This window comes from Macrotis lagotis, chromosome X (genome assembly GCF_037893015.1).
Source record: "Macrotis lagotis isolate mMagLag1 chromosome X, bilby.v1.9.chrom.fasta, whole genome shotgun sequence".
Taxonomy (NCBI): domain Eukaryota; kingdom Metazoa; phylum Chordata; class Mammalia; order Peramelemorphia; family Peramelidae; genus Macrotis; species Macrotis lagotis.
The window spans coordinates 650,150,273-650,294,451 of NC_133666.1; the positions used below are offsets into that span (position 1 = coordinate 650,150,273).

General features: G+C 41.2%; 2 protein-coding genes and 1 pseudogene across 5 annotated transcripts; 1 reads left to right on the top strand and 2 right to left on the bottom strand.

Annotated features, from left to right (window-relative positions):
• Positions 1-33,730: 33,730 nt before the first annotated feature.
• Positions 33,731-66,197, bottom strand: PGPEP1 (pyroglutamyl-peptidase I). 3 transcript variants are annotated; one of them, XM_074204784.1, is made up of 6 exons: positions 66,161-66,197; positions 61,149-61,201; positions 54,853-54,954; positions 38,963-39,079; positions 37,013-37,245; positions 33,731-35,819 (listed from the first exon to the last, which is right to left on the bottom strand). In XM_074204784.1, the coding sequence occupies exons 3-6, from the start codon at positions 54,895-54,897 to the stop codon at positions 35,618-35,620; spliced, it is 597 nt and encodes a 198-aa protein (XP_074060885.1). In that variant the 5' UTR covers positions 54,898-54,954; positions 61,149-61,201; positions 66,161-66,197; the 3' UTR covers positions 33,731-35,617. The 3 variants fall into 3 exon arrangements, with proteins under 3 accessions (XP_074060885.1, XP_074060883.1, XP_074060884.1); XM_074204782.1 differs by lacking the exon at positions 66,161-66,197 and adding an exon at positions 65,690-65,751; XM_074204783.1 differs by lacking the exons at positions 54,853-54,954; positions 66,161-66,197 and adding an exon at positions 65,690-65,751.
• Positions 66,198-77,296: 11,099 nt separating this feature from the next.
• LOC141497604 (alpha-enolase pseudogene) lies at positions 77,297-78,897 on the bottom strand (annotated as a pseudogene).
• A 7,346-nt stretch (positions 78,898-86,243) lies between these two features.
• Positions 86,244-101,109, top strand: LSM4 (LSM4 homolog, U6 small nuclear RNA and mRNA degradation associated). 2 transcript variants are annotated; one of them, XM_074204785.1, is made up of 5 exons: positions 86,244-86,352; positions 89,505-89,546; positions 92,705-92,803; positions 97,337-97,520; positions 99,257-101,109. In XM_074204785.1, exons 1-5 carry the CDS (start codon positions 86,350-86,352, stop codon positions 99,346-99,348), a joined length of 420 nt encoding a protein of 139 aa, XP_074060886.1. In that variant the 5' UTR covers positions 86,244-86,349; the 3' UTR covers positions 99,349-101,109. The 2 variants fall into 2 exon arrangements, with proteins under 2 accessions (XP_074060886.1, XP_074060887.1); XM_074204786.1 differs by lacking the exon at positions 86,244-86,352 and adding an exon at positions 88,654-89,028.
• The last annotated feature ends 43,070 nt before the right edge of the window (positions 101,110-144,179 follow it).

A 144,179-nucleotide genomic window follows, 5' to 3' on the forward strand; every position in this document is an offset into this window, starting at 1 on the left:
CTTCTGAAGATTATTTTCTGTGTCACCTTAGACAAATTATTTAACCCTTTGGGCATCAGTTCTTAGGAAGTCCCACCTGACCCTCTATCTTCTGAAGTCCCTTCCAACTCTGTATCTGTGGTCCCATATGATGGGATCATAATTTGGGGTCCATGAACTTTTTTGGAGGTGGAGGGAGAAACAATCAAGGTTAAGTGACTTTCCCAGAATCAAATGTATGGCAAGTGCCTGAGATCACATTTGAACTCAGATCCTCCTGCCTCCAGAGTCTCTATCCACTTTGCCACTTAGATACCTCTGGTCCATGAACTTTCCTTTTTTATTAATTTATGCAATGAACAAATATTTCTATAGAATAGTATAATTAAAAGGGTGATTACAAATGATTCGTGAACTTATTAAAATATTTTGATAAGTATTTTTATGTAATTGTTTCCCTTCTAATATTATATATTTTATTCTATGTATTTAAAGACATGGGTCTAACTGTTTCGTGTCTTAAATCCCTTGGTCACAGGTTGGTGAAGCTGATGGGTTCATGAAGGTTAAGAAGTTGGACTATATGTATTTGATCCTAAGGATTGTTATGTTGCCACACCTCTGCCCTCCTGAACTTCTGAAGTTAACTGCCACTCCTAAGTCTAAGATGCTATATTCATCTCTATTAAATTTCATCTTCATTTCATCCAAACATTCCAATGTGTTGAGATGTTTTTGGATTCTCATTTTAGGACTTTTTGGAAGTACGGAGCCAAGATGACAGAGTAAAAGTTGGATCCTCATTCTGGATGTGGGTTATGGCAGAGGAGCTATATCTGACTCTCAATACATTTTACTAGAGTTTTCACTGATACATAGGGGCAGTTAGATGTCAAATGTGGGTAGATCACCAGCCCTGAAGTCAGGAGGACCTGAGTTCAAATTTGACTCAAACATTTACTGGTTGTGTGACCTTGGACAAGTCACTTAATGCTGATTGCCTTGCAACCAGGGCTATCTTCAATCTTCCTGATTCATATCTGACTACTGGACCCAAATGGCTCTGGAGAAGAAAGTGAGACTGGTGACTTTGCACAGCACCCCTCAATCAAATCCACTATGGTACCAACTAGCTATCTTTTTTTTTTTTTGCAAGGCAGTGGGATTAAGTGGCTTGCCCAAGGCCACACAGCTAGGTAATTATTAAGTGTCTGAGACCGGATTTGAACTCATGTACTCCTGACTGCAGGGCCAGTGCTCTATCCACTGCGCCCCACCTAGCTATCTTTATATAGTTTAGTTGACTTTTTTTTTTGAGTATTTGATAGAATTCACTTGTCTGTCCTCGTTCTTGGTGATTTCATCAGTTCCCATGGGTTCAATGATCTTATCTTTGTAGATGATGTCTGGATCTACACAGCCAACATTTCTTTCTTTCCTGATCTCCAGTTCCACACCTCTAACCCTTCAAAAACCATCTGATTTGTATCAAAGGCATCTCAAATCTTAATTTGTCCAAAACAGAGTTCATCCTCTTCCTCTTCCTCCTCTCCAATCTCCTCCTAATTTCCCTGTTTCAAAGTGTCACTTCTGCTCACCCAAAGTTGCAGGCTCTCCCCTCCATGTGGAATCATCAAGGAAGTCTTATCAGTTCTATTGCTGTCATATCTCTCCCATCCATTCTCTACTCCCTTCTTACCATAGTTTAGGCCCTTGTTACCTCCTATCTGGACTTACAATGCCATAAAAACACAATGCTTTAAGATTTGCCAGGTGCTTTCCATTATCTCATCTGATCCTCAAAACAATGGTAGAAGTTAGGTATGATTATTATTTTCATTTTACAGAAGAGGAAATTGAGGCATAAACAAGTTAAGTGACTTGACCATACAAAGTCACATGACTAGGAAGTACCTGAGACTCAGTTTGAACTCAGTTCTTCCTGATTATTGCCACATTTAGAATAATCTCCTGATTAGTCCCTTTATATCCAGCCTTCTCCCCCTCCTACTTACCTTTCTCTTAACTGCCAAGTTGAAATTCTTTTTTTTAAAAGAGGAATTAGATACTTTATTTGCATCACTCATTCCAATACAAGTGATATCAAAATTGGAGAATTTATTTAAAAAATTAAGCATGAACAATTAGAAAATGAGACCTTTGTGACATCAATAAAACCCAAGCTCTATAATAGGAAAAATGCTCCTGTTTCAAGAAATTTAAACCTCAAGAATGACTCTCCATACAATTTGAAATTCTTTTATTGGGGAGGGGTAATTGGGGTTAAATAACTTGCCCAGGGTCACACAGTAAGTGTCTGAGACTGAACCTGAGTATGTCCTAATTCTAGGGCCACTAAGTTGAAATTCCTAAAGCACAGATTTGACTATGTTAGTCTCCCCTCTTGCCCCCTTCCCCTTAAGAAGTTTCATCATCTCCCTCCTACCTCTGAGATGGAATACAAATCCAAATTTTTGTGTTTGCTTCATACCGTTTCACAAGTCAACTCCTCTATAGGTACTTCCCTCATGTGCCCATTATGAGTATCACACATGTTCCTTGTATGTATGCTTTCTCCCACTGGGGGGGTGTGGTGATTGGTGGAAGAGTGTACTCCAGGTAAAACATTTCCTTTTTTGCTCTCCTTTCTTCTCTGTTCAATATGAAGTACAGAGACCTCTCTCTGGGACAACTCGTGAGGTGTCTTTTCCCTCCTTATAACTATGGTAGCTGTTCACCCACGCTTGCAGGTATAGGAGGGTTTGGGGTTAGCTTGAGCTCAGACCTTGAGTTTCTGGTGGGCTCTTTGGTTTTTTGGTTTCTTTCTTTGATCACAAAATCCTTGACTGTGAAATGGATGTTGAAAGATTGAGAAATTGGGAGCTCTTGGATCTCAGAGCAGATTGGCAGGAGCAAGCATTTTCTACAATTACACCTTCTTGGAGAACAATGATAATCAATAGGTGGATGAGCTCAATTTCTCCCCTGGTTTGCCAGAAGAAATAGACTTCGAGAGAGTTATTCAAACTGTGCTGAGAAGGGGCAGCTAGGTGTCAAAGTGGATAAGGCACTGGCCCTGGAGTCAGGAGTACCTGGGTTCAAATCCATTCTCAGACATTTGATAATTACCTAGCTGTGTGGCCTTGGACAAGCCACTTAACCCCATTTGCCTTGCAAAAAAAACCTAAAAAAACCCCAAACAAACTGTGCTGAGATAAATCTGAGGTGAGTCTTGCTAAATTCTCTATTATTAAAATTACGTAAAACATATGTTTACATTAGTCATAGCTGTGAAAGAAAAAATAGATCAAAGGGAAAAAATTAAGTGAAAAAATATGTTTTGATCTGCATCCGGAGTCCATCAGTTCTTTATCTGAATGTGGATAGCATTTTCCATTGTGAGGTCTTTGCCCTTGACTTTGATCAATGTTGCTGAAAAGGGCTGAAAAATTCATAGTTGATCATCTCATGGTGCTGCTGATTCTGTGTAGAATGATTTAGTGGTTTTGTTCATTCCACTTTGCAATAGTGGAAGTACAAGTCCTTCGAGGTTTTTCTGAAATCTGCCTATTCATCATTTCTTATTGCACAATAATATTCCATTACATTCATATACCAGTTTGTTCCTCCATGTTTTAAAGTCTTAAGGACATTAAAAAAATTTTTAATGTCTTCCTGAAGATGAGCAGCTAGGTGGTATAATGGATAGAGCACTGGCCTTGGAGTCAGGAGGATGGGATCCAGTCTCAGACACTCCCCTCTTATTAGTTGCTTGGCCTTGGGCAAGTCACTTAACCCTGCCTGACTGCCTGGCATCCAGGGCCACCTCCAGTTGTCCTGATTCATATCTGTCCACTGACCCAGATATCTCTGGAGGAGAAAGTGAGGCTGGTGACTTAGCACAGTATCCCCTCACTTAAATTCAATTCATGTGCTTGTCATGGCATCACCTCCCCTAATGTCATGGTCTTCTTTGGGAATGAAAGACAAAGCACCATGTCTTAATGATCAACCTCTTAGGAGAATTTATTAAGATTTATAGATTGCTCTATGATGTTTTAAGTTTTTATTAACTGTACTTAGGAGTCTTGAGTTTTAGGCACTTTATTTTGCAGTGGAGAAGATAAATAGTTGTCCTATCTTTCAGATTTGTTTTTCTGATTCGTAGGATGTCATTCTAATCCAGAGGCAGCTACCTGGTGGTACAGTGGCAAGAGACCTGGAAGAATTGAATTCAGAAAGACCTGAATGTAAACTCAGACTCAGACATTAACTGTTGCCTGCCTCAGTTTCCTCAACTTAAAATAGGAATCTTAATAGTAGCTACCTCACGTGGTTGTTATGAAGGTTAACTGAGATAGTTATAAAGCTTGCAGCACAATATAAATACATAATAAATACTTTCCCCCCACATTTTGAGAAATCCCTAAAAATGATCCTAACCTAAGCTTTAAATGATTTTCTCTATGACTGAAGAAAGTCTAAATAGTAAGAGACAATTAACCAGTATCCATGTATATAATTCCAGAGTAGTGACCCTTAGTGGAAAGTCATCATTTGGTACCTGGTCCACATCTGGTCCATTGATAGACCAGAAATAATTCTGTAATACCAGTCCCCAAATTGGGTCCTGTTGGTATACGACGCTCTCCTCATTGGTGGAGATGAGTGTCCTGCCCTGTGAGAGGGCCAGGACAGAGTGGTCAAGAGCAGGAGAATTCTAGCCTTCTGACATCCAGATTCAAGAAGAAAGGTAGAAGAGGTCAACCCCACTTCAATGTTGCTGAAGGAAGAGATTGTAAAAACAAGAAAAGTTGACAGTCCCCATCATGTCCCTATCCTCAGTTTTCTAGGACAGAGTCCATCAGGAGATTCCCCCTTGGGTGAGATTTGAGATTGTCTCTCTTGATTGAGTTGAATTATCTCACTCCCAAGGTGAGAGCTCCTTCTCTCTATATCAAATGGTATGTATTCTGTTATGTCCACCTTCTCTGATTTTTGTTTTGTTATGATTTAAATAAATAGGTTTCTTTACTATTCACTATGTGTGCTCATTGTAGAACTGGTATTTGGTGGAAAAGGGTTCAAGCCTTGGATAGAGTCCCCCTAATAATGACAGAGTGATCAGATTTTAGAGTGGCTCTGATCATATCCACTGGACTACCAATATCTAAGGGGGCAGACAGATATATTTCTAGTCCAGTGCCTCTTCTCTCTGAGGAAAGTAGAGCAGCTTTGTTTGCAACTTCCTCCTTCCCCTCCTGGCAGGAATGAAAATCTTCCTTGGAGAAGGAAAGGAGGGGAAGAAGCAAGAGGATGTCTATTCTGTCCCTCTTTGAGCCATCCAATGATACGCCCATGCTACAGATGGGCATCAACTTTTGCTACACATAGGGTCTTGCCACATATGGAGTCTCTATAAATATACCAATAACATATGTTTATATAAAGAGTGATCTAAAATATTAAATTATTTGACTCTCCCAAAACTTACTCTGGGATGGAGGTATTGAGATTTGGCCAAAGTCTCACAGTTGGTAAGTCCTAGAATAATGGGACTAGGAAGGAACAGAAGAATCACCCATTCTACTACTCTCTTTATTTTACCACTGGGGAAATTGGTGCCCAGATAGGATGGAGAACTCACAGTCAATGGCAAACCAAATAGTTCAACAACCAGCTAGGCTTAGGATCAGTAACCCCTCCTGGGGGGGGTAGGGAGGGAAGACCCTCCCTATCAAAGCACTTTACTAAGCATAGCCCAAGGCCAGTTCAGGTTGCTGTTTGAGGGACTAGGTGATTGGGGGAAAGTGAGTGAGGTGGGCAGGGGGTTAGGAAAAGAGGGAGATAGCCCAGGCAGGATGTGGCTGAGGGATTCCTGGGGAACTTCCCAGCCTGGGTCAGGAAATCGGTCAGCTGGAAGAGATTAACAAACCAACCCAGGGAAAGTGGCATGTCTCAGACTGACGTCACCTTCTGGAACACCCACCCACACTCATCAGCTTTCTCCCTCTGTCTCTCATACACACATACAAACACACACAGATATTCTTTGGCACACTCATATACATTCTCACACACCTTGCTATATGTCTCACCCTCACAGACACAGCCTTATACACTTTGAGAGACTGACCCACTATATCCACATACTTATATTCCCCCATAGCACATGACATGCTCTTACACAGGTTTATACAAATCCTCTCATAAATAATAACATCCTTCCTTATACATGCATACACACACACACACACACACACACACACACACACACACACCTCATGCTCTCACATTCACACACTCAAAGAGATATCTTCATTTACATCCTCAAACACATATTCACTCATACACATCTCTTGGTAGTCATTTACACAAACACACACACACACACACACACACACACAGACCCATACTCCATGCTCTCACTCACATGGATATCTTCATATATATGCATATATATATTTCCACATATATTCTGTCACTCACACATATCTCCTGACAGTCATTTACACATACACATACATTCACATCCTCAAATGAATCAACAAGCACTTATTAAGTGTCTACTGTATACTAGACATAGTACCAGGGACTAAGAATAGAAACACAGTCAGAATGAAGTCAGTGCCTGACCTCTCAGAGCTGACTTTTTTTTTTGGGGGGGGTGAGGCTATAATATGTTTACAGATATGCTCATACATGTGTGGACCAACAGTTTCTCACTCTATCACATATATACTCATACTCATTTACTCTTACCATCTTCCAATATCTTATATTTACACAATCAGACTCTTATTCCCTTAGACATATCCTTATACTTTGTCACACATATAAAACACACACACACACACACACAGATTCTCACATTCATCCTCACACATTCAGATCTTGCTCAAATACACTCTGATGGTCTCACATTCTCACACACCCACTGAACTTCAGTATTTGTACAATGGTTCAAACTTGCACATTTAGATTCAAACACTTTCATTCTCGATATACTGACATAGACATTTTCAAACATAATTTGTTGCTGTTGTCATTCATTCATTTCATTATGTCTGACTCTTCAGGGACCCCATTTGAGGTTTTCTTGGCAAAGACACTGGAGTGGTTTGCCATTTCCTTCTCGAGCTCATTTTACAGATGAGGAAACTGAAGCAGACAGGGCTAAGTGACTTGTTCAGGGTCACACAGCTAGTAAGAATCTGAGGCTGTATTTGAACTCAGGTCTTCCTGATGCTGGGCACTGTTGCTGCCTCCAAAGACACAAATGCATTTTTTATACATATGCACACTTACACATATACTCACACTTGTATATACATTCTTCCAGACATACAATCACATTCTAACACACTTAAATACACAGATATTCTCATCTACATGCTCATACTCAGATTCACACCATTATACAATATACTCTTATATACATACAAATTCACACTTATGCAATATATTCATACACACATACTGAGATTCTTACTTATATAATATACTCAAAAACATACTCAGATTCATACTCTTATGGGAATATATTCTTGTGAACTAGTTTTTTTCCCTAAGATTTTTTGCAAGGCAATGGAGTTAAGTGGCTTACCCAAGGTCACACAGCTAGGTAATTATTAAGTGTCTAAGGCACTCCTGACTCCAGGGCTGGTGCTCTATCCATTGTACCACCTGGCCGCCCCTAGAATATACTCTCATATACACTCACACTCAGATTCACACTCTTACACAATATGCTCATATACAGACTCATCCTCAGATTCATACTAACACAATATCCTTTTATAATACATCCATACTCAGATTCACATCTTGCACAATATACTCTTATATACAAACTCATACTCAGATTCACCCTTATACAATATACTCATTCACAAGCACACTCAAATTTACACTTATATAATATACTCATTTATACTCATACTCAGATTTGCACTCTTACACAATATACTTATATACAAACTCACACTCACATTCACATTTATATAATTACTCTTATAATACACTCAGATCACATCCTACACAATATACTCTTGTACACATATACTCAGATTCATTCTTATACTACTCATTCACACTCAGATTCACACTCTTAAATACAATACCCATATATAGTCACCCACTCAGATTCACCCTTATACAATATACTCATTCACAATCACACTCAAATTCACACTTATATAATATACTCATTTACACTCACACTCAGATTTGCACTCTTACACAATATACTTATATACAAACTCACACTCACATTCGCATTTATATAATTACTCTTATAATCCACTCAGATCACATCTTACACAATATACTCATACACATATACACAGATTCACACTCTTATACTATATACTCATTCACACTCAGATTCACACTTAAATAAAATACTCATATATATACTCACTCACTCAGATTCACACTCTTACACAGTGTGCTCTTATACACGCACACACTCAGATTCATACTTTTACACACATACATTCTTATATACATACTCAGACTCTTTATATTGGAAATGGACATATGGAAGTGTTGGATTCCCAAACACAGCTTGTAAAGAGTCACTTGCCAGAGATTGTGTAGGGGAGGCTCTGCCCTGACTCTAGGACAGGAGTGACAGAAATCTTCATCCTCTGTCTACCTTGTGTGTAAGCAAACACTCTTTGAATCAGATTCATAGCTGAAAGTGCCTTAGTCTGTAAATCTAGTTGATTTCTCTTTCCTGTCCTTCAGATTATAAGCTCCTTGAGGGCAGGAACTCATTTTTATTTTTTTTTAAATCTTCAGAATATAGCACAATGGTTGGTTCTAGTATATGTTTATGAATCTTGATTTATTGGCATCCAGGAGGCCTCCTTTACCTACAGCATGGTAGCCATGCACTAATTTGGGATGGGAGTAGGGGGAGAAGATTACTTTCCTTCTCTCTCTTTTGGCCCCAAGAAATGGGGTTTAGATCTGATTTCTTTTGTCCTTTTTCAGTTCAAGGGTTCTGGAAGTGGAGACCCCAGACCTAGGAGGTTGAGCCACAGTGACCTTGAAGGCAAGATTCTATGGCGGATGTGGCTTCCCGCCTAGCAGGAAGCCCTGAGAAGTCAAGAGACCAAATACAAAACCCCAGGGAGTGTCTGGACTTGGAACAGATGACTAAAGCTACCTAGGAACTGAGCTAAGTGAATCTAGTACTTCTCCCCTCCCCAGAGATATGGTGGGGTGTGTGGTGGGGGAAGTCATGAGCCCCTGTGCTGGAGACAATGATTGCTTGTTCTTGCTATACCTTTGAAGTAAATAGTCCTGGATCTAAGCTTAATTAATTTGATTATTTACAAGTGGCCAACAGGTGTTTGGACCCCTAAAATTATTGTTCAGATGTATCTGACTCTTCATGACCCCATTTGAGATTTTCTTGGCAAAGATACTAGAGATATTTGCCATTTCCTTCTCCAGTTCATTTAACAGATGAGGAAACTTAAGCAAATAAGATAAGTGACTTGCCCAGGGTCACATAGCTAGGAACTATCTGAGGCCGGATTTGAACTCAGAAAGATGAGTCTTCCTGACTTCAGGACCAGCATTCTATCCACTGTGCCACCTACCTGCCCCTAAAATAATGTAATTGTGAGGGCTTGAACCAATGACTGAGACTAGACACCCTCCAACTCCCTGAAGGTCCTGGTAAGTCCTGGCGGGGAGGAGTAAAATATAACATATCTAGGGGTCAGAGAGTCACTAAGAGATGGACAATCCAATTTCTCAGTTGGGAAAATGGTTATATAGCAAGTCAGTGACAAAATTTGACAGGAGAGGAAAGATACCTGAAGGCAACTGAAACAGGATCTGAAGATAAATATATCCTCCTTTAAGAATGTATGCCAAAAGGGGTGGCTAGGCAGCACAGTGAATAGAGCACTAGCCTTGGAGTCAGGAGTACCTGAGTTCAAATCTAGCCTCAGATACTTAATAATTACCTAGTTGTGTGGCCTTAGGCAAGCCACTTAACCCCATTGCCTTTCAAAAAACTAAAAAAACAAACAAAAAACAAAACAAAACAAAACAAAAAGAATGTATGCCAAGGGTAGCTAGGTCACATGGTAGATAGAGCACTGGCCCTGGAGTCAGGAGGATCTGAGTTCAAATTGGGCCTCAGACACTTAATAATTACCTAGCTATGTGACCTTGGGCAAGTCACTTAATCCCATCGCCTTACAAAAACAAAAAAAGAACAAAGGACAAACTCATCTTACTCATTTCCTCTTCTATTCAATCATTTATTTATCCTTATTTAGCCATTCTCTCATTTATTTATTAATTCGTTCATTCATTAACTTATGCTTCAATCACTCAGTCATTTGTTACATTATTAATTCATTCACTCATTCATCCATTCATTTTTTAAAAGGAAAATTGTGCCATCAACAATCAAGTTACAGAGCAGACATACTGTGGGTTTCTGATAGCTACAGAGCCCAGAAAAACAAACTCACCTATTGTGACCTGTGTGGAATAAAGTCCTTTTTGGAAGCCTCTGGAAGAATTGGAGAACATATTGTCTTGGGCCTTCAGGTTCTACATTTGATGACCAAATGCAGACAGTTTGTAGGAGTAAGTCCTTAGAGAAGTTCTACCCTCTGAGTCTGGAGAGCTGGTCCTTCAGTCTCCTTGTTGTGAGTTCTGAGTATTCCACCCTGGATAGCAACAGTAATCAGTACACCGCGGTGTACAAAGCACTGTCTTTATAACAACTCTTTGTGGTAGGGAGGGTAGAGGCCATTATTATTATTATTATTATTATTATTATTATTATTATTACTGTTCCCATTTCACAAATAGGGAAGCCGACTTGCCTCAGGCCACATCTTACAGATCACATCTTACACAAAGTCAGGAGCAGATGAACCCAGATATCCTGATTCCACATTTCTACTATGCTTTGATTATGAGAGAGAGAAGCCTTAGTCCTTTTAGCTGTGTTCTTAAACAGATCAGTTCTCCTCCCTGGGTCTCAATTTTCTTACCTGCAAAATGGGAGTGTTGGACCAGGTAATCTTTGCAGTTCTAAATCCTAATTCAGGAGCCCTGGGTTTGGACCCAATCTTGGAGGTGCAGGATTTAGTGCATGATTATGCATTTAGGTGCAAGACCGTGAAGTATTTAAGAATCTCCTCTGAGCTTGGTACTAAAGATGCGAAAGAACAAGAGAATAATTATATCAGGAAAGATAATATGTGCATATGTAGGAGTATTGACTAAGTACAAGCTAATAATGTTTGTCCTTCATTTTCAAAGAAGACGATGGCAACAGGAAGGTGATGCCATAACAAGAATATGAATTAGATTGGGGGGGGGGGGGGCTGTGCTGTCACCAGCCTCACTTTCTCTTCCAGAGCTGATAAGAATCAGGATGACTGGAGATGGCCCTGGGTGTGAAGCAATGAGGGTCAAATGACTTGTCCAAGGTCATACAACTGGCAACTTCCAAGTATTTGAGGCTGGATTTGAACTCCAGTACTTCTGTTTTCAAGGCTAGTGCTCCATCCATTGTGCTACCTAGCTGCCCAAGTACAAGCTAGTGAGGGAGGTGAGCACAAACAATTTTTGACAGATTTCTGTCAGTCAAGTATTCTGCAAGGTGAAGGGGAGAAGGGAGTAATGCTCCAAGTATTAGAGACAGCTGAGGCAAAGGCATGGAGAAAGGAGATGAAGTGCTATGTATGAGGAATAGCAAGAGAGCTTGGTGGCATCAAAGATTTTAGGATAGGAAGAAATTTATAAAGAGTATGGAAGGATAGGTTGAACCCGACTGAGAAGGACTTTACAAGTTAAATAGTGTTTACATTTGATCCTGAAATAATAGGAAGCCACTTGAGTTACAGAGTAGGGGAGTGAAAGTCAAATCTGAGCTTAAAGAAAATTACTTTGGCAGCTGTTAGGAGAATGGATTGAAGTTGGGAGAGACTTGAAGCAGGGACACTAATTAGGAGGCTATTATAACAATCCAGGTGAGAGTAATGAGTGCTTGAACCCAGGGGAGCTGACGAGACTATCAAGTAAGAGTGTTGTTTGTCTTTTGTTTTCAAAGAGTTCTAATGATACTGCAGGTGATGACTTGCTTTTGAATTGGATTTAAGTGAGGCAGAGCTGCACAAAGCCATCAGCCTCATTCTCTCTTTCAGAGCCATCAAAGTCCAGTTGCAAATCAAGTAAAGATGATTGGATAGAGAAAGGACAGAGCAGTAGCTTGGAATCAGGAAGACTCATTTTACTGAGCTCTAATCCTACCTCAGCACTTATTAGCTGTTTAACCTCGGGCAAGTTAATTAATTTTGTTTACCTCAGTTTCCTTATCTGTAAAATGAGAAGGAAATGGTAAGTAAGAGAGTGTAGGGAGAGAAGAGAGCCCTGGACTGACTCTTGAGGTGTAAAAAGATGTGACAGGAGAACCAAATGAGAATAATATCATTGAAGCCCAGAGAAGAGAGTCCAGGAGTAGAAGGGGATTAATAATGTCAAACACTGCAGAGAGGTTAAGAAGGCTGAAGAATTAAGAGAGAGCATCAGTTATTTCCTTGGCTCCAATCCCATTATCTCATTTATAAATGAGAAAATCAATTCCTCCCCCCCCCAAGAAGACTGGGTCTTCATATAAGTCAAAAAAAAAAAGGGTTGGGATTTGAACTCAGGTCCCCTGACTCTTATTTAGGGCTCTTTCCTCTCTGCTTCCTCTGATAGTACTATTGGTTTGTTGCCTTCCTTGTGATTCAGTTTTCTCACCTCTAAAAAGGACACAAAACCTGTACTACCTATCTCATAGGGTTATGGTAGTCAAATATTTGGGAAACCAATAAAGCCTAATAGATAAAAATGGGAATTCAGTGTAGGGGAGAAATCCATTTACCCCATTCTCCTGTCCTTCATCCTCTCCAAAATCCTATTGTGGAACCTAGCACCCTCTATGGAATGAGGTGATTTGGAAGTCACTGTTTGGCACCAAAATACACCACTCAACTAAAGCTGACATTTTGGACTCAGGTTCCTTACTTTCCAGATTGATGATGGGCCCTTTCTCCCCTTTTTCTCTCTCTCCTCTCCCCACCTTTCTAGAGATCAGTTGAGCAAGAAGAGGGATGGGTGGAAGGAACCTATTCTTCCCTTCTCCTTTTGTCCATTCAAGGCAAAGTCCACTTTAGGGAAATAGGAGTCTTTTCTCAGATGAGAAATATTTTACAAATATTATCTCAACTGAGGCAATATTTGTAAGATACTTAACATATTACTTGGTAATTAATACATAACTATTCCTCCTTTCTGGTCACAGCAGTCACATGCTGTTCCTCACTTGACAGGGAAAGAAACTAAGGCACAAAAAGAACTAGACAAAGACATCTCAGCCCAGACCAGGAAGTGTTGTGCGGGGTATAGGGGAAGGCAGATTAACCAAGTATGGAGTTCATGGTTCTCTCCTGTCGCCCAGAGACCTGGCACAGGGCAGCCTCAGGGGGCTTGGTGTGCATTACTCATGCCTGGATCTGGATAAAGATTAACATCATCTATCTTGGAAGGTTCCAACCTGGGTGGCTGCCAGATTAGCCAGAAGGTGGTTAATGAATTGGGAACTACTACTAAAAATAGCTCCCATGTGTTTTACAGTTGAAAAGCACTCTCCCAGACAGGATCTCATGACGATCCTGTGAGATGAGAAGAGGAAGTATTATTATCCTTCACTTTTACAGATGGGGAAACTGAGTCCCAAGGTCAAATGGCCAGACAGCAGCAGAGGTGGGGACTGGACTATGGACTCAGAAGACTATGTTGCCTCTTAAGTGGGAAGACAGAAGAACATGGCTGGAAGTCACAAGGAGGAACCACCCAGGGTTCTGGCACCAAACTTTAGCTCTCAGTTGGTCTGGTGATAGCGTTCCGGAGCTCTGTCATACCAGTGCCTGAAAAATACCTATCTTCTTGTGGGGGAGGAGGAGGCTGCTTATGAGTTCAGATGAGGGAACCTGTTGTGTTCTACTTTCTGTGCTTTATAAATAGTATCTCATTTAATCCTCACAACAGCCCTAGGAGGAAGGTGCTGTTATTACTTCTATTTTACACAGAAGAAAACTGAGACAGACAGGTTAGGTGATTTGCCCAGTTCACGCAGCTAGGAAATGTCTGAGACTGAATTTGAACTCAGGTCCTCCTGACTCCAGGCCCAGAACTCTATCCATAGTACCACCGAACTGCCTGCCTAAGGAAGACAATCTAGATAAACTGAGGGATGCAAAACTAGAAGCCCTGGTAAAGGGAGAGAGAGTGAAGCTGGGTTTGCTGGCTTAGGGGAATAGGAAAGGCTAGGGTTGATATGGAAGAGATCTAGGTATTAGAGGTCTGGGACAGGGAGCATTTCTCATGAAGTCAAGAGAGAGCCACAGTGGGACCAAAGGAGGAGGCAGAGCTGCTCTTAATGTAAGGGATGGCTGCAGGGGTGGCTAGGTGGCACAGTGGATAAAGCACCAGCCCTGGAGTCAGGAAGACCTGGGTTCAAATCTGATCTCAGACACTTAATAATTACCTAGCTGTGTGGCCTTGGGCAAATCACTTAACCCTATTGCCTAGCAAAAAAAAAAAAACCTAAAAAATGTAAGGGATGGCTCAGGAGGTAGTGAACCCACTATCACTGGAACTCCCTGATAGGGATGCTGTTGGGGCACTACTGCCCTGGGTGAGTCATGGGGCCAGAAGCCCTCTGGAGTCACATATGGGGCTTATAGATGATGGCAGCCAAGGAACTAGGAGGTGTGGAGTTTTTTGGTGGTTTCCCAAATGAAAAGGCAAAGGCAAAAGTCCACTTTAGGGAAGTAGGAGTCTTTATGAAGTGTTAAATACTAAGTTCTAGGAATGCAAGGAAGAGAAAGGTGTTCCTTTTAATAGTATATATTGAAGTTGCCAGGGAAGATTTCAGGGACAACTTGAGAAGGTCCACAGAAATATAGGATTGGAGCTAAGAACTTTGGAGATCTTATTCAATCCCCTCCCATTTGGCAGATGAGGAAACTGAGGCTCAAAGGCCATGAACCCTGGGCTGGAAGTAATCAAAATTAGAAGGAAATCTAATGGATTTGCAATTTAATTTTAAAATACATTTTTTATTTGTTTTTTAATATCATTGTATTCTACGCCCCCCAGTATCTCCCCTCCCTTCCCAGAAAACCAACGATACAACAAATAATATCTCTAGTCCAATTTATTATTTTAAAAAAGCAAGCATGGCAAGATGACAGTTCGTGTAAAAAAGATAGGAGACAAGGAATCGCTGTGATCTTGAAATTTAAATGGAGTCCCTGTGATACCGCTGCCAAAAGAGCAAAGCCCATCAAGGGCTGAGCTGATATGAAGCCTCATTTAGAGAAGGCCAGAAGTCCGACCGAGAGGGACAGTGTTCCTTACTCTCAGATCACACCTGAGCAATTATGTTCAATTCCAGGGACCACCTTTTAGAAGGGACCCTGCTAAGCTGGGGTGTGTACTGAGAGGGACTTCTTTGGGGAGCAGATTCATGACTCAAATGAGGAGAGTATGAAGGAGGTAGAGATGATTAGCAAGAGAAGAGTTTGAGTTTAAGAGCGCTGTGTGGAACAGGAAAGAGACTTACTTATTCAATATCATTTAAGAAAGGAAGATCTACATTTTGGGGAAAAGTTGGACATGAGGCCTTGAGAGTCCGCATTGTTCATGCTCAGGGGAACTAGGATCAGAAGAGTTTTCCATGGGGCAGGAGAGAGAAAACAAGATATAAATCAATCAATAATCAATAATCAATAATTAATTATTAATAATCTATCATTTATGTATATCATTGAAATAGTACTTAAATTGTGCATAACATAATTTATAAGTTAGTAATTTTAGATAACACAAATATAAATTTATATATAAATTTAACATTATCTTGTATTTAAAAATACAAATATGAATAATAATAAATAAAAATATTTACATAGGATATAGAATATAGAAATAAAGATAACTATTTCTAAATATAATGAATATGTATATAGTATAATAATATTCAACATAATAATTTATAATGAATAATAATAGTTAACACTCATATAGAGCTTTAAGGTTTGCAAAATATTTTGCATAAATCATCTCATTTATAGGCTGAACAATTAGGTTCCCAGGCCCTTGGTTAAAAATCTTACAAAGATCATCTCACAGTCACTCTGAGAGGTAGGTACTATTATCCTCATTTTATGGATGGGGTAAGTAAGGCAAACAGAGATTAAGTGACTTGTCCAGGGTCACCCAGTTAATATCTGAAGCAGGATTCAATTCCAAGCCTTTGGATTCTAGTCTTCAGTGCCTTTTGTCCATAGCAGCAATGTTCCACACAGCAGCTCTTAAAATCAAATTCTTCTCTTCCTGAATATCTCCACTTCCTTTACGCCCTCCTCATTTGATTGAGTCTGCTCTCCAAACGAGTCCCTCTCCATACATATCCTGGTTATCAGGGTCCCTTCTAAAAGATGATCCATGGAATTGAATATAGTTTTCCAGGTGTGATATGAGAAATAGGTTTGAGTTCAAGGGGAGTCTGTCCATACCATAGGCCAATGTAAGGAGGCTTCATATGGGAGCATGGGAGGAGGGGTGAGATGAGAGCAAAATGGGTGAAAGGTACTAACATAAGGAAAGGTGAAAGGCAGTAGGGGTGACAGAAGGAGAAAGAAGGCATACATGTCAGGCAAAGGAGGGTGAGAAGATAAATAATTAACCCCCTCCAGAGAAACAGTTCCATTATAGGACCAGGACCGGAAGGTTCTCCCCTTACTAGGTCACCGTTGGGGTGTGACTTTGGCCTTAGATGTCTTTAGTCATAGCAATAATACTTTATGTGGTTGGCAGTCCAGAGATCCCTCTTGGCTCTGATGTTTGAGATTATTAATGAATGAATGGTGTCTGGAAACAGGTTAGTTTCTTTCTCTCAGGTTTTCTGCTCCTCCTGGTGGCTAAAATGAGAACTCCAAGGTCTCCATCCTCCTTATAGAGATGATGTTTGTCTTTCATTCTAGAAGAGGACCAGGACATCAGGGAGGTGATGTCATGACAAGCACATGAATTGGATTTAAGTGGGAAGAGGGGCTGTGCTAAGTCACCAGCCTCACTTTCTCCTCCAGACCATCTGGATCCAGTGGCCAGATAGGAATCAGGATGACTGGAGATAAATGGTTCTGGATATGAGGCAATCACGGTTAAGTGACTTGATAGAGGTCACACAGCTGGTAATGGTCAAGTATTTGAGGCTACATTTGAATTCATGTCCTTCTGATTCCAGGCTTGGAGCTCTATCCATTGGGTCACCCAACTGCATGTTACAGACATAGGAAATGAATGACAGGAGATGGAATACCAGCAGAACATTACAACTGTGTCTGTTCCTAGATTGTATAATCTGATGGCTGGAGACATCACCTAGGGAAAGTTTCACCTGTAAGTCAGATGGTTAGCTTGGGTGCAGCAACAAAGCTGATGGGGTTGCCTCTTCTGTAAAGTTATTTCTGATGATAAAAATATAACAATTCTTAGTGTTGAACATCTGAGAACATTGATGACTTTGGTCATGAGGATTCTCTTTTCTGGGTCTTCAGTAGCTGGGGCTGAAGCCCTTGAAAGAGTGGGACCAGGCTGCATCTCCCTGGAGGGCTGCTTCCTGGAGGATGGCTGGGGACCTTGGGTTAGAGCCTTACTCTTCCCAAGGCTCTTGTCCTGGGCCACCTCCATCAGAGTCTGAGGGGAGATGGTAACTAAGGGGATAGGGGGTTGTTTGACTTGCCTTGCACAGACTGTCTCCTGTCCCTCCTTCAAAAAGGGATCTTGCTTTTCCTTATCTTTCCTGGCTTCTTTGTGGCAGCTGATTGACAGCTGATGAAGATATAAGGGTCCTCCCCCAAGGGAACTGCCTCCCCAGACTGGAGCAGGACAATTCTCTGCACATAGTGGGCCCTCTTTATATAAGCAATTTGGTCACTTTTATTTAACATAGGAGGAAAAGGGACTCCTAATTTAATGTTCTGGTTCTGTCATTGTGAGTCTAGGAAAGAGAGCTGGGAAGAATCACAGGAAGAGAAAGTTTGGGAAATGGGAAACACATTGGACTAGGCAGGGGTAAAGGAATCACCAAGGCTTGACCACTTTGTGATTTGGAGTAAATATTTTATTTCAGTTCTCTTCTTCCAGATATTATTCATATTTTTGCCTTTTAAAAAATTTAAAAAATATTTTTCTTTTTAAAAAAAAATTCAGCTTTATTTTATTTTCATTTTCAAATTACCTTCCTCCTTTCCCACTTTCCTCCCTCTCTTCCCCTTTCCCCCTGCCCACTGAGAAGGCAAGAAATACAAAATCCATTGCAAATACAGTCATGCTAAGCAAATTTCCTCATTAGTTATGTTCTGGGGAGTAGGAAGGGGGAAGCAAATAAAAGAAGGGAGGGGGGAAAATATACTTCAATCTGTACTCTGAATCCATCAGTTCTCTATCTGGTTGTGGGCAACATTTTTCATCATGAATACTTTGGAATTAGGGCAAGTAGGTGACCCAGAGGATGGAGTCCTGGACCTGGAGTCAAGATGATCTGAGTTCAAATTCAGCCTTGGACACTTACTAGTTGGGTAACCCTGGGAAAGTCACTTAATCCTGTTTAACTCAGTTTCCTCATCTGGAAAATGAATGTCAAACCAATCCAGTATCCTTGCCAAGAAAATCTCAAATGGGGTTGCAAAGAGTTGGACACAACTGAAATGATTAATCAGCAACAAACACCGCCTGTGGAATTGTTTTGGGTCTCAATGAATTGTTGAGGGTTACTAAATCTTTCACAATTGATTATCATTATTATATTGCTTTTACCATGTAGATTGTTTTCCTGGTCCTGCTCACTTCATGTTGCATCTGTTCATATAGATCTTCTCAGGTTTTTTCTGAAACCATCTCTTTCATCATTTCTTTTTCTTTTTTTCTTTCATTTTTTATAGCACAGTTAGTATTCCATCACTTTCACTTGCTTATGACAAGACATTCCTCCATTGAAGAACATCCCCTCAGTTTCTAATTTTTTGCCAACATGAAAAGAACTGCTGTAAATATTTTTGTTCATATAGGTCCTTTTCCTTTTTATTTGATCTCTTTGGGGATATAAACGTAGTAACAGAATTAAAAAGTAGGCACAGACAATACACGACAAGTACATGAACTGGATTGAGTGAGGGGGTGTTGTCATCAGCCTCAATTTCTCCTCCAGAGCCATCTGGTCTAATGACCAGATAAGAATCAAGATGACTGGAGACGGCCCTGGATGCAAGGTGATTAGGGTTAAATGACTTGCCCAAGGTCACACAGCTATAAATGTCAAGTGCCTGAGTCTTGATCCAAACTCCAGGCCTCCTGACTCTAGGACTAATGCTCCACCTAGCATAATGTCCAAATAGTTGGACTAGCTCACAACCCCACAAATAGCGCATTAGTGAACCAGTTTTCCCCATGTACTCTCCAGCAGTTGTAATTTCCCTTTTCTGTCATCTTAGCCAATCTGATAAGAATCAGATAACCTCAGGGTCACATTTCTCTAATTATTAATGATTTAGAGAATTTTTATATGACTATTGATAGATTTGAATTCTTTGTCTGAAAACTGCCTGTTCACATCCTTTTACCATATATCAGGGAGGCAATGGTGCTTGTTCTTACAAATTTGACTCATTTCCCTATATATTTGAGAAATTAAACCTTTATTAAAGAAACATTGAAGATTCTCCTCCCCTTCCCTATTCCCACTTTTCTTCTACTTTTTTCTGTATTGCTCTTACTTGTACCAAAATTGTTAAATTTTAATGTAAACCGAATTACTATTTGCTGTTCACCTTTCTATCTCTTGTTTGGGCATGAAACTCTTCTATTCAAGGATCTGACAGGTAATTTTTTCCATTTGCCACTAATTAGCTTATGATATCACCCTTTATGTCTGAGTCATGTAACCATTTTGAGGTTATACCGGCCTACATCCAAGAAGTTGGCCTATGCCTACTTCCTGCCAGACTATTTTCCAATTTTCTCAATGGCTTTTATTAAATAATGAGGTCTTGCCCTAATATCTGGAATCTTTGGGTTTGTCAAACACTAGCTTATGTCACTCATTTGCTTCTATATATGGTGTATCTGATCTATTCCATTGATCAACCTCTCTGATTACCATTTCCTAGTAGACCTATATGTAGATTCATTCTCATTTTTTATTGAGTCCCTTAATATTTTTGATCTTTTGTTCCATGGGATAAAGTAACTCTTTTGTTGTTTGATTGGTATGGCACTGAGTAAATGAATTAATCAATGAACATTTCTCCAATTATTTAGATTTGTTTTTATTTGTGAGAAGAATGTTTTGCAATTATTTTCACAAAGTTCCTGTGTGTCTTGGCAAGTATATTACCAAGAATTTTTTAATTGTCTGATGTTATTTGAAATGGAATTCCTATCTTTTCCAGCTGGCTTTCATTGGTAATATACAGAAATGCTGATTGTTTGTGTAGGATCTTACAACTTTGCTGAAGTTGTCAATTATTTTGACTAATCTTTTAACTGACTCTGTAGAAGAATTCTACAATATTAAGAGCTAAAATAAGTCTACAAATATCATCCAGCCCAAGCCCTTTGCCATTTCCTAATAATAGCTAGCATTCATATCATTCTTTAAGGTTTACAAAGCCCTTTACATATACTAATCTATCTACTTCTCACCATCACCCTGGCAAGGTGGTGCTATTATTATAATTTTATCTATTTTTTTAAAGAAAGATTTTATTTATTTTGAGTTTTACAATTTCCCCCCCATTCTTGCTTCCCTCCCCCACCCCCCACAGAAAGCATTATATTAGTGTTTACATTGGTTCCATGTTATACATCGATCTCAGTTGAATGTGATGACAGAGAAATCATATTCTTAAGGAAGAAATATAAAGTATGAGATAGTAAAATTACATTATAGTATAATGCTTTTTTTCTAATTTGATGGTAATAGTCTTTGTTCTTTGTTCAAAGTCCATAATTCTTTCTTTGGATACAGATGGTATTCTCCATTGCAGACAGCCCCAAATTGTCCCTGGTTGTTGCACTGAAGAGATGAGCAAGTCCATCAGGGTTGATCATCACCCCCATGTTACTGTTAGTGTGTACAGTGTTTTTCTGGTTCTGCTCATCTCACTCAGCATCATTCATGCAAATCTCTCCAGGCTTCCTTGAATTCCCATCCCTCCTGGTTTCTAATAAAACAATAGTGTTCCATGACATACACATACCACAGTTTGCTAAACCATTCCCCAATTGAAGGACATTCACTTAATTTCCAATTTTTTTGCCACCACAAACAGGGCTGCTATAAATATTTTTGTACAAGTGATGGTTTTACCCTTTTTATCATCTCTTCAGGGTATAGACCCAGTAGTGGTATTGCTGGGTCAAAGTGTATGCACATTTTTGTTGCCCTTTGGGCATAATCCCAAATTGTTCTCCAGAAAGGTTGGATGAGTTCATAGCTCCACCAATGTATTAGCATCCCAGATTTCCCACATCCCTTCCAACATTAGTCATTGTCCTTTCTGGTCATATTGGCCAGTCTGAGAGGTGTGAGGTGGTATCTCAGAGATGCTCTAATTTGCTTTTCTCTAATAAGTAATGATTTGGAGCAATTTTTCATATGACTATGGATTGCTTTGATCTCCTCATCTGTAAATTGCCTTTGCATATCCTTTGACCATTTCTCAATTAGGGAATGTCTTGTCGTTTTGAAAATTTGACTCAGTTCTCTGTATATTTTAGAAATGAGTCCTTTGTCAGAAATACTAGTTGCAAAAATTGTTTCCCAATTTACTATATTTCTTTTGATCTTGGCTATAGTGGTTTTGTCTGTGCAAAAGCTTTTTAATTGAATGTAGTCAAAATTATCTAGTTTGATTTGAATAAAGTTCTCTTTCTCTTCCTTGGTCACAAACTGCTTCCCTTTCCATCGATCTGACAGGTAAACTATTCCATGATCTTCTAGTTTGCTTATAATATTGTTTTTTATGTCTAAATCCTGTATCCATTTGGATCTTATCTTGGTATAGGGGTGATGTATTGGTCTAATCTAAGTTTCTTCCTTACTGATTTCCAATTTTCCCAACAGTTTTTATCAAAGAGAGAGTTTTTATCCCAATAACTGGACTCTTTGGGTTTATCAAGCAGCAGATTACTATAATCATTTTCTGCTATTGCACATAGTTTTATAATTTTATCTATTATCACCCCCATTTTATAGATGAAGAAACTGAGGGCTGAGAGAGGTTAAGTGATTTGTCCAGGGTCACACAGCTAATGAGGTATTATTTGAACTTATGCTTTCCTGACATCTAGACCAGAGTTCTATCTAGTGAGACTAAGCCTAGATAGGTAAATGGTTTTACATCACAATCATATAGCCTGTTAGTGGTAGAGCAGGGGTTAGAATCTCAATTTCATGACTCTTGAAGCTTTTTATAATTGAGGAAGAATCCCTCTTCCCCAGTAGAATGTCATTAGAGATCTGATCCAGCCTCCCATCCAACAGAATCTCCTGTATACTGAAAATATTAATTTAACAAAAAGAAAGGCCCTACCCTCAAGGAGTGTACCTTCTAAGGAAGGTATCTAGTCATTTTTGAACCTCTGACTATTTCATTCTTGATTAATGAAAAATTTCTGGCAAATGCTTTTGCTAAAATGAGTTTAAAAGGGTGTGTAGCTAGGGGAGGGGAGTAAGGAAGGCATTTGGAAATCCAGAAAGTCAAGAGCAAGATGAGGAGAAAGAAGGAAGACTGGTCTGAATTCTTCCACAAAATTGACACTCCAGGAGGGACCCACCAATGGGAGGAGGGGTGGGCCTTACAAGACAGTCCAGGGTGAGGTAGGCTGTTTTAGGACAAGGAATCCTCCGGCACTTTGGGAAAGTTCTAGGATGAGCCTGCAGTAGAGGAGGCATGATTTTGAAGTCCAGTTGCGCACTGAGTCTCTGTTCAGTATCAGGGATGGGGGGAATGTTCAGGGAGGGCTAGTATCTCTGGTGGCAGGGCTTGTTAAGCCCTTTTTTAAGTGCTGCTCATCCCCCTTTGATGTCCAACCAGTCACCTCACCTGAGGTTCCACGAAGTTGTAACATGAGCAGCAGCCACACCCTGGTAATCTTGGTAGACACGGTAAAACATGTTGAGAGTAATAGACAGACTTCAAACCTATTGGTGGGTTAAGGAGATGTCTACCCCAAGCATGTGAAGACTTTCCCTGATGGGTAGAGTGAGAACAATTTGTTCCAATGGCCATGAAGGTGACGGAAGCAGGTGCTTAGAGCTCGGTCAGTCATTGACGACATCAAGATCATTCACTGCATCCCAGATCAATGCCAGTTATTCTAACTTTTATCTTGCCACTGAACTTTGATGATTTTGGAAGAGAGAGTGAGGCTCAAGATCTTTGTGCATCTCTGCCTCAATTAAACACAATTCCCACAGGAGTCAAAATATGACCCTGTGATGTCAATGATCCTCTTCAAATATGAGGCATAAACAACACTTTAACATCGTGGTAGAGTATGAAAAAGAACAGCTAGGTGGTGAAGTGGGTAAAGTATTAGGCCTGGAGTCAGGAAGACTCATCTTCTAGAAATAAAATCTGGTTTCAGCTTCTTATTAGCTGTGTGATCCTAAATAAGTCACTTAATCCTGTTTACCTTAGTTTCCTCACCTGTGAAATGAGCTGGAAAATGAAAATCACTCCAGTCTCTTTGTCAAGAAAACCCCAAAGGAGTCCCACAATGTTGGACACAACTGAAACAACTTAACAAGTAGTTAGAGAATAGAAAAAAACCCTTGTTTTGGAGAGGATTTAATTCCCAGCTATGCCACTATTACCTGTGTGACCTTGGGATAATTATCTGTAAAAATGAGGGCTAGTTCAGGGACAGCTAGGTGGCTCAGAGGACCTGAGTTCAAATTTGACCTCAGACACTTATTAAGTACCTAGCTGTGTGACCTTGGGCAAGTCACTTAATCCCATTGCCTGGCCAAAAAAACAACCCCACAAAAAATGAAGACTAGTTCTCTGGCACAGACATCTTGACCTACAAGCTCCTTCTCTGCTGCTTTCAAACATTAAGGCTTCCCTATCCTTAATTAATTAAGTGATTTCTGGGTACCAGATACTCTGATAAGTTTTAGGAAGATCAATAAAGATAAAAATATGATCCCTGCCATCAGAGTTCACATTTTAGTGTTGTCAATTGTTGAGTCATTTCAGTTGTGTCTGATTCTCCATGATATCATTTGAGGTTTTCTTGGCAAAGATATTGGAATGATTTGCCATTTCTTTCATCCATTTTAGAGATGAAGATACTGAGGCAAGCAAGGTTAAATGACTTGCCCAAGGGTACATAATTAGTAAGTATCTGTAGCTAGATTTGAACTGAGATCTGATTCCAGGGCTGGTGACATTTTAATGAAGAAGACATTCACACAACTATAGTCATGTAAGTTATATATAAAATAGATGGAAGATAATTTCAGGGGGAAGAAACTAGGAGAGGGGCAAAAGTGAGAATGAGGAAAAGCCTCTTGCAGAATGTAGAATTTGAGATTTTTTTATTTTTAGTTTTTGCAAGGCAATAGGGTTAAGTGGCTTGCCCAAGGCCACACAGCTAGGTAATTATTAAGTGTCTGAGGCTGGATTTGAACTCAGGTCTTTCCTTCTATCCACTGCGCCACCTAGCCACCCCTTAGGATTTGTGATTTTTGAAGTAAGGGAAGCCACTAGTAGAAGGAAAGGAGAAAGATCATTTCAAGAATGGGGTAAAGGCATGGTGAAGAAGTGAAGTAGTCTAGGTGAGGAACAGCAAGAAGCTTTGTACTGTTAGATCAGAGTATGGAGAATTCCTCTCTCCTCTATGTTTTCACGGCACTACTGTCTCACCTGGTTCTTTTACATATGTCACCTCTTTCTCACTCTCCTTTGCATTTCTTCATTCAAATCATATCCCAACTGATGTTGTTTAGTCATGTCTGACTCTTTATGACCCTTTTTGGGATTTTCTTTTTTTTAATTATATAAATATTTTGTTTTCCAATTACATAAGATGGTAGTTTCTACCATTCATTGCTTTTGTGAGGTGTTGTTTTACAATTTCTCTCTCTCTCTCTCTCTCTCTCTCCCTCCCCCACCCATCAGAAAGCAATCTGATAGAGTCTTTACATTTGCATCCATAGTAAGGATAGATCAAAATTGAACTTGTTGTGAGAGAAGAATCAGATCTAAAAGGAAGAAAACAAAAAGACATAGCAAAATTACATAAGACAACTTTTAAAAATTGAAGATAATAAGCTTTGGTCTTTGTTTAAATGCCACAGTTCCTTCTCTGGATATAGATGGTTATCTCCAATACAAATTCCCTAAAATTGTCCCTGATTATTGCACTGGAGTCCATCATGGTTGATCATCACCTATTTAGTATTTTCTTGACATAGAGACTCTGGAGTGGTTTGCTATTTCCTTCAACTTATTTTATAGATGAGGAAACTGAGGCAAACAGGGGTAAGCGACTTGCTAAGGTTCACACAGTTACTAAGGACTGAGATCAGATTTGATATTAGTGTCTCCTAACTCTAGGCCCAGAACTCTATCCACTGTCCCACCAATAAGTTTACTCTAGGACTCTGTCCTGGTCTCTTCTTATCTTTAGTAATTCTTTCAATTTAGCATTCCCTGTAGCACAAGAGGTTTAATTATCACTTTTTTCCTTCCTTCCTCCCTTCCTTCCTTCCTTCCTTCCTTCCTTCCTTCCTTCTTTCCTTCCTCCCTTCCCTTCTTCCCTCTCTTCCTTTCTTCCCTTTCTCCCCTTCTTTCCTTCCTCCCTCCCTTCCCTCCTTCCTTCCTCCCTCCCTTCCCTCCTTCCTTCTTCCCTCCCTTCCTTCCTTCCTTCCCTCACTCCCTTCTTTCCCTTTGTTCACATAGGAAATCATACCCTTACCTGCAGGTGCTCTGCCCAAAAGAGTACAAATTTTGATCACTGAACCTTACAAGATAATTTGGGGTTTGAGGCTAGTTTGCTTTTCCTCTTCCACACTTATTTATTCTATCAACAAAAATCCACCTGGGATAATTAACTCTTTTGCTCTATGAAGTTTCAGGTATGATTTCTTAAAATACAGCACTGGAAAGCCAGGTTTTGATAAAGCCTACTGGGATTCAAATTGAGCTAATTTGACCATGCCTTAAACCCAAGTCACTCTGGCCAATAATAGATCCCAGTCCTCCTAGCCTCACTTGGACATTGTTTGGCTTTTGATGGTTCAAAGTGAATATAAATAGCAATTTTTTTCTCTTTTGCCCAGAAATCTTGAGGGTCTTCCCTCTCTCTGATTTTTTTTGGATAAGTTAAAGAGACTACTTTTTTGGCCTCATTTCTTACCCAGCCTTAATCACTGAATAGGCATTGCTCACACAGACTTGGTAAAGACCTTAATTTAAAAGGACCAATGTCTCCCACTGCTTCGGTGACATCTCCAGTTGTCCTGATATGTGTTTTGCCACTGAACCTATCTCCCTCCCCGCCCCCAAAAAACCACCCTTCCAAATTTTCCCATTTCTGTCAAAGGCACCATCATTCTAGACTCCCAAGTTCATAATCTTAGTTTCATTTTCAAGTTCTCAATCACCACATGAATCCAGTTTGTTGCCAGATCTGACCTTTTCCCGAATACCCACAGTCACCACCTTAGTTCTGGCTGTGGTCACCTCTTGCCTGAATTTTCTCAATAGCCCCCTAATTGGTCTGCCCTAAGTCTCTCCTCCCATTCTCCATTCAGCTGTGAGCAATTTTCCTTAAGTTCAGGTCTGGCCTTATCACTCTGCTACTCCAATGTATAAAGTCCTTAAGATATGGTCCTAAATCTACCTTTCCAGTTTCATTATGTATTATTACCCCACTCCTACTGTTAGACAAACTAGCCTTCTATATATTCTTCAAACACAACCTTCTCTGAGTCTTTGTATTGGACTCACTTTCATTTTTGCTTCATCAAATTTCTCTCAAGACTCAAACATCATCTTTTTATAGTCTTTTTGTTTTCCTGATTCTTCAAGCTGCTTATTTTGTATTTTATATATTTTTTCTATATCTATTTATGCATGTAGATATTGAATCCCTGGATAGAGTACAAACTCCTTGAGAGTGGAGATTATTTGATTATCTGTAGTTGTAGCTCCAGATCCGGGAATGTATTGGCAAAAATACTTTTTGATTGATCTATGTTATAAGATCCCTTCCATTGCTGACATTCTAAGGAACCTCCTGGCTTTGACCTGATTCTAGGAGTCCTTCCACATCTGGCCATTTAAATAAAATGTTATTGATGTCTTGTTTTTTATTTTATATTATCAAAATTCTCCCTAATAACTTTTCCCCTTCCCCTTCCAGAAAACCAATCCATATAACAAATAGTTCTTTTCATTGTTTCCATCATATATATATATATATATATACATATATATATATATGTATATATATATATAAATTGAATGTGTGAGAGAGAAAAATCATATCCTTAAGGAAAAAATAAAATATAAGAGAGAGCAAAATTACAGAATAAGATACCTTTTTTTTAAAAGGTATCAAAGGTAATGGCCTTTGGTTTTTGTTTAAACTCCACAATCCTTTCTCTGGATACAGATGGTATTCTCCATCACAGATACCTTAAAATTGTTCCTGACTGTTGCACTGATGAAATGAGCAAGTCCATTAAGGTTGATCATCACCCCCAAATAACAAATATTTTTAAGGAAAAAAAAAAAGAAAAAAATTAGCAAAAATGATTTGCATTGCAAAAGTGAAAATATCCTAGTAGGCTTCCCACCTTTGTATAGTGATGGAGCAGGGGAGTTTTTATTTTATTTCTTCTTTGGAACCAGGCTTGTTCTTTGTAATTTTGCCAACATTGACTTTTGTTATTTTTTGTGGTATCCTTTTCATTTACATATTGTAGTCACTATGTTGTTTTCTTGGCTCTGCTTCTTTTTCACTCTGCATCAGTTGATATACATATTTCCATATTTTTCTATATTCATCATTTCATGACACAGTAATATTCCATTACATTCGTGTACTACAATTTGTTTAACCATTCCCCAACCAATAATCTACTTTATTTCTAATTCTTTATTATTATAAAAAGTTTTGCTACAAATATTGGTATATTTGAGAACTTTTTTCTTATCAATGGCCTCCTTGGGATCTAAGCCTAGTAAGTGGAATTTCTGCATCAAAGGGAATGGATATTTTAGTCAACTTATTTGCATCATTGCAAACTGCTTTCCAAAATGGCTGTATTGATCTAAACCCCCATTCCCGTAGTAGTGTGCCCATCTTTCCACAGCCCCCTAACACTATTCCTCTCTTGTCATCTTAGTCAGTTTGTAGGATGTGAGGTGAGACTTCAAGTTACTTCGATTTCCACTTCTCTTAAGGATCTGAAACATTTTTTCATAAGGTTGTTAATAACTTGTTGTTCTTTTGAGAACTATTTGTTCAAATCCTTGAATGACTTTTGGTGGGAGAAATTTGATACAAAGATATTTTTCCACTGACTGTTTCTCTTAGGGACACAAATTTTGTTTCAACAGAAGCTCTTCATTTTCATGCTATCTATTTTATCTTCTGTAATCTATTCTATGTATTGTTGGGTTAATACCCCCTACCTACTTATGGTTGTGAAAGGTATATGATCTAGTCTTCTAATTTTATAAATTTATGATCTTTATATCAAGGTAACATACCCATTTAGAATGTATGGTGAAATATGATGTGTGGGGTTGGTTTAAGTCCAATTTCTCTGATGCTGACTTCTTTACAAGTTTAACAACTTCCATGCAGTTATTCATATTGGGGAGATTTGGGACTTGCTGAAGAAATCTGCTTATGGAGTACCAGCTGTTCATCATCCTGCTCATGGTAGCCTTATGGGAGAGTCTGACAGTGGAAGGCCAGTCACTAGGCCTGGATGGGATAAGCATGAGGCCAGTAGGAAGAACAGGAGATCAGGAAAGAATAAAAGAACAACACAACCACTGATAAGAGTTCACTCATTTTATTTGCTTTTCCAAGTATTGTTTGCAGGTCTTACAGAATCTAGTCAAAGTCTGAAAATCTGAGTCCCTGCTCTGAGTAACACAACATTGGTTTGACAAGGCACTGCAGAGAAAAATCGCCCAGTGCAGCTCCCATCAACAAGGGACAATTCTAGCTGCCTGGTCATCATCAGAGTGAGAGAGTGTGAGTGTGAGTGTGTATTTGTGTGAGTGTGAGTGTTTGTGTGAGTTTGTGAGAGGGTGTGTAAATGTGTGTGTGTGAATGTGAGTAGGTGTGAGTTTGTAAGTGTGTGTGTGTGTGAGTGGGTTTCTGAGAGTGTGTATGTGTGAGTGTGTTAGTGTGTGTGTTAGAGTGTATGTGTATGAGTGTGAGGGAGTTTGTAAGAAAGTATGTATATTTGAGTGAGTGTGTGAATGTGTATGAGTGTGTATGTGTGTCTGTTTGGGGGGTGTTTCAGGGGTCCTGAGAGTACTGATCAACACAAGGAAGCCAAGCAGACCCTGAGAATACTGAGGAGAGCCTCTGATGGGCTTCTCCACTCACTCTTGGCTCCCCCAGAAAACATAGCATTCAAGATTCAATGTGTGTAAAACAGGAGGGGGTGCCCACAATTGGGTGAGGTCATTAGACCATTGGATTGGGGCCAAAGGTATCTGAGAGGCAGCGTCCCATTCCCGGCAGCTTCCTGCCAGGCTCAGAGCATGTCTGTTGAAGAGTTTGGTACAGTACCAGATGTCTATGGGATTCACAAGCAATAAAGGGTTCTTAGTAGATACAAAAGACACTTTCTTTTTTCACCCTGCCACAGCCCCCCCCCCAAAGTGTACATGGCTTTTCTTATCCAATGCTGAGACATTGTGTTCAACAGGGGTTAGAGCTGTGTGTGTGTGTGTGTGTGTGTGTGTGTGTGTGTGTGTGTGTGTGTATGTGTAGGGGAAGGCACTTCCCTGGGAAAGAAAAGTAAACATATTTTGCTATCAAAAATAATGAGCTGATGTCTCAAACCAGTCCCAGAGGGAAAATACCCCACCAGTCTGGGGATTTGGGGTTCCCCCCTCTGCTCCTAGCTGTCCCCAGGGGACACTGGGATTACTTCAGAAAAGTTGTGGTGGATGTTTAGAGAGAGGGGAGGTGCTCAGGAGGAGGAAGGAAATGGGGGGGGGGGGCCTGTAGGGGTAGTCTCTAAGGCCAGCTGGCTAGGCCCCAGACTTAAAAAGAGCTGCTATTGTTTCTGCTCCCTAGACAGACACCTGCAGTAACTGTCCCACTGAACAATAGTTTTAGCATCAGGAGAAAGGGGACTTTCACATCATACTCTAGGTTTTAGCATCAAAGTTCATATGAAGTCACTTCTCATGCTCACTCACAGGACAGATGGATTAGTTGGAGGCAAATACCCCACTAGCAGAGTTAATTTTTTCCCTGTGTCCCCTGAACTTGCCCAGGTAAATTGGGCCTTTTAAATAGAACCCTACCAAAAAGACACATTTTATTCTAAAACACTGGATTCTGGCCTGACAACAAGGGGTGATACATGGCCTATATTGAGTATGAAAGTAGAAAATAATTCCAATGATAAAAACTAAGGAACTTATATAGGTTTTATTTGGCACAGGAGGGTACCTGGATGCTTCAAGGTATGTAAAACAATTAGAGGTTTGTATATTTGCCATGCTAGGCTTGGGTTGGGTGACAGGGAGTCATCACCTGTCATCCACAGAGAACCTGGGTCTCTAAAAACCTTCTTCAATGAGGTTACCAAGGAGTGCAGGACTGGTCCTCTGGAGGGTTTACACTCTCCAGCTTAGAAGTTCCATGCTCCTCATATTTTATACTTGCTTTCTTTCTACTATAGTTCTCATTTCAGAGAATTATAAGGTATTGGGAGGGAAGGGGTAATGGGCAAATACCAAAAAGAAGACTTTGGACACACAGGTGACCTTAAAAAGGAACAAAAAAGTGCAACTTTTTGATGGGGTTTGGAAGAGCCATACTCTGAAGGTTATCCCTTGGCCTTAAGGGGTGAGGAATTGGTTTTTGGCTTATTCTTCATATTTTGACTTTTTCTCTAGGAGGTAGTTCTATCAGTGTTTGGAGCTAGGAGCCAGAGGTGGGTTCTAGTCTCTACAAATAACTCATTGTGTTTCCTTGGGGAAATTACCTCCTTGGGCCTCCATTTCCTTAACTGTCAAAAATGAGAGGGTTGTACTAGATGATCTCTGAGGTCCCTTTCTAAATCTGACTGGCTCCTTTCCAGTTTCATCCATCTTTCTCCTTCTGGCCCATCTGGATCTTGCTCTCCCCTTCCTCAATGTCTCATACATGACTGCTCCCTCCTGTCCTTCTCTGGACCCTCAGAGTCTCTGCATTAACAATGATTCCCAGGCTTTATCTGCCAGATGCCAGTCACCTTCCTGAAACTGCTAGTGTTTCAAAACTAGATTTATTTGTTTTGACAATTGTGCCATATGGCATCTTGGGGGAGGGAGTATGTGGAAATTGTATATTGGAAAGGCTTGGGATGACATCAAAGAAGCAGGTGTCAAACTTCCACAAAAGGGAAAATTACAACATGGGAAGAGGAAGTTCAATTAGATGAAAGCTCAAGTTTCTCAAAAGTTAACAGACAAGTCATAGACACATAGAAAGTCAAAGCTGAGTGGTACATGGGAACCTTCATCTAGCAGATTGGTGCATAAGACCCAGTCAGGGTTCACCAAACATATTGGTGGCAGAATCAGAATGGGAATCCAGATCTCCCAAGAGCTCTCTTTTCCTGAGAATTGACAGATCCCCATCAGCTGAGAAATGCCATAATTCTATGACTGACTTATTTAGAAACTTACAAGAACAATGATCTAGCCCCACCCCACCCCACCACTAAAACCATTAGGCAGGTCTTGCTGCCCAGAAAGCATAGTCTGGCAGCCTGGCAGAGAGAGACACACTTTTCACCAGAGCAAAGACTTATTATCTCCTGAGGATCCTCCAACTCTCTTTCCTTGACCAATCTTTTCACTATATTGCTTTAATCTGTCTTTTACATGTCATAATACTTGGAAGTCCCCTAGGGAGCCTCTTGGAGCCTTCCACAGCTCCCAGTGGCCTCAGCTAACTCAAACCTCACTCCCCAGATCAGCCCTGTCCAGAAGGGACCAAAGGATTATGAATCTGAAATCAAAGCAAGAAGAAAAAATCCCTTGCAAGTAATATTGGGTGGTGGTTCCTAAAACAGAGAAAGATGAAGAGGTAGATGAATGGATTTTAACCAAAGGAGAAAATTAAAAAGTTGGCAGTGATGAGTGAAATGTTTAATTTAAATCAGATTAAATAAAATGAGCTGAATACCACAATTACTGTGATCACTATACAAAATTCACTAAGGACATGATGTGAGACCCATCTCTACAGATGGGATTCAGCTACTTACTCATTTGCAAAATCAACAATTATAGAATAAGTTATATTTCTAGTAAATAAAATCACACATTGCTTTAAACATGGATTGGAAGTCAAACCAAAAAATAAAAATAAAAACAAACCCCAAAAATGAGCACAACCTTGGCAAGAGAAGACACTTTCTATTGTGAGATACAAATATATTTAGGAGAAGTCCCGCCCACCGAAGGCTGGATGACCCAGGGCTGCCCCTGCTCCTCCAACTCCTCCACTAAGTTCTGCCCGGCCTGCCTCACACTCTTCTCTCCAGTTGGTTTCAAAGTTCATGACCTTAAGGGACATTCCAGAGGATGCGCCCTCATCTATATTGGGAGGTCTACTAGCCACAATCTCCACAGACATCCTGTTTTTAAAAAACTTAAATAAGAAGGTTTCCAATAGGAAATTGTCAATGGGGACACACACAGACACACCGACACACACAAACATCCACACTCCTCCAAGCGTGTCTGCTCAGAAACATACTAAGTCTAACAAACCAAGAACTCAGCCTTTGCCCAATTCAGACATAGGACTTCAGGAGGGTGAGCCGAGCAGCAAGAGCTCTGCCTCCTATGGATAAACCAGACCCAACAGGTTCTGCAGGCCAGCTGAATGTGGCTGACCTGCAAGGGAATGCCTGAAGGACTTCCTCCTCAAATCTGCCACAAACCTCCCATTTCTCTTGCCCTTCTCTGGGCAAAGAAAGCCAAGGATTTTTGAAAGGGATGTAAAATAGCTCCCCATTTTCAGTCTATGCATGTTTTCCAAAGACTCAGCAGCTCTGGAAGTAAGTGAACATTTCTAGAATACTTTTTTTCTCTTTCTTTTTTTTAGTTTTTTTTTTCAAGGCAATGGAGTTAAGTGGTTTGCCCAAGGCCGCACAGCTAGGCAATTATTAAGTATCTGAGGCCACATTTGAACTCAGGTACTTCTGACTTCAGGGTCAGTACTCTATCCACTGCACCACCTAGCCGCCCCTCTAGAATGCTTTTAAGTTTTGTAAAGCACTTGATTCGTGATCTCATCTGAGCCTCACAACAGCCCAGCGAGGTAGGTTATCCCCATTTTAGAGAGGAGATTGTGGCCTGTGGTCACTCAGCTAGTAAATGTCGGAGGCAGGATTTGAACTCAGGTCTCGCTGAGATCTGAGACCATATATTAAGCCATCTGACCTTCAAAGAAACAAAGAAGAGTAGAAGTTTCTTGAGGTCTTCAAAAAAAAAATCTTGGCTTTTTGTCTCATTAAAAAAATGAATTTCATTTTAAAAAAAGAAGCTGATGCTGGAAAATGCAGATAGGATAACTCTTGTGGAGTCCAGTTCCAGCAGCTTTCACATGTACATAGTTAAATCAGATTTATTTTTAAAACAAACGTTTACAAAAGAAATGGTGGGATGCTTGAACAAAGTTTGAGGAGATGCTTAAGCTACTTATTAGCAATGAATTTGTCTTCTGCAGGACACAGTTCAGCAATGCCTGGTGTCACTTTTCCTCAGAGGGACTCTGCCCCCTATTGCACAACCACAGTTTCTGGCCACTTTTGGGGAGCTGGAGGCTTGGTGTGTGGTTAAATTCTTTCACTTTGGCTGGAAGGCTCAATGTGTGGCGCTGTCCAGGTCCTCCCTGTCTGCCTCCCCCACCAGACCACAACACTCTCATCATCACATTCTGACCAGGTCAGGGCCAAAGGTCAAAGTTCTGTTGGAGGATCTTTCCCCTGTCTCATGGCCTTCTCCTCTTCCCCCAAAACCTCACACTAGGCCTCAGTATTCCTGGATTAGATCTAAGCAAGAGGGGGAAGGCTGTCTGGAAATCCCCTTTGGAAATAGTCCTTTAATGAACTCGTCAGCAGTTCTTAAAATTGGTCCTACCAGGGACCCTCCCCTCACTGACTACAGAAAGAGAACACAAAGTAATGGGTAACTCTTAAGGATAGCTGAGCTGCAACTTCCTTTCAGGAGGGCAGGCAAATGAATCCCAAATGGCAGACAGAGGCTGCTCAGATGTTTTTTCAGTTCAATGAATTGCTGTGTTGTATTTTTTTGTTTTGTTTGTTAAACAAAAAAATACCCTCAAAGCAAAACATCCCACTCACGAACACAAAAATCAAACAATCTTTTTCTCCCAGGCGACACAGAGCCTCTGCTCTGGGCAGGGGTAGGAGAACTGGCAAGGAGGGTGTGCAGCTGGGAGTGGGACACCTCCCTCTCCACCCTCTTAGACAGCAAGAAAAAATGGATTTCAGCCAGGCTCCCTGGGATACTCAGTACAATGTTCAGTTTCATAGATCCCCATTTTGGGGTTGAACCTTTGGGGCTGAGAGAAAGAAACTAAAATCCAACTTAAAACAAACCAAAAAAAACAAACAAACAAAAACCCTTTGCTGTATTGTGTTTGACTTTTAACCAAAAAGGATTATAAATTAACCTGTTACCCAAACTAATGCTAGTCTTAAAATGAAGACTATCCCCCTCCCAGCCTTTTTAGGTTTGCCTGTTCTCTATTACTTTAGACATAGACCTAGTCAAAATCTGTTACCCAACCTTTTAGATTAAGGATTCACTCTGGGCACCATGGACAAGGGGAGAGATCATCATCCAGCTTCCCCTTAACCAAATACTACAGTTCCAGGTCAGTCCTGAACATCTGGACCCCCACATGGAGTCAAGTCTGTAATATCATTTGACTAATGGACAGACTCTGCAGAAAGTTGGGCTACTTCAGGAAACAAAGTAAATGGTTGCAGCTGATTTTCAAAAAAGAAAAGGAAAGGAAAGGAAAAAGGGAAATCTTTGCCCCCTTCCTTGAATCAACTTCACTGGTGAAAAGTTAGGGGAGGGGAATGCATCAGAGAAATTGAGCAAAGCCAGGTTTGTGTGCTTGCGTCTTTAGTGCCCTTGCTGTACAGCAGGGCTGGATGGCGTACCTAGAGACGAGCAGGAGGGGACTGCTCCCAAATGAGACCACAGTGATCCACTCATCCCAGCCTATCTCAGTGCTGGTGGCTGTAGTTGATTTGGTCTTCAGACTGCTCCAACACATCGAGCATTTCTAACATTTCTTCAATGATGACTTGCAGGGCCCGTCCCAACTGGTCTGCATTATAGGGTTTTCCCAGTGGAGGGACGTGCACAAATGCAGATCGGCCATGGCTCTGGTATAAGGAGGTGTAGTAAGTAAAATCACAGAGGTACCTAAGATTTGGTGAGAGGAAAGGAAGGCAAAAAAAGGAGAAATACACCAGCAGACATTTAGTGACTAGAAACTAAAATTGAGCAAAGCGAGGAGTTATAATCACCTAAGTCAAACTGATGGTTTTTATCCTTCATTCTCAAAGAAGATCATGAAATCAGGGAGGTGATGCCATGACAAGCACATGAATTGGATCTGAGACAGTGAAGGGTTGCTGTGCTAAGTCACCAGCCTCCCTTTCTTCTCCAGAGCCATCTGGGTCCAATGACCAGACAAGAACTAGAACTACCAGAGATGCCCCTGGATGGCAATCAGGATTAAATGACTTGCCCAAGGTCACACATCTAGTGTCTGAGGCTGGATTTGAACTTTCATCTTCCTGACTCCAAGGCTAGTGCTCTATCCACTGAACCACCAAGCTGCTTTTCAGGTTGGTGAGCCACTCATGCAGTGGTACTAACTGGATTAAAGGAAGTCATTTCCCCAGTGGGACAGTATCAAGGCAGTCACAGTCTGTGTATTACAATCTATGGACACTGTTCCCGCCCCCCCCCCCCCCCCAATGGAGGTTAAGGAGGACTTTGGTACTTGAAAGAGTCTGAAGAAGACCTTGAAATGATGACTATTTCAAATATGTATGAAGCCCATGTGCTAAGCACTTTGCAAATATTTTCTCATTGGATCCTTATAACTCTATCTTGTAAGTAAAGATTAGGCAAAGAGAGGTTAAGTGACTTGTCTAGGTTCACAAAGATTTGAAGATTCCTGACTCTTGGCCCAGAGTTCTATTCATCTGTGCCACAGGCTGAAGTGCGAGAAGAGAAATAAGTCCTTGAAGGTCAAACTAGAAATAATGAATGGAGTTCCAGGAAATAGAATTTTGCCTTTTTGGCCTTTACAGACATTCCCAAACAATTATAGTTGTCCTGCAATACTCAACTAAAAAAATTCCCTGACTAGAAGTCTTTGCATAGTACTCAGGACCTTCTTAAATCTAAGAGTCTCTTTTTCTACAAAAAAGGGGATAGGCTAGTCTTAGAGAAGACCATCCCTAAGGACACTAGATAACTCCAAACTACCCAGAATAAAAATCATAAGATCAAAGGTCTGAGAATGGAAAGCCATCTAGTCAAATCCTTTCATTCTACAGATGATGAAAGTATGAGCTCCACACCTTGCAGGTTACCCGTCCTACCTGCCAGCATCCTGGGATATGGTGACTGAGACATCCAGACCCAGGGTGGTCACTCTTTTACAGACAGCATCCATGTCAATGATGGAGTTGATGCATTCTGGTCCATTCTCTACACAGCAGTTGGAGCCAGGACAGAAAAGGCAGTTGTCCAGTCCTTTGTATCCATTGTTGTGGCCACATTTTTCCAAGGTAACTGTAGTTGCCATCCCAGACACCCCTACATGGACTACCAGCTGCAGAAAAATAACAGACTTTAACAGTGACAGGAACTAGATAGATTTATCATTCTGCATTTCAGTAAATTCAGGCAATGGTGCAAGTCAGTAGCAGGGCTGGTGCAACTGTGACATATTCATGGGACTCAGCATAGAGCTGTCTGGTCTTGCCTAGGGATAACATGGCAATAGCTAACAAGGCAGGACCTACTTGTGAGATCCATGGGAAGTGAGGCAGTTAATCCCAAAAAGCCAAACTATGCATGTCTCTAAGATTTTAGCTGAGATAGCTTAAGATTTCAGGAGTCCAAAGCTTAGCTGTCATTTCTAAATTGTCTCAAGTGCTAGTGAAAATTCCGATCTTTGGTATAGTGCTGGTAGAATTACAAAAAGACTCCATCTTTTTGGAGAATGACTGAGAGGATGCAAGAGCTATAAAAATGACACGTCTCTGGCCTATTATTAGGGTCATACTATAAGAACAACATCAAAAACAAAAACATCAACTGCTCAACAGTAGACAATATTATCGATAGTTGAGAAAACACCAGAAACAAATTTAATGTCCAACTGAAAAAGGTTAAAAAAAATCCAACAACCTGTGATATGCTCAAGTAACATAGTATCATGATGCAATGAAGAATAACAGATATGAGGGCATGAAATAACAGGTGAAGGGAGCAGAAACAGTGACTTAAGGGCTACAATTGTCTTCAAAGAAAGAGACAAAGACTGAGTGAATAGGCAGAGACAATGGGGGACACAAGTCTGCCGCAGAGACACCTCACTCTACTACAACTCAACTGGGTTAGAGTATGACAGACCTTCCTCAAGACTTTGTCCTCATGTTGATCCCCCACTCCTGCTGGGGTGTCAATTATGGATTTATATTCAGAATATTTAATAATGACTGGAAGGACTGAGAGGAAACGGTTCCAGTATAAATCTCAGCAGATATATTTTATAGTTACTCCTGGAAGTGATGACCTAATCTAATAAATCTTATGTTATTACTTCACAGATTCATCACTTCCTTGATGTGGGAACTCCCTTCAGCAATATCAGATTGCAACCTCTCTTTGACACAGTAAATGATCTGTGGGAGTGGTTGTAGCTGAACAATTCATCACCCACCTTACCCAGTGATAAGCCTTCCTTAATTTAGGAGGCCTAGTCTTTGGATAATAGTTCACTACAGGGTCTATAATCAAAGCCACTTCAGCTTGGTAGGATCTGGTAAGCTTAAGCTTCTACTCCTCTGGTACAGCCTTTGAGAACTCTTAAATATTGGGAAGAAATTAGCAGTACCTAAACCAGACAAAGGGATTACTAAATCTGGTCATTTCCAGACCTTACTTGGCTAGGGAAAGGTATAGTAACACCTTTCAGCATTCCTTAAGTCCTTTCACACAAATAATTCCTCCAGTCTTAAGTCTAAGATTGGAATGTGCTTATAAAGCACATGGTTGTGGGTCCATTGCTAACATTGAGATTCTATAAAGATGCAGAATCACATTTGATTCCCAGCTACTGCAATGACAATTGCCAAATCTGGCCACTGGGGAGGGGTTAGCATTTGCCTTGGATTGAACATTAAGGAGTGTATCATAATTTGGGGAAGGCTCTGCTGATCATCTGGTGTTTTGTGTGTGTGTGTGTGTGTGTGTGTGTGTGTGTGTGTGTGTGTGTGTGTCTATGTGTGTTTTGGGGAGAAGGGATTAGCTTTCTCACTCACTTGAGGACTGTGTTTTTCCCACAGGGCAGGTATGAGCCTCTGGACAGTTTGATATTCTACAGGAATTTCATATATGTGAAGATCCACACTGTCTCCCAGTCCCAGTTTCTCCAGCTCCTGAAAAAGAATAGAGACAGTTAAAGCTAGGCTTACCATTTTCACAAAGAATTTGAGGCTGGAAAGGAACTTTCAGATATGTTTCAGAGGCTGCTGAAATGGTCCTCAATTCCCAAAGCTTTCAGAAACAAAGGTATTGATAACACTGGACAAACATTTTGGGGTGGGGGGAGGGAAGGAAGGAGTTGAGAACAAACATTGCTTTTTCGTGGCCTAGACTGCTGTTGAGGGCCCTTCCAATTCTGAATTCTAAACTCTGCCAATGTCCAAATCAATCTTTTTTGGGCAATGCTGTCATATGACACATACTGGCAGAGAAGTAAGAGGGTCAGAGTGGTGGGCATCAGTTGATGCTCAGGGTAGACCTAAGCACTGTGTTTGAGCACCTGTGGGGTTTCAGAAAGGAGAGCAGGTTTGTTTTGCTCAGTCCAGAAGAGTAGAACAAGGTTCAGTGTGTGAAAAATACAGGGAGGCTCAATGTGAGGAAGTCCTGTCCTTCCTCCTAACTTCCTGATTTTTGTCAAGGACACCACCATCCCCCATTCAGCCAGTTTTCCTGGCTTCCCTCCCTGCTGCCATAGTCAATCAGCTGCCTGTCCAGTTCCCCCTTCACAGCTCTCACATCCCTCTCTGTCCACTTCTCACACAAAGCTACCACCCTAGTTTCAGGTTCTTATCACCTCTTGCCTAAACTATTTCCTACTTCTCTATTCTTCACCCTCCTCAAGAAACTCCATTTGTTTCTGATAATTGCTTCTAAGACAAAATATAAACCAAGGACATCTAAATCTTTTAGTAACTGAGCTCTTGCCCACCACTCCAGGGTTATTTGCACATTTACTTCTCCTTTCTTCTGGCCATTCTTCATATATAACATTCCATCTCTAGGCTCGACACCTTTGTACAGGCTGTATCTCATGGCTAGAATACTCCTCAGGTCCTTTCTCAGCTCAAACTTCATCTCTAGCATGAGGACTCTCATCTCCCAGCCTTTAACTTCCCCCTTCAAGAGCTATTTTGCAAATCTTTATCTTTATTTTCTTTGGGCATATTGTTTCCTCTCAATTCAGAGCTAAGCTTCCGATTTATTTTTATCTTTTGATCTGCAATATCTAGTACATACAACACATAGGTGTGTTCTTAGATGGCCTTGTTCTAGTTAAACTTGTTCTCAGTAGTCATCATTTGGTCTTTCAACTCTATGTGGGGAACTCTCTTAATACCTCTTCCTTTGGGGCTCAGTTCAGAATCCCTTTCCTACCTAAAGTCAGTCCTTCCTTCCTTCCTTCCTTCCTCCTCCCTTCCTTTCCTTTCTTTTTTCTTTCCTTATTTCTTTAGTTCCTTCTTTCCTCCCTTTCCTTCCCTTTTTCTTTCCTTCTTTCTTTTTTCTTCCTTTCCTTTTTTTGTTTCAAATGAAGAAAAAAAGGTTAACACATGATAAAACTCTTAATGAACTGCCAGGGTACAAATAGAAATTTTGGATAGTTCCTACTCTCAAGGAACTCACATTTTAATGTGGGGGGGATACAACACATAGGAGACATTTTAAATGCAATTCAGTTGGAGAGCTCCCGTGGTCCTCAGGTACAGTAGCAAATTAGATGTTAACACCACTACTTTAATTTATTTGGGAAGCCTTTCTTGGACTCCCAGTGGTTGTTAGAGCTTGTCCCTCATCCCCAAAAGAAAGCAGCTCTATCTGGGCACCTGCTCTATATCCCTGGTGGAATGTAAACTAGAGATTAAAAGGAATGCAGAAAGCTGGGTAACAGTTCTCACAGCTAGAATTTCTGATACAGGACTCATTTATAAAACATATATAGAAGTGAGTCAAATTTGGATATGATTAGACAGTTTTCAGATTAAAAAAATGAAAACTATAATCATATGAAAAATTATTTAATATTATTGATTAGAGAAATGCAAATTAAAACAACTCAGAGGTACCATCTCACACTTATCAGATTTGCTAATGAGAAAAAAAATGATAAATATTAGAGATGTGGAAAATTGGGACATTAATACACTGTTGGTGGAATTGTGAATTGAGGCAATCATTCTGGTCCTACTGACTTCAGGTTTGATGCTCTATCCATTGCACTTCCTAGATGCCCCAGATTCAACCATTCTGGAGAGGAATTTGGAACTATACTCAAAGGCCCATAAAACTATGCATTCCATTGGATCTAGCAGTATCACTACTAAGTCTGTATCCCAAAGAGATCACGAAAAAGGGGAAAAGACCCACATGAACAAAAATATTTAGAACAGCTCTTTTTGTAGTGGTGAAGAATTGGAAATTGAAGGATGTCAATTAATTGGGGCTGAACAAACTGTGGTATGTAAATTAATGGGATATCATCATTCTATAAAAAAATTATAAGCAGATAGATTTCAGAAAAACCTGAAAAGACTTATATGAACTGATGCTGAGTGAAGTGAGCAGAACCAGTAGAACATTGTACATAGTAACAGCAACAATGTGTGATGACTTAGTTCTCAGCCATACAAAGATCAAAAGTAATTCTTTTTTTTTTTAGGCTTTTTTTGCAAGGCAAATGGGGTTAAGTGACTTGCCCAAGGCCACACAGCTAGGTAATTATTAAGTGTCTGAGACTGGATTTGAACCCAGGTACTCCTGACTCCAAGGCCAGTGCTTTATCCACTACGACACCTAGCTGCCCCCAAAAGTAATTCTAAAAGAGTTGTGATGGAAGATGCTATCCACATTCAAAGAACAATGGACTCTGAATGCAGACCAAAGCATACGCTTTTCACTTTTTAAAAATTTGGATTTATTTTTTTCTTCCTCTAAGTTTTCCTTTTTGTTTTGATTCTTCTTTCACAATCTGATTAATATGGAAATATGTTCAGCATGACTATACATGTAGAACCTATATCAAATTATTTGCTGTCTTAAGAAGGGGGGAGGGAAGGGAAGGAGTAGTAAAATACAGAACTAAAAATTTTTACAGAAAATGAATATTGAAAACTATCTTTACATATAATTGGAAAAAACAAAGTAAAATTTTTTAAAAATATAAACTTCTTGAGGCTTTATTCTTTCTGCCTTTTAAAAAATCTTCATTGTGCATTGCTAAATTTTTTTGCCAATAAAGTTTTAAAAAATAATTTTGAATAAATATTTTTATATTGATTTTTATAATAGCTAACATTTCTCCATAAGGGCAGCTAGGTGGCATAGTTGATAAAGCACTGGCCTTGGAGTCAATAGGACAATGATTGAACCCAATCTCAGACACTTGACACTCACTGGCAGTATGACTTTGGGCAAATCACTTAACCCTGACTACTTCACATTCAGGGCCATCTCCAGTCATCCTGATTCATATCTGCTCACTGGACCCAGATGGTTCTGGAGGAAAAAGTGAGGCTGGTGCCTTAACACAGCACCCCCCTCCCTCAGATCCAGTTCATTTGATTGTCATGGCATCACCTCCTTGATGTCATGATCATCTCTGAGGATGAAGAACAAAGAGACATCATCAAAATTTCTCCATAATTTTTTATTCTCTCCTCCTAGAAAGTCATCTTAGAACAAATAGTTTTTTCCCAGAGGAAAAAATACCCAGAAAAATCAAACAACTGACTGAAAAATGTGTCTCAGTATTGTTCCACATTTTCTGACCTTCACCTCTACAGAGCAGCAGAAGGAGGTGTCTTCTCATATCTCTTTTTTGGGGGCCAAATATGCACTTCATATTTTGCAACATTGAGTTTCGATTGTTTTGTGGTTCTGCTCACTTCACCCTGCATGAGTTCATGTAAGTTTAGACTTCTTGTTTATCACATTCATTATTTCTCATGTCACCATAAGAATTCATTATAATTATGTACCATAATGTGTTTAGCTACCTTGGATCAATGGTATTTATTTTGTTTCTAGTTTTTTGCTTCTTGGTGTATGTGGACAGAGCCTTTCTTTCTGACAGTGAACTCCTTAGGGATATGCTAAATAGAGAAAGCTTATTGAATCAATCCTAATCAGATCTATCTAATGACTGGAAAAATTTCCCCAATGTGGTTCCAACTTACCTCTCCAGTTTTACCTATCCCCTTCAGTACTAGGTACTCCAGTCAAAATGGACTACTCTCCCTCTCCTGGACCTCAACTCTCCATATCTGAAATAGATAGCTTCTCTGAGGAAAATCCTTCCTTCCAAGCCCAACTTAGATGTCACTAACAATTAGAGATATCCTCTAGGAAGCCTTCTGTAACTCCCCCAGGTGAAAACACTAACCCCCTTTCAAATTTCTCACAGCAATTGATCTATAGCCTTTCTCTGTACTTCTCTCTTTCACTTTTAAAAATGAAGATGTTGTAAAAAGAAAATCTTAAGAACTGATGGAGTCTGAATGAAGATCAAAGAATACTGTTTTTTACTTTTTTGGTGTGGGTGTGTTTTCTTTCACAAGACTAATATAGAAATGTTTTGCACATGACCACACATGTATGACCTATATCAAATTATGTATTTTCTCAGGGAGGGGAGAGGAGAAGGAGGGAGAGAATTTGGAACTCAAAGTCTTAAAAATAAACATTAAAAATTGTTTTTACACATAGTTGGGAAAAAATTTGGAAAAAATTTATCTTACTTTCTTGTGTTATATATGATTATTTGTCCATATTTCCTTCCCCATTAGATAGTAGGTTCCAAGAAAGAAGCCATTGCATGAGAGAAAGAACTACAATATGCTTGCTTTATACTCTTAGGGTATAGCACAACATCTTGTACATAGTTGGTGTTTAAAATATTCATTGAACCAACAATGGAATGTGCTGCCTGGGGATACTTAATTTTTCTATGATCACTTGGCAGAGATATTTTGTGGGGATTTCTCTTCTAGGATGATTGGACTGCATGGTCTTTGAGATCCTTTTCAATTCTAAGAAGCTATGGCACGTTTTTGTTTTTTTTTTTGCAAAGCAATGGGGTTAAGTGATTTGCCCAAGGTCACACAGTTAGGTAATTATTAAGTGTTTGATGTTGAATTTGAACTCAGGTCTTCCTGATTTCAGGGCTGGTGCTCTATCCACTGGGCCACCTAGCTGCCCCTAGAAGTTACAGTTCTAAGTAATCAGGGGGAGGGGTTTAATTTTTTTTTTTTTTAGTTTTTGCAAGGCAGTGGGGTTAAGTGGCTTGCCCAAGGCCACACAGCTAGGTAATTATTGTGTCTGAGGCCGGATTTGAACTCAGGTACTCCTGACTCCAGGGTCAGTACTCTATCCATTGTGCCACCTAGCTGTCCCTGGGAGGGGTTTAATTTTTAAAAAATACAAGATTATTTTCTGCAAAGGCGAAAAGTGAAGCCATCAGAGTATTTATCTTCCCGTAGTGGAAAATCTCTTTTGCTGAAAATCATATATGGACTAGATTTATTTCATTAGAATATGTTAGCAGATAGAGTAATCAAAGTGTGAATGGATTTGCCATATGTGAATGTTCTCTGAGAAGCCAATTACAACTGGGAGTGAGATTTGTGCTAGCTAGGAAAGAGAGTGTCAAAAAGGGGGTGGGGTGTGGGCAGACAAGAAAATTGTAAGTAACCTCTAGTTTTTTTTTTTAGATAAAAGTTGGGATCAGAAAGCATGAGACAGTTTAACTCAAAAGCAGATAAAGAAGTCAGGAGATGGTGGCTAGGTGGCACTGGCCTTGGAGTCAGGAGTACCTGGGTTCAAATCCGGTCTCAGACACTTAATAATTACCTAGCTGTGTGGCCTTGGGCAAGTCACTTAACCCCATTTGCCTTGCAAAAACCTAAAAAAAAAGTCAGGAGAGTCTAACTCAAGGAATCTAACTAGAGACTGAGAAGCCAGAATCTACTTAGGGAAAATTCGGAGAGCAGAAGCCCAAGCTTCTTGGTCTTGCATTTAGGGTCTTCTGGGATTTGGTTATAAATCAGTTTTCCAGCCCTTTATTCTACTATTTCAGAAACCTAATTTAAATTTCATGTTCCTATGATAATTTACCCCAGTCAGGAAAAAACCCACAAGATCCTATCCATCCTTGGGAGCTTCAGTAATTCTTAGGCCACCATGTGTTTTATTATAATTACATGTGTATTTGCTATCAGCCTTGACTATGCTGTAAACCTTCTTGAGGGTTGGGATTTTTATATTTGCTATTTTTGTCTCTCCCTAGGGCTTAGCATCAAATCTTGCACGTGGCAGATGGTCACTAAATATTTGTTGAATGAATGAATGAATGGACTAAGTCCAAGAAAATGAAGGAGTGACTTCTGAGATCAGGTATATGACTTCACACTTAGCAGAAAAGGTAACCAAAGGAACTGAAAGAGAGGGCTGGCAGCCTCAGATGTAGACATGAGGTTATGGCAGGAAGTGGGGGTGGGGATGGGGGGGTAGGGCAACAAGGTTTAGAGGCAAAAATATCAAAGTAGGAGTCAGGAGGCCTCAACTCCCAGGCCTGATATGGATGGGCTGTGTGACTTTGGGGGGGGGAGGTCCTCGGTTTCTTTATCTGAAAAGTGAGTTCCAAAAACAATATCCTGTGTTTTTCCAACTCTGACTTTCTGATATTCAATGTTCTCAGGCCCCTTCTAGTTCAAATATTCTTTGTTGAGAAGCTATGTAATGCAGTGGGCAGAATGTTGGGCTTGACTCTTGGGTCTGATGGTGCTCTGATCCAGACTAGCTGCTAGCTCACAGAGATCCTTTAATCCCTATAAATTTCCTTTTTTTTTCTTTCCTTCCTTTCTTCTTTCCTTCCTTCCTTCCTTTCCTTTCTTTTTCTCTTCCTTTCTTTCCTTTTTGTTTTTTTGCAAGGTTACAGGGTTAAGTGACTTGCCCAAGGTCTCACAGTTAATACGTATCATGTTCAAGGTCATATTTGAACTTAGGTCCTCCTGACTCCAGGGCCAGTGCTCTGTCTAGCCTAAACTTTAATTTTTTTTAACTAGGAATTGGTTAAATTTTGAGTGACTCAAATGAGAAAATACACATTCATTGCCTATGTAATACAAATTTTAAAAATATACACATATAATATAAAGCAGTTATTGTTATTATATGATCCTTTTCAATTCTTAGATTCTAAGATCCCTCCCACTTGGATTCATGATGATTCTGAACAACCAGAAAAGCCTCCTTTGTGTGTAACTGTCCCAAGTTCCATTGAATAATATGAAACTATATTCCTGTAACTCCCCGAGTGTTTTTTTCCTGTAGTACCCACCCATTATGGTAAAATAGCTTGTTTCCTTTTTACCAATCAAGGAAGTGTGCTAGGCACTACAGGGATAGACAAAGCAAGGAGAAAACGGTATGATTTCAGGAGAATAGTTTTGAAGAGAGAAATTTTGATTCTCTGGGTGCTAGGAATAGAGAGAGAGAGTGAGTCATCTCCAAAATGGTAGGAACATCCAGGAGATTTTCTAGTTGAGTATTCTCTGGGGCCCAATTTCATCATAAGAAGTCACTTTATCAGAGACTGCTTTTAACATGTATTAAATTGATGTTTCTAGAAGTGGGCTTCTGGAGCCAGTCAGTCTGGCCATGTGGCCACTCCAATAATACTGCTTTATACTTATGGAACACAGCTACGCTCTTTCATTGATCCTCACAGCACCTCTGAGCAGTGGAGGTATAAGTATTATCTATAACCTATAGATATGAAAATGTGATCAGAGAAGGAAAGAGACAATGGAATACAGAATTTTAGAGCCCAAAGAAACTTTAAAGATCAGTAGTCCAATCCCTGTCCCCACCTCATTTACAGATGGGGAAACCGAGGTCAAGAGAGATGAAGTGATTTGTCCAAGATTAAGAGGCACCTTTTCAATAGCCTACATTCTTCCTTCAGGGAATTCATGTTGTAGGACTCCATAGCCACAGATGGAGAAGAAGAGAAGGGAGGGGAAGTAGTCTATGTAACAAAGATGCTGTTCTAAGTCAAGATAATGGGGTTGCTACATTTTTTACCCAATGTCACAAGATGATATGAGGTAATGGGTTCTTTTAGGACTCTAATCTCTGGAGAGCAGATGAGAAACTGAATTCATGCTCCTTGAAATTTATATTTGCCTTGGAAGAAACTCTTAGAAAAGTCGTGGCTCTATAACTAACTGGTTGTGTGACTTCATCTAAATCATCTCAACCCTCAACCCCTTAGACCTTTAGGCCTAAGTTTTCTCATCTGTAAATTGAGGAAGTTGGATAAATGATTTCTAAAGGCTGTTCCAACTCCTTGTACTAAAATACCTACCTCTGCATAAGGATCTAACTTGGTCTTGGAGACAAACTTTCTGAAGAGTTTGCATCAACCGTCTTATCTGCCAATGGACATTTTGAGCCCACAGGTAATGCTTGCACCTTATAACTAGGCTTGCTTCCCTTACCTGTACTTCTTGTTTGAAAGTTGATTTTGATTACTGGCTGTGTGATCCTGGGCAAGTCACTTAACCACAATTGGGAGGGAAGGAAGGAAGGAAGGAAGGAAGGAAGGAAGGAAAGTGATTTTTAACATCATCTAATTGCTACTTGAATAGACATAATGAAATGTAATAACAAAGATGCCCCTGGAATTTAAAAATGAGGGACTGAAAGGTGTTGACTTTGGAATCAGAAGCCCTGTATTCATAACCTGTTTGGACTCTCCTGGTCTCAATTTCCCCATTCACAAAATGAAGGAGTTGTCCTGGGTGGCCTCCCAAGCTCCTTTTCAACTATGTAATCTTATGAAGTATAACACAGGTTGCCCAAGATCCCAGCCCTGGGCTGGGGCCCAGGCTTGCCTGGAATAGTCTTCTCTCTTTTATCTGGCTTTCATAATCCTTATCTCCCTTCCAGGCTGTGGAGACTCAGTTACCATCTGCTATACAAAGTTTCTATTGCCACCCACACCTCGCCCAGCTGTGTTGTTCTCCACAGCCCTGCAGAAGTAATTTGTGAATACTTAGTATTTCTTTACCTGTATATATGTGTAAATGAAAACATAAGCTCCTTTAGAGCATGTATCTTTTGTCTTCACAGCCCGAGCCCAGAGGATGACACTTTGTATACAGAAGACATCTAAATGTTGATTGAATTGAGTAACTCCAAAGAAATACAGATCCTTAGCAAGGATCATCTGTCTAAATGGGAAATAATAGATCTATTCCAAATAAAACAGTCTAAGCTCAATGACAAAGAATGTCAGAGATGGAATAAAATAACTATATGGTTACATACATATACATATATCGATCTCTCTCTATATACATATGGAGAGAGAGAGATTGATTATATAATATTAGAGATGAGAGGATCCTTAGACTCTTCCAAGTAATTTATAAACTTCTCAAAGGTCAGGTCTATGTTTAATCTTTTTGTTGTTAGTGTTTTGCGTTTTTTTCCCAAGGCTATGGGATTAAATAACTTTCCCAAGGTCGCACAGCTAGGTAATTATCAAGTGTCTGAGGCTGAATTTGAACTCTGGTCCTCCTGACTCCAGGGCCAGTGCTCTATTTACTGTATCACCTAGCTGCCCCAGGACTAGGTCTAATCTTGATCTTGTCACTAATTCCCCAAGCCTTAGTGCAATGTTAAAGCATTAAAAATAAATGCTGACTTGACAGAACAGAGCTGGAATGGACCTTAGAACACAGAATGCTAAACATCATATAACCCAACTCTCAGATATTACAGACTAAGACCTTTAATTACAGACTAAATGCTTTTAAACTTAGAAATTCGGGTTCCTAAAGCTTTGTTAAGTGATGCAGAACTTAGTTTTGTCTGTTAAGAAAGCTCTTAACTTGGAAACCAAAACAAGGAGAAATCCTCTTGCAGCTGGCTAAAAAATACCCAGGGGAAGTGCTGTGTTTTAGACGTTACAAGCCAACAACCTTTTTGAAAAGTCCCAAAGATGCTGAAAGGAGAAAAAAAAAGCCTAATTTCCCTATTCTAAACTGGCTTGCTAAAAACCTTTCCTTTAATCTACAAGGCCATATAAGGCTTGTGCAGGGAAGTTCTCCAAAGGATCTAAAAGAACTATGCTTTCCTAAATCCACATCAACATTAGAATCTGTGGGCAATTAGTTTTGTGGCAAAAAGATTATCTCGGGGAGCTAGGTAAAGGGGACAAACCTTGTCTTCTCAATAAAATTATAGAAAATGGGACTTTGTCAGAAAAGGGGCATCCCCCATGGAGCTCTGGTTCCTAACTGAGGGATCTGCAGCTTCTTTTTTTTAGATTGTAAGGCAATGGGGTTAAGTGGCTTGCCCAAGGCCACACAGCTAATTATTAAGTGTCTGAGACCGGATTTGAACTCAGGTACTCCTGACTCCAGGGCCAGTACTCTATCCACTGAGTCACCTAGCCGCCCCAATCTGCAGCTTCTTGGGATGGCAAAGTAGCTCCTGATTGATCCCATCAACTGGAGGATAGTGAAAAACACTAGTTCCTGGGTCTCAAGGACAAATTCTTACAGGGGATGTTTCCTACTATGTATGACTCTGCCTGCTTTCTTTGGAGGCTTTCTTTCTCTAGGTTCTTTTCCAGAGTTTTCTCTCTTGAACTTCAAGCAAGGAGGAGAGAAACTTTCTCTCCCCTCTCTCTAGCATCTGTTTGTAGTTGATAACATATGATTGCCTAAGGAAGTTTGAGAGTTGGCCACCTTCTTTGGCTTGTGGGTCCTTCCCATCAAGTTGGTGGGACCAACCAGGTGTGAGTCTCTGTGCAGTCATGCCACAAATGGCTTTTTGCCTTGTGGAAGAATATAACGAGTGTAATGGGATCTTGAATGTGCTTTATCTTCTTGTCCCTGTGTGTTTATTATTAGTCTTATTGTTACTCTGGGGTGGAGGAAAAAAACTGTTCTGCCCCTGTCCTATACCAAGAACCTTTGAGAAGGGTCGTCCATATTTTAAGAAGATCCTAGACTCATGTCATATCTAAGCCTTGTTTTAGAAAATTCCTCAGAGACAGAAGCATTTTTTTCTTGTTAAAGATGTTAGAATATTTTAACAAGTCCAATACAGTGATATTAATCAGATGGAATATTGCACCTCAAAGACATGATAAATTTAATGTATTTATATACAAAATCTGAAATAAACTACTTTAAATGACTACCAGTATCACAGAAACCAAAGCAGTTCATACCATCACAGCATACTAAGTAAAATAGCAAAAGGGAACACACAAAAGGAGCATTTTTTCTTCAGACAAATGGAACCTTGTAACTTTGACATTTTAAATATGGTTTTGGAGAGGAGAGGGAAGAGATCACTGCCTTTATATTCATTGGAAAGTGTGTTAGGTGGGAAAATGAGCAGTTCTATGTGCCCTTACAGGGTAGATTTCTATTGAATAAAGAACTTCCTGACCAGTAGCGTTAACAGTAGATAGTCACCTTAAGGTAGGAAATTCCTCAAAATCCCTCAAAGTGCCAGATGTGGATGTATCAAGAAAGTTGTAAAGAGGCCCAGTTTTAGGAAGAATCTGCCTAGATAAGCACTTGTACAAATTAAGGAGGATTCTATCATGGAGAGACCCACCACCCAGCTTAAGGAACAAGATAAAAAATTTTAAAAGCATTTGAACATGAAGAGTGCCATGACATGATCAAAGTCTCTGGGATCTCTTCCAAGGTTTGAGATGTGAAAGATGCCCAGGCACAAAAGCTCAGCTTGAGGTGCTAGAAGACAATGAGAGCCATCTCAATCAGAGGTGGCTAGATTTTAGGACAGCTACAATATAAAGGTGCATGAGCATATCTGGAAGCAGCTAGAATGAATTCTTCCTTCAGGATTGGTAAACAGGAGCTATCCCCCATGATAGTATCAGGCCAGTAGAAAAAGCTCTACCTGAGGGGAGTGAGATCTGGAGCCTGTGCAAAAACCCAACATGGAATGGCAGTGTTTGGTTAACCAAATTCATGGGAATCATAAGAAAGACTTCTGACATCTCACTGGGGAAAATCTTTTAAAAATCTGAGATAGAAGGTAAAAAAAGTGAAGGTCCCAAATGAAAATTCAATTTGACAAGCATTAATATTTTCCTCACTATAATAATTTGGTGAGAGAGGCCTATATTTTCACCAGACCCATTCTACAGATGAACACAGAAGTTCCATTTTAAATGCCTTGGTCATGGTCGTAGCTGCTGTTAGATATGGGATACAAAATTAGGATCATTAACTCCAAGGTCAAGAGGGCTTTCCGTTAGATCTGGAAGGGACTTGAGAACCCATCTGGCCTAACCCTTTCCTTTTACAGATCAGGAAATTGAGGTTCAAAGAGGGTCAATGAATGATATGCCCCAAATCATGGTTCAAGTTAGTGGCAAAGTTAGACCTCCAGGACTGGGGATTCTGCTCTTGTATTCTTTCCACTAGATGAGTCTGCCTCTGGTAAAAGAATGCAAGGAGAAAAGAAAAAACATGCTTATTTAGAAGTTCTGGTTAATTGAGGTTTTATAGTTGTCAGACTCTAATCTCTCCTTATTGTCCTACTGCCAAGGGAAAAAAAGTTTCATAATTGAGGAATGTGAGTCTAAAAAATTCTCCTTTTAAGGTACTGGGATATGGATAGGGTTTGGGTCAGAAAACCTCACTGAAAATCTGTGCCAAATTTTTTTTGAGGGGAGGAGGTTATTGGGGGTGGGGGAAATGGGTTGATGAGCAAGAATAAAAGCAAGGCTACAGACTTGTAATTTCACCAGTGAGGGGGAATTGACAGTGAAGAAAAATACCTTTACTGCTACAATTCTGTAATTTATAATCTTAGTAATTGTCCTGAGACAGAACCTGAGAGGTCCCTGCTAGCATAGGCAGTATATATCAAAGGCAAAATTCAAACTCAAGCCTTGTGAATTCTGAGGCCTGTTTTCTCTCTACTTTGCCAGGCTACCTCTCATAAATACCATTTCCATTCCAGAAAGAAAAATAGCTGGGCACTCCACTAAATTCAAATGAGAAACTTCAATGAACAAAACTTGCCTATGGTCTGGTAAGTCTTTAACCCATCATCTAGTCAGGTTTGTGTGGGGTCGTTGTTATTAGGATTTTAGAGACAATCTGGACCAAGTCTTCCCAAAGGCAATCATCTCCCTCTAAACTGCCTTTGACTATACTTTCTTCCCCACCTCAATGTACCTTATTCCATTTTGGACATCTCTGCTGGAAAGGTTTTCCTAAGGCTTCCAACTGCTTCTGTTCTTGATAACAAAGTCATCTGTCAATCTCAGAATTCTGAATTTAGATGTCAGAAGGGAAAAGAGCATTGGATAAGAAGTCAAAGAACCTGGTCCAAAATTCTGACTCTCAACCAATGATTCTGGGCAAGTCATTTCACCAATCTGGGTCTGTCTGTTTCCTTACTTGAGAAATGAGGGAGTTGGACCAGATCTCTATTTCTAATATTTATATTCCATGACCTGTCACTTTATGCTCATATTCTCTCTCCTCTTCCTAAGTTTCCTAAGACTGTCAAAAGCTTTCATCAGGAGGGGTGGGGGCAGCCTTCAGTTATTTTCAATTCCTAACTTACTTTCCTAAATCCTGTCATTTCTACCTTAAAAGACTCTCAAATAAGCCCCTGTTCTCCTTAATAATATTAAAACCAGCTTAAATTAAATTTAAAAAACTAAAACAATATTAAAACATTATACAGTGTTTTACACTCCATTCCATCATCCACTGCTGTTAAAATGATCTCCTAAAACTCAGGTTTGACCATATTATGCCCTTTATTCAATAAACACCTGTCTCTTGATCACCTCCAGGATCAAGAATAAAATCCTCTGTTTGAGTTTTAAAGTGTATCAAAATCTGGGGCGACTAGGTGGCAAAGTGGATAGAGCACCAACCCTGGAGACAGTAGTACCTGAGTTCAAATCTGGCCTCAGACATAATAATTGCCTAGCTGTGTGGCCTTGGGCGAGCCACTTAACTCCATTGCCTTGCAAAAACTAAAAACAAACAAACAAACAAACAAATAAATAGATAGATAGGTAGATAAATAACCAGATAAATAAATAAATGGATAAACAAACAAACAAATAAATAAAGTGTATCAAAATCTGACCCTTCCTACCCTCCTAATTTTCTCACTGTACTGGTGTCTTTGTTGTTCCTTACAGATGATTTCCATTTCCAGACTCTTTACCTTTGCCCTGGCTGTCCCCCATGCTTGGAAGGCTCTTCCACCTTGTTTCCACCTACTGATGTCCCTTCTTTCAAATCCCAGCTAAAATCCTGCCTTCTAAAGAAACCTTTCCAATTTCTCCTTCATTCTAGTACCTTGTTTGTCCAAAGTTTTTTAAATGTTGTGTCCCCCATAAAGCTGTGAGAGCAGGGACTATTTTGTGTTCCCCCCGCCCCAACCTAGCATTTGACACACAGCAGGCACTTAATAAATGCAAGCTGATTGAGAAAAAGAAAAATAGGGTCAAGTAAAATATTGTTAGGCAGTTTTTCTCTTTTGCTTTTCCAAAGCAGAGCAAACCACTGATCAAATCTGCTCTTAAACTACATCTGCCTAAAACTTTCTTGGGATTTTAACAGGGCTGACACCTTTGTTCACCCAGAACTTCCAGTTTGACAGATCTACCTCACTCAGCCTCTGGTCCAAAGAACACAATGCTCTCTGGAATAAAACACAGAGAGAGGTGATGGCTTTCTAAAGCCGTTATGAATGAATCAATCCACTGCAAAGCATACACAGTGTTTCAGTTTGTTTATGAATTATGTTAAGCATGATCACAATATTGTTCTACAATCAGAAAAAGGTTTTTTTTAAAAAAAACAATCTTTCAATCTTAATTGCAGCATTTGATTTTATTTCACAGCTAAAGAACATAATTCCCATTAATGTCAAAGACCTGCATATGAATATCAGAACAGATAAATGATAATCCTTGAAAAGTTCTTTCCTGGCTTCCTAAATGCTATTCCCCAGAGCTTACACCTGTAGCTCTTCTTGGCAACGTCTATGGACTTTCAAAGGTTGAAAATAAAGTGTAATAAATGGTATAAATGTTAAGACTGGTTCATCATAACTACAATTGACATTTGATTACTAAGTACAGGTCAACTAAGGGAGTGCTGAACAATTAGCACTACTAAAAATTGAATGGGTTGCCCTCTCGGGGAGCTGGCTTCTTGTTACAATCAATCAATCAATAAACATTTATTACCAAGTTACAGTGTCAGATACTGACTCTAAAAGTATTGAAGTGGAAACTAGGTGATCACTGATACAAGATATCATATTGGAAGATTCATTCAATGGGTAAGGAGATGGACTAAATGATTGTTAATGTCCCTTCCAACTCTGAGAGTCTATGTTTATGATTCTGATTTTCTTGATTCCACTTGTAAATGCTTCTGATAAATATTTACAATTGCCTCTCTTTCTCTAATCCTTTTACCTAATCCTTCTTTTGAATTAGACTTAAAAAATATCACATTCCAACTTCCCTTAAACTGCTAACATGGTCAATATGGAAATGTTTTATATGATTTCACATGTATACATGATATCATATTGCTTGCTTTCTCAGTGGTTTGGAGAAGGAGAGGAAGGTGGGAATTTAGAACTCAAAATTTTAAAAAATGTAAAAATAATAAATGGTAATTTAAAAACTGTACTACTCAGTATTTCTACATGCACACTATGCCCAAGTTCATATATATATATGTATATATACACACAATAATAAATTAATAAGAAGGAATAGTAAAAATTTAGAGGTAACTAGATGGCAGAGCATTGGTCCTGAAATCAAGTGGACCTGAATTCAACTTACTAGCTGTGTGACCTTGGGCAAGTCACTTAACCCTGACTGTCTCATATCCAGGGCTATCTCCAGTTGTTCTGATTCATACCTGGTCACTTGACCCAGATGACTCTGAAATAGAAAACAAGACTGGTGACTTAGCATAGTACCCCACTCACTCAAATCCAGTTCATGGTCTTGTCATGGTATCACCTCCCCTGATGTCATGATCTTTGAGAATGAAAGACAAAACATTACATCAGTAAGAGCTTCTCTAAGATTAACTTTCTTTTTCCTTTTAAAAAACCAAGTCATTCTCTTCATTTTTCTTGTAGAAAAGCTATGCATGGATAAATGAAAGGAACTAGAAATGTTTACACAGTGGCACAACTAGACAGAATCGCAAGAAATTAGAGACTTTCAAAGAGTTACTTGCCCAGGGCCAATAATTCTTAATCATGTATATCAGATCAGTGGTAAAGCATGTTAAAACAGGTGTACTGGAATTGACACAATAGATGTGTTCCTGTAGTAAATCAAATCATATTTTCCAATTGATTTGCATTCAAATTTTAGACCTGCTTTCTCTTAACTTATAAGTAATCTACAACAAAGGAAGGTGCTTTGGTTTTAGTTCAGTAGAACTTCCTAATTACTGGTTTATCTGAAAATGAAATTAACTTCCTCTTGAGCTAGATAGTTTCCTCTCACTGTAAATGTTCAGCTAGAACCTTTCAATTGCCTCTTTTCGAAGGAATAGTGTGGAGGAGACTCATTGTTGTGCTTTTCTGTTGAATGCTATGATTCTAAGCTTCTCTACTTACCCTAGTGGAAAATGTAATACAGAGCACACTTAAGCATGGAGATAAGAGAGGAAGAAAGGGGTAGAGTTTGCTACTAAAAAGAAAGTCTTTTGGAAAACTTAGACCCTTAAATGTACTCTACGCAGGTCAGACTCCATTTGGAGTAATATGTTCAGTTTTGAGAACAGAATTTTAGAAAGTACATTCACAAAGGAGGCCCATGTAGAGGAGGGCAACCATGGTAATGACCATTCTAGAAACCCCACCCTACACACCATATGAGCATCAGTTAAAGGAACTGGGAATGTTTAGTCTGAAGAAGATGAAGATGGTTGGAGTGGTGGAGGAATCCCAAAATAGCTAGCTTCAAGTATTTCTAGGACTGTGATAAGGAGGACAGATCAGAGTCAGACTCATGGTGCTTCTAGAAGGAAGAACCCAGAGCAATATGTAGAAACTGTAGAAGTAGGTTTTGGTTTGCAAGAAAAAGCTCTCTGTCCATCAGCACCGAAGAGAGGAGGATTGGACAGTTCTGATCTTTTCTGAGGACTTAGAGCAGAGCTAGAGAGGCCTCTAAGTCTAGTCCACCTGAAAGTCTGTGCTTCTGTAATGTGAATAATCCCCCTTTGGTGAAACTTTCATATGCCAAATTTTCTTTGAGTACTGACAATCTATATAGTTTTTGCCTTCTCACAAGTGTGAGCAGGCGATACAATTGTGTACTCAGTTATATAATTTATGGTGGACTAAGGTCAGCAAACAGAAGCAATATGATCACTCGCTAAGGAAGTTATAGAGGGAAATCATGCTTTAGGGAGAGGACTAGAGTAACTTGACCTTGGAGGTCCCTTCAACTCTATGATTCTCTGGTTCTATACATTCATGTTTGAAGCTAATATAAAAATAAGTATTAGGGCACCTAGATGGTGCAGTGAAGAGTGCACTGGCCCTGGAGTCAGGAGGACCTGAGTTCAAATTTGGCCTCAGACACTTAATAATTACCTAGCTGTGTGGCCTTGGACAAATCATTTAACTCCTTGCCTTGCCAAAAAAAAAAACCTCATAAGTATAGAAAACAACATACACATGACTCTTAACTATATAAATAGAAATAACCTTAAATGAATGGACCTAATGTTAAATAAAATCTGGCTTTATGTAGGTCTTTAATAAATGGTTGTCCAATCAGAAAACTTGGTACTTTCCAGTCAAGAGTTAAGGTACACAGTTTAAAGAAAAACATCCATTTGTCCAAGTTTTTTTTTTTTGGAGTAGTATATAGTTTCATTTATGTATTTATGTTAATTTTTTCTCCTTAAAACAAAATTTGATAAAGCAAAAAGACTCATAATTGACTAGAGAAATCTTATATGGAACTGGTATCTGACCAACAGTCATGATTAATGACTAGCTGGTGCTCTGGGACTGAGTCCTCTGATAGTAAAGGCTTGTTTTATTGATTAGTATCTGTAACACATCAAGACCCACTATTAGAAATAGACTCTTAAGTGACAGTCTAGCTCATCTCCCCAATACAGATTTACTTTCACTCCCCTCCTATGGTTTTCTAAGGGGAGATTTTAAATTTGATGCATTACTAGACTATCCTATAAATAGAATCTGAATGTTGAAAAAGAAGCTGATGTAGGCAAAATATACAGGTGGCTTTGGGGGATTCTCTCCATTTTCTTCAAGATAGTAGAGGATGATTATCCTTGGAGTTAAACCAAACTTGAATGAATCCTAACACTTGGCTCTGCTCCTAACCCACTGTGTGACCCTGGGGTGAAACAGTTACCCTGTCTGCAGAAGGAGGGAGTTGGACTAATATATTCTAAGGTCTCTTTTCTTTTTTATTCTAACATCTTTTGATTTTAAAATTCCACTTTAAAAGAAAAACCTGAGTAGGCAGCAATGCCCCTTGCTTTTATACTTCTGCTGAGATCTAATTAAGAATGAATATCACCATTCTCTCAGCGGATTCAATAAAGTGCAATTTTCCTAATTCAAAATCAAAATAACATTTTACCAAACAGTGTGCACACGCACTGCTATTCAGGAGTGAAAAGGAGTTCTCTGGCCCCCAGACAACTTATTGTCTACTGCCTTGTATACCTGACAAATATAGAAAAACGAACATGTTTGACCGATTCCCTGACCCCTCGACAATGGGCCTCTTTGTTAGCCTTTAATATCCTTATCAGGTCTGTCTAGACACCCTGACAGCAATTGTCCCTGGTAATGTCAAAATGCCCTCTGACCCATCTTCTCATCATCCGGCTCAAGTAGAAACACATCAAGAGGTTGGCCACATGATACAATTAGCTTCACAGTCCACAGGACACACCTGAGTCTACGATGAATTATACATCTTAAAGCATCATATACATACCCACCCACCATCCTGGGGAACCATCAGACCTGGTGTAAACAGGAAATTGTCTGCATGAATAATGCAGCAGCTTCAAGAGCCAAACAGAAAAGAGAGGGCCGTCACCCTGAAAACAAGAGGGTCACCCCTCAGTGCCCCCAACATCCAACAGCCAAATGTGGCCCGTGGGAAAGAGTTGGTTTTTGTGCCACACATCACTCCACACATAGATCCGGCACAAGCTCACTCCACATCTTAGCTGAACACTCAGGAAAAAACTCCCCCAAAACTAAACACACATTGATGGCTAAAAGGGATTTCTTCCCCACAGAATAGCCTGTGCTTCTGAAGAGTAGTTTGAGACAGACAAGTAGGAATCTTACCATTAAACATTAAACTTGGAACCCCTATCAGAGTACCTGCTCTGCTTTAACTAGCCATGCTGATGTAGGCAAGTTACTTATTTTCTGAGAGTTTTATTGTCTATGAACTGGGAATTTTATTGACAACATTGATCCCAAAAGAGCTGTTGTGATTAAAAGAAATAATAGGGGTTATAAAAATGCCTTCCAAAAAGCAAAATGATGTGCAACTGGTAGAGAATGAGCAAAGGATTGGAAGTTATTGGGGCTGGGTTTGAGTTCTGCTGTATGACCTTGGTCAAGTCATTTAATATTTGTGGACCTCAATCTTCTCCTCTATAAAATGGGGATGATACTACAGTGGACTCTCATAAAGAAGTGCTTTGTAAATCCCTATGTTAACAAGGACTATTGTCACATAAACATAGGAGTCACTTCCATCATGGTCAAAAGTATGAAATGCATTGGCCAGAGCAGGTGCGGAAGATATCTATGGTTGTTTATCAAAGTGACTTTGCAAAGCAGAAAGAAAATATGAAATATCAGAATATTTTTGGAGAGAACTTATTTGTTTTGAAATAAACCATTTGGCTAATGTGTAGATCATTTGTGTTTCATAAACTTAAACATTGCAAGGAAAACTTAGAAAGGGGAGGGCTAGAGAGATGGGGGTGGGAAGGAGAATTTTAGCCTCTGGTTGCAGGATAATAAAAGATGCAATAAACCAGAACTAGCTTAGCCCCAAAGCTAGCAAGGGTTTTCAAAGATTGTTTAATTGATTTTTCTTCTATTAAGATGCAGATCACACCGTCTGGGATTCAGAAACTCAGACACATGTCTTTGTGTCCAAGCAGCTCCGTGAGTCCCCTGTCTGAAGCTCTCACAATGCCGGGCGTGCACGTGCTTAGAAGCATGCTGTTCCTTTTTGTCTAGGGCTCTTGGGACGGGAACCTAGCTAGGAAAGGCAGATCTCTTCCACGCTGTTTGAACATTTTAGATTTCGGAATTTGAGACACTCCTTACCTGAGCCTGGAGGAAAGACGGCCGCTGGAAGGCCATAGTCCAAAGATGGTTACAAAAACCAATGTTGAGGTTGGAAATGGGAGGTGCAACTTTGATTTTTGAATCAATTGCAAATTCTGAGATCTCTCCATAGTTAAGGTCTTTCCATGAGAGGTGAAAGAATGGGAATCCCTGATGAAGTTTGGAATAATAATGCTATTTTTTTGCAGAAATCTTAATGGATATGACTTAAATAACAACATTTTCTCTCTCAACCCAAGTTTAGTATTGTCTTCTTTCATGCCATCCTGCTTAACACCTTGTCTTACCCTGAAATGGAAGTTGACTGCCTAGGTTGACCTTGGGCTAAGGACAGTTAGACTAAATCTCAGTTGAGCAGCAGCCAGTCTGCAGCTGTTTTGAGCCAACTACGCTGGGGTGTGACCTTCCACATTTCAATGATTTTTCATCTCCCCAAGTTGGGCTAAACTTGGAATCTTAGAAGGTTGCTTAGCACCCCCCCCAACATCCTTGATCAGAGGTATAAAATATCACTGAGAATAGAGAATGACTGTGGAATGACTGGACTTGGTTTCACCATATTTCATCTGAATTTAAATTGAACAAAGTTAGGGTACATCTTCATAAAAAACTTTGGTCATATAATGGAAAGATAGGCTCAAATTCCATTGAAGGAACAGAAAGTTCTCCCTTAAGATTTTATTTGTGAAAATAAAGATACAACTACATATTTATCCCAGATAGCATGGGCTAATTGAGGAAGGGAGAATGAGTGGTAGATAAACTTTCTTAATTAGTTCCCTATGTTCTAGAGATAATGGAAATGAAAGAATTTTATTCAAAATAAAGTCGTCTACTTTTTTTTATTAATAGGGGACTAGTAACCAAACAGATCTGTGCTTTCACTGTCAAAAAGAACCCTCAGATGAGGAAAGTTCTTTCCCAATGCAAGTCAACATCTTCTCTGCAACTTCCAGTCTTAAAGGGTTGCCTGGATCAATGGGGTCAAACTCAAACAGAAATGGGACCATTAAAGGCAACTAAATACTGATTTAGAAGATCAAATATTAGTATTATCTTTGTTCTTTTGTATTTTTAAGTCATTTGCAAAGTATTTCCCAATTATCTAATTTAGACACTCATTGGACACCCTCTGATGAGAGTACTGGGAGATTAAGGAACTTCCCAGGAACACAGGAGACACTATGTATTCAAGATAGGACTTGAACACAGCTCTTCTAGGCTCTGAGGCTGGGTTGTCAATCCACTCTCCCAGACTACCTCCATTATGTATCATTAATATTGTTATTATTAAGCCTACCTTTCTGGTAAATTAGTTAAAATACAAAACTGGTTTGGGGAAACCATCCTTATGGAGATAATGATACCAAAAAATCTTTCACCAATGGTTGTCCTGTGGAAGAAGTCAGTTCCAAGGATTGAACTCTGCCTGTTTCTGGTTGTGAATGTGCCAGTTAAGAATATTAACCTCCTGAACCCACTGATTCTTGCCCTGGGTGGCACAGCTTCCTACATGTAGAACATGGGCTAACTTCCAAGCAACAAAATCCATAATAAATGTCCATAGATTCCGGTCAAGATCAAATAAGGAAAATTATAAACTCATGTATAGGATTATAATCTGTTCCAAGCTTCTTTATTATTTCATGGTGGACACTGATAGCCAGGGAGTGTCTTTCTTTATTACATAATATTTTCAGGTTGAAGAGAAAATATTTGCATAGGTATTAGAAAGTATACTATTACCTGAACAGCGATCCAGCTGGCATTAACTGTATGTTCTCCAAATGGGCCAAATCCTGCAAGGAAAGAAGGAGCGTATCTTAAGAATGCATCAGTCCCACACAATCAACAGGATGCAGTGTACTATATATCTTGGTCTACCTTATAGAGCTCCAGGGAATACCTTAGCAGATCCTTTTCCAAGGCTCAATGCATGCCTATCAAAAGAGAAGGCATGAAAGAGCAGAACAACAGAAGAGGGTTTTGGAAAACTGAATCATAACAAGAACAGAATATTAAGGCAGGAGTAGTAGAATGAGTTGAAGACTCAGATCAGTCACCTGGGTTCAAATCCTGCCTATAGTTGGATAACCACAGGTCCTCTGATTCCTTATCAATAAAATAAGAAGAATAACACTGTTGTTTCTTATCTCATAGGGTGATTGTGGGGAGAATGATTTGTAAACCTTGAGTGCTGTAGAAATGTGAACTATCAGTTTTGGCTCTGTATTTATGGAACTTTGTCCTTCCTCTTCCTGAGCCTTAGTTTCCTCATCTGCAAAATGAAGAGGTAGCACTTGATGACCACTAAGATCCCTTCCAATCCTTTTTTTTTTGATCCCTTCCAATCCTAATTATGACTCTCCTATTAACAGTTCCCCAGTGATCAGATTTATCCAAGGAAAAGAGCAAATGAAAAAGCACCATGAAGTTTTCTAAGTATATATTCTAAGGATCATGAAATTGCATTGGAACACTTTTTCACCAAAGTAGCAAAGAAGTCAGTTGCTGTCATAAAAGCAAGCATTTTTGTTCTTAGGAGTTCTGCTTCCTACCTCATCAGCTCAATGAGTCTGTGTCTCCACAACAAATCCACAAAACAACAACACAATCAAGAGTATGATTCTTAATGGATTATTACACAAATTATTTCATTCCATCCAATAGTCCTTCTGAGGAATGTAATGCAAGGGGATAATATTCTGATTTTACAAAGGAAGAAATTGAATTTTAGAGAGGGGGATGCTAGCTGCCCAAGGTCGCTTATCTAATAAGTAGCAGAGATAAAACTACTGAGCATCTCTCTGGGGCTCCCTAGTCAATATTCTTTTTTTAATTTAATTTAATTTAATTTAGTTTTTGCAAGGCAATGGGGTTAAGTGGCTTGCCCAAGGCCACACGGCTAGGTAATTATTAATTGTCTGAGGCCACATTTGAACTCAGGTACTCCTGACTCCAAGGCCAGTACTCTATCCATTGCACCACCTACCCACCTCTCCAATATTCTTTCCATAGAACCATGCTTCAAAAAAGTCAAAAAAGGCAGTGCAGAGGGCTCATAGGAGCAACAAGGAAAACAACAGCTGATACTCTGACAAACTTGAAAGCAAGAAAAAAGTAGACAGGATGCTTTTCCCAGAAGCTACAGCCATGTGGTAAAAACAGGAGTCCATATTATGTTCTTTTTCTTTTGATGACTAACCAAAGAGAAGGAACTTTCCAATTCTGACCATCTTTCTTGTTGATATCAACAAGAATGCATTACTTAGATATATCCAAAATCTGGCAGACTAAAGTATTCAAAGTAACTTGTGAATATAGAACAACTATGCAGATATCTGAAAATATTCTAAGCCCCGAGGAAAATAGTCATCTTATCAACATAGGAGTAGGTAGAGGCCTATTGCTATAGAATGTGATGAGTCAAGAGGCTTTAATCTCTCATAGGAATTTTTTTTTTGGTTTTTGCAAGGCAATGGGGTTAAGTGACTTGCCCAAGGCCACACAGCTAGGTAATTATTCAGTGTCTGAGGCCAGATTTGAACTCAGGTACTCCTGACTCCAAGGCCAGTTCTCTGTCCACTGTACCACCTAGCTGCCCCCATATCATAGGAATTTTTAAAAAGGTCAATTGATTTTTGAAATTCTCTTGGTACCATCTGTCCTTGATACAGCTAGAACCCTCTCTTGTAACCAAGAAATGCATTTAAGTAAAACAAGTCAGCCCCTGGCATCATGTAGGACATGATATCCCCATACTTCAAATAGGAAAAAAAGTAGTGCCTCCTAGGAACAGTGGATGCATTTGAGGTAACAGGATTTAGAGTCAAATCTAAAGATAATCTAGTCCAATTCTCTTATCACACAGATGAAGACACTAAGCCAAAGAGCTAAGTGACTTTCCCAAGGTCACAGGGAGGGGCAGCTGTGATTCATACCCAGGAAACTCCAGCATTTCATTACCCTGCCATTAGACCCGAAAAAACTAAAATCTAAACTAAAATTCCTGGAGAGAATCATTATTTTCAGATCAGGGAACATTTATACTTTGGTCTGGATCTGTGATTTTATCCATTTTGGTGGGACTAGAGGTATGGAAAATACCTAATAATGCAACTTTGTCATCTTTCTCAATACTTCTGTAATTTAGGCTTTTCTTTTAAAGAACTACCTTGGTGGTACTGAACAGTTAAATGACAAATCTACTGCTACACTATCTATTAAGGGCAATAGGCAAGGCTTGAGTCTCAGGCTTCCCCACTTTCTCTTGATAAGAGACTGGTCCTCTAGCCACTGTCTCTGTTATAGAGTGTCTTATGAAGGATCAAAATAGACACCTGTTCCCTGGGGCACTCCCTTAAGATTGGCAGTTTAAAAAAAAAGGCTGGCAGCTACTCTACACTAATTTCATTTCATTTTAGGCAAACCAATTCATCTTTCACACAAAATACTAGAAGACAACGAACAAGAAAAAGATCCATAGTTACAAGAAGAAAAATGGTTTGGGCCATCCCCTCAAAACTCAAGAAAAGAAAAGAAACTTTGAATTTTTGGATAATTATAGAAAAGCCTAACATACTGACATTCCCTTACTGTTGAATTGGCATTTCTTTCATTGGCAGAATAGTGACATTCTTTACAGAAAGGCAATGAGCAAGGAGGAAGACTTAAAAGAAGCAGATTTGAGTCTTGTTTTTTGACTTCCTATCTCTGAGGCTGTTTTTATTGGTTTGTAAATAATAATTTTACTACCAACCTCCTCATGAGGTTGTGAGGGAAGTGGTTTGCTACAGATGTGGTGGATTAGTATTACAGCTGGAGGTCCATTTAAAATATGTGAGCAGCACCAGAAAACCAGAAGGTGTTTGAGGATGGCCAAAGCTTCATCTCCTTTAATGAGTAGAACTTTTGAAAACCCTCACCCTTTGAACTTGCACAGCATGGTCTTTGTCAATGCCATCAGATTAAACAGCTCAGAATCATCTCATGGGGGAGAAAAGAGATTAGGAAAGAGTTTATTTATTTTGAGTTTTACAATTTTTCCCCTAATCTTGCTTTCTCCCCCCCCAGCTCCCACAGAAGGCAGTCTGTTAGTCTTTACATTGGTTCCATGGTATACATTGATCTCAGTTGAATGTGATGAGAGAAATCATATCCTTAAGGAAGAAAAATAAAGTATAAGAGATAGCAAAATGACATAATAAGATAACCAGAGAAAAGAGATTAGGGACAAACATAAGGAGACATAAAATAATTAGCATTTTGCCAGCTACAAAAACCTTGAAAACATTGCCCCTTCCTTTTTCCCTTCTTTCCCCTAGTGATCAGATTTATCCAAGGAAAAGAGCAAATGAAAAAGAACCCCTCCTCCAACCCCCCAAAAGAAACCAAACTCATGCATCTGTCTTAACAGCCAAAATAACCCACAAACTGCTTTTATCTTGAGAGGGCCCCATTTCACTTTAGATGAGAGAGTAAGCTAGAGGCAAAAAGTAAAAAGGGGGAGTGCCAAATGGGTCAGCCCCGACTTGCCAGCCTTGCCCTTCCTCCCATGGGCTCAGGGGCAACGACGAGGGAGAAGCCATTTGGCCAGGTGCTTCAGCGCTCTCCCTCTCCCATGGCTGAGGCTGGCAGAAGCTCTGGCACTGGTGCCCTCCCCTCCCGGCACCGCCAAGTTAGTGGACGGAAGAGTTCCCAGCCCCTCCCACGCGGTCCCCTGATCAGCCGGCTAGCACCTAGAGCAACACGTCCTTTCCCCCTCCCCAGCCGCCTTATCTCAAACGCAAATCTCAACTTGGGCAGTGGAGACGGCCACACTAAACAATTCCCGAGAGGGTTCATTTGTCAACGAGACGCCTTCTTCCCCACAAATCAACCTCTCCTTTTGTACTCTGGGGGCCGTGGGGGTGGGGAGAGGCGACTTTCGGTGAAGTCCACAGCGGCGGGGCAAGAGTCGGTCACTCCTTCCCAAGGCTGGCCACCCCCCTCCCCCTACCGACCGCTCCATTCTGTCACTCAGGGGCTGCCCCCGAGGGAAGCGGGGGAGTTGCTTGGGACCCTTTGCCTACGATCTGATGCTAGCGGGGCGCTGGGGTCGGAGAGGCGAGGGTGCGGGAGCCGGTCCCCGCAAGTGCTGAGAAGCAGCGCCCTCCTCTCGGAAGGCAGTGCAAGCTGATGGCAGGGGAAGGACAGACCCGAATCAACTTCAAGCCCCAGGGGGAGCGATCGGGAGAGCGGGCAGGTGGCCCCGAGGCTGCCCCTTCTCCCGCCGGACCCCCGCTTACCCGTCACCACCACCGCCTTCCTCGGCTGCTCCATCGCAGACATGGGTCCCGGCCGGCCGACCCCCCCACCCCCCCCCGCAACTCCACCACCTCCGACAGCGAGCCGGCAGCTGCGGGAGCTCCGCTGCGGTCTAGTCTAAACCCACCCGCCCCGCCCCGCCCCGCCCCGCCCCCTGCGGCCCGCCCTCCTCCTCCTCTCCCTTCCCCAACCCGGAACGGACGCAGGCGTGCACGCCCTCCAGCCAGAGAACCAGGCGTGCGCGTTCTCGTCCCTTACTTCAGCCCCCCACTCCTCCTCCTCCTCTCTCCCGCGGGGTGCGGGGTCTTTTCGCTTTCGTCCACCCCTCTCCCTTAAGGCTGTGCGGTTACCTCTCGGGCTGCGCCCTCACCCCTTCCTGGTACAGGGGGGAAACTGAAGCTTCTTCCCCCCACCCAGGTTGCCCAGGTAGCAAGTAGAGGCTAGACACTCACTTGGGGACTCTTCCCCCTAATCTAGGGTTCCTTTCCACTCCGGAGGGGAGGGTTCTGCCATGCTCCCGCTACACCGAGGAGGAGGTAAAGGAGGGCCCTTGGGGGGCAGGGCTAGTTCCACATCACGCGACTTCTTAGCACTTGACCTACGATTCGGTTCAGGTCCGTTCAACAGATGTTTATTATGAATCAAACTACTTTTACCCTGGTGCGGGGCCTGGCCTTGGTTCTGTGGACCACGCTGACCTGCGAAACCGGCCTGCCCTCAAGGAGCATCAAACTCAGAGCTGGAAGGGCTGCTATTGATCCTCCAGCCGGTTCCCCTCGTTTTATAGAGATGGGAATCATTGAGTCAGAGAAGAAAAGAAATCCAGGGGCTCTTTTACACCATCTTATGTATTCATTTTTGCAAGGCAGTGGGCTTAAGTGATTCGCCCAAGATCACACAGCTAGGGAATTATTAAGTGTCTGAGGTCGCATTTGGACTCAGGTCCTCCTGCCTCCAGGGCCGGTGCTCTCTCCCCGGAGCCGCCTAACTGCCCCCTTTACACTGTCTTATATACACAGTCTGGTTGGAGACTAAAGTGGATACTTTGTGACAGTCCGAAAGAGAGAGGTTACTTTATGGAACATTGTTACTTGTTCAACTCTTTGTGACCCCATTTGAGGTTTTCTTAACGAAGATACTGGAGTGGTTTGCCGTTTCCTTCTTCAGTTCATTTTGCTCAAACAGGCTTAAGTGACTTGCCCAGGGCCCCACACACAGTATCTGAGATCAGTGTTGAACTCAGGAAGATGAATCTTTCTGACTCAAAGTTTGCACTTTATTCACTTCAACACCTAGCCCTCCTTTCAGAACAGTATTTAAATTTTTTTTTGTGATTTTTAATATATTTGTTTCCAATTATATGCAAGGTAGTTTTCAACATTCATTCATTTGCAAGTTTATGAGTTCTCCATTTCTCTACTGCATCTCTTCCCTCCCCTCCTCCCCATGGCAGTGAACAATCTGGTCAAAGTTGTGTATGTATAATAAAAAGTAAATAAAAAATAAAGTTGTGTATGTACAATTGTCTCAGAATATTATTTAGTATTTTTCAGTTTTAATAGGACTTTAAATATGCTTCCATATTAATTTTTTTCTACCAAGAAAAATTTCATAGGAGGAAGTTGGTCTTTAATCTGGGCAGTTCAACAGGATGAGGCAGGAAGGTTCTTTTAGAGGTCAAAGGCATGACATGGGCAGTGAGGTGGCACAGAGCACTGGCCTTGAAGTCAGGAGGATGGGAGTTGGAATTTGGCCTCAGATACTTGACTCTTACTAGCTGTGTGACCTTGGGTTAGTCACTTAATCTTGTTTTGGTTTGAATGCCAGACTAAACAGTTTGGATTTTGGGTTGAGAGCTCCTTAATTGGATTCAGGAAGATCTGATTTCAATCCAGCCTTAGATGCTGTGTGACTCTGGGAAAGTTATTTAACATTATCTCAGTTTCCTTATCTGTAAAATAAGCTAGAGAAGGAAATGGCAAACCAATCCAGCATCTTGGATTAAAAAAAACCCCAAAAAGAGGTCATAAAGAGTACTACAAGACTAAAATAACTAAATAACAATATAAAACCATCAAAGGCATTAGAAAGATAGTTCTGGCAGTATTATAAGGAAACCAGAGGCTGGCAGACATTGCCTTCTAATCAATTTTATTCAGTCTTTGGACCAGAAATGGTAAGGATCTGGACCTAAGAGGCTCAGCAACTCTCTGATGACAATGCAAGCTTCCTTCTCAGATTAGAGCCACCAGGGCAGAACTGAGGAAAAGGAAGGGGAAGAATGACTGAAACTACTAAACCCATAGTGGGGAGGTGGAGACAATCAGCTACATTTAGTACAGAGAGCATCAGTGAGGAGTCAAGCAGAGCTGAGGCCTCTGGAGCAGTTCTTCCTTTTCCTATCTCACTCACCCAGAATCCTCTGGTTTACATTGTCCCACCCCACTCACAAAGCTCACCAGAGTTGACACCAACACCTTAAAAAATCTTTGTAGTTATCAAAGAGTTTTCACTGACATCCCATACAATAGTCCCAATCGGGAAGTCCTGTAGTGGCTACCACTTCCATTTTACTACTTCTGCAGCTCAGGAAGGAAAAAAATGATTTGCTGGAGTTATATTGGATAGTGAAATTTCCTTGAGCTTGCTTGTTGTCTGAATGAGTTGCCATTTCACCCTCTCACCCCAATTTTGTATTTTTGTGCATTATTTTTATTTTCTGATTTTTTAATTGTTTTACCATTTACTGATTAGCCCTCAAAAATAAAGGATCAAAAGAGATAATCTGTAAAGTGTTCAGTACAGTGTCTGGTATATAGAAGGCACTTACTGAATGCTTGGTCTCTTCCCTGATAATGGAAGCTTTTTGAAGGCTGAGATGAATTTCCATTTTTATCTTAGTATTTCCTCCACCTAAAATGTAGACAGGGAAGCTAAAAAGTCAAGTCTAGCCTCTGTCCTATGCCAGCTTTGTGACCATGGGTAAATTCCTTCTTAGTTACTAACTCTCCCCAAAAAGCCCCAAGTACCTATTAAGCACACAGTTTGAGGCTCTAGGGACAAAGACAAACTAATACATCACTAGATATATTCATTTTCTCTATCACACTTTGGTCTCCAAGAAGGGGGCCTCCCTTTATCTCTTTCTTGTAAGGTAGGGTCAGGCTACAGAGAGATATAGCAGGGGTTTAGGAAGGCCAGTCTTGAAGTGACAGTCTAGAGTCCTGAATCTTTTGACTTCTACTATACTTTAATGGACCTAAAAGAAATCCTGGGAACCAAAGTATATTGAGAGCTAGAATGATCAGAGATCATAGAATATGGAATGTTAGTGGAGGAAATGACTGTAGAATGTGGAAGAGCATAAATTTAATCCAACTTCTGAAGCCCATTTGGGAGAAGGCATTTCCATAAAGTCATATAGCAGAAGGTCTCCTTTTCCTAGAGCACCTCTTTTCATTATACAATGCAGCCTCTTTTATTCCTTGAAATTGGTTTGTTGGTGGTTGGCCTTCATTCTCAAAGAGGACCAAAATAACATATGTCAGAGTAAGGTACAGTGTATTCTACTGTGACGGAGCAGACCGAGTTGTGCTCAGAAAGCTCTGTTACTGGTTGGGCATAAGTAAAGCACAATAAACATTTGGGGGAGATATCTAAATTTGTGCATTTCATTGCTTTTGGTGATACTAATTCTGCATGGTTTCTAGAGCACAGGCCTTTCTTTGATGTAGACACGCCATGCTGGGTAGTTCTTTGCTAGTATCTCCCATGTGATACAAAGGATTACAGAGATTTTCAGCTTAGTATCCTTGTATCACTTCATCTGACCTCCCTGTGAGTGCTTGACTTATGTGAGTTCTCCATAAATGTACCTTTGACTTTCAAACAATGTAGCCAGCCCAAAGGAGTTGCACTTTCTGCAGTACAGTTTGAATGCTTGGTAGTTTAGTTTGAGAAAGGACCTCAGTGACTGGATTAGCCTGTTAAGAGATCTTCAGAATCTTCCTAAAGCAATTAAATGGAAGCAATTCAGTTTCTTGACATGGGTGCTGGTAGATTTTCCAAATTTCACAGGCATATCATAAGGTCAACACAAAAACTCTGTAAGTCTTCAAATTGGCAGGCAGTCTAATTATCTCTTCTCTCCCAAACTTCTTTGCAAAGTCTCTCAAACACTGAGTAGTTCTGGCAATGAATGCATCAACCTCATCAACTATGAGAACATCCTTGGAAAGTATACTGCCAAGGTAAATGAACTTATTCACAGCATTCAAAATTTCTCCATTTGCTGTAGTCACTGGTTCTACAAATGGTGTGCTGCTGGCTGGTGGAGAACCTTTGTTTTCTTGGTGTTGTCAAAATTAGCACAAGCATCAGAAAAATACTCTATTACATCTCAGCTTGAGAGGTTGCATTGACTGCACAATCATGTTCCTTGAAATTTTTTTGGAAGAAAGTTTAATGAAAAATTGTGTAGGCAGCTGTATATTTCTAGAGGTTCTGCCTTCACCTAAATACAGATGAAAAACCACAAAAAAGGCCATTATCTTTTGCTGCCTCAAATCCAGTCCTAAGTGGAAGGATCAGTGTGGTCTTCTGCCTTAGTTCTGAAAAGATCATCAGAGTGATTTATTGCTTTGATAAGACTTTGGCCCGGATTCCAACTTTTCTGGGCTAAATGCCTGTCCTGCCCTTAAGGGTTTTGTTTTTGCCTTGAGTAGGGACCTGAAGTAAACATATGGTTTGTCTCTTTATAATGCATTCTTTCCAAGGGGGCTGGGGAATAAGGAGCTACAGATTCTGAAACAATCCTAGATTCCCTTTCAGGGAAGGTCCAAACCCTAGAACTTAAGTGATGACACATCATTTTGAGTCAAGTTGGACTCTTGTTTTTAAAAGTTTGTTGGCTAATTATTGGCCTACCTGATTAATACTTATCTAGATATGAGCTTTGTACAGAGTTCATTCTTATTCTGCTGAGTAGTCTTATTTACTTGTACTTGATGGAACCCTAGTGTCTGGTTTGTGCAAATTCAGGAACACTGAATGGTGAATAAGTTGCTTATGTTGATCTGTCTTGCTGTTCTACATGTAAATGGGGAAAAAGGAAAGCAGGCTTAGACTTGACCTTGGGAATGAGAGCACAAAATGATTCAAAAGCATAGATTGTTCTCTGGGAACTGTCCTCCTGCCCATTGGCCTAATGGTGTGCTGATTAAAGGAGGTAGGAAGTGATAGGAAATATCTGTATATCTGAATATTCTCAGAACTGAAACAGTATAATATTCTCATTCTGAGAAATAAAAGTAGACTAAGGTTCAAACCTTGCTGTCTTTTTTTTTTTTTTTTTTTTTAGTTTTTGCAAGGCAAATGGAGTTAAATGGCTTGCCCAAGGTCACACAGCCAGGTAATTATTAAGTGTCTGAGGTTGGATTTGAACTCAGGTCCCTGACTCCAGGGCCAGTGCTCTATCCACTGTGCCACCTAGCCACCCTAAACCCTGCTGTTTTAAACCAGAAATAGTGTTAGGCTATAGCATGTACTTTCCAGAAAAAGGCTGAGGTATATCCAATTTGTATTTCAGATGCTGCCGATGAACCTTTTCTGTGGATGCAAACCTGTTTTTTTGTCCATGCAAATCTGGTTTTTTTTAATCCATGCAAACCTGTTTTTTTTAATCCATGCAAACCAAAACAGCTAAAAAACATTTAGCTTACAAAGTCAAGTTCTGCCACTGCATCCAGGTCTGACCCATACACCTCCCTGAGATCATGGTCTTCTTTGATAGTAGAAATTGTAATAAAAATTCTCATTTCTATTTTACTTGAGATGACATTTTTCTCACAATAACAGTGTATGGTAGGAAATATAAGGATTTTATCATTTTTATAGAGGGGAAATGGGGGCTGGATAAGTCACAACTTGGCCAAGGTCATGCAGCTATTAAATGAGAACAAGAAACAAGGTCTTTCAACATCCTATCCTTAGTGCCCTTTCCACTGAACCACTTGGTCTAGTTTGTATATGTTTTATCTAGAGAAGCTGGGCAAGTGAAAAAGTCATCCCCTCTTAAAGCTGTTCTCATCTGACCACTCAAAATGTTTTTTTAGGTTTTTTTTTTTGCAAGGCAAATGGGGTTAAGTGGCTTGCCCAAGGCCACACAGCTAGGTAATTATTAAGTGTCTGAGGTCAAATTTGAACTCAGGTCCTCCTGACTCCGGGGCCGGCGCTCTATCCACTGCACCACCTAGCCGCCCCTGACCACTCAAATTTTGAATTAAAGTGCCCAGCTGGGGATGTGGAATTTTTGACTGCTTGGGTGTGGGGTGGGGAGATAGAGATGTGTTTCTAAGGTTGGCTTAAAAACCACTAATTTTGCATAATGAAATTGTGCCTCTGACAAATTACCACTATGAGAAATCAAGACATATTTGTTGTAAAATTGTTTAATCACGTAAAGATGAAATTTCCTCTAAAATTTTATTTTCAGCTTTATAAGATTTTTACTGATCCTAGATCACTAACAGCCTATGATGTTGTGGATCATGAGAGCTAGAAAGAATTTAGTCCAACCTCCTCATTTTAGAGATAACTAGAACATGTTGGCTAGGTTAGTCATACAGATAAATGGCCAAGCCAGGATTCAGATCTAGATTTCCTAGAAAATATATCCCTCTACTTCATTATTCCTGGGAAATGGTGAGTTATATTTTTTCCTATCACTTTTAAAAATTTTAATATTTTTTCCCAATTACATGTAAAAGCAATTTTAACATGTTTCAAACTTCCTAATTCTCTCTATCCCCTTCCCCCATTTAGAAGAAAAGCAATATGACATAAGATATACATATATAGTCATACAAAACACATTTCCATGGGAGTCATGCTGTGAAAGAAAACATAGATCACCCCCTCAAACAACCCTCCAAGAAAAATAGAGAAAGGGTATCTCAATCTGCATTTAGGTTCCACCAGTTCTTTCTCTGAAGATGGACAACACCTTTCTGAATAGCTAAATTATTCACAGTAGATCGACATATAAGATTGCTACAATGTTCTCCTGGTTCTGCTGATTTCACTTTAATTCAGTTTGTGTATAAATCTTGCCAGGTTTTTCTGAGAGCATTGTTTATCATTTCTTATAGCATAATAATATTCTACCATAATCACATACAGCCAACTTGTTCAGTCATTCCCCAATTGATAGGATATTCCCTCAGTTTTCAATTCTTTGCCACCACTAAAAGAGGTACTATGTTTTTTTAGAAAGAGATCCTTTCCCTTTATATCTTTGGGATACATCTCTGGTAGTGGTACTGCTTGGTCAAAGGATATGCATGGTTTTATAGCCCTTTTGGCAGTTCTAAATTGCTTTCCCGTGAATCAGTATACAACTTCACCAACATGCATTAGTCATTTAATTTTCCCACATTACCTCCAACATGTCATTTTTCTTTTCTTTCATTATTAGCCAATCTGATAGGTATGAAGTGGCTCCTCAGAATTGTTTTAATTTGCATTTCTCTAATTTCTCTAATTAGTAGTGGTTTAGAGCATTTTTTTTAGATTACTATAGCTTTGATTTTGTTGTCCTTTGTTGTCCATTAAATCAGGGAAGTGATACCATGACATGTGAGTTGGATTAAATAAAAGTGTGTTGTGCAAAATCACCAGCCTTACACCTCTTCTGGAGCCATCAGGTTTAGTGGTCAGATGTGGATTAGGACAACTGAAGATGGTCCTCGATACAATGGAGACCCTGGCTTTTTAAATCTAGGTCTTTCCCAGGTCACAGTCTGGTAGTTTGGTACAGTTATTCTATTAAACATCCTCTGAAAATACTCAACTGTCCATATCCTTTGACCCAACAACTAGGTTTACATCCCAAAGAAATCAAAGAGGAAAATATTGTTATATAAAAAAATATATAGCATCTCTTTCTGTGGTGGCAAAGAAATGGAAACCAAGAGAATGCCATCAATTGGGAAATGGCTGAACAAATTATATGAATATAAGGAAAAATTATCAGACTAAAAATGAAAAAAAGTGTTTCGAGAAACCTGAGATCATTGATAAAGGAATTGCTCTCATTGCTATAAATTTGACTTAGTTCTTTATATTTGAGAAATGAAGTCTTTATTTCCCCTCCATCCTTACGTTCTCCCCACCTTCCTCTCATTTCCTATATAATTTTCTACACCCTACTATATTTTTGCTTAACCTCTTTGAGTCAATTCTAATGACAGTAAGATTCACAAGTCCCCTTCTCCACAAAAAAAATCATTTTTGAAATTATTTTGTTAAATTTTAATTTACCCCATTTTCCCTTTCCCTTTCTGCCAGTGCATTCTTTTCTCACCCTTTTAAAAAAATCAGTCAGTCCAGCATATTTAACTCATATTAATAAGTTTCTAAGAATTACAAGTCTTTTTCCATGTATGAATATAAACAATTCAACCTTGTCCCTTATGTTTTTTTTTCTTTCCTGTTTACCTTTTTATGCTTCTTTGGAATCTTGCATTTCAAAGTCAAATTTTCTATTCACCTTCGTCTTTTTATTAGGAATGCTTGAAAGCCTCAATTTCATTGACTATTTCCTTCCCTTGAGAATTATACTCACTTTTGTTGGGTAGATGATTATTGGTTGTAATCTTAGCTCTTTTGCCCTCTGGAATATCATATTCCAAGCCCTCTGATTTTTTTTTTTTGCAAGGCAATGGGGTTAAGTGGCTTGCCCAAGGCCACACAGCTAGGTAATTATTAAGTGTACGATTTGAACTGGATTTGAACTCAGGCCCTGACCCCAGGGCCAGTGCTCTATCCACTGCACCACCTAGCTGCCCCCCTTTGATCTTTTAATGTAGAAGCTGTTAAATCTTGTGTCATCCTGACTGTGGATCCATGATATCTGAATTCTTTTTGGCTGCTTACAATATTTTCTCCTTAAACCTGGGAGCTCTGAATTTGGTTGTATTCCTGAGAGTTTTCATTTGGGGATCACAGAAAATAATCATGGAATCTTTCAATTTCTATTTTATCCTCTGGTTCTAGAATGTTAGGACAGTTTTAAAAAATTTTTTATTTAAGGTAATGAGGTTAAGTGACTTGGCCAAGGTCATGTAGCTAAGCAATTGTTAAGTGTCTAAGGTCAGATTTGAACTCAAGTCCTTCTGACTCCAGGGCTAATGCTCCATCCACTGTGCCACTTAGCTTCCCTGATAATTTCTTTTTTTTTAATTTAAATTTATTTTTATTAAAGATATTATTTGAGTTTTACATTTTCCCCCAATCTTGCTTCCCTCCCCCCTCCCCCCAACAGAGAGCACTCTGTCAGTCTTTACTTTGTTTCCATGTTGTACATTGATCCAAACTGGGTGTGATGAGAGAGAAATCATATCCTTAAAGAGAAGTCTAAGAGGTAACAAGATCAGACAATAAGCTATCTGGTTTTTTTTTTCTAAATTAAAAGGAATAGTCCTTGCATTTTGTTCACACTCCACAGCTCCTTATCTGGATACAGATGGCACTCTCCTTTGCAGACAGCCCCAAATTGTTCCCGATTGTTGCCCTGATGGAATGAGCAAGTCCTTCAAGGTTGAACATCACTCCCATGTTGCTGTTAGGGTGTACGGTGTTTTTCTGGTTCTGCTCATCTCACTCAGCATCAGTTCATGCAAATCCCTCCAGGTTTCCCTGAAATCCCGTCCCTCCTGGTTTCTAATAGAACAATAGTGTTTCATGACATACATATACCACAGTTTGCTAAGCCATTCCCCAATTGAAGGACATTTACTGGATTTCCAATTCTTTGCCACCACAAACAGGGCTGCTATAAATATTTTTGTACAAGTAATGTTTTTACCCTTTTTCTTTATCTCTTCAGGGTATAGACCCAGTAGTGGTATTGCTGGCTTTCCCTGATAATTTCTTGAAAGATGTTTAGGCTCTTTTGATCACAGTTTTCAGATGGTCCAGTAATTTTTTTTTTTAGGTTTTTGCAAGGCAAACGGGGTTAAGTGGCTTGCCCAAGGCCACACAGCTAGGTAATTATTAAGTATCTGAGACGGGATTTGAACCCAGGTACTCCTGACTCCAGGGCCGGTGCTTTATCCACTGTGCCACCTACCTGCCCCTTGGTCCAGTAATTCTTATCTCTCCTGGATATCTTTTCATTCTTTTGATCTTGTTTCTTGATATCTCAAAATCATTTGCTTCCACTTGCCCAATTTTAATTTTTAATTTTTTCTTCAGTGGATTTTTTTGTACCTTTTCCCTATTTCACCATTTCTACTTTTCAAGGCATTCTTGAATTTTTGTGCTTTTTTAAATCATTTGACCTATTGTTATTTTAAGGTGTTTTTTTCAGTATTTAGTGTCTTTACCAAGCTGTTGACTTCTCATTTTCTTGCATCATTCATCACATTTCTTTTCCCAATTATCCTTATATCCATTTTTAAAATCATTTCTGAGTTCTTCCTGGGGCCAATTTATATTTTGAGGCTCTGGATAGTTTTTACTGTCTTATTTTCATTTTACTTCTCACCACAGTAATTTTCTATAGTCAGGATCTTTTTCTGTTTGCTTAATTTCCAGCCTATTGCTTGACTTTTAACTATACTAAAGTGGGGCTCTGCTTCTAGAATGAAGGAGGCACTGAGCCAAGTTTCAGATCTTTTGGGCAGCTGCTTTTGGTTCTTCTATGGTGATGTAATCTAGGGAAAGGTGTGTTTATTACTCTCTTCTTTTCCACCCTGGAACTGTGACCAGTTTTCCCACTCCTCTGTGGCTGGCAAGCTCCAATGTGCTAGTGCTCTTCCTTGCTCTGGGACTGCAACTCAGATCCAAGAATGGGCAATATAATAGAGTCCTGCCCCTAGTGTCAGCAAAGCGATTTCTGTTATCACTTTTTAAACTAATTCCTTACCATCTGTGGGCTGAGGGGTCCAGAAACAGCCACTGCCACTACTGATTCAATCACTCTCATGGTCCACTCTTGGTTTGCTGGTCCCTATCTGGCAGCATTGGACTGCTCTAATACTCTCATCCTGGTGTAACAGACTTTTTTTTTTAAGAAGCATTGATCTGTCTTTTTTGTTTTAAATTTGCATTTCTTTATTAGTATTTATCAGATGGTATTCTCCATCACCAAAACCCCCAAATTGTGCAACAGACCTTTCTTTCCTTCTTTTTTTGCAAGGCAATAAGGTTAAGTGGCTTGCTCAAGGCCACACAGCTAGGTAATTATTAAGTGTCTGAGGTCGGATTTGAACCCAGATACTCCTGACCCCAGGGCTGGTGCTCTATCCACTGCACCACCTAGCCACCCTGCAACAGACCTTTCTTGATTAATAATCTTGGGCTGGAAAATTGTTTTATCTTATCCTTTTGTAGGTTCTGTCATTTTCAAATTTGTTTTGAGATTTTATTTAATGGGATTTGGGGAAGAGTTCAGGCAAATCCCTCTTTGTAATCTTTTTTTTTTTTACTGAATACTTTTATTCTGCACATAGAAGCCACTAAAGGATCTGGCCCATGGGCTTGTTGGGGGGCTGCTTCACAAGTATATGACTCTGCATATCAACACTGGGGGTGGGGGTGAGAATAGATCATTCTACCCAGTCACAAGATGAGGTCTTCCAAAAAAGGACCAAATGATCAGGTACCAGAAGAAGCAGTGAGAACACAGAAAGGTGGAAGAGAGCAGGGTGGAGTTATGTAGCACTGAGTCCCCATCCCCAAAACAAAACTGGTCTACTACTTGGTGCTGCCCATTCTTTGGAGGACTTCTACTGAGGTGACTGTAGCCTACTAGCTCTGAGGCTTCATGGTCATGGAGCTTACTTGGCCAGAGGGTTTCTGAAGTTCCTTCCAGCAAATTTGGCCTTGCTGCCCAGTTCTTCCTCAATTCTGAGAATTTAGTTATACTTGGCCAAACGCTCAGATCGGCAGGGTGCCCCAGTCTTGATCTGCCCAGTGCAGAGACCCACCACCAGGTCTGCAATGAAGGTATCTTCAGTCTCTCCAAAGTGATGGGAAATCATTACTCCCCACCCATTGGACTGGGCCAGCTTGCACGCCTGGAGAGATTCCGTCACAGAGCCAATCTGGTTCACTTTGAGCAGGAGGCAATTGCAAGCTTTCTCATTCACAGCCTTTTCAATGTGCTTGGGATTGGTCACTGTGAGATCATCCCCTACAACCTGGATGCCTGCAGTTTCAGTAAAATTCTTCCAAGCTTCCCAATCATCCTGGTCAAAGGGATCTTCAATAGACACCACTGGATAGTCCCGGATAAAGCTCTTGTAAAGGTCCCCAAGCTCAGCAGGTGAGATGTATCTGCTGGGATCATCAGGAGACTTGAAGTCCAAGTCATATTTCCCAGACTGGAAGAATTCAGAAGCAGCAACATCCATGCCAATTACAACCTTGTCAGTATAGCCAGCCTTGCCAATCGCTTCCTTCAGCAGCTCCAGAGCTTCTTTATTCTCCAGGATGTTAGGAGCAAAGACACCTTCATCTCCTACACTGGTGGCATCCTGTCCATATTTCTTCTTAATCACATTCTTCATGTTGTGGTAGACCTCAGCTCCAATGCGCATGGCCTCCTTGAAGTTTAATGCTCCAACAGGGAGGATCATGAACTCTTGCATTGCTAGCTTGTTGCCAGCATGGGAGCCACCACTGATCACATTGAAGGCTGGAACTGGCAGGATGACTTCTTCATTGCCTGCAAGATCAGCAATATGGAGGAACAAGGAGAAACCTTTCTCTGCAGCCCCAGCCTTACAAACAGCCAGAGACACTCCCAATATAGCATTTGCTCCAAATTTAGATTTATTCTCAGAACCATCCATCTCTATCATCAATTTGTCAATCTTCTCCTGCTCCACAACATTCAGTTTCTTGCTAATCAGGGTCAGGACAATAGTTTTATTGATGTGCTCAACCGTTTTTGAGACACCTTTCCCCATATATCGGGTCTTATCATTGTCTCAGAGCTCCAGGGCTTCATGGATGCCAGTAGAAGCCCCACTGGGCACAGCAGCTCTGAAGAGACCTTTTAAAGTATAGAGATCAACTTCAACGGTGGGGTTTCCATGAGAGTCAAAGATCTCTCTTGCAATGATCTTCAAAATCGACATGCTGAATTTCTGGTCGGGGCTGGCTCTGAGGGGTTCAAAGGAGAGAGGCCGAGAGGCTTTTGTAATCTTGACTCAGCTGTAAAGTGTTTGATTGAAAAACCAAATGAATGAGCCTGTATTCTGGTGTTGCCATTCACAGCCCATGTGACCTTGAGTGAAGTCACTTCATCAAGTCTAAGTTTTTTTATCTATAAAATGAAATAATCTATATAGTAACTTATACATAATCTTCATTTTCTTGATCTCTTTCCACCATATTTCTGAGAAATCATCTCCAACAATCATGCTGTCCTACATACTTGCAAGGAAAGGATAAGAATCTCCATAGCCTCCAGACAAAAGGTTCTTGGACCATGTGGGACATTATTTTTCCTTCCTTCTGTCAGATAAAGAACTTTGCCTTATACTTCAATCTTATCCCCATTTGTCATAGAGTATCTTATAGTTATTTGAACATTAGACAAAACCTGAGCATTGGAAAGGCAGTCATCTAATTATACTTGCTCATTTTACAGATAAGGAAAACGAAGCACACAAAACTGAAATTACTTGGCCCACAGCTAATAGGGGGCAAAACTGGATTCAAATTTAAGGTGTTGTTCTTCAGTCATTTTCAGTGATGGCTGATTCTTTATGACCTGTTTTGGGATTTTTTTGGCAGTTCCTAAAGTGATTTTGCATTTCTTTCTCCAGATGAGGAAAACTTTGAACAGATGAGGAAAATAAGACAGAGTTAAGTGACTTGTCCAGGGTAATACAGCTAGAATGATGTCAAATTTGAACTCAACACAATGATTCTAGCACTATATCTACAGCTGCCCCTCAAACTTGTAAATCTAGTACTCTTTCCCCTTCAGAACATTTGTGTTAGACCTAGGAACCTCATCTTAATTACCAGCAAGTCACTTAGCCACTTTGAGCCTCAGTTTCCTCATCTGAAAAGGGACTAGTAAGATCCCTTCCAACTTCAAGGACACACCTCTTCCCTAGGGCACAACACAGTACCTTACACAGAAAAAGGCAATTAAAATAAAGGTTTCTTTTCTGGGATACCAGTTCAATAAAAACAGGCAATTCAGAGTCTTTTAGTTTGCAAAGCACTTCATAAAATCCTCTGGGTTAAAGGCAGGTTTTTAAAATAACTCCAGAAATCCCTAAGACTCTCAAGAACTGGAAAGATGCTCAGAGAACATCCGTTTATCTATCCCTCATCCATCCATCTAGTTTAACCCCTACCTAAAGAAGGAATTCCTCATTCAGCATCTCTGCATTAAGAATTCCAGTAATTTACCTGTCAGATCTGTGGAAAGGGAAGCAGTTTATGACAAGAAAGAGCTGGAGAACATCATTAAAAACAAACTAGATAATTTTGATTACATTAAATTAAAACACTTTTGCACAAACAAAACCACTGTAACAAAGTCAAAAGAAATGTAGTAAATTGGGAAACAATTTTTACAATTAGTATTTTTGACAAAGGACTCATTTCTAAAATATATGAAGAACTGAGTCAAATTTATAAAAAAAATAAGCCATTCCCCAATTGACAAATGGTCAAGGGATATGCAGAGGTATATCAAAGTGATCCATAGTCATAGTAAATATTGCTCTAAATCTTTACTGATTAGAGAAATGCAAATTAAAGCATCTCTGAGGAACCACTTCACACCTCTCAGACTGGCCAATATGACCAGAAAGGACTATGATCAATGGTGGAAGGGATGAGGGAAATCTGGGACATTAATACACTATTGGTGATGCCGTGAACTCATCCAACCTTTCTGGAGAACAATTTGGAATTACACCCAAAGGGCAATAAAAACGTGCATACTCTTTTATCCAGCAATACTTCTACAGGGTCTGTACCCTGAAGAGATCATGAGAAAGGGTAAAAGCATCACTTGTATAGGGCAGCTAGGTGGCACAGTGGATAGAGCACTGGCCCTGGAGTCAGGAGTGCCTGAGTTCAAATCCGGCCTCAGACACTTAATAATTACCTAGCTGTGTGGCCTTGGGCAAGCCACTTAACCCCATTGCCTTGCAAAAACTAAAAAAAAAAACAAAAAAAACCAAAAAAAAAATCACTTGTACAAAAAATATTCATAGCCATTCTGTTTGTGGTAGCAAAGAACTGGAAACTGGATGTCCATCAATTGGGGAATGGCTGCACAAATTGTGGTATATGTATGTTATGGAACACTATTGTTCTATTAGAAACCAGGAGGGATGGCAGTTCAGAGAAGCCTGGCAGGATTTACATGAACTGATGCTGAGTGAGATGAGCAGAACCAGAACATTGTACACCCTAACAGCAACATGGGGGTGATGATCAATCTTAATAGACTTGCTCATTTTACCAGTGCAACAATCAGTTGGGGGTATCTGTGCTGGAGAATACCATCTGTATCCAGAGAAAGAATTGAATTGTGGAGTTTGAACAAAGACTATTACCTCTAATTAAAAAAAAATTATGTAATTTTTTTTTAGAATTTTATTTTTTTTAGGTTTTTGCAAGGCAAATGGGGTTAAGTGGCTTGCCCAAGGCCACACAGCTAGGTAATTATTAAGTGTCTGAGGCCGGATTTGAACCCAGGTACTCCTGACTCCAGGGCCAGTGTTTTATCTACTATGCCACCTAGCCACCCCAACATTATGTAATTTTGCTACCTCTTTGCTATTTCTCATATTTTATTTTTTCCTTAAGGATATGATATCTGTCTCAACACATCCAATTTGGATCAAAGAACAGCATGGAAACAATGTAAAGACTATCAGACTACCTTCTGTGGGGGTGGGGTGGAAGGGAGGTAAGTGAGATTGGGGGAAAATTATAAAATTCAAAAATAAATTTAAAAAAATTCCAGTGAAATAAGATCTCCCTAACATTCAAGGCTGTAAGGACTGCTGGGCTTACTTGGAATTCCAGGTAATGCCCCAGTCAGACCCTCTGCAACTTATATCTGCTACTTAGTTCTGCTTCTGGGGAAAAACAGAACAAGTCCAATCCACATAACAACTATTGCAGTACTGAAAGACAAGTGGTTCCCCCCTTAAGACCTGCAATTATTCTCTTCTGGCTAAAATTTGTCTCTTAATTCTTTCAGCTTATACTGAGGTCTCCAATGCTCTCACTATTCTGGTCACCTTCCAACTTCATGTCTTTCCTAGAATATGGCCTCCTCCCCCAAACTAAACATAATCCTCCAGATGTGGCCTGACTAGGGTAGAAAGCAGCAGGATTATGATACCAGCTTCTCTTTCCTCTTGGTCTAAGGTTTTTGGGATCATTTGAAACCTGCAGATCCCCTTTCTTTAGTGCTTCTGAGACTCTCATCAAGCATTTCTCTCACAAAGAGGGTAGGAAGTGGGAAACTTAATGGATTCCATTCTACAGATGAGGAAACCAAGGTCCAGAGAGGGTGACTTGAGAGCGGAGATCAAGGATAAAAGTCATGTCTTCTGACTCAGAGCTCTTCTTCCAGCTGCCTCTGTGAGAGGACATGTTCAGGTCAGAGGGCAGACTGAATTGTATCTTCAGAGAATATGGGATGGAAGGTCTGTCCTCTTTCTCAGGCTCTGACTATTCCATATCCCTTCCAAGTATATGGGTAGGCAGATGAATAGAGATAAAGGAATGGATCCAAGACGTATTGCAGAAGTAGAAGCAACAAAACTTAGTGGTGATGTCCAAAATGCAGTGGGTGATATGGGACCAGGTAAGGAGACATATTAGCTCTGTATATGTAGATCCAGGATTCACCTGCACAGAGATAATTGAATCCATCAAAGCTAATGGGAATAATATAGAAAATATTAGAAATATTTAGAAATAATATAGAAAAATAATATAGAAAAGAAAATGTGAAGAGAAGGAACTCAAGACAGAGCCTTGTGGCACATATTTACATAGGAGACATATGATGGTCCAGTAAAGAAAAATAAAAAAGGAAGTCAGATGATTTAGGACCAGGAGAGAGAATGTCAGGGAAGCCAAGAGAGGTGAGGTTATATAGTAGTAAAGTGTTCAAAGTAGGAAAAAGGCCAAAGAGGGAGAGAACTGGACAAAAGATAAAAGATCAAATGAAAGACTAAATAGATAATATACACTATGTATATAATATATGCTACATAGCATTACTCCAGATTTCTTCCTGTGAATTACTGTAACACTATAATTTGTAGCAATCAGTAGCCATTTATCAATAAGTCTTTTGATACGTGCCAAGTATGGCACAAAGTAAAATCACTCCAGCCCTTAAGAAATTTATGTCATATAGCAAAAACCAAAACATATATACAACGTGGTTTAGGGAGCAGTATTCTAGCAGCTAGGAAACCTAGAAAGGCTTCATGTAGGTAAGGGTTCTTGGAAACTTAAAGAAAATCAGCAGATTAGCACTACTTTAAGTTTTGTTGATTGCATCTTTAGGTTTGGAAATGATATCTTCTCAAGTAGACTGCAAACTCCTCCAGACAGAGACTGGATCTTTTTAACTTTACATATAGGTTATTTAGCTTCATACACTGTAGTTTATTCAATTAGTCATTTTCTCTTTCCAAACAATGAAGGGATAATTTTTGCATATATGTTAAAAGTTTTCCACTTCACAACAAAGTACCCACTAAGACATGGTCCTACCTCATGATGTTTACAATCTAGCCCAACATATGTGCAAATAACCTTGACATAACATAAAACCTAAGATGTAAGAGATGGAAAGCAAATGAAGAATGATCAAAAGCAAGGATTATGGAAACATAAAGGTGGTGTCTGAGCTAGACTTTAATGGTTCTAGGATTTGAACAGATATGGAATATGGCCTCCTCCCCCAAATTAAACATAATCCTCCAGGTGTGGCCTGACCAGTGTAAAAGACAGCAGGATTACAATTCCAATTTCTCTTTCCTCTTGGTCTAAAGTTTTGGGACCATTTGAAACCTGCAGATCCCCTTTCTTTAGTGCTTCTGAGGTTCTCATCAAGCATTTCCCCTCACAAAACCCCTGGTTGAGGTGGGAGGATAGTAAATGGGAAACTTATTGGATTCCATTCTACAGATGGGGAAACCAAGGTCCAGAGAGGGTGACTTGAAAGTGGAGATCAAGGATAAAAGTCATGTCTTCTGACCCAGAACTCTTCTTCCAGCTGCCTGTGTGAGAGGACATGTTCAGGTCAGAGAGCAGACTGAATTGTATCTTCAGAGAATGTGGGAATGGAGGGGAAGAGGCAAAGGGAACAAAATGGAGATGGATTTTCCCTTGGAAAAGACAACCAGCTTTTCCATGAGAAAATATGTAATAAGAGTATACTGTGGATACTGTGTGATGATCAGCTGGTATACTTTTTTATCCTTCTACAGTAACCAAGAGAAAGATATTGCCATTCACAGCCAGAGAAAGAACTATAAAGTTTGAATGCAAACCAAAGTAAACTATTTTCAGTTTTTGTAGAAATATTTAACATGATTGTACATGTATAATCAGATATGCTCTCTTAGAGAGAAAAATGTGGAACTCAAAAAAATCTTACAAAAAAAGGAATGTTAAAAATTCTCTTTACATGTAATTGAAAAAAATAAAATTGGAGAATCTCTAAGAGCTATGTTTACTCTATTCCTTGAACTTTCAAAAATGTATCTACATTGTCTATCAAGTCATTCAGTAAGTTAATTTGAAAACTTTTAAAAAACTGGACACTAGAGGGCACATGTTACTAGTTTGTGAATGGTGAATTTTTAGGAGGGTAGTTTCAGAAATGAGTTTACTGTAGAGGATCTTTGTGGGGCAACTTTTTTTATCTCTAATATATAGAAAAAGACAACTAAGGCATCTGAAAACAGAGGAGAAGTGGGGGAAGGCAAGGGAGACACTGGGACTAGATGGTGAAAACACAGTAAGGGAAATGCACAGGGTCATTAGGAAACTTTATTTCTGTATGCTAGTACTGTACAGAAAAAGGTGACTAGAATAAAGGTTTCTTCTCTGGGATACCAGTTAATTAAAAACTGACAATTACTAGTGTTTTTAAGGTTTTCAAAGCATTTTACAAAATCCTCACTGAAAAGCAAGTTTTTAAAATAACTCCAGAAATTCTCAGACCTCTTAAGATGCTTTTAGAGAACATCCTTCTCCAACAGCTCTGCATGAAGAATTCCAGTGAAAGAATTCTTCTTCCCCTTCCAGGTTCCAAGGACTGCTAAGATTATTGGGAACTCCTTCACGTGGAGTCCCAGCCAGAACCACCTTCTAGTTCTGCCTGTCTAATCCACACATCTTTCTTTTTTTAAAGGTTTTTGCAAGGCAAATAGGGTTAAGTGGCTTGCCCAAGGCCACCAGGCTAGGTCATTATTAAGTGTCTGAATTCGGATTTGAACTCAGGTCCTCCTGACTTCAGGGCCGGTGCTCTATCCGCTGTGCCACCTAGCTGCCCCATCCACACATCTCTTGCAATGCTGGAAGGTAAGTGATTCCCCTCAACCCTGCCAATTTTTTTCTCCAGACTAAAACCCTCTCCACTTCTTTCAGCTCAGCCTAGGGGCTCCAGTGCTCTTGCCATTCCAGTCACACTCTAGCTTGTACATGTCCTTCCTAGAATGTGCCCAACAGGTGGCACAGCGGATAGAGCACCGGCCCTGGAGTCAGGAGGACCTGAGTTCAAATCCTGCCGCAGACGCTTAATAATGACCTAGCTGTGTGGCCTTGGGCTAGTCACTTGACCCTGACTGCCTCACATTCAGGCCGCTTCCAAGCCTCCTGCTCCATATCTGATCCCTGGACTTGGCACGGTTCTCCCTCACTCAAATCCAATTCATGCGCTTGTCAGGGCATCAGTCTCTTGGAGACTCAAGGGCAGACCCCAGACTGTGGCCTCCCTGCCCCCCGGGCCCCAGAGTCATCACAACCCTGCAGCCGCGTGGCCCCGTCAGGCCGGGGGCAGCGCCATCACCAGCCGCCGGGCCTGGTCAGGCCTCTCTCCTCGCCCACGGGGCCCACTTCTAGGGGGTCTCCGACCCCCAAAGCTTCCGGCCCGCACATGGGGAAACTGAGGCCCGGGGAGGTTAAGTGCGCAGTCAAGGCCGGGCGCCGGGCTCTGGGGGGGCGGGGCGTTCAGGCGCCCTCCGGGCCGGGGCCCGACCGACTCCCCCCGCCTTCCCCATTCCTCTCCGGAAACTTCGGCCCCCGTTACCCACAATGCCGCGGGCCGCGCGCTTCTTTTCAGCAGCCGACGGAGGACTGCTTTACGGCCGTCGCGCCACCGGGGCGGGAGGTCACGCTCCTCCTCTCGGAGCCTTCGGTCCTTTATCCCCGCCCCCCCCGACGCTCAGGATTGGGTGAGGCCCCGCGGACTTGGGTGGTGATTGGCTGGCGGAGACGTCAGCCCGTCTTATTCGGCACAGGGCGGCCTGGAGGGAATTCCGAGTCTCTCGAGCTACGGCCGCGGCGGCGGAAGTGACCCGCGCGGTCCCGGCTCTGTCCCCGCCCCGGCGCCGCCGGCACCATGGTGAGGGGACTCTGAGGGAGAAGGCGCGGGGAGGCGGGGACCCCCGAGACCCGGCCCGGCGCCGGCGGCGGAGGGGCCGGGGCCTCTGCGAACTGCCGGCCGGCGAGGGGGGAGGGAAGCGGAGGGCTCACGGGCGCCGGGCCTCCTCCTCTTCCTCTTCTTCCTCCTCTTCTTTCTCTTCTCTTCCTCCTCTTCTCTTTCTCCTCTTCCTCTGCATCTCCATCAGTCCCTCACCTCTTCATTCCTTTATTTCTCTTCCTCTCCTTCCCCAACTTCTCTCCGCCTGGTCTGTCCTCTCCACCCTCTTCTCATCTGCCTCTTCCTCATCTCACTCCTCACCCCTTTCTTTAGTCCTCTCATCACCCTCCTTTTCCTTCCCTTCCCAGCTCACTCCTCCCCATCTCTCCTCTCTAACCCCTTCATCCTTCCTCATCTCTCTTTTCTCATTCCATTCCGGGTCGTTCCCCTAATATCGCTCTCCTCATCTCAAGCCTCATCCCTTCCTCTCCTCACCTCTCTTTTTCTCATCTCAGTCTTCCATCTTTCTCCTTGCCCCTCTCCTCATAGCCCCTCCTTTACCTTATCCAACTCCTCTCCCACTTTCTCCTCTACCCCTCCTCACTCATTTCCCCTTGCCTTCCTCCCCTCCCTCTTCACCCTCTCCTCTTTATCCCCCCTCTATTAATTTTCCTCCCCCATATCCCCTTTCTCTTTATTCTCTTTATCCATCTCTTCCTCTTCTCAACCCCTCCTACTCATTTTCCTCCTTATCTCCTACCTCATGCCCCTCATTCCCACATTTAATAAACTCCAGGGACTTTCGTTCACCTTCAGGATTCTGCTTGGTATTCAAAGCCTTTCATAACTTAAGACCCTTGCTCTCCTTTTTTATTCCCTACCATATAGTCTTCATTCCAATGACACCGATCTCTCTGCTATTCTTGATACAAGTCACTTGTCTCTTAGGTCCTCACATTTTCTCTGGCTGACCCCCTTGCCTGGAATGCCCTTTTTCTACATCTGTCTTCTGACTTCCTTTAAGTGCCAATTAAAATCCCACGTTTGGCAGGAAGCCTTTTCCAACTCCTCTTAATTCTAGTGTTTTCGTTCTGTTAATCATTTCCTATTTATCTTGTACATAGCATGTTTGTACATATTTGTTTATTCATCACACACCCCCCTCTTTGATTGTGAGGTTCTTGAGGACATGGGATGCCTTTTTTTTTGTATCCTCAGCCTGGCACATGGTGGACACCTAGTAAATGTTTCTTGACTGACTTATCCAGGGAGATGCCCTTTTCATTCTCTTCTTCTCCTTCTTCATTTCCTTTATTTTCTCTCCTCTTCTATCATCCTTCCCTCTTGTTTATTTTTGTTTTTGCAAGGCAATGGGGTTAAGTGACTTGCCCAAGTCATACAGCTAGGTAATCATTGAGTGTCTGAGGCTGGATTTGAACTCAGGTCCTCCTGATTCCAGGGCTGGTACTTGATCCACTGATGCCACCCAGATGCCCCCCATATTTTTTCATTCTCAACCCCATCGCCCCAATTATGCTAATTCATCTCTCCTCTTCCATCATTCTTCCCTTCATCTCACATCCTCATCTCCCTTAGACCCCTTGGACCTTCTGTCTCCTTCACTGTCTAAATCTTACTCCTACTCATAATCCTTTCACTATTTCTCCTGCTCCATTTTCCTTATCCTTTCATGATCAACTTACATGACCCCAGCAAGTCATTTAACTACCTGAACCTCAGTTTCCTTATTTGTGAAATGATGTGTAAGATTAGATTGTCTCTGATATATCTTAGATCCTATAATCTTTTCTTTCTCTTCTCCAATTACTTTTCTTAAGCCCTTCTCTTTCTCATATCCTCATACCTCTCATTTTCATCTCTTCATTTTTCTTTCCTCATCTTTCCTCCTCATCCTGTCTCTTCATTTCTACTCTTTCTTCCTTCATTTCTCTAATTCTCTCTAACTTGTCCCTTTTTCACTGCTATTTCATGTCTTCTTACCACCACCACTTTTGTCTCTTCTCTTTTCCTATACAGTTTTCTTTCACTTTCCCATCCATATCAGTCTCATCCTCTTTGCACCTTGGGTTTGGGGGAGGAAGGTAGGGTTTAGGAATTTGCATAAATCAAACAATTCTTTGATTTAAAAAAAAAGGGTAGGGCTTTTTATTTCCCCTGTTTGGACTTCTCTAAATTCCGTCTCCCCTTCTCTCTCTCTTCTTCCTGTGCTGGATCTCCCTTGAGTTATAGAGCAGCAAACATGCACATTTGGTCATCATGGAATTCCTACAGGAAACCAACTGGGAAGTGAACTTTGACCTATTTTCCTGTTGAGCTGTGGCCCACACTCACAATGGGTATCCCTTTTGAGGGGGTTTCCCAGAGCTCTTTTTCCTTTTTTTAAAGAAAACCCTCATATGCTTGTTTTAGTAACATACTAAAATTAGAAAGTTCATGGGCTTCCTTCTCAGACATCCCCAAGGATGACTTTGGATCAGAGATTGTCAGAGCTAAAATGACTCTTAGAGATTATCTTTTCTAACCTAATCTTACAGAAGAAGAAATTGAAGCTGGGTGCCTAGGGCTACACATCAAACAAGCTGCCTGGCCATGACTGATGACTCCCATGCCAGGGCTGTTTATACTACCCAGTAACACGTGTGTAAATTAAAATCCATAATGCAAGGAGGTATAAAATATTGAATATAGGGTAAAGTAACAACTTGATGGTAAAGTCTGTGAAGGGACTGATTGCTTTGGGCAGGCAACCTGAGAGGAAAAAGGTTCTAAGCTTTGTGGTGTCTGAGGAAAGGAAAGTATATTTAAATTAAATAGACTCCTGAACTCCAGTGATAATAAGTGAACATTGTTGATATTGACTTCTATGTTGAATGCAAATGTAGCATTATTGAAAGCAGATTAGTGTCCAGGTAAACCTCATTGTTTCCAGAATCTTATCTTATTTAATCTTACTCTAATTTAAAAACCCTGTGTCACTTGGAAAATGAGGGCAAGGAACTTGGTAACCTCTAAGGGTCCAAGGCTCTTTATAGGAACTATCCTCTATAGGAAGAAAGACAGGCTGAAAAGACAGGCTGATGAAATTCTCAATTGTCTTTTGTTTGCTTTCTTAGCTACCCTTATCCTTATTGAAGACTGCTCAGAATCACCCCATGGTGAGTAGGCAATGTGGCGGCCATTTGATAATCTTGAATCTCAAGACACCAGGAGGAAAACGTGAAGAGCCATCTCAAACCCTACATGTGGGAAGTCACTTTGTTTGTATTATTAATCTTTGGTTACCTAGGAAAATATACATGTTTTTTTCCTAAAAATGTTTATCTTGAGATCTTTTGTTTTGACATCACCCTCATATCCAGTTCTAACCTTTTCCTTTTAGCACATATGTATCAGGAGAATAATAAAATGTTTATGGAATTGCCTTGATCCAGATCACAGTTAGGTAGAAGGTACAATAACATGATTTGAACCTAGTTCTTTAAAGACTATTAATGAGCTCTTTTTCCCAGTGTGCTACAACTGCTTCTCTACTGGATACAAGGGAGCCTTCCTCAGTCTTTACTTCATCAATGTCAGATTAATCTTCTAGTCATACACCCACATCTTTAGTGGTTCCTTTCCTCCTATCAAAGCAAAGCTACCTGGCTTCTAAGGCCCTCTAGAAAGGTACCTCATTGCTGCCTTTTTCTGACCATATATGACTTATATCCAAGTCATATCTTCTACCTAGTTAGATCAGTTTCTTCTCTACCCTAGGAATTAAATATATTTATTCCCACCCCATGACTCATTAATATTGATTGTCCTTATATTGAGCTGCTTCATCCCTTCCTCTTAAAAATCTGAGGCATTTTCTTTTTTTATGTATTTTTTAAAAACTTATTCTGGGGTGGCTAGGTGGTGTAGTGGATAAAGCACCAGCCTTGGAATCAGAAATACCTGGGTTCAAATCGGTCTCAGACACTTAATAATTACCTAGCTGTGTGGCCTTGGGCAAGCCACTTAACCCCATTTGCCTTGCAAAAACCTTAAAAAAAAAAAAACCCAAAAAACTTATTCTGAACTTAAGAAATAAAACAAGTATTTCCATAACAAAGTATAATAGAAGAAAAGAGGATTGCATATGAAACTACAAATCTGTTATGTACAACTTGCTTTTCCTTTTAAATATAAAGTTATCCTGTAACTTAACTTTTTCCCCCTCTTCTTCCCCTTCTCTCCATACCCCCCCCAGAGATAACTAGCATTAGACACAAATATGTATGTATATGTAAAACTATACTATGCCTTCTCTATCAGTTTTTTCTCTGGATGCAGATAACATCTTCCATGAAGGTCCTTTGTTGATATTTTGGGTATTTATAATAATCAAAATGACTGGGTTGCTGAAAGTTATACTTAAATTGATGTTGATGTTACTGTATACAATATTCTCTTGGTTTTGCTCATTTCACTCTTCATGATTTCATCCATGTTTTTCTAAAAATCATCAAGCTCATCATTTCTTATAGCATAGTAGCATAGATTCCATCATAATCATACCACAATTTGTTTAGCCATTCCCCAATTGAAATGCATGCCCACAATTTCCAGTTCTTTGCTACTACAAAGAACTTCTATAAATACTTGAAATCATAGGCTGTTTTCCGTTTTTCCTTAATTATCTTGGGAAACAGACCTAATAGTGGTATTGCTTGGTCAAAGGCTATAGGCACTTTTGTAATTCTTTGGGCATAATTCCAAATTATCCTCCAATTTGCAGTTCCACCAACAGTGAATTGGTATCCCAATTTGTCCAGATTCCCTCCAACATTTGTTGCTTTCCCCTTCCATCTTTTTAGCCAATCTCATAGGTTTTAATTTGTAATTTTCTAATCTGCAATGATTTAGAACATTTTTTATATGTCTATAATTTGTTTTGATCTCTTCATGAGCAAATTATACCTGTTGATTCCTTTGACCATTTAGCATTGAGCAATGACTTGTATTCTTATAGGTTTGACAAAACTATATATTTGAGAGATGAGAACTTTATCTGAGAAACTTTATCAAAATTTTCCCCAGTTTTCTGCTTTCTTTCTGATCTTGGCTACATACATTGGCTTTATTTGTCAACCCTATTTTAATTTAATGTAATTGAAATTCTCCATTTTTTATACCTGATAGTGCTCTCTATCTCTTGTTTATTCATAAATTGTTTGCCTAGTCATAAATCTCATAAACAACATGTTCTATGTTCTTTAAATTTTCTTGTAATATTTCTGTTTATGTCTAGGTCATGTATCCATTCTTACCAGCTTGGTAAATGGTGTAAGATAGTGGTTTATTCTGCCAGACTGTTTTCCAGCTTTCCCAATGAATTCTTATCTCCAAAACTAAGTCATTACTCCTGTCAAATTCAAGAATACTATATTTTTGCTTCTGTAGGTTGCATGTCTACTCTGTTCCACTGATCTACCTTTCTATTTCTTAGCCAATTCCAGATAATGATTTCCTTATAGTTTAAGGTCTGCTACTGCTAAATCTCCTTCCTTTACATTTTTTCCATTTATTCTTTTGATATTCTTGATCGTCTATTTTTTCAAATGTTTTGTTACATTTCTTGGTAAAATAATGTGTTATTTAATTGGTATGGCAATGAATATATATTTAGGTAAAATTGACATTTTTATTATATTGGCTCTACCTACCCATGAACAACTAATATTTCTCCATTTATTTTTGTAAAAAAAAAGCTTTTTTTTATAATTTTTTCACATAGTTCCGTGTTTGGGAGCTTTATTTTCTAGGTATTTTTACTGTTTAGAGTTATTTTAATTGGAATTTCTCTTGTTATCTCTCCTTGCGTAGTTTTATTGGTTCTGTATAGGAATCCTGATGATTTATGTAGGTGTAGAGCTTTTTTTTTTTTAGGTTTTTTGCAAGGCAAATGGGGTTAAGTGGCCTGCCTAAGGCCACACAGCTAGGTAATTATTAAGTGTCTGAGGTCGGATTTGAACCCAGGTACTCCTGACTCCAGGGGCGGTGCTTTATTCACTGCACCACCTTGTGGCCCCCGTAGAGCCATTTCTTAAAGAGTGACCAAGGTTCAAGTCTGCCTATTTCTTGAATATTCCAGTTCTCATTAACTCCTATGAAACAGAGAACTTAGAACCATCAGCATCTAATTATATGCTTGTTTTTATCATTTTCTATGTAGGTACTCAATTACATTTCTTGAAGGTTGCAATAATATTCTTAGCACATAACAGACATAAGTAAATATTTGGTAGTTGATTAGTTAATTTATGGCTTGAATCTTATTGTTTTCTAGTTGGTGGAACTAAAAAATGGTGAAACCTACAATGGGCACCTTGTGAGCTGTGATAATTGGATGAACATCAATTTGAGAGAGGTCATCTGTACATCCAGGGTAAGTATCCCTTTGCAGAACCCATTGCCTGGTGACCTGTGCCCAGCCAACTTTATAGGAGCTCACTTGATAGAAGGACCTGAGGGATCATCTAAACCAGCCTCCTTACTTTACAAATATGGAACCTGAGAAACAGAAAGGGAAAGTCATAGGGGTAACAGTCATTTAGTACATACCCTATATGTGCAAGGAACTGGGACACAGAAGTAAAGCAGGTCCTGCCCTACTTGTGTTTTTCGGTAGAATGTCAAGATGGGATTCAAGCCCAGTTCCTCCATCTCTTAACCTATAACAAATTTATTTTCTTCATTTTATCCTACCCCAACCCCATTGAGAAGGAAAGAAAAAAAAAGAAAAGTTTAGCAAAAATACACAATTTCTTCATTGGCCATATTGTAAAATAAATGTCTTATTCTGCATCTTGAGTCCAGTACCTCCATCAGGAATTGCTCATAGAGTTCCCATCAGCAATTTCTTAATACACAGTAGTATTCTATTTTATTGATACACCATCATTTGTTGAGTTATTCCTCAATTGGTGGGCACTCTCTTCATTTTGGTTCTTTGCCATTATAAAAAAGAACCACTATGAATATTTTTGTGCACATGGATCCTTTTCCTCTTTCTTTCCTCTCTTTGAGGCAGGCCTCATCATGGTGTTACTGGATCAAAGGGTAGGCACAGTTTAGTGACATTCAGAAAGATTGGGCAGGTTCCTAGCTCTGTGAACTGTATATTAATGTACAATACCTGTTTTCTTGGAGTCCTCCAAAATTTATCATTTTGGGAGGGGTAGGGGGACACTTTTGTCAATCTGATGAGTGTGTGGTAGAAGTTCAGAATTTTCTTTAATTTGCATTTCTCTAATTGTTAGTGATTTGGAGGTTTTTCCTTTGAAAGCTGCCTGTTTTCATTCTTCCTCACAATGACTTTATCCTTTGGAGGCTTTAGTTGGTTGATAAATTTTCTTCACCCAATGTGTACGTATTGGGACACAGGGCAGAATCAGTTGCTCTTGTTGCTGCTACTCTTTTTTTTTTTTTTTTTTTGCAAGGCTATGGGATTAAGCGACTTGTCCAAGGTCACACAGTTAAGTAATTATTAAGTATCTGAGGTCAGATTTGAACTTAGGTCCTCCTGACTTCCAGGTCAGTGCTTTATCCACTGTACCACCTAGCTGCCCCTGCTGCTATTCTTAATAATGAGAACTAAGATTCCTAAAATGCTTTATGATTTTCAAATCACTGTCTTCCTAAGCCCCTGTGAGACTGCTAGTAGATTTTATAGAGGAGGAAAGTGAGGCTTAGGAAAGTGACTCATGGAGCTGATGGGTAGAAGGAACCCCTCAGGATCCCCTTTTACCATACATGTAGACAATACTGGGGATTTTAAAGATCAATTCATATTTCTTCATCTTTCTTCCCTGCTGCCAGCCACATTTTGTGACTTAGTATTTCCTTCACTCATCAAGGTTGCCTCCAAGGGACCTACATTTAGACTTACTGGTATTAATTTCAATGAAGAGGAGTTTAACTTTGGAAGGATCGTGGGATGGGACAATTGAAGGGAATAAACATCTAGAGAATACCTATTTAGGGGCCCAGGCCCTGTGCTAAGAAATTTGACATATCTCATTTGATTGTCACAGCAACCCTTTGAGGTTGGTGCTGTTATTAACCCCGTTTTACATTTGAGCAAACTGAGGCAGACAAGTGAAGTGACTTGCTCACAGTCACATAACTAAGATATGTCAGAGACTGGATTTGAATTCAGGACTTCCTGACTCCAGGCCCTGCCTTCTGTCCACTTTGACCCCTTGATGGTAGGAGGACCAGTTGATTGGAGTTTAAATTTAATTTTGTCTTTTAAATTTTTGATTTTTTTAATTCATAGTCTTTCAAAAGACCTAAATCCTTATAGCTCTGCTAGATTCCTTATGTGACCTTAGGTAAATCATTTCCCTGATGTGGGCTTCTAGTTTCCATATCTGTAAAAGAAAGCTCTTAGCCAAGGTCAGGGTTTGAATTTTTTTGTGTCATGTATCCCTTTGGCAATCTAGTGAAGCTTTGTGGATCTCTTCTCAGAATTATGCTTTTAAATATATAAAAATGTATAGGATTACAAAGGAAACCAAATATAATGAACTACAATTATCAAAAAATTAGTTATAGTTCACAGGCTGAAGGTTAAGCAACCCTGGACTAGATCATCTTCAAAACCCTTTTCCGGTCTAATACTGAATTTGTCTTTCCTTGGAGTTGGAAAAATACAGTCTGTAGATAAGGGCTAGCAGTTACTGAACAATGCCCAGGAGTGGCCACTAGATGGCATAAAAAACAGCATTGGATTTCAAACACACTTTGCTGGCACCAAAGAGGTTAGTTTGTTTATTCCTCAACAGAGAACTGAAAGAAGGAAGTAAAGAGACAAGACAACCTTCCTTGTACATTAAGTTAAATGCCACCCAGGATGATCCGAGACCAAATACTCCTTTTGGGAAAGAGAGTCTTAAATTTAACAAGATTTAAACTCAGGTCTTTATGTCTCCCAAGTCCAGAGCTTTCTTTTAATGACAACACCAAAGACCAGGCATTACTTCTGTGAAGATGGCAGAGGTTTCATCTAAATGTTAGAATTCTCTCTTGGATTTGTTTTGGAATTCATTTAAATGGTTTCTACCCTTAAGGTGCAAAGCTTTAAAGCTCAGAAATCATCTAAACCCAAACCCAGCATTCTGTAGATGAGGAAATTTAAGTGAGATATCTTTCCCTTCACTGTACAGTAGTAAAGCAAATTAGTAACTGAAGGCTGGAGTAGAGCCTAGAGGCCTCTGGACATTGCTGCTCTTTCTGTTGTACAAGATTGTTTCCCTTTGCCCAAGTTACAACCAAATAACTAGGAAATTTAAAGCTGAAAGGGGCCCCAGGATACAGAATATCAGAACTGGAGAGGTCCTAAGAACATGGAAGGCCCAGAATATATTTCTGATGAATTGAATTTCAGACTAGGAAGTAAAAGGGCAAAATGGAGGTGGTAGTAGTAGTAGTGGTAGTGGTAGTGGTGGTGGTGGTAGTGGTGGTGGTAGTAGTAGTAGTAGTAGTAGTAGTAATGACAATATCCTTAGTGTTTTTAAGGTTTGTAGAGTGTTTTGCAAATCAGAACAGCTGTTCAAGGTAGGTGCTATGATAATATGCATTTTATAGTTAAGGGAACTGAGGCTAAGAGAGGTTAAGTGACTTTCCCAGGGTTCCACAGCTAGCTCATCTTCTGAGGCTAGAATTAAACTGAGGACTTCCTGACTACAAGTCTAGGATTCTGTCCACTGTGCTATCTAGCTGCCTCTGTAAAAGACAGAAGAATACAAAGGTTGAAATTCTTTGACTAGTTTAAATAAATTGTATAGTGAAATAGTTTTTTTACTTAGAATAAAGAGAATGGTTTGAATTCTGGCTCTGGCACTTAGTCATTGACCATGCAACCCAAAGATGCTTCTCTTAACCTCCAGTGAAAATGATGATAACCTTTAGTGCCAGGTTCATAGTTGGGAGAATTAGATGACATAATATATATGAAATGTCTAGCAAATCTTAGAACAATTTAGAACTATTGTTAATATTCATAAAGTCAGAGTTGGAAAAGCATCCAATAGAACACATTCTGGGCTCTAACATGATGATGTCCAAGACCCTCCCTAAGCTAGATAAGGTCAGGTCACAGGACCAGGACTTGAGTCAAAATCCCCTAATTTCTTGCTTCCTATTGCTGCTCGGTTTTGTGCTACTTTAATTTTAGTTTTCCTTAGGTCAAAGGGAATTTGGGTTTTGCCTGTTAGTTATTCACATATTTATTGTATTGTCAATTATATAACCAGCACTGTCCTAATATTTGATGTAATTGCTGCCCTCAGACTTGAAGGGGGGGGGGGGAACAAGACTTGTAAAATGACAAGAGAACAGTACGAAGTGATGCATGGGGATGTGTTAAATTGAGTGTAACAAACTCCCAAGTAGTAGAAGGAACTTTGAGTTGGAGAGTGAGGAAGACTGGTTTCTTAATGGAGTCATAGAATCTTAGGATTTGGAGATCATTGGGTCTAGACTTTTCATTTTGCAGATGAGAAAAATAAAGGCCCTTATCTTCTTTGGGTCTCAGTTCCTCCACCTGTAAAATGGGAGGGTTGGTGGAGGTAATCTCCAGTCATCCTGACTTTGCTGTTTCATGATAAAAGAAATGAGCTTGGACTTCAGTCTTTGGGAAATGACTCCTGGAGGGGCCTTGGGTTGGCCAAGTTGAAAGGAAAGGGCTTTCCAGAAGGTAAAAGAGAAAGAACAACAGCTTGGACTCAAAGCTGGAAGTGATTATGTTCAGTTCATAGGCCCCAGAGAAGCTCTGCTCCCCATTCCTTTCCCCCCAATCAGAGATTGAAGCTGAGGAGGAAGGAGAGAGGGAAGGGAGCAGCTGCTCTTTGGTAAACAGTGAGATCCTCAGTTCTTGCTGTCCTCTAGCCTGAAAACATTGATATTTCCTCCCTAGGATGGTGATAAGTTCTGGCGCATGCCTGAGTGTTACATCCGAGGCAGCACCATTAAATACTTGCGGATTCCTGATGAGATTATTGACATGGTAAAAGAAGAGGTGGTATCCAAGGGCAGAGGTCGGGGTGGTGTGCAACAGCAGAAGCAGCAGAAGGGGCGCGGTGCAGGTGGAGCTGGCCGAGGTGAGTTTCCCAACTGGTTCTTGATGGGCCTGGCAGAATGGCCAGTTATGACCCTTAATTGAAAATTGGACTGTAAAAGTTGGGCTTTTACTCAATTTTAAACTTGAACTCTGGGGTCTTTAGAAACAAGGGTGGCAGCAGTAGAGAGAGTGACCATCTATCTACCTTCTAACTCTGCATTGACATCCTTAGCTGAAGCTATCATTGCAGTCAATAGAATCCACCTATTGCATGTTTTTGATTTCCTGCCTAGTCTAAAAAAACCATTTGTAAGAAGGCTCTAGCAGCAGCCAATGTTAACTTACCTCTGGGAAGTCTTGGGGGAACTTTGCTGTAATTCAGTTGTTCTTCCATAACACCCTGTCAGGATTTACTTTTTTTTTTTTTTTTTTTTTTTTATGTTTTTGCAAGGCAAATGGGGTTAAGTGGCTTGCCCATGGCCACACAGCTAGGTAATTATTAAGTGTCTGAGACCGGATTTGAACCCAGGTACTCCTGACTCCAAGGCCTGTGCTTTATCCACTATGCCACCTAGCTACCCCTAGGATTTACTTTTAAATAATTTGACAACAAAAGTTTTTGATGGAAGCCCAGGCTCCTGGGTTGGTGAGAATGAAAACACAGAATGTCAAACCTGGGAGGACCTTAGAATATAAAATGTCAGAGTGGGAAGAGATTTAGAATATGGAGTATTAGAGCTGGGATGGGATTTATAACCTAGAACTTTGGAATCAGGAGTGTTTTTAAAATACAGAAACCTGGGGTGAGAGGGTCTACTCCTTTTACAATATCCACAAGGGTCCAGGCTGTGCTTCAACACCACCAGTAACTCATGGATCAAGCCATTCCATTTTTTGGCAATTCTTGCTATTAGGACATTCTTCCTGAGATGACACTTAAATCTGCCACTTTGTGACATGACTGAGGTCACGTGATGGGTAGAGCAAGGCCAGGTATGGGCTGTCTCCTAGTCTAATGTTCACAGCTTCTTTAGCAAAGTTCTGTTGCATTCATCCCCTCTCCGCTTCCTTCCTGGTGTTTATTTCTCTTTACTACTATGGATTAATTCAGTTATGGAATTCCTTAAATATGGGCTGTCAGGAAAGCAGCTCAAGAATTTTTACCATTTTAAAACTAACAAAGGCTGAGACAGTTGATCTTGCCTTGCTTCTCCCATCTATTGGCCAAGAGGTTTGTCCCCAAAGTGGAGAACAAACTTCTTTTGGAAGAACCAAGCCCTCCCCTGGCCACCTCATAATCCTGGACCATCAATTCTCTGAGCACATAGCTCCATTATAGGGACTGGAGAGAGAGAAATCCACCAACTTTATTAAATACCTTTTTTGCATTTCCATCCCCGTCAGAAAACATGACTTTATGAATGGCTGGAGTCATTTCTTTTGGATTGGTGTGTATGAGGGCAGTAGGAAATCTATGAAATATGGAACAAATTGAATTTGCTGTGAACTCCTTCCTCCAGCCCTTCTGGCTGCTTTTGTGTTTAAACAAACAGAATCTTCTGCTTCTCACAGGGCTGCTAAAATAAAAAAACCAAAACCAAAACCAAGATAAATGTGCCTGAACAGGTCAAGACTTCATACTTAGAATGTGGGCTGGATTTGTCCAGCCACCTTTGGGCTTGAGTGTAGCTCCACAGCTGAGGGTACTGGATTCCTTGCATTATGAGAAAACACAGCCAGTTGCCCTTGGTGCTTATGATCTTTGTGCTCCCACAGGTGTGTTTGGAGGTCGAGGCCGAGGTGGGATTCCCGGCAGTGGAAGAGGACAGCAGGAGAAAAAACCAGGCCGGCAAGCTGGGAAGCAGTGAAGGGTGGCTCTGGTCAGGCCTTGCAAGAGACTTTGATGGGAAGACCCCCTTGCTGCTGCCTTGTATTGGCCTTGTGAATTGGTGTCCTATTTCTAATTTTCAGTTAATAAATATTTTTTTTAAAAAAAGAAAATTGGGACTAGGCAGGTAGAGGAAGAATCCCATGAATCATGTCTTTTGTAATTTGAAATTCTCTTCTTTAGGTAAAATTAGAGTTAGTCATTACCTCACTTGTTTTAGCTGCCATTCTAGAGGCAGAAACCTTGGGGCTTTTCAGTTTTCTGACAGTGTTGGTTACTGGGGACTTGATTCCTAGGAAAAGTTCAATACTATTTCATCTGAAAGATTCTGAACCATTTGTCTAAGTGTAGCTGAACATGGTGGTCTTTGTCCCTTATTTAAGGGTATTTCAGGCATTTCTAGAGTGGTTTTCTTGTGCTGCCATCTATCTTGTGATGTTTGCTTTAAGATTTGGGCATTTCTGACATATGGCAGGTTTTTTCCTTCAAAGTTTCATGCCCTGAAACTGTCAAGGAGGTGTTTCCTTTAAGTCTGTTCCCCAACCTTGCTTCTTCTTTTTTTTTTAAAAGAAAAAACTAAAAATAGAGGTTGGAACTTGTTTCAGAGGATAATTATTGAAGTTGTTTTCCCATTTTTCTCCCAGCATTTGTTTTGGGGAAACCACTTTAGTTTGTGACTGAAATAAAAATAATACAACCATAAGTTGAAATTAATAATTCTTTTTTACATGGTCAGCAGATGAGCATGTGATTTCTTCATTCTCAAACTGCCATGGAACATATTTCCACCCTCACTGCTCAGGAAACCCCATTCCCTAGAAAGATGGTAACTTTGAGTTTTGAAGTGAGAAATGCACTGCACACCTTCTTTGTGGCACCAGAGCTATTCCCCCGACAAACCCTCTATCTCCTGGTTCTTTGACATATGTGTCTCTTTAAGAAGTTAAACTAGTATACAGAAATACTTGTTACTTCCCAGAACCTTTTAAGCTTCAAAATTCTGGGGGTAAAAATAGAATGTTTATGTCTTTCTGTTTCAATGGTTTTAAATTCTAACATCTTGTACATTCATTTTGTTTTCTGGGGGGAGATTCTCACCTTCTTTCCCATTCTTTCCCCTTCTGCAAAGATATTTCAAGTATCAAGATTATAATCAGGGTCTTGCTTTGAAATGATTTTCTGGAATGTTTGCGGAGAATCTTTGGAAACATTTGTAAGGCAGGCTTCAGACTTAGATATACCTTTTAAATTGTGTAAGGAATTTGTACCATTTTACTAGAAAATTTGTATTTGCAATCCTGGTACTCTTATAGTCACTATTGTTATTCTCAGAAAACCTCAAACTGAAGCTTTATAGGGATGCAGGAAGAAATACTTGGGAAAAAAATTCTCATTGAGCTTTTCACACTCCTTTAGAAATAAGAAATCTGTTTCCACCAGACATGAGATTGTATATTTTGTCTCAATAATTTATCTTGAATATTAGAGCCAGAATTCTTTTGGAGGGGTAGGGGTAGGTGGGAGGAATGTTACAGGTAGGTAACAAGAAGGTTTTATCTGACACAACTCTCCCTTTTTTAAAAGATGAAGATGAAAAAAAGACAAACCATATCCAGTGTTGTAAGTAAGAAGAAGCACCTAGGTTAACGAGGTTTTATATATGCATATTTTCTTGATGACAACTTGGTTGAATTCTCTCTGAATGGTTATTGGAATAAATGCAATGTTAACCTGTAGAATATTACTTGCTCTTTATATCTTCAACCAAACTGTGCTCACATCATCCTCCATGTCTTCTTCACACTTAGAACATTTCCATGACAGAATAAGGAGCTTGTTCTGTATCTTAGAATCATGTTACCAAGAATTCGAAAGTGATCTCAAAGACCATCTAGTTCAACCTCCCACCCACTGCCACAGTTCCTCAACATCCCTGGCAGGTGGTGATTGTCTATTCTCAAATCAGTAGCTATAACCCATAGCCTAAAATGAACTGTTCTAATCTTTATCCTCCCTGGGAGAGTAATTAAGCTGTCATAATTGATACCCTTTCAAGTTTATATGATGTTACAAATGAAAATTCAATACAGAAATCTGTAACATTCTTGACAAGTGGTCTATTAAACCAAAAATCTACCTTTCTGTACTTTCCTCCATTCTGATTCTACCCTTGGGGCAAAGTACAGAATCTGTTCCATCTTCCCTAATGGCCTTTCAGATATTGAAAGAAATTGGTCATGTAAGCCTTCTTCACCTCGTTTTTTTAAACATCCCCTTTCAGCAGAGTCTCTATTCTCCTCTCCATCATCATTACCCTCTTAGGAGATCCATTTTAGTCTATCAGTGATTTGCTAAAAATGTAGCTGGAGCTGGACACAGTATCAGTTGAGCAGAGTATGACAGGCCTATCACATATTCTGGATGCTTTTTCAGCTACCATCTTATGGTATAGGGGCTTATTTTTTGACCTTCCAAGTCAACATTTTAATGAAGCAAAAACACATGAAGGGGTGCTATAAATGGTGGAGAGAAGATAACCTTGGGGTGATTGGGAGGATAGTGATAAGCAGGAGAGAAATGAAAGCTATCCTGTGAACTTCCTCAAAATGGAATTTTATATGCACTCATATTAACAGCCACTAAAATCAATGGGTCTTTTACAAATGGCCTACCCTATTAATACTGATGCAAGAGTCATCTCTTCCTGCTTGCACAAATTCTCCTTGTTAACCCAAGTTCGGAATATTGATTTTAGTCCAAAATTGTCTTGCAGAATCCAAGAATCAGAAGACATTAGTCCAATTTCATTCTGGGTGGGAATTCTCTCTAGGGAAACCAGGAAAGCAGTAGACAAAAGTGCCAGACCTCGTGTCAGACTCCTGGAGTTCAAATCTGACTTCTGACATTAGCTACATGACCCAACACAAGTCACAACCCTAATTGCCTCATTTTCTTCATCTGAAAAATGAAGCTAGTGAAATGACTAGCCACCCCAAGAAAATTCTTGCCAAGAAAACTCAATGGGATCAGTCAGACATGACTGAAATACAACAAGGGAATTCTCTATAATATCCCCAACCAATCAAAAATTGACCCTTTGTCCTAGTGATAAAGATCTTACTACTTAATAGATGGCCTATTCCACTTTTGGAATCATGATGAAGTATTTCCTTCTAGTGCCGCAGCTTCCCTTATTCTGGTTCTGGTCTGGGGCTAAGGAGAAAGTTGTAAAGTGGGAAAGAGCACCTAAATAACTTGGGTTCAAATTCTGTTCCAAGTCAATCTTTCCAGACCTCACTTAGCATCCTGATGTGACTACAGCTATGATCCCAAGTCTTTCATACTTTCCCAACTAGTAGAACTTCAAATACTGTCTCTAAGCTAAAGGTTCCAATTTATGTGGCACAGTGGACAACTAGGTGGTGCAGTGGATGGAGCACCAAGTCTGGAGGTCCTGAGTTCTAATTTGACCTCAGATATACTTGACATTTACTAGCTCTGTGACCATGAGCATCACTTAACCTTGATTGCCTTGAGTCCAGGGTCATCTCCAGTCATCCTGATCCATTTCTGGCTAATGGACCCAGATGACTCTGAAGGAGAAACTGTTGACTTAGCACACCCCCCACTCAAATCCAATTCACTTGCCTTGTCATGGCATCACCTCCCTGATGTTATGGTCTTTGAGAACAAACTCAAGGCCCATCATCTTGCAAGCTCTAGCCTCTCAACAGTCTCCAATTTATTGTGGGCCCAAACTGAACCCAATACTCCAGATGTAGCCCAACCAGGGCTGGATAGTGGCAATGTCCCCTCCATTGTTGTGCACACTATTAATGTTCTCTAAGATTGATTTAGCCAAACTGTCTTCCCTTAAATTTTCCCAGAGTCCTGAATTTCTTCTCATTTTTTTAGGTCTTTTGCTGATGTTAGGAATCCTTGAGCTCATTTAGCATCTTGGATGAATGAATATTTACTAACTTTGAGTTTCACATTCTTCCCAACTGACTTTTCTCTTTGGGAAATTGTTCAATTTATTCATTCAATGAAGATTTACTAAATATCTTCTCCGTTCAAGGTACTATATAAAATCTTAAGAATTCACCTCAAATCTTGCCCCTAGGGAAGCTTACAATCATGAAAAGGAATAAAGCAAGTTCACAAAATACCCAAATAGAAACATGATTTTTTTTTAGGTTTTTTTCAAGGCAATGGGGTTAAAGTGGCTTGCCCAAGGCCACACAGCTAGGTAATTATTAAGTGTCTGAGGTTGAATTTGAACCCAGGTATTCCTGACTCCAAGGCCGGTGCTCTATCCACGTCGCCACCTAGCCGCCCCTTAGAACATGATTAGAGCATGAGAGTGAAACAAATAATTCAGTTCAGAGGACGAAGTGGGACACCTCCAGTGGTGGGGTCTGAGAAGATCAGCCTCCTTTTCTGACTTAACTTTATTACTGTCCTTCATATGCTTGACTTCTCTTTAAACTGGTCTCGTTGTCCCCTATATACCACCTTCCATCTTTTCTCACCATGCCTTTGCATTGGCCATCATGCCCCAGAAGCACACCCTCACTGCTGCCTCTTAGAATTCTTATTATGTTCCTTGGAGGCAAAGCTGAAGTACCTCTTCCTAGAGGGAGGCCTTTCATGATTTCCTCAATTGCTAGTGCCCAATTACTTTGTATTTACTGTGTATATATTTGTGGATAGTTTCTGATCCGTATAAGGTGGTACATTCTGACAGAATGTAACCTCTAGAGACTGTTTTGTATAACCATCCTACTTGCCAAACATAGTATCTGATCTAAACTTTATCTCCCTTCAAAACTGAGCGTAATGTTGGTTGGATTGTAATTTTTGATCAAAGGAGTTCCAATGGTGGGATTATTAAGGGAATTGTACCTTCATTGGGATGGTTCCCAAGGACCAGGACCAGGAATCTATACTCTTCCCCCATGCCTCTAGACTTGGTATTTTTGAGTGGGGCCCCAACACTTGGCAGCTTAACCAAGCAACAAGTTGGGACCTGCCATCTTCATGGGCACGGACACACCCACACAAGATACCAAGGACCTCATCTTCAGTCTCCCCTCTAGGATTCTGAGAAACCACTCACAACTCCCAAGAACAAGAAGGGAAACTGAATGTCAAGGAGCCAGTTCCTGATGTCAGGCTTTCAGAGCCTCCCTTACCATCTAATGATTACTTAGAACTTTTGAGGCCCTTCCCTTCTTCTCAGGAGAGAGCAGTCCTAACCAGTTATTATCTGGCTGATAATAAGCTTCAAGTCCAGACGCTGTAGCTTAGCACCACCTAATCATGTTGCCGACTATTATAGATCCAAGTCCCAGGCGAGTTACCTGTCCTGGCAGGTGGAAGGAGGGAGGGGGGAGAGGAGTCCTCAGTGCCCCCTTTAACTCTTTGACTTTTGCTGCAGGTTAAAATACTGTAAATACCACTCTAAGCCACTGTGACAGCATGACTCACTGGAGCTGGGAGTGCCCCCTGCTGCCCCTGCCATTCAGCTAGCAGGCATGGCTACACTGTGAGAGTTCATGCAGTGCCAGGTTATTTTAAGGGTGTTTTACAGACTCCCTATTTGGTGACAGACATTGAAAGGGCAAGAGGGCCATACCTCTGATCAGTCACATCATGTGAGGAGCCAAATAACCAGGGGGAGAAGCTGAATGTCAGAAGTGGAGATAAAAGAACTGACTTGGTGTTCTCTAAGGGCTACCATTCTGTGTTCTCCGAGCCCTCTCAGCTCTTTGTTTTCCTTGGGCCCTACCATCTCTGACATTCTGTGTTCTAAGGGTCCTGCCAGCTCTGATGTTCCACGGTTCCAGGGTCCTCCCAGCTCTGACATTCCTCTTTTATGGATCTTCCCAGCCCTGGCATTTTATGTTCTAAGGGTCTTCCCAGTTTTGACAGTCTTTGTACTCAGGGTCTCTTAGCTCTGACGTTTTATGTTGTAAGGGCTCCTGAGCTCTGAGATTCTGTTTTCAGGCTCTCCCCATCTCTCTTATCCTATGTTCTAAGGTTCTTCCCAGTTGTGACACTCCCAATTAGCTATAACAGTGTGTTCTAAGATGACTTCCAGTTTTGACATCCTTTTTCTATGTTCTAAGGTTCCTTCCAAACTCCAACAATCTGTATTACATGTTTTAGGTTCTTTTGGACCTTTCATCTCTGGCACTCTGTGGGTCTTTCTAGGTTTGATATTGCATATTCTAAGGTTTATTTCTGTTCTGACATTCCATATTCTATGTTCTGTGTTCTAAGGTCCCTCCCATCTCTGGCATTTTATTTTCTAAGGGATCCACAACTCCCCCATTATAGCTATAAAGTCTCTTCCTACTGCGATGTCCTATGTTCTAAGGACCTTCCTGGTTCTGACATTCAGTGTTCTAAAAATAATTCCAATTTTAATTTTCTGTGTTCTAAGCTTTCCTAACTCTGATACTTGGCTCTAAAGTCCCTTCCCACTCTTCCAGGGACCTTAGAACACAATTTCAGAGTTGGGAGGGTCTTTCAAACATTCCTATGTTCTACAGGTCCCTCTCAACTAATACATTTCAGCTCTGTTATCTGATATTTTATTTACACTCTAAGGTCCCCTCTCCGAATTTATTATTCCAGTCCCTCCCATCATCTCTGTCATTTAATCATCAATGATCCCTTCCCATTCTAACATTCTTTGCTCCATCTTTCAAGGTCTAGCCTAGCTTTTAAATTTAATATTTAATGCCTTTGGTTTCATTGGAATACAGTGCTATTCATTTTGGCCCAGCGGATTTAGGAAATTCAATTGGTAGGACAAGAGAAGGTTCTACTAGCCATGACCTGCTACTGACATGCTTTGGGAACATCGACCAGTCCTTTCCAGTCTGTGTGCTTCATTTTCATCATCCATAAAAAGAGACTTTTGGAGTTATGTGACATTCTTAGGCCACTTCCAAGTGCCAGTGTTGAATTGAACAATTATGCGGAATATTATTTGCTTCTGGCCCAAGGACAGAAACATGAGTAATAAGGCCCTGTGTCAGTGTCAGCTTGTTTGAGAGGAAAAATCACAGAGAATGAAATCAGCCAGCACTTTTTTTTGTTTTTTGTTTTTTCAAATGATGAGCCAAGGAACAATAGGATCAGATATTTAAGTTGAATGGGACCTTAGAGGCTACCAATCCAGAAATTTTTAACCTGGGGTACATGAACTTGTGTTTTTGTGTTTGGGAGGGACGCAATTGGGAATAAGTGAATTGCCCACGGTCACACATCCAGTAAGCATCTGAGACCAGATTTGGACTCAAGTTCTCCTGACTCCAGGGTCCTGTCTGGCTGCCCCAATTTGAGTTTTTTAAAAAAGATATATTGATAATATATTTCAACATAATCAATTTCCTATATAATCCTTTGTATTTTATTTTATGCATTTAAATATATTGCTTAAGAAGAACAACTCCATAGGCTTCCCTACCAGAGGGTGGCAGGACACTCCAAATCCAACCTTCCCCACTAAACCCCTTTGCACTGATTTGGAATCAGATGATATCAATTGATTCCAGGCTCCTGTTTCACTCTAAAAGTCAACTAAAACTTTACCTGTTCTAGGTACTTTCACAGTGCTTACATGATATCACACTCAAGAATCAGAAGCCATGGGTTCTAGTCTCTCCTCATCATGACTCTTTGATGAGATTGTGGACCGGGACCTTTGCTGTTGCTCTTTACTTTCTTCCTCTAAAACGAACTCCTTCCAACTCCAAGAGTCCCCAATTCCGATCCTCTAGTGGGGAGAGTGACCTTCAAGACTACTTAGTTCACTCAATCCAAGCTATCTACATCCATTCTAGCTTGGATCTCTCCCAGCTAACTGAGCCTAAGCAAGTTTTCTTTGTCTTTGCCTCAGTTTTCCTCCTCTTTCAAATGGGGGACCAAGGTGCCCCACAAACTTCCAGGATACTTCTTATCCTAATGGTGTGGCTCCAGTTGATGGCAGTTCAGCTTGCCTTCCCTTTTCTTCTCCTGTTTGTCCTTCACCCTTGAATGGCCTAACCCTTGGCCTTCTTGAGCCTAACCTTGTATACTTGCTTAAGCAAGTATTTACCTTGGGGACCACATGATCTTTCATTTTATAAGAGCTCTCATTTTGCAAAGTGTACACAGCTCTGTTGACTCGGACCAACAGTGACTCATACCTTCTGTGCTGGGAGGGAACCTAGGAATAGTTCCACAGCCAGTCCTGAAAGCCAGAGGGAGGGGTTGGAGAAATAACTCAGGCCTGTGTTCAGTGTCTAAAAATACACAGCATATCTTCCTAACCTCTCCCCCTCCCCATACCCCATCCTTTTCTCTCTCAACCTTTTCTTAAAGGTTTCTTAAATCTTAATCTGGAACCCATCCTCTCCTTCTTGGGAAGGAAGCCCCAGCCATGCATGTAAGATCTTTTTCCTGCCCTCTGAAAACTGCATTTGGGGGGCCTTTAAACAGCTCAGCATCTTTGGGGTGGAGAGGGAGCTGGGCTGCTCCCTCACAGCTGTGCTTCTCCTCATCACCACGGCGACGATGGATGTTTTCATCAGGAATCTTGCTCTTTGGTGGGCTGGGCCTTTTTTTCCACAAATCCCACAGAAGATTCTGCTGTTGAGAGGGAAAGGGAGAGAGGGAGGGCAGGCACTTACTTAAGCCCAATGACGTTGTCCTTGGAAGGTCTCAATTGAGCAAATGGTAGGATTTTTTCCCCCTTTTTTTTCCTTTTTTTCAGGGATGTTTTTTGCATTTCATCATTAAAAAAATAATAATTTCTTCGACTGCCAGAGACCTTCCTATCACAGAAATAGGCAGATATTAAACCTGGTGTCTTTGTGAACTTTAAGACTGGTGAAGAGAGAAAAAAGGGCTTTTCTCTCTCTATACCCAGCATCCTGGACAAGTGATCTTTTAACCTCTGCTTGAATACTTTCATTGCTGGCAAGCTCACTACTGGATTCTACTTTTCACTCTGTTGTGCCCTCTCCTCATCCTTTCCTTAACCAGGACAGCTCTAATTGGTATCAACTTCTTCCATATATTGATTCATCTGAACTCTACGTACATCCAACTCCTTCCTCCCCCAAGACTTCTAGTTGTGTCCTCTGGGGCTACCCTAGAACAAATCAGCTCCCTCTTCCTCAGGATGGCTCATCAGACATTACAAGGAGGGAAAATCCAACCCTTCCCTGGTCCCCAAACTTCTCAGAAATCTCAGAATTGTAGCATTTCCAAGCTGAGAAGGCACCTAGTTCAACCCATACCCCATCTCTACAAAAGTCCCCTCTCCATAGCTGGATGGAGCTAGAACACTGGCCTCAGACACTAGATTTGTGATCAATCACTATCTGCCTTCGTTTCTTCAACTGTAAAAAGAAGATTAGAATTTTGCCTATACTCCCAGAGTGGTTGTGAGGTCAAATGAGAATATTTGTAAAGCACTCATACATGGCCTATAACAGATATTTAAAAAATGATTGTTCCCTTCTCCTTTGGTGACACATTCCCAGTTCCATCAACCAACCCGCAGAAGGCATGGTTTCCAGGCCCCTTGCCAGCCTGGGCACCCCACAAGACATCCACTCCACCTTTTCAAATTCCTTTTTTAAATATAGCACTAAAACCTGATTGTCCTAAAGACATAATTGAAACCAGAGATAAGTACTTTTTTGTTAAATTTTTGGCAATGGGTTTAAGTGACTTGCCCAAGGTCACACAGCTAGGCAATTATTAAGTGTCTGAGGCCGAATTTGAACTCAGGTCCTCCCAATTCCAGGGCTAGTGTGCCACCTAGCTAAATTCTATAGAAATATCACTTCCTTCATTTGGGACAAATAGTAGTATCCTTAGTTCAACAAATGAATAAACTGAGGTTCAAGGATCATAGATTTTGAGCTGGAATGGAACTTGGAGGCCAACATTTTAGAAATGAAAAAACAGAACCCTTGAGTAGGTAGTAAGATGGGTAAGATTCAAGTGAGAGTTGCTTATCTAGTGTTCTTTCCCAGTGTCCCACCACTACCTATCTCTAAAGGATGAATTTACACCAAATCACATGAAAAGTCAACAACTGACCAGGGTGGAGCAAGGCCCTCATCTCCAGTGGAGCCAGGGCTCACCTGGTTTCTAGGGCCTTTCCCCCTCTTTGACTCTTCTATCTCATTTTATGTTAGGATCCCACTGTAGCTTTATTGAGAATGTGGGGTTCTTGGCCTTAGGGAAGGAGGGGAGATACTTTTCCAGCTTTCCATTCCCTAAACCCCCATTAAAGGGGCCTCAGTATCCCCCTTCCTCACAGCAAATTTTCCTGTCAGAGAGGCCAGGGCTGAAGCAGAGGTCAAAGGGCAAGACCTCTCCCCTTTGTCCATGAGGGAGATGAGTGCTCTTTGCCTTCTAAGGAAGAATAAGAATGAGGCCTGCCCCAGTCACCAGCAACACATCTTGACCCCAGGGCCTGGCCAGCTGGCTGACTCCCTTTCTCTCTGAGCTGGCTTGCCCTAGAATAAATCACAAAATGTTAGGGCTAGAAAGGGCCTTAATATCATTTAGTTCAACCCCCTGGTTTGATAAATGATAAAAAAAGAAGCCTGGAGAAGAGAGAAGGACTTGCCCAAGGTCATACAACAGAACAGGAATGAGAAATCATGTTTGCTGACTCTTTCCCATGATAGCTATCATGTCTCCTCCCCTCCACTAGGTCTCCATTTTTCCCCCAGGAAAATACATGTGGGAAAGAGCTCAGCAGCCTTGAGTCAATGAATATGTGTATTTATGTGTATATATACACACACACACACACAGACATGGTGGTAAAGTAAATAGAATACTGGGCCTAGAGCCAGGAAGATCTGAGTTCAAATCTGGTCTCAGATATTTACTAGATGGGGGACCCTGGGCAAGTCACTTCATTCTGTTTGCCTCAGTTTCCTCATCTGTCAAATGAGCTAGAGAAGGAAATGGTAAACTACTCCAGTGGCTTTGCCAAAAACACCTTAAATGGAATAAACAAAGAGTCAGATACAACTGAAATGACTGAACTATCTGTCTGGATAATGGTTGTCCTACATTTTCTTTTTTTTTAAATTTTACTTATTTAAGGCATTGGGGGTGTGACTTGCCCAAGGTCATGCAGCTATGTAATTATGGTTTGAGGCTGGATTTTTACTCAGGTCTTCCTGACACCAGAGCCAGTGTTCTATCCACTGCACCACCTAGCTGCCCCTGTCCTTCATTTTCAAAGAAGACTATAACATCAGGGAAGTGATATCATAACAAGCACACAATAAGTGAGGGGAGGCTTGCTTAGTCACCAGTCTCACTTTCTCCTCAGAGCCATCTGGGTCTAGTGGCCAGATATGAATCAGGATGACTGTAGAAGGTCCTGGATGAGAGGCAATCAGGGTTAAGTGACTTGCCTAAAGTCACACAACTAGTAAGTATCAAGTGTCTGAGATTGGATTTGAACTTCCATCTTCCTGTCTCCAAGATATCTATTTATCATCTATCGATCTATCTATCTATCTATCTATCTATTACATAATAAAATCCTTTCCCTTAGTCAAAAGGAGGGTGGTATAATGGACTTCATGCTGCGCTGGCTTCAAAGCCTGCCCCCTACATTTCCATCTGGGCCAGTCATTTAACCACAATCATCCTCTCTTTCCACATATATAAAATAAGGGATTGCATTTGATAATCCCCTAAGGTCCCTTTGAGGTCACAATCTGTCATCCTAAAATCTCTCTCAACTCTGATATACTATGTTCTGTGACTATATTTTTTGGGGGAGTCAAAAGAACCTTGGGATGTCTCTAATTATGTCTGTCTCAAATTCTGGTCACAGTTTGGGAGTTAGGGATGACATCAGAGACATCTACCAAATCTCCTCATTTTATAAAGGAAGAAGATCCCAAGGAGGAGAGGCAACTTGTCCCAAGGTCAAAAAGGTTGTTAAATCAGAGGGCAAGGGTAGGGTGTGTGTGTGTGTGTGTGTGTGTGTGTGTGTGTGTGTGTGTGTCTGTGGGTGCGCGCGTGTAACTGAACATTCCCCAGTAAAGTGACTGGTTGTATCCCTAGAACTTGTTATAGAACTTGCCACATAGTAGCAAATAGCAGCTAACAATTAGAAAATGTATTAAAGTTTGAAATAAATGCATATTATTTCATTTCATCTTTCACAATCACCCTGGAACAAGGGGGTTATCATTATCCCCACTACTGAAGGAAACAGAGGCTGAGAGATTAAGTGGTTTTGCACAAGGTTACAGTTTCTAAATTTCTGAGATCTAATCTGAACTTGGGTCATGCTGACTAAAAGTACAGCACCCTATCTATGATAGAAACTAGCAGAGACTTTTCCTTTTTCTGGGCCTCAGTTTTCACTTCTGTAAAACTATGAAGCAGGAATTATCTTCAGTCATTTCAGTTGTGTTTGACTCTGTTTTCTTGGTAGAGATAATTGAGTGGTTTGCCATTTCCTTTTCCAGCTCATTTTACAGATGAGGAAACTGAGGCAAACAGGACTAAGTGACTTTCCCAGGGTCACTCAGCCAGTCATTGTCTCGAGTCCAGATTTGAACTCACCAAGATGAATCTTCTGGACTTCAGGCCCAGCAAGCACTCTGTCCAGCTGTACCATCTAGCGACCCTAGCAGGTCCTTACTAAATTCATGTAATTGAATTAAATGAGGATCCAGAGATCTAGCTAGATACCAGACCCAACTCTGTTGCTGTGTGATTTTTAGCAAGTCTTTCCCTTTCTCTAGGGCCTCAGTTTTCAGTTCTGTAAAATGATGGAGTTGCAGTCGATGGTCCTCAGGTTGGTTTCAGACTCTGGAAGCTCTGAGTTGAAGAGCCATAAAGAGAGGGATTATGCTAAACCATCCACTATATATATTCCAAGCCTCTGGATGCTGGAGAGTGATGGCCCACCAGTGTCTAAGAATTCCTCTAGGGTGACTATAAGATAAATATAGCCGGGTCACAGTCTTGCTAGCAGGTGGTAGAACAAGGCCCCAAATAACTGCTTGGAAGAGCTCAGAGACCTGGGAACCTGCCTCCAATTTCCAGGGGCTACCAGGGTCAAACCCGGCAAAATAGAGCAGCCTCTTCTTCATCACCCATCCCACACTGAAAAACATAGATCAAGTTAAATATCAAGAGAAAAATAAGGAGAAATAATTCCTGCCCCTAAGGAGCTTCCATTCTACTAGAGGAATACAATGTGCAAACATGCCAACAGAACTTCTTTGTCTCCTGGCTGTTTCCATCTCCAAAGCTTGGGTGTTTTCTCTGGTTGTCCCTCCTACCCAGAATGCTTTCCTTCCTCATTTCTGCTTGGCTTCCTTCAAATTCTACTTTCTACAATAACTCTTTTCCAATACCTCTTAACGTTATTGTCTTCTCTCTGTTGGTTGTCCCCAATTTGTCCTATTTATGCCTTTTCTGTATATAACTGTTTGCATGTGGTCTCCCCTATTAAACTGGGAGCTTGGGGGCAGGCACTGTCTTTTGTCTTTTTTTTTTTAAGGTTTTTGCAAGGCAAAGTGGGGTAAAGTGGCTTGCCCAAGGCCACACTAGGTAATTATTAAGTGTCTGAGATCAGATTTGAACCCAGGTCCTCCTGGCTCCAGGGCCGGTGCTTTATCCACTGTGCCACCTAGCCGCCCCTGTCTTTTGTCTTTCTTGGTATCTGGGTTTAGTACAGTCCTTAGCATACAATAGGGACTTAATAAATGCTTATTCACTGACTGCCGTGTACTGTACTGACTGGGGAAGGAAAGACAAGCAGAAAAATCATCCCTGTCTTCAAGGGCAGGGACTTAAATTCAAAGAGATGAGGATACAAGAAAACAGATTCAGCATTCGCTGAGTGTCTTTTGCATATTGGACACTATGGATACCAAGGACAGGCTGCTAGATGGCAGTTGGAGAGTGCCTGGGAATTGGAGTTGGAATCGTGCCTCAAATAACTTAGCAACTGTGTCATCCTGGATAAGTCACTTCGCTGATCTCTGAGAGTTTTCTCATCTATAAAGTGGAGATAATCATAACATCTACTTCCTAGGAGCAAATGAGTTAACAAATGTAAAATGCTTTGCAATCATGAAAATACTATATAAATGCTTGGTGGTTGTTGTTGAGGCCTCCCCCACCCCTCCTCATCAGGTCCAACTCTCTGTGATCCCATTCGGGGTTTTCTTGGCAGAGATGCATTTCCTTCTCCAACTCATTTTACAGATGAGGAAACTGAGGCAAACAGGGTGAAGCGATTTGTCCAGGGTCTCAGTGTCTAAGACTATATTTGAACTTAGGAAGATGAGTCTTCATGATTTTAGATTCAGTACTCTATCCTTGCCAACTGCCCATATAAATTCTAATTATTATTAAAAAGAAATAATCCTTGCTTTCAAGGAGCTATGTAAAATAGGCAGGAGAGAATCTTGGAGGGGGAGGCACCAGCAGCTAAGGAGACTAAGAAAGGCCTCCTGCAGAAGAAAGTCTCAGAGCTGAATCTTGAAGGAAACTAGGGAGAGAAAGGGGTGAGGAGGGCAAGCATTTCAGGCAAGGGGTGGAGTAGGGGGGGCAACCAATGGAAAGGAAAGGAAAGGTGGGAGATGGAGTATCATGAGTAACGAACAGCAAAAAGACTTATACGACTACATATACAGAACTAAACTTACTATCTTTCCCTGCCTCCTATCTTCCCTATCACTTCAGATGGCAACAGCATCTTCCCAGTCCCCCAGGCTCACAACCCAGGAATCATCCTGGACTCCCTATTATCTTTTTTGAATACTGTGCTCCCCCTACCCACATCTAAGTCATTATCAAGTCCTATCAATTTTAAATATGCCTCTTCCTTTCCTCTAGCACAGTCACCACTTTGATGCAAGCACCCCTCCCCTCACACCTTGATTATTGCAATAGGTGCTTGTTAGTCTCCCTGCCTCAAGTCTCAACCCACTTCAGTCCTTCCATTCAGTGATTTTCCTAAAATACACACACACACACACACACACACACACACACACACACACACACACACACACACACACACCTTCAGTACCTACAAGCTCAAGTATGAAATGCTTTGCTTGGCATTCAAAGATCTTTGTAACCTGCTCTGCTTCTACCTTTCCAGCCTTCTTACACCTGACTTCCTAACTTGTATTCTTCCATTCAGTGACACTGGCCTCCTGACTTTTCCATAAACAAGACCCTCTGTCTCTGGACTCTGGGCATTCCCTCTGGCCTGGACTGCTTTACCTCCTTCACTCTTTCTGTCTCCTGACTTCATTGATTTCCTTGAAATTACAACTAAAATTGTACCTTCTACAATAACCTTCCTTAATCCTCAATCCTGTGCCTTCTCTCTTTTAATTACTTCCTATTCATCCGGTCTATACCTCACTCTGCAAATATTTATTTGCACGTTGTCTCTCCTATTAGATTGTAAACTCCTTAAGGTCAAGGACTGTCTTTTGTCTCTTTTTGTATAATCAAATCGGAGTTTAGCACAGCATCTAGAAAACAGTAGACATTTCATAAATGTTTATGATTTATTGGAGAGAGAATGGAGAGGAATGATTAATATGTAAGAAGACTAGAAAGGCAGGATAATGGGATCAGTTTATGAAGAGATATTCCAGACACTGGCAAATAAAAGCAGGATTATTTGATAAAAGGAGGGGAGAAGGGAATAAGTATTTATTTAATAATAGTAAGTATTTGGTAAGTATCTACCATGCACTGTGGTCTAAATACTTTACAAATATGATTTCATTTGCTCCTCAATGACTCTGGGGAAGGAAGGGTTCTATTACCCTACATTTATTGATAAGGAAACTGAATGGGAAATGAGGAAGAAGACCAGGAGAGGCTTCCAATGAGTTGAACCTTGAAGGAAGCCAGGATTTCTAGGTAGTGAATATGAGGAGGAGCCCAGCTGGTATGCATAAGTGGATAGGATGTCCCATCTTTTTTTTTTATTAAGGAGTTTATTTGAGTTTTGCAATTTTTCTCCCAATCTTACTTCCCTCCCCCCACCCCTCCATGGAAAGCAATCTGTCAGTCTTTATTTTGTTTCCATGTTGTACATTGATCCAAATTGAGTGTGATGAGAGAGAAATCACATCCCCAAGGAAGAAACAAAAAGTCTTAGAGATAACAAGATCAGGCAATAAGATATCAGTTTATTTTTCTAAACTAAAGGGAATAGTCCTTGAACTTTGTTCAAACTCCATGGCTCTTTATCTGGATACCGATGGTATTCTCCGCTGCAGACAGCTCAAAATTGTCCCTGGTTGTTGTTGCGCTGATGGAACAAGCAAGTCCATCAAGGTTTATCATCACTCCCATGTTGCTGTTAGGATGTACAGTGTTTTTCTGGTTCTGCTCATCTCACTCAGCATCAGCTCATGCAAATCCCTCCAGGCTTCCCTGAATTCCCGTCCCTCCTGGTTTCTAATAGAACAATAGTGTTCCATGAAGGATGTCCCATCTTAAACTTTGAAAAATAGACTGAAGCAGACTGAAAAAGGTTTTAAATGACGAGCTGAAGAGATTATTTCTTCCCAGAGACAGTATAGAAATAATAGAAAGTCCTTGAGAAAGGGAGGGATGCCCTCTCTGCTCTCTAATCATGTAGCTGGCAACAGAGCGGAGGATGAATTGGAGAGAGGCTGGAGACAAAGGGACCAAGGAGGTGGTGACTGCAATAGTCTAGGTGAAGGGTGATCCCAGGCTTTAAACTAGAGTTGTGGGTGTGGAGAAAAAGGGATTGATGGGCAGAAAAGGTGGAGGGGTAAGTAGACTCTCTAAAGGTTTGGCAAATGATTACTTGTAGGGACTGCAGGAGGGTCTGTGTACTTTGATAGCCTCTCTGGTGTCCACCTTTAGGGTAGAAAGAGCCAAAATATAAAGTCCTAGTTTCAGCTACTCCATCACTGTCTTCTTTTTCCCTCTACTGCCCTTGATCCTTTTTCCCCTTCATTCCCCTAACACTTCTCTCCCCACCCCATACACATACCACATACCTCAGCTTTCTGGTAACTCAGTCCCTTTGGGATATATAAGAGTCGCCTCACCTTCTAAACTGCTTCCAGTCCCTACTTTCTGCCCCTCGGGAGGTAAAGTATTTCTGAGCTGTGGTCTTCCAAGAGATAGGGATGGCAATGCCAAAGTATCAGGTGGAGCTGACAAAAGCCTCAAGAGGGTGATAGGCCTACACCATTCAAGGTCCTGCTAGCAGGGAATCATCCAAGACTTCAAACAACCAGTGCAGGAGAAGCCTGGTGACAAGCTGGGCCAGGTCAGCCTTAATTCCTGACTATCATGGGCTGGGTCAAGGGCAAAGCCCTTGGGAAGCTGCCAGTAGCTGATCCAAATGTCAAGGGAGATGCTATAAAGAACACTGAACTGTAAGTCAGTAGACCTAGTTTCTTTCATTAGCCAACTCTGAGATCTGGGACTTTTTGAGCCTCTCTTTCCTCATGTATATATTGAGAGGAGATGGATAATAGTCTTTAAAGTCCCTTCAGGCTCTGACAGCATGATTTTAAGTCTCCAGGAAACACATATTTAGAGTCAGAAGACCTATTGAGGGGCAGCTGGGTAGTGTAGTAGATACAAATCCAGCCTCAGACACTTAATAATTGCCTAGCTGTGTGACCTTGGGCAAGTCACTTAACCCTATTACCTTGCAAAAATCAAAAATAAAATAAAATTAAAAAATTAGAAGGGTTCTATTGAAACCCTGACTCTGCCCCTAGAAAGGTGTGGCCTTAGTTTTCTCCAGCCCAAACAGGGAGGTGCACCAAATGACCAATGACAGTCTGAGTAGAGACAGGCATGCCGTCAGCATTTCTTCTGCAGGCCCTTGGGCCCTCACCCCAGTTTAAGTCCTCAGCTCCTCTGAACTAGGCTTTTGCAATAGCCTCCTAATTGGATCCTGGCCTCTAGCTTCTCCCTCTCTCTAACCCTTCACCACTAAAACTGACAAACTGATAATCCCAAACCCCAGATCCAACCATCCGTTCTTCTCCTGGAGCACCTTCAGTGGGTAGATTTCTAGAATCCTATACAAACATATCCATTGAGCATTGAAAGCCATTGTCCATACCATTGCAGCCAATCTGCTCAGGTACGGCCCATGTCATACCTTGTGTTTCAGTCAAACTGGCCTGCTTGTTGTCCTTCCTACTTGATGTGACTTGTCTGACCCTGGGCTTCTCTCCTCTGGCTATCTCTTAGGCCCACATTTCACCTCCTCCATATTTCAATGTTCTGGATCCCTGTTTTCCTTCAAAGTTCAGTTCAACAGGAGGCTCAGCTGCAAGCACCTCAGCTTCCAATGTTGGCACAGCTTCCTTCAGAGATCAATTCAAGAGCCACCTCCTGGGGATGGGATTTCAGGGAAGCCTGGAGGGATTTGCATGAGCTGATGCTGAGTGAGATGAGCAGAACCAGAAAAACACTGTACACCTAACAGCAACATGGGGGTGAAGTTCAACCTTGAAGGACTCATTCCATCAGTGCAACAACAACCAGGGACAATTTTGGGCTGTCTGCAATGTAGAATACTGTCTGTATCCAGATAAAGAGCCGTGGAGTTTGAACAAAGTTCAAGGACTATTCCCTTTAATTTAGGGAAAAAAAACAGGTATCTTATTGTCTGATCTTGTTATCTCTTAGACTTTTTTGTCTCTTCTCTAAGGATATGATTTCTCTCTCATCACACTCAATTTGGATCAAGGTACAACATGGAAACAAAGTAGACAGACAAGAGTGCTTTCAGTGGGGGGTGGGGGGAGGGAAGTAAGATTTGGGGGAAATTTGTAAAACTCAAATAATATCTTTAATAAAAATTTAAAAAAATAAAATAAAATGATTGCTCCTCTAAAAAAAAAAAAGAGCCACCTCCTGCAAGAGACCTGTCCTGGTTGCCCTCCTCTCTAAAATGATTTTTAATATATTTTGGACTTCATTTTCTACATATGGGTGGTTTACCCTCCATTATATTTATGGCTTCTTGAGGGCAAGAGAAGACATAAAACCCAATAAAATACCTAGGACTAGGTTGGAACAAGTGGAATAAATTGGAATAAATGAACAGGCATTAATTAAATAGTTATAAAGTGATATGCATTGTGCTAAGAGGTAGGGATACAAATATTTTTCCCTGTCCTCATCTTTCCTTGTAATATAACAGAATATATATATATATATATATATATATATATATATATATATATATATGTTACAAGGGAGGGTTTTTGGTGTTGAGATATCCTGGTTATGGTAGACAGATGATGAGATGAACTGGGAAAATGGCCAGATGAGACCTTGAAGCATGGGGTGGTATTTAGGGGCACCTAGGTGATGTAGCTGATGGAGTGTAAAGAGTGTAACAGAAAGACTAGTACCTCTGGTGTGAATGCTGCCAACTTCTTACAGGGCTTCTTGCTACCTGAGCCACCTAACTCTCACCTGTGGCTCCAAGACACTGTAACATGCACATCAGCCACACCCCTGTAAATTGCTTCAGCAGGCAGGTTTAACCAGGTTGAAAGTAGCTGAGGGTTCTCAAACCCATCAGTGAGTTAGGGGGATATCTATCCCAAGCATGTGAAGTCTTCCACTGGTAGAATGGGTGAATGAGAACTGAAGGTAGCTGAAGCTGGTTCTGGGGAGTGCTTAGGACTTAGCTAGACATTGAAGATGCCAAGGTCATCTACTGCATCTGGAGCCATCACCAATCGTTTTGACTCTGTCTTGCCACTGGCCAATGATGACTTGGAAGAGAGAGTGAGAACAATGACTTCATGCACCTCTGCCTTGCTTAAATCCAATTTATGCATGAATCAAAAGACAACTCCCATATCACTTTACCATTATATAGTGATGTTATTTTGGTCTTTTTTGATAATGGAGGACAAGAACCAACCATCTTACCAACCAGTTGATGAAGTAGTCTAAGAAGACTAGGTTCAGAAGTGGGTTAGTTAATGTATTAACCATGCAGTCTCCAAATAACTTGACAAATTTGCTTTTATTATTGTACTTAGTAAGGTTTTCTCCATCATTTTCTTAAGTTTAAACAATCAACAAAACAACAAATCAAGTCCTGGTCTGTAGCTGATTTCTCAGGGGCAAATGTTCACAATGAATATTTCAACAATATCCTGGGTCAGTTTGAGATGACTCAGGCACAGCCCTGGCTAGTTTGCACACACAGTCAAAAAATCAACCAGGTGGGTCCTAGGCAACAGTTCCAAAAATGAATGAAATAGCTTCCCCCGGGTTGGGGGAACTTCTAAATTCTGGAAGAGTAGTGAGGAAATCCAAGTCTCAAGTCTTCTATGTGGGGTATAGATGGGGAGGAATGTTAGGGGAGGTAAATGGTGGAAAGATTGGATAGGATTTGAAGTACAGACAGTTCTGGACTCCTCTGTTCTTGTAGCTATTTTCTTTCTTCCTCATTAGATTACAGATCCCTTGAAGTGAGTGATTATTTTTTGTTTTGTCTTTGGATCCCCAGCATCTGACACAGTACCTTTCTCATAATGAGTGCTTAATAAATACTGTTTTTTTTTCTTTTTCAAGGCAATTGGTGTTAAATGACTTGCCCAGGGTCAAATATCTAAGCTGGATTTGATCTCAGATCCATCTGACTCAAGGGCTTGTGCTCTATCCACTGTGCTACTTTAATAAACATTTATTTAATTGATTGGGAGGTAACAGATTTTTCTTCTTCACCCATTCCCTAACTGGGGGGGGGGTTAGCTCTCTTAGTTTAACTTTAACCTGTAATACATAAACAAAACTGATGTTCAAGAAGGCCAAGAAGTGACTTGTCCAGTCCCCCAGGCAGTGAGGATAAAAACAGACATATGGAACCATATAGCAAGGAGAAGATGTCCTGGACAGGAAGTTAACTGAGACTGGGGGAGGGGAACAAATCCCACCTGAGATACCTATTTGGGGGTACAAACCTGTATGAAACCTGTATTTCAGCTTCCCCCTCTATTGAGTGGGGAAAAGAATGGTACCCATCTTGAAACAAGTGGTGGGGGTCAAATAATAATTATAATCATGACAGCTAGTATTCAGGCATATGTCAATCTATTTCTCACAACAATATTATAAGGTAGGTGCTATAATTATTCCTATTTTTATCAAAGAGGAAACTGAGGCAGGCAGAGAGTAAATGACTTGCTAGGGGGCACGAAACTTGGAAGTATCTGGGCAGGATTTGAAGTCAGATCTTCTAAATATAAATCTCACACTCTATAACTCTACATTCTACTTCCCTGTGGGGTTCAGTGGCCAGGATTGGATGTAGACCTTCCCAAAGTACTTGTCTTTCAAGGGTGTCTGGGGAAGCTGGGAGGAGCCCCTGACCCAGTCCTGCCAGGTGAGTCTCCCCCACAGCCCTTGCTAGTGGTCTCCCTGGCCCCATTAGGGCACACAACTAAGAATGAAGTTGCTACTCTCCCTGATCTCAGTTCTCCTCTCATGGGGCTGCTGTCCAGCCTTGGTACCTGCCTCTGCCCTAATGATGTCAGAGTTACCTTGGCAACCAGCTGCCCTACACAAAGCTGATGCAGGCTCCACGTAGGCAAGGATGGTTTACTGGGGACAGGGACAGCGTGGGGAGGGGTGTGTGGGGGGAAGGAAGAGGAGGATGCTATTTATACCCTCCTCTGCCCTCTCCTGAGCCCCCACCATCACTGCCACTGTTTTCAAGTCCTAGTGCTAGGTTAGAGACGGCCTTGCGGGGGAGGAGAAAGCAGGAGGGGCTGGTGGGAGCTGTGCTGGAAGATAAGCAACAGGAGATTGCGCTCTCTAGGAGGGGGTAATGTCCCCGAATAGGTACAGAGCAGAAAAACTACTTCCTGTAGCTTTGGAGACAGAATTCTTCCCTTACCTCTCTGAATAAGAAACTCATTGAAAGTGAGAGCTGGTAGCACCTTAGAAAATGGGACTTTGACTTCCTGACTGTTCCACCAACAAAATACATCTCTAGGCCCCAGGCATTCTCTCTGGCTGTCCCCTGGACCTGGAATGCTCTCCCTTTTCCACTCTGATTCTTGACTTCAGCAAATCACTTAACCTTTGCCTCAGTTTCCTCATCTGTAAAGTGATGATAATAACAGGATTGTATGGTGCCAATTGGCAGGCTTTAAGGTCTAATTGAAATCCCATCTTCTACAAACCTTCCCTAAACCTTCTTAATTCTAGGGCTTTCCCTCTATCAAGTGCTTCTCCTATATCCAGTATATGTCGTTGTTCTCTGTATGTATTTGCATGTTGAATTCCCTCTTAAATTATAAATTCCTTAAGGACAAGGACAGTCTTTTGCCTCTAATCACATTCCCATCACTTGGCATAATGAACTGAGAAGGCCCTTAGAAAAGCAAATGTCAAAACTGGAAGGGGCTTCATCTAGTCCAATCCATTCATCTTCCAGTTGGGGAAACCAAGCACAAAAAGCAGGGACTTCCCAATACCATTTAGCTAGTTCATGGCAGAGACAGGACTATAATACAGACCTCCTGGGATCTTAATCCAAAATCAACCAATAGGCTTTTATTTAGCACCTGCATCTGGGTCCTGTAACTAGGCAAAAGAAAAATATGATAGCTCTTACCCCCAAGGAACTGATATTCTATCTGGCCCTAAACTGAGATTTGGACCTAGATGGGCTACATGGGGGGGAATTATCAGTCCTAAACTCATGGCAGTTGAGGGAATAGGACCTTCCATTAGCAGAATCAGATTCCCTAAGACATTCTCCTTTTCTTTCCTAAGCAATGTCTTTTCAGGAGGAATGTCCAGGACAGACTAGTCAAACTCCAGTCCTAGGGGGGAGAGGAACATAGACTCAAAGGGTTGAAGCTGAACAGTACCTTGAGGAGAGGAACATAGGCTCAGAGGTTTGAAACTGGGCAGTACCTTAGAGTTTATCTAGCTCAACTTCTTAATATCTCAAAACTCAGAGAGGGAAGAGGAAAAACCATTTAGATCTCTAGGTCATTCCCTCCAAGTCAGGACTCTACTGTCAGCAGTGTCGAAATAATGAAGTTAAAATTAATTCAACATTCCAATATACTGACTACTAAGGATACAAAGAGAAAAATGTGAAAATAATAATATTAATGATAATTTGCAATTTCCTTTTATTTATTTAAGGCAATGGGGTTAAGTGACAGCTAGGCAATTATTGTCTAAGGTCAGATTTGAACTCAGGTCCCCCGACTCCAAGGCCAGTGCTCTATCCATTGTGCCACTTAGCTGCTTCAAGTTTATAACTTTATAAGTATCTCATTTGATCCTCACAACAATCTTATTATTATAACTACTTTACAGATGAGAAAATTGAGGCAGAGATTAAGTGACTTGCTTTGCATCATAGTTTCTAAGTGTCAAAAGTTATTGTAATAGTAGCTGTCCTTCAATCTTGAAGAAGACCATGACATCAGGAATGTGATATCATGACTGTACATAGAAGTGATTAAAGTGAGGGGATATTGTACAAAGACACCATTCTCACTGATGTTCATGTCAGAAGCTGAATTTGAACTCAAGTATTTCTGATTCCAGGTCAAATTCTGGCCACTGTGCCAACTAACTGCTTCTAAAATTTGAAATCTATAGTCTGCACTGTCCCTAAGAAACTTATATTCTTCAGAAAAGAAAGCAACATATAAGGACATAATAAATCCGAAGTGATTATTGCATGGTGGGGGGGGGGGTTGCTAACAATCTTAGGAATTAAGAAAGGCTTATTTTTTTGGAAGGCATTTGAATGTTTTGCATATTTGCATATGTAAAACCTATATCTAAGATTACTTACCATCTCAGGGAAGATAGAGAGGAAGAAATAAGGGAGAGAATTTGGAACTTAAAACTTTTTTTAATGTTAATAATTATTTTAAGATGTATTTGGGGGCGGCTAGGTGGTGCAGTGGATAGAACACTGACCCTGGAGTCAGAAGTACCTGAGTTCAAATCCGACCTCAGACACTTAATAATTACCTAGCTATGCGGCCTTGGGCAAGCCACTTAACTCCATTGTCTCTCAAAAACCTTAAAAAAAAAAGATGTATTTGGAGGGGCAATTAGGTGGCACAGTGGATGGAGTACTGATCCTGGAGTCAGGAGGATCTGAGTTCAAATCCAGTCTCAGACACTTAATAATTACCTAGCTGTGTGACCTTGGGCAAGTCACTTATTCCCATTGCCTTGCAAAAAACCTAAAAAAATCCCTCCAAAATAATATTTAATTTTGGAAAAACTAAAACACATTTTTTAAAAAAAAAGCCTAAAAGAGAAACAAGTTTATGAGACTGGACTGGGGGGAGAGTCTTCCAGAGGCAGAGGTAATGAGGGAGAGCATTCTAGGCACAGGAAGCCAAGGCTGTTTCACAGGCAGGACATAGAATGTTATGTACAAAGTTCTCAGTCAATCAAAGTTATGTCCCAAGCACTGTGTAAAGGGGAGGGGGATAAAAACAACAAATTGTTTGGAATACTGAATGTTCAAATGGGACTGATCCAAAACATGGCTTGACTCAGGCTATGGAGTTTAAAACAGTTAAAAACAGAAGAGTTTTATATTTTACACCCTAGAGACAATAGGGAGCTAATGAAACCTTTGAGGAAGGGAGGGCAGATCTGGTTCTCCCTCAGAATAGATCTTTGGTATCAAAGGGAAATGAACACTTAAGGATCCTTCCCAACCTCCTTCTTCAATTCAGAGCTCAGCACTAGCCATCTGCCCAACCAGGGCAGATGAGGGTTGTTGGGTCACAGGAGACAGAGTTACTCAGGCTCTGAAAATAGCTGTAGGGACTGGTAAAAATAGTCTGGTGGTCACTCTAAGGGGTGTGGGGGTGGTTGGGGACATGACAGGAGAGAGAGCAAACCTCAAGCCTGTCAGTGCAAGAGCCCATCCACATGGCCTCTTCTGAGGAGTGGTCTCCCCTAAAATGTCCCCTTGCAGGGCCTGTGGGACCATGCATGTAGGAAGAAGAAGAAAGAGTCACCTCTCTGGTCTTAGCAATATAACCAGACAGAACTTATATAGTTGAATATGGAGTCAGAATAGACATGACTTCAAATACTGAAGGAGAAAGTTTCTAGTTGATAGATCTTAAGACAAACACTAAATTTATTTGACAGTCTTAATTTCCTCACAAAACACCATCTATCTGCCTCATACTATTTGTTGTAAGGAAAATGCTTTGAAAAACTTACCAAGTTGTGGTATATGCCCACTTCTCTTCCCGAAGTCACTGTCAACCTGGAATAAGCCTTCTTCACCACCCTCCTAGAAACAACTTCAAAAATTTTGTCTCCTCCTCTCAAGTCTCTTCCTTCCAGTTCATCCTACACTTGGGTGCCAACGTGATCATTCTAAAGTGCAGGGCTGACCATGTCACCACTTACCCTATAAACTCCAGTGGCTCCCTATTACCTCAAGGATGAAGATTGAATACAGCAGTGATATCAAAGAAACAGAAATAGGAGCCATTAATCTTTACCCATGGATCCCTGGTGGTCACATATTGACTTAGAAAACCATATATTTCTATTGTTAATGTTTTTGTTCAGTCATGTCCAACACTTCATGACCCCATTTGGAGTTTTCTGGGCAAAGATACTGGAATGGTTTGATATTTCCTTCTCCAGCTTATTTTACTGATGAGAAAACCAAGGGGGAAAAGGGTGAAGTGATTTGTCTAGGGTCATACAGCTACATTAGTGTCTGAGGCTGAATTTGAACTCAGGAAGATGAGTCTTCCTGGTTCCCAGCCCAGTGTTCTATCTACCATGCCAGTTAACTGCCCCTGGATATTAATATTATCTTTGTTCAATTGTATTTTTTTATTTTGGTAGTTTCCAAGTTTGATATGGTTTAGTTACTCTGGAGTGCTGAAGTCTGCCAGGAGTAGTATGTTTGACACCTTTGCTATGTTTGGTATTTAAAGTCCTTCACAACCTTATACCTTGTTAAACTTTGTTTCTTTCCAAATTCTCTAAGACACAGCCACAGGCCTCTTTGCTGTTCCTCATATAAAATGTTTCCCATTTTCCACCTCCATGTCTTTGCCAGGCTGCCTCCTTACCTGGAATGCTCTCTTTCATCACCTCTTAGCTTCTCTAGTTTCCTTCCAAATCTTGCCTTTGTTCAGGAATTCTTTCATGGTCCCCAAGTCCCATCTCTCCCCATGCCTTCCATTGGAGATTGCCTTCTGTTCACTCCCTCTTTATCTTGGAAGAAGCTAGTTTTTTTGTACACTGTCTTCCTTTAGAATGCAAGTTCCTTGAGGGTTGGAACTTTATTTGCCTTTTTTTTGTATCCTCAAAGTTTAGCAAATTGACTGGTACACAGAACATAATAAGAAAGCTTAATAAAATGTTTGTTGACTAACTGTGGAAACTGGAGTTCTTATGGGAAACAGTGATTTAGGAGATAGAGCATTGAAGCTAGAGTAAGACAGACTTGAGTACAAATGATGCCTCGGACACTTAATTAGGTAAGTTCATAGGATCTTACAGCTTGGAAGGAATCCAGGGGTGTGCTGTTTAAATGTTTAATATAGACTATATATAGAGAAAAAAGTAACCATTATACACTTTAAAATTTAATTTGAATTAATTTGGAACTACACCCAAAGGGCAATAAAACTTTACATACCTTTTGATTCAGCAATACCACTACTGGGTCTATATCCCAAAGAGATCATGAAAAAGGGTAAAAAATGCACATATACAAAATTATTCATAACAATTCTTTTCCTAGTAGCAAAGAATTGGAAATTGAGGGAATGCCCATCTATTAGGGAATGGCTGAACAAATTGTGGCATGTGATTGTGATGGAAAACTATTGTTCAATAAAAGGGGGTGGCTAGGTGGTGCCCTGGAGTCAGGAGTACCTGGGTTCAAATCCGGTCTCAGACACTTAATAATTACCTAGCTGTGTGGCCTTGGGCAAGCCACTTAACCCCATTTGCCTTGCAAAAAAAAAAACGCTAAAAAAAAAGAAATCATGAAAGATGGGACTTCAGAAAAGTCTGGAAAAACTTAAATGAACTGATGCTGATTGAAATGATCAGAACCAGAAGAACATTATACACACTAACAAGAGGGCGTGATGATCTGCCAGGATGAACTTGTTCATTTCTGCAGTACACTAATCAAAGACAATTGTAAAAAGACTTGTGCTGGAAAATATCATTCATATCCAGAGAGTTAACTGTAGAGTTTAAATGCAGACAAAAGCTTCAATTTTTAAAAGTTGTCTTATGTATTATGTCATTTTTTTCTCTCTAATGTTTTATTTTCCTTCTGTTTGATTCTTCTTTCACAATATGATCAATATGGATCTATGTTTAGCATAATTACACATGTAGAGCCTATATTAGATTGCTTTCTGTCAGGGGGAGGGGGGAGGGAGAAAAATGTAAAACTCAAAACCTTACCAAAATTCAGTGGTGAAAACTACCATTGCATGTTGTTGTAAAAACAAATAAAAATATTTTTAAAACAATTTTAATCTGAATTATTAAAATTTTCTCCATCACTTTTTTAAGCCTAGATAACCAAGAGAACAATAAATCAAGTCATAATTTGTCACATTTGCCAGTTTCTGAGGTGTAATTGCTCATACTGAAAATTTAACAATCAGCTCTCACCAATATGAGGAGCTGGCTCCAACATGTATCCCTGAAGGACTTAAAGATCATCTACCCTTTTCATTCTAAAGAGAAAATCAAGAATCAGAGATTTCTTGACTCCCAATCTAGCACCCTTTCTCATACCAAAATGCCTCTAAACCCCTATGAGTGAGTCTCAGTTTCCTGTAGAATGAGGGTGAGATATTCCTATGAGGAATTCCCATATAGTACCTACAACCTTAGAAGGTTGTTGAGACTCAAATAAGAGAATCAACCTATCAGCAAACATTTATCCTATTCACCAAACCCTTTTTGAACCACCAGGGATGCAAAGACAAAAAGGAAAAAAGAAAAGGAGACAATTCCTGTCTTCAAAGAGCTTACAGTTTTCAGGGAGACTATATGTCCAGAGGTAGACATCTCTAAAGATACAATGGAGGGAGGTTCCCTAGTTCAACTGACATAGTCATAGATGAGAATGTCTTGTCTTTGCAAAGAAGAATCTCCCACTCCCTTTCTCCTTTTTCCTCCCCCCTCCCCTTTTGTCCCCTCAACCAGAACTGTTCCCTTTCAGGGGCCGAGTTCTTCCTAGATTCTTGACTCCAGCAAGAAATGACACAGAACTAGCAGCAGTCCGATCTTTTAAAGGTCCTCAGAAGTATGGGGTTTTCAGGTCAGCCAATGGTGTTGTCTTGATGAAATACATTCTACTTTGTAAGGGGACAACGGTGTCACTAGCTTGTGAATACATCTAAAATCTCACCATCCTTATGAACACCTGCATCAACTGTGGTGAGGGGAGATACCTTATATTTATTCAAATATAAATATGCTAGCTCTTACCATTGCTTTTCTAGAAGAGAGATGTGATCTGCTTGGTTTCAGGGACAATATCTGAACCTAGTCTACCAGATTCCATGTCCAATGCTTCTCTAATGCTCCACCTAGCCATCCTTTGAAGAAGTATAAAACTTGTCTCTCTCCCTTCTCAGCCCGCCCCAGAACTTTGGAGAAAGAACATAAGGGACAATGGTAAGAACTCAACTTGAAAGAATAGCTTTCACTGAGGGTTTTCAAAGTGAATCACTGCAATTTCTCCACCTTTGGTATGGAAAATCTAAAGCCCAATAATTCTTTTTCTCACTAAGCCTAGAGAGGAGGAGATGGGTATGCTCAGAAAAACCAAAATTAAGGGTAACATGTGACTAAGGTATGCCCAAGTCACTGAGCTATGGGATTTATGAATTGAATGGGAAGGGCATGAAGATTAATCAACTCCCCTACAGTGACCCTACAGTGTTCTCCTCTGTCTTGGGCATTGGAGGGGGGGAGTCCTGAGTCTCAACGATTGGCTTCACCCTGAGTAGGGGAGGAGGGAGTGAGCAAGAGATAGAATGACTGATAGACAGATGGCCAGGTTGGAGTTGTTTCTCCCCCAACATCACAGCCTCCACATTTCAAAACAGGAAACATAGTTTGGGAGGAACTAGGTGGGGGGTAGGGTTGTGACTTAAAGGCCAACTGGGTGGAGGGGGTCGGCCTGATGAAGGGGGAAGACCTTCTCACTCCCTCCTGATCTCTCCCTAATGTCTAGCACACACATCTGCCCCGGTCTACTCCCCTGTGGGAGAGGGGGGGGAGGGAGGAAGGAAGAGTGGTTGAAGGAGTCCAGCCTCCTTTCCCAGAAAGTAGAAAACCCCATGCCTCCTGTCGCAACTTTCCGGCCCTACCACATCCTGGTGATTGGGGCCCCACCCCATGGGACTATCCTCTCAAACCATGGGGGTGGGGGAAGGGATTGGTAGGGGGAGAGGTCCTGGAGGGGGCACCTGGGACCTTCCCTCCCCAACTCTTCATCCTTTGGCCACCTCCACCTGAGCCATGCCCCCTGAGAGAGGCAGCCAAGGCTCAGGATGGGCGTTTGGGGTTCAGAAGGCAGCGATAGCTAGAGAAGGCTTGGCAGAGGAGGGAAGGGTTGGAACCTGGTCCAGCTTCACCCATTATTTCTGAGCTGGACTTGGGGCACAAGCTGGGTAAGCCTCCCACCATCCACTTATTAATATAACTAAGCCTAGAGTCCTTTCGGTTTTACAAAGTACAGTGCAGGTCACCTAGGAAGCCTTTCATAAATACATGTTGTCTAAATGACTCAAAAATCCCGAGAGGGAGAAAACAAATGTAAGGATTGCCATTTTACTGACAAGAAAACAACCCCAGAGAATTGTGAGGGGGACCACACCTCTAGGGATTTGATTCCTAGCTTCTGGGACTCCAAATCTGGTACTCTTAGAGATGAGGAAACTGAGGCCTAGAAAGAGGCCTACACAATACAGCCTCCTTTGGCAACACATGATCCAGGAAAAGTGTGGCCTGTACTTGAAAGGGACCTGATCCTAGGGAATGTCTTCCCTTTACAAGGGACCTCTTTCTAGGACTCCTGAGCACTTCAGTCCCAGAAAAGGGCCCCTAATGAGCAATATGGCCACAGCCTCCCTGGGACCCTGGCATCTGCACCTCAGACTGGGCAGCTCTCTATTCTCCCCCTCCCTAAGTGGTTAAGCCTTTGGGCTGTACCTCCCTGCAAGAGCCTCAGGGCCAACTGAGGCTCCTCAGGCTCCAAGCCCAGACCCGCCTTCCTTCCCTTCCCCCTCCCAGGCCCCTGCATTTAATTAAAGACACAGAACTGCCTGCCAGGAACCCGCTGATTTAAGCCTGCTCCTTTTGAGGCCCTTCTCAGCTTTCTTTCTAAGGTCAAGGCCATGGGGAGCAACAAGCAAGCCTGGAGCCCCAGCTGCTTGGGACCAGCCCATTTGCCCATCAAGGGTCCCTAGGTGTTTGAGTCAGGTCAAATAGAGGGAACACAAACATAGAAAGGGGGCGCCCCTTGAGCTGCTCTGTCTCCCTTCCCCCACACCTCCTCCAAAGGCAAAAAAGAATCCTGTACATTTAGTCCTTTACTCTCATAAATATATAGAATCTTAAGGGGGAGAAAAAAAGTCTTGGAAGGCCCTTAGAACACAAGTCAGAGCTGGAACAAACATGAGCTGGAAAGGATTTAGACCAGAGATTATCAGAACCGGGAGGACCTTTAGAACCTAAAATGACAGAGCTGGTGAAGACCTTAGAACACAGATCACAGACTATCAGAACTGGAAGGGACCTTAGAATACAGAATGTTAGAACTGGGAGGGCCTTTAGCACAGTGTCAGAACTGAAAGGAACTTTGAACCTGAGAATATCAACTGGGAGGGCCTTAGAACAAAATGTCAAGACTAGAGATTATCTCAACCAAGTCCCTCATTTTGCCAATGAGGAACTTGAGGTTAAAGAGAGGCCAGTGACTTGTCTAAGGTCAGCTAAGTCAATTAATGACAAGACAGACTAGAATAGAGAATATTCATTTTTCCATAGAGGTAATATCCTTTTCCAAATTCCTTCCCTTCTCTGGGCCTCAGTTTCCTTATCTGTAACATAAGTGTTGTTCCTCCTCACAAGACAGCATCGAGGAAAGGGCTGGCCTCAGAGAAGAAAAAGACTTTATGGGAAAGGGGAGTGGGGCTGGAGTTTGACTTTGCCCAGGGCTGGCCAGAGGTACAGATACACAGTGTACAGACTTCCAAAGACGGACCCACGTACTCAAGGCACGCCCCTCCCCCCAGGCCCCCACTAGGCCCCCCTTCACTCCTAGCTCCAGACCCAGGCCTGTTATCACTTAGCCCCAGTTCCCCCTGATTAATGGCCTGCTTGCAGTCTCTGACTGGGGGGGGGGAGGAAGAAGATAGGGCCTCTGGGTCCCTCCCCCCCCTTCCTCCCCACTGGGCCCCAGATAAAGATCTGAGCTAAAGTCTCCCGGCAGCCAGAGGCGCCGCCCGTAGACACCCCTGCTCTCCCCCAGCACCCCCTTCCCACGGGGGGGGCAGCCCCTGGGCCCAGCCCCAATTAGAGAAGCCCCTGACCAAGGCCCCAGATTAGGGTGCCCTGCACAGAAAGGAAGGGGGGGGGAGGAGCAAGGCGGGGTTCAGCCCGGGCAGAAGTCCACGCTCCCATTTGCCCTCACAGGGCCAAACACCCCATCTTGGGCCTGAAGAGACCCGTTCTCGACAACCCCGAGCCTCCCCCCTTCTTCCCCTGTTGGGGCCCCCTCAGTCTGATTACTCTTAGGTGGGGAGGGGGAGGGGGGAGTCCAGGGGAGGGACCTTCTCCAAGCTGTTGCTTCAGAGTAGCTTAGTCTGGGACCCCCGCCCCAAAGCCCTCCCTGGGGGCTCTGGGGTAGGGCCCAGGAAGCCCTGGAGGGTGGAGGGGAGAGCAGAGGCCTAGAGCTAGCAAGCACCAAGGGCCAGCCCCCAAATCTGAGGCATGCCTTTGAATCCTGGCCCCTGCCTCTGGGCCCAGGCCTTCCCTTAGCTTTGCCCCTTACCCTGAACAGCCTGAGGGCAGGGACCAGCTTTCACTTTTTTGTATTTGTATCCCCCCCCCTCCAGTTGGCTGGAGGGGGTGGGGCGCTTGGTTTTAAGATCTCTATGAGGTCTGGTGTTGTGTGTATAAACTCTGTTTTAGTATCCATGCTTGATGGTTGGCTGCCTCGGTTCCTTTCTCTGTAAAAGGAGACAATTGATGTGATCATTTCTGAAGTCCTTCCTCACTGGAAGTAAAAAACTTTAGATTCTTAGAGGTCAGTTTGTCCAGTTATGGAAACAGAGGCCTGCACAAGCTAAGTGACTTGCCCTGGTTGCTACAGGGCTGTTAGCGGCAGGGCCAGTTCTGTGTTCTCAGTCTTCTCCCAGCTCTGACGTTTTAGAGTCCTGTCAAGCTGAGAGGAACCCCTGAAGGCTCCAAGGTGTTATAAGCTCTGACATTGGCAAGGGGGGTGGGAGTCGGGTGGGGGGGTGTGGTTCTAAGTTCCTAGCCTGGTCTGGTGCTCTGTGTATATAAGCTCTGACATTGGCTGGGGGGGGGGGGGGGGAATGGTTCCGAGATCCTAGTCTGGTCTGGTGTTCTATGTATAAACTCTGACATTAGCAAGGGGGGAGGGGGAGCAATACTGAGATCCTACCTGGTCTGGTGCTCTGTGTATATAAGCTCTGACTTGTGTGTGGGGGGGGTGTTTTAAGATCCCAGCCCGGTCTGGGCTCTGTGTCTAAGCTCTGACATTGGCTGGGGGGGGGGGGGGGGAATGGTTCCAAGATCCTAGTCTGATCTGGTGTTCTATGTATAAACTCTGACATGGTGGGGGGGGGGGGGTTCCATGATCCCAGCCCGCTCTGGGCTCTGTGTCTAAACTCTGACACTGCTATGGGGGCTGCGGGGGGGGGGGGGGTCCGAGATCCCAGCCCGGTCTGGGCTCTGTGTCTAAGCTCTGACATTGGGGGGGGGGGGGTCCGAGATCCCAGCCCGGTCTGGGCTCTGTGTCTAAGCTCTGACATTGGGGGGGGGGGGGGTCCGAGATCCCAGCCCGGCCTGGGCTCTGTGTCTAAGCTCTGACATTGGCTGGGGGGGGGGGGGGTCCGAGATCCCAGCCCGGTCTGGGCTCTGTGTCTAAACTCTGACACTGCTATGGGGGCTGGGGGGGGGGGCCGAGATCCCAGCCCGGTCTGGGCTCTGTGTCTAAGCTCTGACATTGGGGGGGGGGGGGGTCCGAGATCCCAGCCCGGTCTGGGCTCTGTGTCTAAGCTCTGACATTGGCTGGGGGGGGGGGGGGTTCCGAGATCCCAGCCCGGTCTGGGCTCTGTGTCTAAGCTCTGACATTGGGGGGGGGGGGGGTCCGAGATCCCAGCCCGGTCTGGGCTCTGTGTCTAAGCTCTGACATGGGGGGGGGGGGTCCGAGATCCCAGCCCGGTCTGGGCTCTGTGTCTAAGCTCTGACATGGGGGGGGGGGGGGTCCGAGATCCCAGCCCGGTCTGGGCTCTGTGTCTAAGCTCTGACATTGGGGGGGGGGGGTCCGAGATCCCAGCCCGGTCTGGGCTCTGTGTCTAAGCTCTGACATGGGGGGGGGGGGGTCCGAGATCCCAGCCCGGTCTGGGCTCTGTGTCTAAGCTCTGACATGGGGGGGGGGGGGTCCGAGATCCCAGCCCGGTCTGGGCTCTGTGTCTAAGCTCTGACATTGGGGGGGGGGGGTCCGAGATCCCAGCCCGGTCTGGGCTCTGTGTCTAAGCTCTGACATTGGGGGGGGGGGTCCGAGATCCCAGCCCGGTCTGGGCTCTGTGTCTAAGCTCTGACACTGCTATGGGGGCTGGGGGGGGGCGACTGTAAGGTCGCAGCCGCGTCTGGTGATCGTGTCCTCGGGTGGCGTGGTCTTGCGTCAAGTGGCCTCGGGGAGCCAGGGCCCCCGCCCCTCCGGTTGCCCCCGAGGGCCCTCCCGGGGCTCTATCAGTCACGATCTGAACCCCGGGCTTCCTCCCCTGCCCGCCCTCGCCGCCGCCGCCGCCACCGAACTGCGCACAGGCTCCGGCAAGGACTTGACGTCAGAGACTGACGCGGGGCCGCCCCCTCAGCCGCCCTGCCAGCCCGGCTTAACTCCTGCGGGGCCCCGGCTACCTGGAGCTGCGCCCCCGCCGGCCGCGGGTGGATGGAAGGGGGCGGGAGGCCCCCGAGAGAAGCGGGCTGAGGCCGAGGGTCCCTGGGAAGCGACTTGCCCCGGACTGCCCAGAACCTGGGGGTCCTCAGGGAAGGGTGCCCCCCCCTGGCCTCTCCCTAGGGTAGGACCTAGGGGCCAAGGGCAAGGGGCCCTCGGTGGGGAGCAGATACTGGCCCTCCACACTTGAGCCTCCGGTTTACCCAAGAGGCTCCTCATTCACACCCCCATCTTTGGACCAGGGAGAAAGTACTCAGCCCCTGGGGAGAGAGCCAACCCCCAGAAGTCTGTCGTTGGCACTGGGGCAAGTCTTTAGAAAGCCCTTTAGAAAAGGGATCCATCTCCCCAGCTGGTCCCTTGGGGCAGGGCAGGGCAGATACCAGCCTGCTGCCTGTCAGCCCTCCTTTCCCTGCTCTTCAGCACTCATGCACACATCTTAATTGGCCTGTCTTCCTACCTATGCCCTTTCATAATTACCTCTCATTTTCCTACACCAAGCAGGAACTAAGGCAGGACAACCTGGGCGTTGTTCCAGAGCAGACCTATCCAAGGGAGGGCCGGCTTGACTGTGGTCGATTGCTCACATTTTGCTACCAGGTTTGGGGGCCTGTGCCAAGAGGGTCACTTGAGATCTGAGGGGATGATGGGAGGGAACCCTCCCCAGCAGGGGCCTCTTGTTCCCCCCCCCCCCCCAATTTGTCCTAACTCCTAGAATTTCTGGTCAAGGCCCTGTTCCCAATTTTCTTCCTCCTCCTTTAGTCCTTAAACCCTTCATTCTCATAGGGAAGAGAAATAGGAAAGAGAAAGGAGGTTCCTTCATAAACTCAGACACAACAGCTGAGTTTTTTTAACCTGCTAGTTCCCAGGGTCATCAACTGAATCCCACCCCCTAGTTTATAGGTAGGAGGCTCAGGGAGAGGAAGGGAATAGCCCTAGACTTCTGGAATTCAAGAAGCCAGGGATAAGTTCTTTGGGCTGGCCTAGGAAAGAGGAGTAGTTTCTGAATAATGAGGAGAAAAGATGGGGGCTTTACGAGGTCCTTTTTGGACACTTTCCTCCACCTCTCACCCTCTAACCTCCCCACCTCCCATCATCTTCCTAATAGAAAACCACTGACACTTCCAGTCAGAAGACCCTGGTTCTAATTCTGGCTCTGCTACTTATCAATTCTGTGATTCAAGGTAGGGGACAAGTAACAACACATTCAGCCTCAGTTTCTTTCCCTTTTTGTTTTAAGTACATTTTATAGATTTTTTTGTTTTTGTTTTTGTTTTTGATGTCACAATCATTTCTGAATATGCCTTCCCACCTAAAGGAGCTCTCAAAACAAAGACAAGCAGACAGGCAGGACCAACCAACATAGTATAGGCAACATTCCACCCACATAGGTCTCCACCTCTCTATGAAAAGGAAGAGAGATACTTTATCTTTTCCCCAGAAAATCTTAATCTCTATAGCTGTAAAAGAGACTGCGGATAGTCATATAAAGTACTTCAAAGGGATGTTGAAAAGAAAACATTTTTTCAAACCTCAAAGTCCTTTAGAAATGGAAGCATTTCATATTATCATTGTCATTACTATTACTACCATCCTCTCTCTTCTCCCTGTTCCTATTGTGTTGAAGGTTGAAGGGGGAGGGGAAATGGATCTGGATGCCTGAGCCGGGCTAGCCCTGGGATAATAAGAGATCCAGGTGTAGCTTTCCCTCCTGCACAAGATTGGAGGAGAGGTCAGGAAAACATCCAGACTGTAACTCTATTCACTAGTTTTTACCCTCCCATAAACTTTCTGTAAACCTTCCTACTGGGTCAGGGCTCCGCCTAGAAGGGGTTAAACCAAGCACTAGCAGTGGGCCTCTTCCCTCCCCTGGATCTGGTGGGAGAAGAGGAAGGGGGAAGAGAGGGAAGAGGAAGAGGAGGGGGAGGCGGAGGGGAGGGAAGGGGAGGAGGAGGAGGAGGAGATAGGAAAAGAAAGGAGGGAGGTGGGGGGAGGAGGTGCGAAAGAGAAAGAAAAGGAAAGGTAGGAAGCAGAAGGGAGCATGGGAGGTTGGACCTCCCAGCAGCTGAACCTTCCCTCTCTGATAACTCGGGGTTCAGTAGATTCTCCTCCACATAGGCTTCAGGATCATTTGCCTGGGTAGATGATAAGGGAAGAAGGGGAGGGTCCTGGGAAAGCTGGGGCCCTCCCAGCGAGTCCCTGCCCAAGGACTGGCCAGAACCCCTGCCTCAGGGAGGCATTATCTCTAAGGACTGGACCATTTCCCTCCCCACATATCCTCCTTCCCTCTTAAGAAGATTCAATAAATCATAAAGAAATCTGATTCTGACCCACCCCACCTCTTCATCTTCTTCCACCCCCAAGCTCTCATTTCTAAGGCTCTTTTTCAGAAACTGAGGAAGTTGAGACTTTGCTGGGGCCATAAAGCAGCCAAGTTTTAGTGCTTCTCTCTCTCCCTCCCACTTCTCCCTCCCCCCCTTCCTCCTTCTCCCTTTCTCTTCTCTCTCTTTTTTCTTTCTCTCTTCTCCCTTCCCTCCCCCTCTTTCCCTCCCTCCCTGCCACACACACACACAATTTACAAGACAATTTTCTATCCCTTCTGTTATATAAATCCTTTGAGTAAGTGCAAGTAGAAAGCATCAGATGATAAGACTGAAGTCCAGATCAAAGAATCATAGAATGTCAGAGCTAGAGAACAGGATCATCAGAGACAGAATCATGTTAATAGCATTTATTAGCATATATATATATCTATATCTATATATCTATATATCTTATTATCTTTTTGCTGTCAAGCTAGCAGAAATCCCAAGACCAGAGAATGGCAGAGATGGGAGGGAAATGAAGAATGTCAAAGCTGTAATGTAAAGTATCACAAGAGACATTGTTGTGTGTGTAGGGGATGGGGAGATGGGGAGATGGGATGCACTAAACTTGACTGCTTTATGCTGTTTTCCATAACCCATGTTATCTTTTTTTTTTTTAAGGTTTTTGCAAGGCAATGGGGTTAAGTGGCTTGCCCAAGGCCACACACAGTTAGGTAATTATTAAGTGTCTGAGGTCAAATTTGAACTCAGGTACTCCTGACTCCAGGATCAGAGCTCTATCCACTGCACCACCTAGCTACCCCCCCATTTTATCTTCTAAATTAATGACTTGCCCAAGGTCACACAAACCAATTTCAGAAGCTTGACTAGGTATTTGTTACCTACCCACCAGTTCCAAGTAAAACATCAAGACCATGATTGGGTAGCTAAAAAAATAGAATCTGAACTCAGGACTGCATTGAGCAGCCTCTGCCTTGACCAAACCTCTCTGGAGTTCTAAGTTCACTGATGGAAGTCCATTTGAAGAAGAACCTGGATAAACTGGAGAGTGTATGGAGGAAGGTGATCACCATGTGGAAAGGCCTTGAATTCATATCCCAGGTGATGCAGATGGAGGAACAAGAGATGTTTTAGCCCAGAGAAGGAAAGATTAAGGACTGACATTAAAACCATTTCAAGAAATTAGAGGTTATTAAAGCTATGTTTGAGTACTTAAAGGGTTATCCTAGGGGCATAGTATTAAATACTGAGAGAAGTCATTATATAAAAAGGGGTGGAGGGAGCAAAGACAGTTTTAAATATAAATCACCCACATCCCAAAAAAGCAATTTTCTAATATAGGGAGTAGATTGTCTAAGGAGATCTGAGGTTCTGCCTCCTTGGAGGCCTTCACAAAGAAGCTGGTGGACTACTTGTCAGAAATGTTGTAATGGAGATTCCTTTGGGATTATGGTCAGAACCCTTTAAGGACTATCTAATTTTTAAATTTTGTGATTTTATAACAAACCCAGATTTGATCTTTCCTCTTTGTCATCTCTATACCTGTAGGATAAGCATAAGGGGTAGGAATTTTTCCCTTTCCATTCCCCAGGGTGCTTACAGAGGGGTTTCAAGAAGCACCTGCTGGCTAGATGGGAGTGGGCATCCAATGGTTAGTGGGAAGTCTGGTCTTTAAAGAGGATCTTTTGGTGGGGGGAGGAAAAAGTCTGGAGGAAGGCAGCCTGGGAAAAGCTGACCTTTCCTGAGTAACCTGATTCTCAAGAATGTATTCAAGCCTAGTCAGCCCATCCCACACTGCTCACTCATATACTCCCCATAACTCCAACTAGGTCCCCTCTTTTTCTGTCTAGAGCTCAGGCCTTAGCCTTCTGACTTTTCCTAGCACCAAGGACTCTCACTTAAATGTTCAGGATCTCTGTGATCTCATCAAAGTGTTTTTTCCCTCCAAAAATGCATTTTTTAATCCATCCAAACCTGTCCATCCAATGACACCTCTTTCACTCTGTAAGTCTGATCCACTATATAAATATATATGTTGAGATCCTCTCTTAGATTCTCTTGCATTGAAAAAGTTATCAAGTCCACAGACTATTCAACAGTTCTCTTTTTGCTCTGACATAAGAGCAACGCATTTCTTTACCTATCGATCATATCTTTTATGCTGTCCTTCACATCACTTTTCCTTTACCATCCCCTCTTTATGTGTTGTAGCCTATTTATACCCTCCTTGTGCCTTTACATTGCCCTGTGAGTGATACTGTAAGCCTTTGAAAACTGGCATCCCACGGTTATATAATACCAGCACCAGCATGATATTGATATTGATTGATGAGGTTATGTTTTAGGGAGAAATTTGAGATCATTAAGAGATCTTTGAAATTTCTCAAAAGCAAGCCAATCAGCTTTCCCACTGATCAAGTCCTGGACCAGGTCCACTTGCAGTGTTTGTCCAAAAATTCCACACATGGATGAGTTCTAAGACCATCCATCCAACTGCCCATCATAAACTGGACAAGAGGCATTCTTCAACCCTTTGGTTTTCCTCTCAGAAGAATTTGATCTAATTCCGTGGAATGGGTTGAGAATAAACAGGGAGGACTGGATACTAATCCTAAACCACTTTCTAGTTGTGTCTGTGAATGAATCACTTCTCCTCTGTGGGTCTTGGGATTCTCCTCCCTGATGTGCTCTCCTCAAAAGGAAGGACAGGAAGTCAAGTAAGTCACAAATATTTATTAAGCATGGTACGAAGTTCTGGGAAAATTAATATAGGCAGAAGATGGTATGTATCTTCAAAATCTGACATTCTAATGGAGGAACCCGGCATATAAATAGAAGTATCCACAGGGAATATAGTAATGAAGTCTAGAGAGTCAGAAGTATAGGCAGGAGGGGAATGAAATATGGCCAGCCTGGACAATGACCGCAAATGAAAGATGGGTTCCCGTAAACAAAAGAAGGGGACTAGCATGGTGGACGAATGTTCCAAGGTGAGAGGAAAGGGGGAAATAGTTAAGGAAGTGCTTTGTAAATTGCATCCCACCATAGAGGTATTCTTGTTGTAGTTGCTGTTTTTCATCCTTCACTTTAGAAGAAGACCAGTGTCATCATGGGGTGATGGCTTGACTTTCAAGTGAACTGGATTTAAATGAAGAATTGCACAAAGTTGTCAGCCTCACTAGTCAATGAAGTCCAATGGCAGGACAAGAGTTAGGAAGACTGGAGATGGCCCAGGTTATAGTGAATGATCTTGGCATAGTGTCAACAGGTCTCCTTCCTGAGGGTGTTTTGTCATTAGAATGGCAGATCTTTGAGCACAGGAACTGGTTTGCATGTTTCTTTCTAACTTCTAACTTCTAAACTTCTAACCAGAGCTGAGCTCCTAACTCCCCAGGCTATTTTTCCACCTCTGTCCCAGTGACCTTCTCATAATGGAAACACCTTTAGCCCTGTAGCCTACTCCTCTTCTGATTGATAAGTTCCTCACCTTCCCTCCGAGGAAGTACTCACACCAATCATACTTCATCTAACCTGCCTCAGCCCTTGCCTCACTCCCTGGACTGGTAAGGTTTCCATCTCTAATTTATTGACCTTCTCACCTTCCTCTCTGTGTTGTAATTATTAGAATGTAAGCCCTTTGAGGGCAGTGTCACATGGGAAGTAACTATCAGAGGCAAAATTTGAACATAAGCCTTTACACTGTGACACACAAGTCCCTTCTAGATCTGAGATTCTTTGATTCTGCTGTGTTCAAGTCACTTTTGCCATTTGGCCTCAGTTTTCTCATCCTTAAAATGAAAGGATTAGATTAGCTATCTTTTTTTAAAACTTCTATTTGTATCTCCAGTTTTTAGCATAGTACCTATAGTGTAGTGAGTTCAACATAAAATGCTTTATTTATTAACCCAGCACAGTATCTGACTCAGCTCTGGTTGTACCTTTCCTACATACAACTCTACTCCAGGCTGCCTTCTCATCTTTATTGCCCATGACTTCTCCTTTTCTTTGGGTAGATAGCCATAGAGGATCTGCCCAGGGTACTGGAGACCTTCTCTCTTTTCATATTTCCTGGATGATAGGGCAGCACTGAGGCTATACCCTGATCCTGATTACATAACCAGTTTCCTTTTCAAAGGATCACAGGAGGCAGAGGGAGAAGAGTCCCAGGCCAGATTTTCTTCATCTTCTTTTGATCATTAGTCTGGTGAAATCAGAATTTTGACTTTTAAATACACAAAATAAAATATAGAGTTTTATAAAGGAAACCAATTAGATTAAAATACAGTTATCTAACTGTCTATCTATCTATCTATCTATCTATCTATCTATCTATCTATCTATTAAAACCTAGGGCCCTCAGGTTAGGAACTTCAAGTTTAATCCAACCTCTTCATTTTAAGGATGAGAAAATTGAGGTCAAATGACAGAAGTGACTTTAACACAGATATCAGAATCAAAGATTCTCAGATCTGGAAGGTATTTGTGTGTCACAGTGGAAAGCTTTATGTTCAAATCATAACTGTGATGCTTACTCCCCATGTGACACAGCAAGTCACTTCAATTCCTTGAATCTCTATTTCCTCATCTGTAAAATGAATAGGGAGTTGGATTAGATGAGCAGACTTAGATCAAGGACCTTATGATCCTTTGCTTAAAGAGGAGATTCTACTTCCTGGAGCAGGCCATTCTACTTTGGTATTAGTTTATGATTGGAAAGGCCTCTCTTTCATCCAATGCCAATCCCCACACATGGCTTTTAGTTCTGCCCTCTGTCATCTAGAAGTCTCTCTTCCACATCATAGTCTATCCTAAACTTGAAAACAGTTATTATTACCTCCCAATCTGCAAGGCTTCTCTTCTAGATGGTTGGTCTCAGGTCCTTTAACATCCTGGCACTATTTTCTAGACTCTCTCTAGCCTTTTCTTAAGATGTGACACCTAGAACTGAATGCAATTCTCCAGATTTGGTTTAAGGGTTTAAGACAAAAATATAGCAGCTCTGCCAGCTTCCTTGACCTGAGATTGCCTTTCTCAATCAAAGGTCACATTTGATTGATTTTTTTTTTTTTGGTGGGGGGACATAGGACTTTTTATTTTTTTTAGGTTTTTTGCAAGGCAAATGGGGTTAAGTGGCCTGCCCAAGGCCACACAGCTAGGTAATTATTAAGTGTCTGAGATCGGATTTGAACCCAGGTACTCCTGACTCCAAGGCCAGTGTTTTATCCACTGTGCCACCTAGCCACCCGGATATAGGACTTTGAGAGTGAATGAGTATGTCACCCAGGCTGGAAGCATAGCAGTCACAATTGCCTGATCTCAATATTAATCAGCATTGAAGTTTTAACAGACTTGATTTTTCCAACCTAGTCTAGTTTACCCTCTAACTTGGGTAGCTTGGTCTTGAGGGCTCACCATTTTGGTGCTGAGTCTTTAGGTTAGGCTTTTAATTCCTGCAGCTCAGAACTCTAAGACTCAAGAGATTCCATAACTGTCAACTGCAGAGACAACAGGAATGGGTCCCAACAGGGGACCATTCTCTTATCTTGTTAAAAAAGTGTGTTTATTCTTACTACATTTCTTATCTCTCCTTTCCATTGTCCCCACTCCACCATATGAACAATAATAAAAGAAAAATAAAATTCAAGACAAATATGCATAATCTAGCAAAACAAATACCTATGTTGCCCACATAAAAAAAAATGTATGCTTCATTCTGCCATTAGGTCCCTCCTCTCTTTGGAGGAGGTGGGTGGGGCATTTTACCTTTTGTCCTCTGGACTCCCAGTTTATCTCTTCATTGATCTGAGTTTTCAAATCCTTCAAAGTCATTTTTCCCTATAATGCTCTTTTCATTGTACAAATTGTTCTCCTAGTTCTCCTTTCACCCTGCCTCCATTCATAAAGGTCTTCCTCAAGTTTCATCTGCTACAAAACCTTTGTCATTTCTTATGGAGCAATCATATTCCATTATATTTATAAAACCACAGTTGGCCATTCCTCTATTGGGGGGCATCCCATTTTTTTGACTACTAGGCAAAAAGTTGCTATAAATGCTTTTTTGCACACGAATTTTTTTCTTCTTTGATCTCTTTGGGGTATAGACTTCATTGTGGTACCACTGGGTCAAAGGGTATGTGCATACAGTTTAATGACTTTTGTAGCCTGGTTCCAACAATCAGGCCTTCCTTATTGTATACTTATGAACTGATTAGAAAAAAACTTGTTAAAGATTTTGCATTTATCTTTATTAAAATTCATCTTTATAGTAAAATTCATCAATTCTTGAATACATCAATATATTTTTGAATCTTGATTCTGAAATATTATCTGTGAGAGTTATCCCTTCCAGCTTTATGTGACTTGTATATTTTCATAATAATAATATTAAAATTATATACCCTTTTGAGATTTACAAAACATTTTTCAAATATCTCATTTTATCCTCACAACAACCCTTTGAGATAGGTGTTATTATTAATTTCATTTTACAGATAAGGAAATTAAGACAGATGGGGATTAAATGACTTGCCCAGCTAAGTGTCTTGAGGCTTAATTTTTTTTATCTTCTTTGGTGGTACATTGGTAAGGCTGAATTTGTATTCCAAGTCTTCCTGAGTCCTGATCAGTAGTTACTGCTCTAATTACTATGTTTCCTATCTGACTCTGGCAGATATCTATGTAATTCATGACCCCCCCTAATTCATGATCTATTTCCAGAACTCACAAGTTCATAGATTTGAACCTGGGAGGGTCTTCCAAGTCCACACTTTATAGATGAAAATTCATCCAAGATCACAGTTAGTGAGGGCTGTAGCTGAATTTGAACCCAAGTCCCTTACCTCCGAATCCAGGACTCCCTTCACTGTTCGCCTCCTCACCTATATCCTCCTTCTGTCCTAGTGGTATGTGATATATATATTCAGACAACAGTGTTTCTTCTCGATCCCCAGTTATCTTCAGCCAAATCTTCTCTGCCATGCTTATTCCTCCTAGTTTCGATTTTCTCTAAACTGTCTCTTTCCAATAAATAATGCTCTACTGTCTTCCACCATTGTTCACATCTCTGGGTCTCCTCCCACCAAGTCTCAATGATCCCAATGAAGGCAATTTCATATTTAGTACATTTATAAAGAGGTTTCCTTTCCTGCCCATGGCCACACAGCTAGGTGTGTCTGAGTGTCTGAGGCTAGATTTGAACTCAAGTCCTCCTGACTCCAGAGCCAGTGCTCTATCCACTGTGCCACCTATCCTCCCCAATTCTATGAATTTCTAAGGGGTTATACTGCCATTCTTTCTCTATGTTGTAGTTATGATATATATAAGAACTAGTGTGATACATATATATTTATACTTATATATAAACATTCTATAGGTATATAGTGTAACAATATATAGTATATATGTTATATATATATATATAAATATACATATCTATATCTATGTATGTTATATTTGTGTCTATAAGTATCCATCTTTCTACCCATCTATCTAGGTGGCATGAAGTATATAGAGTGCTGGGCCTGAAGAAGACTTATCTTTGTTAGTCAAATCTGGCCTCAGACTCTTACTAGCTGTGTGACCCTGGGCAAATCATTTGACTCTGTTCCAGTTTCCTCATCTTTAAAATGAGAAGAAAATGGCAAACTGCTCTAGTATCTTTGGCACATGAAATTACAAAGAGTTGGATACAGCTGAATAACAGCAACAATATGTGTGGAGAGAGAGAGAGAGAGAGAGAGAGAGAGAGAGAGAGAGAGAGAGAGAGAGAGAGAGAGAGAGAGAGAGTGTCTGTGTGTGTGTGAGTGTGTGTAAAGAGAGGAGATACATAGGATATACCTATATCCTCCTTTCTTTTAAGTTTAATTTTTTTTTGTTTAAATTTGTAAAAGTCTGTTTTTTGTTACTAGTCCTACTGGGTCCCTTATCTAGTCAGCTACATATTATTACTGTATTTTCATTGATGGTTCAGAAATCCTTAATCAATTTTTAAATCAGTTGGTTACTATCCAAATATGACTTTTTCTTCTGAAACCCTTGGCAGTAATAATGTGTAAAGCACTAGCAGTGTCCCAAAGAACATCATCTTCTTGCCCAAGACCTGCTTTTGTACCCTTATAATCACCAGAAGCAAGAAATAGTTATCTAATGAAAGCTATTGTAGTAGTTGTAGTAATATCAGAAGCAATAGCTAACACTTAT

Coding starts and splice junctions, on each gene's coding strand:
- LSM4 (XM_074204785.1), top strand. Junction 89,547..92,704: donor CTGCTCAGAATCACCCCATG/GTGAGTAGGCAA, acceptor ATTGTTTTCTAG/TTGGTGGAACTAAAAAATGG. Junction 97,521..99,256: donor TGCAGGTGGAGCTGGCCGAG/GTGAGTTTCCCA, acceptor GTGCTCCCACAG/GTGTGTTTGGAGGTCGAGGC.
- PGPEP1 (XM_074204782.1), bottom strand. CDS start 65,732: ATGTCTGCGATGGAGCAGCCGAGGAAGGCGGTGGTGGTGACGG. Junction 61,202..65,689: donor GAAGGCGGTGGTGGTGACGG/GTAAGCGGGGGT, acceptor CTTTCCTTGCAG/GATTTGGCCCATTTGGAGAA. Junction 35,820..37,012: donor ATATCCCAGGATGCTGGCAG/GTAGGACGGGTA, acceptor ACCAAATCTTAG/GTACCTCTGTGATTTTACTT.